The 144,179-nt window shown below is 42.8% G+C and overlaps 1 pseudogene; it reads right to left on the reverse strand.

Moving 5' to 3' along the window:
• Nucleotides 1-6,166: 6,166 nt before the first annotated feature.
• On the reverse strand, nucleotides 6,167-6,284 carry LOC126098841 (5S ribosomal RNA; annotated as a pseudogene).
• Between the last annotated feature and the right edge of the window lie 137,895 nt (nucleotides 6,285-144,179).

The raw sequence follows: 144,179 nt of genomic DNA on the forward strand, positions 1-144,179 counted from the left end.
AGAGACAGGGAGAAAGTATATGAGGATACTGAAAGAGTACTACAGTACGTAAAGGGAGATCAAGATCTAGTAGTCACGGGGGACTGGAATGGAGTGTAAGGGGGAGCAGAAGAAAAGGTTACAGGAGAATATGTGCTTGGACAAGGAATGAGAGAGGAGAAGGACTAATTGAGTTCTGTAAAAAATTTCAGCTAGTAATGGCGAATTCTCTGTTCAAGAATCACAAAAGGGGGAGGTATACTTGGAAACGGCCGGGTGATATGGGAAGATTTCAGTTACATCACATCATGGTCTAACAGAGATTCCGAAATTAGATACTGGATTGTAAAGTGTACCCACAAGCAGATACAGACTCAGATCACAATGTAGTTGTGATGAAGAGCAGGCTGAAGTTTAAGAGATTAGTGAGGAAAAATCAATATGCAATGAAATGGAATGCGGAAGAATTAAGTAATGAGAAATACGCTCAGTAGGCCGTACAGTTGAAGATGAATGGATCTCTAAAATTGACAATCAAAGAAGTTGGAAAGAAAAACTTAGACACAAAGAAGATAACTGCGACGAAACCATGGGTAACACAAGAAATACTTCAGCTGATCGATGAAAGAAGGAAGTACAAAAGTGTTCAGGGAAATTCAGGAAACAGAAACACACGTCGCTGAGGAATGAAATAAGCCGGCCGGTGTGGCCGAGCGGTTCTAGGCGCGCAGTCCGGAACCGTGCGACTGCTACGGTCGCAGGTTCGAATCCTGCCTCGGGCATGGATGTGTCTGATGTCCTTAGGTTAGTTAGATTTAAATAGTTCTAAGTTCTAGGGGACTATTGACCTCAGATGTTAAGTCCCACAGTGCTCAGAGCCATTTGAACCATTCTGAATGAAATAAACAGGAAGTGCAGGGAAGGTAAGGCGAAATGGTTGAATGAAAAATGTGAAGAAATCGAAAAAGAAATTATTGTCAGAAGGACAGACACAGCATACAGGAAAGTCAAAACAATCTTCGGTGACAATAAAAGCAAGGGTGGAGTGCAACGGGAATTCCACTGCTAATTGCAGAAGAGAGAGCGGAGAGATGGAAAGAATACACTGAAGGCCTCTTTGAGGGGAAAGATTTGTTTGACGTGGTACAAGAAGCAACAGTAATCTATTCAGAAGAGATAGGGAATCCAGTATTAGAATCATAATTTAAGAGCGCTTCGGAGGACTTGAAGATCAAATAAGGCAGAAGGGATTGATAACACTCCGTCGAATTTCTAAAATAATTGGGGAAAGTGGCAACAAAACGATTATTCACGTTGTTGTATAGAATGTATGAGAGTGGCGGCATACCATCTGACTTTCCAAAAAATGTCATCCACACAATTCTGGAAACTGCAAGAGCTGACAAGCGCGAGAATTATAGCACAATCAGCTCATACATACAAATTTCTGAGAGTAATAATAATATATATGGGAATAGAGAAGAAATTTGAGGATGTGTTGGATGACGATCAGTTTGGTTTTAGGAAAGATAACGGCATCAGGGAGGCAATTCTGATGTAGCGGTTGATAATGGTAGCCAGACTAAAGAAAAATCAAGACACGTTCATAGGATTGATCGATCTGGAAAAAGCGCTCGACAATGTAAAATGGTGCAAGACGTTCGAAATCCTGAGCAAAAGATGGGCGAACTGTATGGGAGACAAGTAATATGAAATACGTACAAGAGCCAAGAGGGAATAATAAAGAGTGGAGGACCAAGAACGAAGTGTTCGGACTAAAAAGGGTGTCAGCCAGGGATGTGGTCTTTCGGCCCTGCGGTTGAATCTCTACATCGAAGAGGCAACGATGGAAATAAAAGAAAGGCTCAGGAATGGGATTAAAATTGAAGGTCAAAGGATACAAATGATACGATTGGTCGATGATAATGCTATACTCAATGAAAGTGAAGAAGAATTCCAGGACCTGCTGAACAGAATCAACGGTTTCAATAGTAAAGAATACGGATTGAGATTAAATCGAAGAAAGTAATGAGAAGCAGCAGAAATGAGAACAATGGGAATCTTAACATCAGAATTGATGGACAAGAAGTAGATGAGGTTAAGGAATTCTACTACCTAGGCAGCAAAATAACCCATAATATTTGGAGCAAGGAGAACAGCAAAACCAGACTAGCGTTGGCAAAACCGTCCTTCCTAGCCAAAAGAAAACTGCTAGTGTCAAACTTAGGCCTTAATTTGAGGAAGAAAATTGTCAGAATGTACGTCTGGGGCACAGCACCGTATGGTAGTGAAATATGGACTGTGGGAAAACCGGAACACAAGAGAATAAAAGAATTTTAGATGTGGTACTACAGATGAATGCTAAAAATTAGTTGAACTGAAAAAATAAGGAATGAGGAGGTTTTGCGCAGAGTCGTAGAGGAAAGAAATATGTGGAAAACAATGGGAAGGAGAAGGGACAAGATGATAGGACATCTGTGAAGACGTCAGGGAATGACTTTCATGGTTCTAGAGGGTGCCGTAGAGGGCAAAAACTGTAGAGGAAGGCAGAGATTTGAATACTTCAAGCAAAGAATTTAGGACGTAGGTTGCAAGTGTTACTCTGAGATGAAGAAGTTGACACAGGAAAGGAATTCGTGTCAGGATGCATCTAACCAGTCAGAAGGCTGATGACTAAGAAAAGAGAAAAAGGAAAAGGGAACAATGTGCATTTACATTCTTTGTGACGAATACGTCTCCTATTATATGAAAATATCTTTGCGGTTCATAGACTTATTCCACATAACTAATTATCATTTCACTTAGAATATTTGGAGTGGCCAACAGCGTATTTCCTTCTTTCTTTCTTTTTCTTTTTCATTTTCTTTTTCTTTTCTTGTAACTGAGTAAAATGTAGTCTTCTTTTATGACATGTTACACTTACATCTCTGAGGATCTTCTCATCTGAATCTGGAACTATGGAACAATAGGTTTGTCTAATCTAATCTACTCTAGCGTGTTCTATCTTGTGCAAGTCTCTTCATCTCCTCGCAAGTATTGCAACCTACGTCTACTTACCAGCTTACTGTGGTGAAGCCTTGCTCACTCTCTATAATTTTTACCCTAAATTGAACACTGAACTCTCTTAGAAAAAGAACTATTAACGCATCCCTTCATTTAGCTTAGCTGTAGTACAGATATCTTGTCCTAGAGTTTGCCTTCCAAGTTTTTTGGTGTAAAACTGATAATAAATGAAAGCAATGGGCAAAGTTTTTCTTTTATGATATTCATAGATAACATTAAAACGAAAATCCGGAAATAAATCATAAACCTAGATCCCTAGATGAAATAATACTCTCAGCGTTCTGAGCAAATCTACATTTTTTTCTCCAGAGGTTCGAATATTAACCAAATACACTGTGCGTAGATTCCGATATGTATTTAATTTCTATGTATATGAACACTGAGGGTTTTATTAACATTTTCAATTCGTTTGGTTTGTACTTGAGTCTTCATTACAGTACTTGCATCATCAGCAAGTGGAATTGTCTCAGCGTCTGGAATGTTTAGTTTTCGATGACGGAATATTTAATGTTAGTGGACACTGTAATGATTATCTCCCACTCTTTTGTTTTTTAAACAAATCAGGTGCTTAATGTACTCTGCAATCTTTTAGTAACACGAGTTGAAATCTGTTGTGAATAAGACTCTCACATAAAGTTTTTCTAGGGTGATATTGCAAATTGTGTGGGCGTATCGTATGTACCGACGCAAAATTACTCAGTTGTCAGACGTAGGCATTGTAGTGTTGTTGTACTATATAAATACTGGGCTATTCGCTCACGAAGGCGCGTTGGACAACATAAAATTAATATAAAGGTTAATAACTTCATAAATAAGACAGAAAACTGTTTCTAACGTTTTTCGCTCAAGGTCATCGTTTTCGCTTCTGGTCGCAGAAAAATATATTGACCAAAAGGCTTTACTCGCTACGGAAACCTGGACCTGCAATGTTAAAGCCCTGTCGACTTTTCGTAATGGCCACTTAAGAGGGCGGAACTTTCTTGGCGTCCCCGCTGTTACGTTTGTATGAGAAAAGTAAGGAAGCACACACTAAGGCAACGCTCTTTTGCTACAGCGACGTTATAAACTACGGCAGCGTAACCGACTCAAGACTGTTCCATACTTCGTCAGGCCGAGTCGATTAGACCACAGCGTCTTTGAGGCCATTTCGTACCATGAATCACTCGATCAAATAGTTTTCGTTTACATCGTCAAACGAGATCAACTCTCACATCCAGTTATGAAAACACCCCACTGTTTAGGCATCATACTGTAATACAAAGATCTATGTCCGGCGCGGCAACAAGCAACATGTCTAGCCTCTTGGTTCGAGTCCTCCCTCGGGCATGGGTGTGTATGTGTTTGTCCTTAGGATAATTTAGGTTAAGTAGTGTGTAAGCTTAGGGACTGCTGACCTTAGCAGTAGAGTCCCATAATATTTCACACACGTTTGAACATTTTTTTCTAGACTCTTGTTGGTATTCCACACACACACACACACACACACACACACACACACGCTTTCCCCCCCCCCCCCACCCCCCTCTCTCTCTCTCTCTCTCTCTCTCTCTCTCTCTCGTCCTCTCCCCTTCCCCATAGAAAATCCTACGCCAAGTTGCTCTCACAAAACAATACGTTTGATGGTATGGCAGTCTCCTCAGCAGAATGCTTACAATATACAGCAGTATCCAATCTAAATTTGAGTCTCGTTCACTTAATTGAAAAATGATTGTCACCAGTTTCCAATATAAAATGTAATCATCAACAGATTTACAAGCGCTATGGTGTTTGTGTTTCATAGGTGAGTTGCCCTAACACAAGGTGATGATTGTGCAAAAAACCCTTATTGGAATGCAACGTACGTCAAATGACAGCTTGGAAAATTTGTTGACGTTGAGATAAAATAAAAATATCACGGTTAAACCATTACTGTTACATTACACTACCGGTGACAAACGACTGGGAAAAATGACTAACGAAAATATGTAGAAGTAACAGCACGGAGCATCCTAAAATGGACGGCTACATTAAAAGACTGCAGAAAAAGTAGAGAACTTTATTGGAAAAGTCTTAAGGAAATATAATTCAACCACAAAACAAGATACAGGCAAAACACTTGTTCGACCGATTTCTGTGTACTGTTAATTTGTCTTATATCCTTAGTAGGTTAGATTATTGGAATATATAGAGCCGACGAAGCCGACGACCAGGCAGTTTACCCGGCATGAGAGTGTTTCGGGGACGCTCGATAAACTCTGGTGATAGACGCTGCAAGAGAGGTGCTGTGCGTCTCGGGGAGGTTTAGCTGTTGAAGTTCCGGTAGAGTGCGTTTCTGGAAGCGGCGAGCACCCATCCGTCTCGCGAAATGACCACAGCAGGAAGGTCGGGGAAGGGAAAAAAAAGGAAAAAAAATACATATATAGTTACCAGAAGCACCTACCGCCACACATCGTAAGGTGTCCGAGTATAAATGTAGGTTTATAGCTGTATCGACACGTAAATGCATAGATATAGATGTTAACGACAATCATGAAAATAGTAAAGGACAAAAGGGACACATTCGCAATATTAGAAAGTTACAGCGTACCTTTTAAGAGATGCACTCTACCAAAACTACTGTTCGGTAGTTTTGGTACACTACGTAAATGACTTAGTAAATGGTAGAATTACCGGTAGTTTTGGTAGTATAGGTAGGGAGAGAAACATAAATGAATGTGTAAGAGAGAAACTGGGGGGCGACGACTTCTCATTTGTCTTTTGTTCGTTTGGTTGTTTCTTTTGCATATAGTTAGAAACGCACATCATTCCGCGTTATCTGATATCCTTATAGAACATAAATTGTATTGTGCAAATAATAAAAATTTGTTGCTCGCGTAACTTCCGCCTTTTTGTGTAACCAAAGCAAATACTTTTGATGCAAGTACAGTTTACATTCGTTAACATATATAAGCACTCCGTGTTCAGGGCACAAGTGGCCCATAGGGGCCATCCGACCGCCGTGTCGTCCTCAGTTGAGGATGCAGATAGGAGGGGCATGTGGTCAGCACATCGCTCTCCTTGTCGTTATGATGGTTTTCTTTGAGCGGAGCCGCTACTACTCGATCGAGTAGCTCCACAACTGGCATCACGAGGCTGGGTGCACCTCGAGAAATGGCGCATGGCGGCCCAGATGGTCACCCATCCAAGTGCCAGCCACGTCCGACAGCGCTTACCTTCGGTGATCTGACGGGAACCGATGTATCCACTGCAGCATGGCCGTTGCCATAAACACATATAATTGTTGTTATTCTGTATTCAATAGATCGATGAAATACAAGAGTTTCCTGTTATTATTGATAAATGCGGAGTTTTTTTATGAATACGAAGTACTGAAGCGATGCTTGATATAGTTTTGTTTTGGGTTTCTTTTTAACTTTATTTTACGTTATTGTTGAGGAAATTGCGTTTCCTAGCACTATATGATAAATCTGTGTTGTTTTATCTCTACTTCAATATCCCTTTCTTTTACGTTACAAATCAACAATTTTCGAATGAAACCTGAATTAAACATTGACAATTTCAAACTTGCTATAAATACTGTTCACTTTTAAGTAACAGGCGAGAACGATAACTACGCAGAACAAAAATGTTCCGTTGGTCAGCCGTCCATTTATACATCCTCACTCAGTTTCTAGACGGTTCATCGCTTCCGGTTTTCAGCGGAATCTAGTGAGACACTGATCGCATACGTAAAGAAAGCTATCGTTATGAGGTAACGCCTGAGAGGTATGCAACACAACGTACATGGAACGCGAGTACGAACTTACCCGACAAAGCTGTTAGGAAAACTGCCGTAGTCTACGCTTATTTACGACATTCTGCAGTACCCTGCGGTCGTTTTACAGCTCTATACCTTACCCATGCTGAAAATGTGTTGGAATGACAGGACGATCCATCAGCACTAGGATCGCTGAACATTGTATTGTAGGTTATGAGAGGTGGGGAAATCAGCCAAGGCGAGGCACCAGAACTCACATGTTCTCTCTGTGGAGGAGAGCTACCATGCCTGCTTCTTCAGGGAAGCCATCGAAAATCCGTGAACATGATAGTAGTTTAAAAAAGAAATAAGAAACCCTGAAGGAAAGGGGTCCTGAATTCACGTTGCATTTAACAAGGGGAGAATCACAGACGTAATGAAAAATGGCATTACAAAAACAACTTTAGAATAAGGTCATACTGATGTTACATAGTCTTTTCGTAATTGCTGTGGTCATCCTGTGGAAGAAGAGAAAACTTAGTAAGAAGCGATGTCATTTTGGAAGCTGGACTAATGTTTGCACGAAAATGTCTTCTAACAGTCACTCACTTTGTTCTTCTGGCGTGGCAGTCTCGTTGTGATACGCTGTTCTGTTTCCATTTCCGTGGCTCTCTTGGTCACTGTTCACAAATTGTCACTAACATAGCAGTAACTTGGAAACACGATCACAAACAATTCTGCACTACAGAACTGTTTGTAATCGTGTTTCCAAGTTACTACGAAAAGACTATGTAACATCAGTATGACCTTATTTTAAAGTTGTTTTTGTAATGCCATTGAGCCTGAAGATGAGGTATTCCCTCGAAACATGTCGCTAAATAAGTAAGTAATACAATAGTCGACAAAGTTTGTGACTGGTAGCGGTAATTTATAAAACCTTTACGTGTTTGATTTTGTATGTTCCGTTGTAAAGAATGTGATCTCGTCATGAATCTATGAGTGCGACTGATTTTATTTGCTCCATTTTATCGAAAATCATCTTGTTATTTTACTCTGCGAGAGAGGCTGATTGTACATCATAGTGTACAGGAAGCTATATTAAGAAATCTAGTCAGACAGTCCTGTAGACGGTTGATAGTAGCTTTTCTTTAGTGACTAGTTCGTGATCGGACTCGTTTATATTTTGTTGAGTACTAATCTAAGTAAAAACGTGGTCCGAACATGCCTTGAAGGCCCAACGGTACCGACCGACCGCCGTCTCACCCTCAGCCCGCAGGCGTCGCTGGATACGGAGGGGCATATTTTCATCACACAGTTCTCCTGGCCATTGTCAGTTTTCGTGATTGGACCTCTACTTCTCTATCAAGTAGCTCTTCAATTAGCGTCACACAATGGCTGGGTGCACCCCAATTGCCTACTAATTATATCAGAGTTGTCTCCTAGCTGGCTGTTTTTTCATTAACCGTGTTCTCATATTGCTGCCCGTGGTCAGTGGCCATATGTTGTAAACAATAAGTGCCCAACACTGTCTTTTGGGGGAAGTCTGAATTTCGTTTTCATTCTGCTAAAGTTATTTTATGGTGTTATTCTCCTGTTGATCTGTACCTCCAACAACAGAATTGGACTGTCAATTTTGCTATCATTTCTCTACTTGACTCATGTTTCTTACAATTAGAAATGTAATTTTAATCTGCTTGGAATGTACACTAAAATGTTAACGTGACAAGACTAAAGAACGCACAATGGAACATGACGTACAACCAAAAACAAGTTTTTAAAGATCTGAAGGCGACGGTCTTACCTGTCGAAACCGGGCACTAAAAAAAGAAATAAAAAAAATCAAGTGAACGCGATCTTGACTATAAAAAAACTTCTTTAAATATTTCTGTGTTGTCAAGAAGAAAATTTAATGTTCAACGTCAGCACAACCCCAGCCCGAACGCCACCCCACCAACGTCCTTTTCTCAGCATCACACAACGACTACAATGAACAGTGACCTTTCAGGAAAACGCCCTCCAGTGCTGACACTCTTTGTTAATTGCTTGTTTCAGCATACGTCGTACGCATCCTCTTTTCGTTTCCCGAAAAAGCCTTACTAATTTATAAAATTATCCGCAATTTCTAGTTGTTGTTGTTGTTGTGGACTTCAGTCCTGAGACAGGTTTGATGCAGCTCTCCATGCTACTCTATCTTGTGCAAGCTTTTTCATCTCCTAGTACCTACTGCAACCTACATCCTTCTGAATCTGCTTAGTGTATTCATCTCTTGGTCTCCCTCTACGATTTTTACCCTCCATGCTGCCCTCCAATACTAAATTGGTGATCCCTTGATGCCTCAGAACATGTCCAACCAACCGATCTCTTCTTCTGCTCAAGTTGTGCCACAAACTTCTCTTCTCCCCAAACCTATTCAATACTTCCTCATTAGTTATATGATCTACCCATCTAATCTTCAGCATTCTTCTGTACCACCACATTTCGAAAGCTTCTATTCTCTTCTTGTCCAAACTATTTATTGTCCATGTTTCACTTCCATACATGGCTACACTCCATACGAATACTTTCAGAAATGACTTCCTGACAGTTAAATCAATACTGGATGTTAACAAATTTCTCTTCTTCAGAAACGCTTTCCTTGCCATTGCCAGCCTACATTTTATATCCTCTCTACTTCGACCATCATCAGTTATTTTGCTCCCCAAATAGCAAAACTCCTTTACTACTTTAAGTGCCTCATTTCCTAATCTAATTCCCTCAGCATCACCCGACTTAATTAGACTACATTCCATATCCTTGTTTTGCTTTTGTTGATGTTCATCTTATATCCTCCTTTCAAGACACTGTCCATTCCATTCAACTGCTCTTCCAAGTCTTTTGCTGTCTCTGACAGAATTACAATGTCATCGGCGAACCTCAAAGTTTTTATTTCTTCTCCATGAATTTTAATACCTACTTCGATTTTTTCTTTTGTTTCCTTTACTGCTTGCTCAATATACAGATTGAACAACATCGGGGAGAGGCTACAATCCTGTCTTACTCCCTTCCCAACCACTGCTTCCCTTTCATGTCCCTCGACTCTTATAACTGCCATCTGGTTTCTGTACAAATTGTAAATAGCCTTTCGCTCCCTGTATTTTACCCCTGCCACCTTTAGAATTTGAAAGAGAGTATTCCAGTCAACATTGTCAAAAGCTTTCTCTAAGTCTACAAATGCTAGAAATGTAGGTTTGCCTTTCCTTAATCTTTCTTCTAAGATAAGTCGTAAGGTCAGTATTGCCTCACGTGTTCCATTGTTTCTACGGAATCCAAACTGATCTTCCCCGAGGTTGGCTTCTACTAGTTTTTCCATTCGTCTGTAAAGAATTCGTGTTAGTATTTTGCAGCTGTGACTTATCAATTTCTAGTACTGTTCTGCATTCAGGCCTCACACCAGGGCTACTGTCATAGCGGAGTGGCAGCCTGCTGTAGCTAACGGCGGAAGCCGTTCCACGGGCTGTCGCTCTTTAGTGCAGTGCGCATGCGCGCGGTGCTCAGCGGACTTCCCTGCCTACAGCAGGCAGTCCGGAGTCGACTTGGAGGGCCGCTGATATTACACTCAGCTGTGCAGAGGGTAATTGGACTAATTCCGGTACGCGGCCGCACCTGTTGCCTCGAAAATTAACATCCCGGCCACGTAATAGAATTACACCCAGTTTCCTGTTGCAGAGTGGCCCGGCTTGCAGTGGCACAGCGCTACCATAGTGCAGTGACGCAACTCGCCCCACTGGCTCTACCCACAGGCGTAACACGCCCTGCCTTGTAACACAAGCTCTCTTTAAATTCACCTCCATAACTTCCTTTGCTCACTAACAGAGTGTTTTAGCATTCCTCACATTTCGTTAAGAGGTCAACGAAACAGAAAATTCTATAAAAATAAATAACTGAAGTTTAACGTTTACGACCTCTTGCCGGTCGATGGGGTTGTGTTCACAATTTACGTAGTTGGCGCTTTGATATGAACATGCGCTTTAAAAGAATACGTGGAATATCGTTTCTCTAATCTCGGCAGATGCGAGATAAATGGATAAATGGAAAATTTTGTCGGTCTCGTCTCTTACTGTTAATTACTTTGGCACCTGTTTGCAACATTGCTCCGTTGTTGTTGTTGTTGTGGTCTTCAGTCCAGAGACTGGTTTGATGCAGCTCTCCATGCAACTCTATCCTGTGCAAGGTTATTCATCTCCCAGTACCTACTGCAACCTACATGCTTCTGAATCTGTTTAGTGTATTCATCTCTTGGTCTCCCTCTACGATTTTTACCCTCCACTCTGCCTTCCAATACTAAATTGGTGATCCCTTGATGCCTCAGAACATGTCCTACCAACCGATCCCTTCTTCTGGTCAAGTTGTGCCACAAACTTCTCTTCTCCCCGATCCTATTCAATACTTCCTCATTAGTTACGTGATCTACCCATCTAATCTTCAGCATTCTTCTGTAGCACCACATTTCGAAAGCTTCTATTCTCTTCTTGTCCAAACTATTTATCGTCCAAGTTTCTCTTCCATACATGGCTACACTCCATACAAATACTTTCACAAACGACTTCCTGACACTTTAATCTATACTCGATGTTAACAAATTTCTCTTCTTCAGAAACGCTTTCCTTGCCTTTGCCAATCTACATTTTACATCCTCTCTACCTCGACCATCATCAGTTATTTTGCTCCCCAAATAGCAAACTTCATTTACTACTTTAAGCGTCTCATTTCCTAATCTAATTGCTGCAGCATCACCAGACTACATTCCGTTATTCTTGTTTTGCTTTTGTTGATGTTCATATTATATCCTCCTTTCAAGACCCTGTCCATTCCGTTCAGCTGCTTTTCCAAGTCATTTGCTGTCTCTGACAGAATTACAATGTCATCGGCGAACCTCAAAGTTTTTATTTATTCTCCATGGCTAATTCCTACTCCAAATTTTTCTTTTGTTTTCTTTACTGCTTGCTCAAAATACAGATTGAATAACATTTGGGAGAGGCTACAACCCTGTCTCACTCCCTTCCCAACCACTGCTTCCCTTTCATGCCACTCGACTCTTATAACTGCCATCTGGATTCTGTACAAACTGACAGTTCGGTAGTTTTGACATCTGTCAACACCTGCTTACTTTGGGATTGGAATTGTTATATTGCTTCGTAGAGAAAGTTTATTCCGCTGAAACCACCCCAATAGCCTTACTAACGAAGTGACCTCAAAAAGTAAGGTACACATTATTATGCCGGGCCAAGTAATATTTATTGAGTGCTACACTACACATGATACTATTTTTCAACAGTAACCAGATGTCTGTAAACAACGGCTATCAATTGTTCAGTTCCCTGACGACAGATATACGCTCCGTGGTCACGGAGCCATACGAGAACCAATATGTTCGAAGGAAATGATTTGTCATTGGTTAACAGGAAAATCTTTTGCAGTCACGGTCGCTTGGTACTTTTATTGTATTTCTCAAAGGCCGGTTTCGATTGAATTTCTGTAATCATCAGCTCTACAATGTACCAAAAGTAAAGCCATATTAGAACGGCAACTTATCGCTGTATCCAATTCCGTAAATCAGGGATAAGAAGTATATAAGAACTAGGTCACATAATTTCGCCAATACAATGAGAACACTTTTCTCTTGTAGCAAACGACACCACACTGGCTTATCAAAGCATATATAAAATATCCATTGCACTACCAGTGTGCCAAGAAGTGGAGCTGAACAAAACAGAAAGTAAATTCGTGGTCCAAGCTCTTCAGAGGGAAAACAGAGCGATCGGTTACATGGACGGTCGACAATTCATGTACGTGTACACATATCGATACTTGACATTATAACAGAAATACATTGGAGAATCATTAATTGACATTCTGGAAGCGCTACTGTGATTAGGTAGAACACAGACTACTGTAGTATCGTATACCATGATTCACCCACCTTAGAGTGGGTGAGAGAAAACAGACCAAAAATTCACGTGTACAAGATGATTACCAGACAATAATTTGGGTCATAAAAACCAGCTTGCTGGGTACATAAGTACATGCCCATAGGCGTCACATTTATTAAAATTTACAATTACAAAAATATTTTGTAGTATAATTAGAAAACTTTTTCACAATTTTTACAGACATTTTAGACATTATTTTAAAAATTTAAGACATTTTAAACAAACATATTTGGAAATTAGGTCATACAGATATAAAAATAAACTTTTTTGCAACACAATGTAACAAACCGTAAACCTATACCATTCACCATCAAGCCATAGACACACAAGAGTACCAAGAATGAGAATGTGATACCTGGAAGCTGTCACACGTTAACAGGTTGTAAGAACTTGTAACCAATGAGATGGAAATGGCAGAAAAGAACCACTTCACTTATTAGTACAGTAATGAGCAGCAGCACATAATAACCGACAACAAGTTGGCATGCTAAAAGGACAATTGGTGCTATGGATATTTCATACATTCTTTTTCATGAGGTTGACAAGTGAACGTGCTTTGGTTTCCAATGATATGAAAGTTTGCTCAATGTGTTGGTGGCATGTATGCATGTTAATAAGAACTTTCCGAAGGTATGTAAACTAATGCTTACGTACTACTTATGAGTTATGTACGGGTTTGTACATAGTGATAAGTTCTCTTTGCAGTTACTTTTGAATACATTATGGGAGTGACAGTGATCAATGTGTTACAAATATTTACCATCAAAAACAGTCCTGATTACAATTTATTTATTATGGTGACGGGTTTCGACCACTACTGTGGTCATCTTCAGACCTACAAGTCGTATACAAAGCTTTAATTAGAGGGCTACATACATTAAAGGAAATACATAAAGTTAATACATAAAGTTATTAAGCTAAATCCGTGCATTACCAATGAGTAAGAACCTCCTTCGCCTGAAGAATCACTACTGGAGAAACCAGTGCACTTCATACTATATATAAAGCAGATCATTCGGAAGCTACTTTAAAATGTTCACTCTTCTGTCCTACGTTTTTAAAATTATTAAGACTTTTAGGAAATATTTTATTTTTACTTTGTAATTTTATTTCACCAAACATTATTTTATGACTGACTATCTTTTTTAGAATATTTGCTTATATGCTTTTAGACTGCATATTGCTAATTCATATCCCTTTATTTTTGAAACTACGGCTCATAGTATTATAATTTTAAATTCCTTCCATTTTCATTATTTTTATTTGTTTATAAGACCGTCATGCAACATAAGTAATAGCAATGCCTTTTTAAAAATTGTCACATGTAATTTTAAAAAAAATTGGCTTCTACATACGAACTTCATAGTCAATATTTCATAAATATGCACAACTACACTCCTGGAAATTGAAATAAGAACACCGTGAATTCACTGTCCCAGGAAGGGGAAACTTTATTGACACATTCCTGGGGTCAGATACATCACATGATCACACTCACAGAACCACAGGCACATAGACACAGGCAACAGAGCATGCACAATGTCGGCACTAGTACAGTGTATATCCACCTTTCGCAGCAATGCAGGCTGCTATTCTCCCATGGAGACGATCGTAGAGATGCTGGATGTAGTCCTGTGGAAAGGCTTGCCATGCCATTTCCACCTGGCGCCTCAGTTGGACCAGCGTTCGTGCTGGACGTGCAGACCGCGTGAGACGACGCTTCATCCAGTCCCAAACATGCTCAATGCGGGACAGATCCGGAGATCTTGCTGGCCAGGGTAGTTGACTTACACCTTCTAGAGCACGTTGGGTGGCACGGGATACATGCGGACGTGCATTGTCCTGTTGGAACAGCAAGTTCCCTTGCCGGTCTAGGAATGGTAGAACGATGGGTTCGATGACGGTTTGGATGTACCGTGCACTATTCAGTGTCCCCTCGACGATCACCAGTGGTGTACGGCCAGTGTAGGAGATCGCTCCCCACACCATGATGCCGGGTGTTGGCCCTGTGTGCCTCGGTCGTATGCAGTCCTGATTGTGGCGCTCACCTGCACGGCGCCAAACACGCATACGACCATCATTGGCACCAAGGCAGAAGCGACTCTCATCGCTGAAGACGACACGTCTCCATTCGTCCCTCCATTCACGCCTGTCGCGACACCACTGGAGGCGGGCTGCACGATGTTGGGGCGTGAGCGAAAGACGGCCTAACGGTGTGCGGGACCGTAGCCCAGCTCCATGGAGACGGTTGCGAATGGTCCTCGCCGATACCCCAGGAGCAACAGTGTCCCTAATTTGCTGGGAAGTGGCGGTGCGGTCCCCTACGGCACTGCGTAGGATCCTACGGTCTTGGCGTGCATCCGTGCGTCGCTGCGGTCCGGTCCCAGGTCGACGGGCACGTGCACCTTCCGCCGACCACTGGCGACAACATCGATGTACTGTGGAGACCTCACGCCCCACGTGTTGAGCAATTCGGCGGTACGTCCACCCGGCCTCCCGCATGCCCACTATACGCCCTCGCTCAAAGTCCGTCAACTGCACATACGGTTCACGTCCACGCTGTCGCGGCATGCTACCAGTGTTAAAGACTGCGATGGAGCTCCGTATGCCACGGCAAACTGGCTGACACTGACGGCGGCGGTGCACAAATGCTGCGCAGCTAGCGCCATTCGACGGCCAACACCGCGGTTCTTGGTGTGTCCGCTGTGCCGTGCGTGTGATCATTGCTTGTACAGCCCTCTCGCAGTGTCCGGAGCAAGTATGGTGGGTCTGACACACCGGTGTCAATGTGTTCTTTTTTCCATTTCCAGGAGTGTACTTCGGATCGTATGTGTGCAGCATGTACGATACATGTCAGCTAAAGATTATTGCAGCCTACTCATTGAAAATCGTTTCAATAAAGACATGTTGCTGCTCAGTAGTACATCGTCTGACGTGACAGTCTTCGCCATTCCACTTTCGCAACAACTTCGTTAGAAAGAAGCCTGCTGCCACATCTTTGCACTGGCGTTTATCCTCACCATGTCAACCACTAGTTCGCCTGTCGACTTTACAACAACTTCAGTGGAAAGAAGGATACTGCCTCAACTTTGAAACGGCGTCCAACCTCACCATGGCAACCAGTGGTTCCAAATGGTTCACTAACAGGCCTCGAGAGGGCAACCCACGTACTGTCAAAACGAAGTTCATTTATACTACATGTTCAAATATTTTTAACGCTTCTTAATTGACAATAGCTGTTAATTAAGCTAAGTTTAGCGTGTGTTTATTTTTATGTCTTGACAGTGTTCTTTTAACTAAGAAATTTTACATTGCTATTCGACTTATAACCCATTGGATAGTAATGACATCGTTCCGTCAGAAGTGGGCAGAGCCTCCATTATATACGAGGTGCATTCAGGTTCTAAGGCCTCCAATTTTTTTTCTAATTAACTACTCACCCGAAATCGATGAAACTGGCGTTACTTCTCGACGTAATCGCCCTGCAGACGTACACATTTTTCACAACGCTGACGCCATGATTCCAAGGCAGCGGCGAGGGCTTCTTTAGGAGTCTGTTTTGACCACTGGAAAATCGCTGAGGCAATAGCAGCACGGCTGGTGAATGTGCGGCCACGGAGAGTGTCTTTCATTGTTGGAAAAAGCCAAAAGTCACTAGGAAAAAGGTCAGGTGAGTAGGGAGTATGAGGAATCACTTCAAAGTTGTTATCACGAAGAAACTGTTGCGTAACGTTAGCTCGATGTGCGGGTGCGTTGTCTTGGTGAAACAGCACACGTGCAGCCCTTCCCGGACGTTTTTGTTGCAGTGCAGGAAGGAATTTGTTCTTCAAAACATTTTCGTAGGATGCACCTGTTACCGTAGTGCCCTTTGGAACGCAATGGGTAAGGATTACGCCCTCGCCGTCCCAGAACATGGACACCATCATTTTTTTGGCACTGGCGGTTACCCGAAATTTTTTTAGTGACGGTGAATCTGTGTGCTTCCATTGAGCTGACTGGCGCTTTGTTTCTGGATTGAAAAATGGAATCCACATCTCATCCATTGTCACAACCGACGAAAAGAAAGTCCCATTCATGCTGTCGTTGCGCGTCAACTTTGCTTGGCAACATGCCACACGGGCAGCCATGTGGTCGTCCGTCAGCATTCGTGGCACCCACCTGGATGACACTTTTCGCATATTCAGCTCGTCATGCAGGATTGTGTGCACAGAACCCACAGAAATGCCAACTCTGGAGGCGATCTGTTCAACAGTCATTCGGCGATCCCCCAAAACAATTCTCTCCGCTTTCTCGATCATGTCGTCAGACCGGCTTGTGCGAGCCCGAGGTTGTTTCGGTTTGTTGTCACACGATGTTCTGCCTTCATTAAACTGCCGCACCCACGAACGCACTTTCGACACATCCATAACTCCATCACCACACGTCTCCTTCAATTGTCGATGAATTTCAATTGGTTTCACACCACGCAAATTCAGAAAACGAATGATTGCACGCTGTTCAAGTAAGGAAAACGTCGCTATTTTAAGTGTTTAAAACAGTTCTCATTCTCGCCGCTGGCGGTAAAATTCCATCTGCCGTACGGTGCTGCCATCTCTGGGACGTATTGACAATGAACGCGGCTTCATTTTAAAACAATGCGCTTGTTTCTATCTCTTTCCAATCTGGAGAAAAAAAATATCGGAGGCCTTAGAACTTGAATGCACCACGTATAGTAAGACGTGCACTGGTTTCTCCAGTAGCGATTCTCCAGCAGAAGGAGGTTCTTACTCATTGCTAATTCGTCGATTTTTAGCTTTATAACTTTATGTATTTTCTTTAATGTGTGTAGCCCTCTAATTAAAGCTTTGTATACGACTTGTAGGTCTGAAGATGACCACAGTGGTGGTCGAAACAGCTCACCATAATAAATAAATTGTGATCAAGGCTGTTTTTGATAGTAAATATCTCTTTTTAGTGACTTCAGTTTTGGTGCAGTGTAGATCCGATGATTACAGCAAGATTCTGTCGAAACCGATCATTGCGAAATGAAATAAAAGTACCATGCGATCCTGCCAACAGAAGATTTTCCTATGCACATAAAATAACATTTGCGGGAAACCTCCGATTGCTGCTAATCAGGTCCCCGATTGCTTGTACATCGTTGTCCGTGGTCGGTGTCGATGGCCCTGCTTCCCGATCAGAATCATCGGCGCCTGTGTGGCCTTCGTCAAAATTTTGGCACAATTTCACTACGCCTGGACGCGACATTTCATTTGGTCCATATACCGACACAAATCTGACTTTGAATCTACGTGCAATTTACATATTTTACGTACAAGAATCGTACTGAAGGGCGTGCTTCAACTTTGGGCTGCTTTTCCAGTTGCCTCACCATTTCACTTGCTCACTTTGAACCTCTTGTTAAGCTTACTGCAGGATAACTGTCTCTACGGAAACCGATAACGTGTGATCTCTTATGAAACTGCGCCACTTTTGTTGCGCAATGGTGTTACGATGCGACGATATTCGCAATTTACTTCTTGAAGTCTCCTCGTATTAACATATTAATAAAAGGACTGTCAAGGACCGCTGACACTGCAAATAAAACTCACTTGATTAATCAAGGTTCAGTCTTTGCTATGCTATAACAGACGATGTGACGAATTTTCTAGCGTAGCCAGATCATCCTTTGCTTTAAAGACGCCGAATTACGACACTGCTTTTAATGACAGTCATTTTTGCATCCTGTCCTTTATCGATCATTACACTTTCTTAGCAAATACGGAATTTGTTTGCTATTGCCTTCTTCCGGCATTTTATGCAAGCTGCCAGGTACATCGTAGGCCCGCTCTTTCGGCTGTACCTTACGTAGAGTACAGACGCAGCATAAGATAACTCATCCACCGTATCCCTTCCACAACTGAGGTTAGAACCTTCTTCTGCCTTCCTGGTCAGCTGAGACACTTTTCCTTTTATATTTCTTTAAGAAAAGAAAGGTAAAGCATCCACCTTTCTCCTTTATAATCCATGCTTTGGACTGAAAACGTCGAAGTTGCTAAACGAAAAGAAACTTTTACTACTAACTAATATAATCATGGCTGAACTTTGATCTTGTGCGTAGTTTTTTTACAGATGTGAGTCGTGAAGAATGACAAAAGTGGATCACAAGAAAATTTATTCTTTTGTAACGTTGATTTGCAGAAGGATCTATAGGATATCATGAGCTGAAAAAGTACAAAAGAAAATAATAAATCAGAATAAAAAATAATAAAATTAACAAAAAATATGACTAAAATGTCTTCGGAGATCCAAAATCCCAGGTGAAGTTAACGTACTTTGGAAATGTTATCTGAGCAGAAGACCCACTACGAAAAACTGTAATACTCGGAAGAAATACAATAACGTTGAAAAAAGCGAAACGATGGATAAATAACATCCGAGAAAGCTCCGGAAAGACGCTGAAAGAACGGAGTACCCAAATAACGTGCAGGAGTTCATGGAATGAAATCGTCATTTGAGTCACCAGAAGTCGCGACGGACGCCAGTCACGTGTTCGTCACAGAGGGTGTAGGATTGGCTGACAGAGATGCTGGGAAATGACAGTTGCATTTGATACATTTATTGTCCCAACGTATCCAGCATAAGTTAGAACTAAGATATATTGTACCTTCGTTGGTCGGATACTGGGTTTTCATTCGACGGCTGCGGCGTTGAGTTCGCGCTGACCGGCTCCATTTTTCATGGCACGATCGACTGTTTATGGAGTAGTATATATATATATATATATATACTGTAACCATGATATGAGGCAGCTACTGGCGCTGCATTAATCCACTCAGCACAATGTGGGGTTGTCCTACATAAGAGTACTAATGAAGTGTCTATGATGACCAGGTGTTTGACGATTTTATAGTACGATTGCTACGATTGCAATGGTTTACTTCGTGAATGCAATTGGGTTTTGAGAAAAGCTCTTTTATGCCTTTTATCGTTAATATTGCGGCAGCTGTTTGTCGTATCACACATAATACGACATAGGCCACACGTAAGTAACTATGTATTCCGACATGGTTGTCACATTTTCTTGTATTTTATTTTATTGTTAATTATATTACTTAATTTTAATAAAAAAAATTCTTCCACTGTTCCACTGGAAATACGAATGTATGCAGTACATCGGATGTGTTGCATGGCCTATTACAACTGTGTGTTAGAGTTTTATGAATAATAGCGTACACACATGTTCATGTTTCATGCTATATTTGAGTAAAACAGTGAAAACTGTTAACAACAGCATGACACAGGCAGAAGCATATGTGCCCTAATGTTACACATAGTTTTAAAGGTATACAATATATCTCTTTGAGCCACTTACATAGTTAACATGATACCTGTCAATTGCTAACGTATGTTCTATATTTTTTATAATAGTACATTTCGCTAACGTATGTTCTATATTTTTTTAATAATAGTACACTTCTTCTACTCATCGAACAGGGGCCTGAAGGTAGCATCAATGCAATACCGAAACTGGAAGCACATAGAAGTTCATATAGTAAAATAAATTTCTACAATACATATGGCTGTTGGTAAATTATTGCATCAAGAAGTTCATGCCAGCCGTCGTCCCACGATCCATAATGGATCAACGAAGATTAGTATTATCCAGTAAACAAAATTGTCTATGTCGTCCCATTACCTGTGTCGCAGATGTCAAATTTTTAATTTTACAATAGCAATTATAATAGACAATTTACAAAAAATTAAAGGCAGAAATGAATTCATAAAGTAAGACATATTAAAATGCGCGAAGACATTCGTGCAATGTCTGCAAAAATTAAAGAAAAACTGTGAATAGCAGTTGCGGTCGCCACGAATTCAATATTACCCGAAGATATTGAATGTGATCCGCTTTCGCCGCGATGCGGAAAATTTCTGAGATACGCGGTTCGCGTCGCGTAATATGTCAGATGCAGGATTTCTTCCCGTCTGTTTGCATGCCATCTAAGGCGAACAGAGTTTACTGGCGCCAGGGTATTAAGCCGAGGCCCTCGCCATGGGATGGAGACGGGAGGGAGGGAGGAGTCGGGCGAAGAGCAGGCGGAAGGGAAACAGTTGAGCCCCTTTTGTTGCCAGACCCTCCCCCCTTCCCCGCCCCCTTCACAGAGCGTCACACAAATGGCGAACTCATCTGGCGGCCCGCGGGGACGCGCTGACGGCAGCTGCGGGTTTTACGGCGCGCTCGTCTCTGCCGGCGCCGCTGCCGATATGAGGGGAGAGGCCGAAGAGCGGCGGAGGTGCGCGGCCGAGATAGTTCTGTCAGTCTGACGACGTCTGTCACCGAAGAAGGTGCGACTGGCGCCTGACGTCACCAGGTGCAGGCCTCCGCACCTACGAGGCGGCAGTGCATTTTGTCACCAGTTCGCTGACTAGTCTGAAGCGGCTCGCCACGACTTAGTCTCCTGTGCAGACTTGTACATCTCAGGGTAACTTTCCCCAAAGGTCCTCAATTACACTACTGGCCATTAACATTGCTACACCAAGAAAGAATGCTGATGATAAACGGGTATTCACTGGACAAATATATTATACTAGAACTGACACGTGATTACATTTTCACGCAATTTGGGCGCATAGATCCTGAGAAATCAGTACCCAGAACAACCACCTCTGGCCGTAATGACGGCCTTGATACGCCTGGACATTGAGTCGAACAGAGAGCTTGGATGGCGTGTGCAGGTACAGCTGCCCAAGCAGCTTCAACACGATACCACACTTCATCAAGAGTAGTGACTGGCGTATTGTGACGAGTCAGTTGCTCGGCCACCATTGACCAGACGTTTTCAATTGGTGAGAGATCTGGAGAAATGCGCTGGCCAGGGCAGCAGTCGAACATTTTCTGTATCCAGAAAGGCGCGTACAGGACCTGCAACACGCGGTCGTGCATTATCCTGCTGAAGTGTAGGGTTTCGCAGGGACAGAATGAAGGTTAGAGCCACGGGTCGTAACACATCTGAAATGTAACGTCCACTGTTCAAAGCGCCGTCAATGCGAACAAGAGGTGACCGAGAAGTGTAACCAATGGCACCCCATACCATAACGCCGGGTGATACGCCAGTATGGCGATGACGAATACACGCTTCCAATGTGCGTTCACCGCGATGTCGCCAAACACGGATGCGACCATCATGATGCTTTAAAAAGAACCTGGATTCATCCGAAAAAATGTCGTTTTGCCATTCGTGCACCCAGGTTCGTCGTTGAGTACACCATCGCAGACACTCCTGTCTGTGATGCAGCGTCAAGGGTAACCGCAGCCATAGTCTCCCAGCTGATAGTCCATGCTGCTGCAAACGTCCTGGAACTGTTGGTGCAGATGGTTGTTGTCTTGTAAACGTTCCCATCTGTTGGCTCAGGGATCGAGACGTGGCTGCACGATCTGCTATATCCTTGCGGATAAGATGCCTGTCATCTCGACTGCTAGTGATACGAGGCCGTTGGGATCCAGCACGGCGTTCCGTATTACCCTCCTGAATCCACCGATTCCATATTCTGCTAACAGTCATTGGATCTCGACCAACGCGAGCAGCAATGTCGCGATACGATAAACCGCAATCGCGATAGGCTTCAATCCGACCTTTATCAAAGTCGGAGACGTGATGCTACGCATTTCTCCTCCTCACACGAGTGATGACATAACGTTTCACCAGGCAACGCCGGTCAACTGCTGTTTGTGTATGAGAAATCGGTTGGAAACTTTCCTCATGTGAGCACGTTGTAGGTGTCGCCACCGGCGCCAGCCTTGTGTGAATGCTCTGAAAAGCTAATCATTCGCATATCACAGCATCTTCTCCCTGTCGGTTAAATTTCACGTCTGTAGCACGTCATCTTCGTGGTGTAGCAATTTTAATGGCCAGTAGTGTATTTATCCATAATAATACCTGCTACATTTGTAAAAATTATTCATTTCTGAAAGGAAAGCACAACCCGGTTCCAGGGCGTGTGTCTCATCTTCAGGTGCATATTAAAATGTGAGTCCACAATTTATGCATCACTATTTTAACATATTTTAATACACAGCTGAAGATGGACTACATGTCCTGAAACCCGGTTGTTGTTTTCATTTTTAGAAATAAATCACTTTTACAACTGCAATGGATTTTATCTTTGGTGAAGACTAACAGTTGTGGATGTCTCGTCAAGAGAATCGTGGTTCAAAAGAAAAACACTCTCTCTCGTATTGAAACGAATTAAAAACACTGGCAAAGACTATCAAAAGATCGTTAATGATGATACCAAGAAATGGAGAAACATTTTACATCGCCTTTTAAATACTGCACTATTTTTAGCCCAGCAAAAGCTTAATTTCCGCAGACATTGTGAAGACATTCATCAGAAAACAGAGGACATTTCTTAGAACTGATGCAATTGATGGTAAAATATGATCCATTATTGAAAGAGCATTGTTTAAAACTCGAAGAGTCCGCTTGTGGGTCATAGAGATTACATTCTTCAATGGCAAAGGGGATAAAAAATGTATGTAACTAACCTAAGGACATCACACACATGCCCGAGGCAGGATTCGACCTGCGACCGTAGCAGCACCGCAGTTGCGGACTGAAGCGCCTAGAACCGCTCGGCCACAACGGCCGACTTAATAGAGACATAAAATAGGCTAAACATTACAGAATAATTTTTGACAGCGCTCCCAATGAAAGCACAACTGACCAAATGAGTCAACTAATTAGGTAGGTACACGCAAACGATGAAACTGTGGAAGTTCTAGAATCCTTCTTAGGGTTTTTTGTATCGGGAAGACTTCAGAGGATATGTCCATAGAGGATATGTCCAAAGCAGCTGGAAAGAAGATGGGCTGAATACTGCGTAGTATAGGTTATGACAATGCTGCGCCAGTGTCAGCTGCACATGGTGAAGTGCAATGGAAAATTCGACATGTCAATCGAAAGGCTTTGTTCAGTCCCTGCGGTAATCATTGTTAATTCTTCCTTAAATCTTTGAGGAGTTCATGCATTACCTGTAGAGAGGCTATAGTAATTCTTCTCGTCTTTTACATATATATATGAGAGTTACTTGTAGAAAAACGGGTAAAAGTTTGAAGCGATTGTCCGATACTCGCTGGAGTGCTCACTACAGTTCAGTTGAAGTCATAAAAGAAAACATGGAAACAACTGTGAGCTTTTGCGAAGATATGCATGGTCCATCCAAAATAAAACTTGATACACGATCTGGAGCAAGCTTGCTCCTTCCAGCTACACTCCCGGAAATGGAAGAAAGAACACATTGACACCGGTGTGTCAGACCCACCATACTTGCTCCGGACACTGCGAGAGGGCTGTACAAGCAATGATCACACGCACGGCACAGCGGACACACCAGGAACCGCGGTGTTGGCCGTCGAATGGCGCTAGCTGCGCAGCATTTGTGCACCGCCGCCGTCAGTGTCAGCCAGTTTGCCGTGGCATACGGAGCTCCATCGCAGTCTTTAACACTGGTAGCATGCCGCGACAGCGTGGACGTGAACCGTATGTGCAGTTGACGGACTTTGAGCGAGGGCGTATAGTGGGCATGCGGGAGGCCGGGTGGACGTACCGCCGAATTGCTCAACACGTGGGGCGTGAGGTCTTCACAGTACATCGATGTTGTCGCCAGTGGTCGGCGGAAGGTGCACGTGCCCGTCGACCTGGGACCGGACCGCAGCGACGCACGGATGCACGCCAAGACCGTAGGATCCTACGCAGTGCTATAGGGGACCGCACCGCCACTTCCCAGCAAATTAGGGACACTGTTGCTCCTGGGGTATCGGCGAGGACCATTCGCAACCGTCTCCATGAAGCTGGGCTACGGTCCCGCACACCGTTAGGCCGTCTTCCGCTCACGCCCTAACATCGTGCAGCCCGCCTCCAGTGGTGTCGCGACAGGCGTGAATGGAGGGACGAATGGAGACGTGTCGTCTTCAGCGATGAGAGTCGCTTCTGCCTTGGTGCCAATGATGGTCGTATGCGTGTTTGGCGCCGTGCAGGTGAGCGCCACAATCAGGACTGCATACGACCGAGGCACACAGGGCCAACACCCGGCATCATGGTGTGGGGAGCGATCTCCTACACTGGCCGTACACCACTGGTGATCGTCGAGGGGACACTGAATAGTGCACGGTACATCCAAACCGTCATCGAACCCATCATTCTACCATTCCTAGACCGGCAAGGGAACTTGCTGTTCCAACAGGACAATGCACGTCCGCATGTATCCCGTGCCACCCAACGTGCTCTAGAAGGTGTAAGTCAACTACCCTGGCCAGCAAGATCTCCGGATCTGTCCCCCATTGAGCATGTTTGGGACTGGATGAAGCGTCGTCTCACGCAGTCTGCACGTCCAGCACGAACGCTGGTCCAACTGAGGCGCCAGGTGGAAATGGCATGGCAAGCCGTTCCACAGGACTACATCCAGCATCTCTACGATCGTCTCCATGGGAGAATAGCAGCCTGCATTGCTGCGAAAGGTGGATATACACTGTACTAGTGCCGACATTGTGCATGCTCTGTTGCCTGTGTCTATGTGCATGTGGTTCTGTCAGTGTGATCATGTGATGTATCTGACCCCAGGAATGTGTCAATAAAGTTTCCCCTTCCTGGGACAATGAATTCACGGTGTTCTTATTTCAATTTCCAGGAGTGTATGTGTGATTTTTGCCTTTTGGCTTAGACCAACTTTGGCACACGATACTGTCGGAAGTAAATTTAGACCAGCAATGTCTACAGGGTCCAAAAATGACTTTGGGTAAATGACTCTCCAACTTAGAAGCCCTGAATGAGTTTTCAGTGAGGAATCGAACTACAATAATAGGCAAAGCAGTTATTTTTGGTAAGAAACAGTGCTATGATATGGACAGTAACACTGAATGACGAGGAAGTAGGAGGTTAAGTAAAACAATGTCGGATGACCTAGCTCATGACGATGAACAATTAACTCAAGAAGAAGTTCGTTGATTATTGTTTGAATATTTAGACCGATTTATAAGAGAAATGTCACAACGATACATAGCCATGAAGGTAATCACTAAAATTTTCCAAACTGTTGAGACAAAATTCACGCCTGGAGATTCCGATGATGTTCTGGCTGCACCATTGGAGAATCTTGTAGAAATTTACCATGTTTTTGGTAAGTAGCAGGTACTGCAACAGCCAAAAAGGTATCGTAGGCATCTATGTGCAACCGATAGGAGTGTGGACGTTGCTGTTAGATGGAAAGTGCAAGAAACCCTTGAGGTTATGGTTAACTGGGAATTCAGTGAATCATTACTCTGCACATCACTTATATTCTAATATTCCTTGGCCATTTGTGTCTCAGTGGCACCATGCGTGGGGGGGGAGTTATTTTAAAATTAAAACTAATAAAAAACTTTGTCTCTATGCTGAAATGAATCAAAAACGACTAGCCAATCTGTCCATTTTAACAACTGAACGAAAAGTATCAAATTCAACGACGATATTGGGAATTTCAGCAAAATGAAAGCACTAGGAAATGCACATAATAATCTCAATAATAACTACTGTCTCGTACTATATAACTGTACTGGCTTTGTTTCTAGACATATAAAAAAAATGAATTTTTTATTCTATTCTTTATTATTCGTCACCTCCAAAGGTCCGAGCCATTTTGCTCTGATTGTTGCCAGCATCATATTTAAAGTACCAGGGAAGCAGGTTGCTAGCCTTACTTGCCCCGAGTCCCATTGGGTTTTACCCCTAACGGCTGAGGGACTAACCGGTGGATTTGGTAGTCTTTGCCGTATGAGCACAAAGGTGACCACGACTCAGAATATGTCCGAGATGCCCAGCCTTATTCCAAAGTAACTGGTATCCCGACTGTCGGGACCACTTACTTGGCCACTCATACGTTGCCCGTGGTTCATGAACTAGGACATGACTACAGGAACCCACACCATGAACCACAACCACAGGATGGCAACATAGTGAAAGAACTGGAAGCGAGGTATAGCAAAGCTAATGCAGTGAGCGCTCAGCTACGATCTACTCTCTTCTTCAAGAAGGAAGTCAGTACAAAGACTAAGTTATCTGTGCACCGTTCAATCTTTCGACCAACTTTGTTGTATGGGAGCGAAAGCTGGGTAGATTCAGGTTACCTTATCAACAAGGTTGAGGTTACGGATATGAAAGTAGCTAGGATGATTGCAGGTACTAGTAGATGGAAACAATGGCAGGAGGATGTCCACAATGAGGAAATCAAAGAAAAACTGGGAATGAACTCTATAGATGTAGCAGTCAGGGCGAACAGGCTTAGATGGTGGGGTCATGTTACACGCATGGGAGAAGCAAGGTTACCCAAGAGACTCACGGATTCAGCAGTAGAGGGTAGGAGGAGTCGGGGCAGACCGAGGAGAAGGTACCTGTATTCGGTTAAGAATGATTTTGAAGTAATAGGTTTAACATCAGAAGAGGCACCAATGTTAGCACTGAATAGGGGATCATGGAGGAACTGTATAAGGTGGGCTATGCTCCAGACTGAACGCTGAAAGGCATAATCAGTCTTAAATGATGATGATGATGATGATGATTCTTTATTATTTCTTTGAAGTTTCCCTGACGTATGCTAAATGTTGATCAGAATTCTAAGTTTCTCACATACGTCTTTAAAGGTGCGTTTACACCTGTGCAACTTCCGTGCGCACCAGGTGCATGCAGCCATCGCACGAAAAGGCAAGGAGACACATGCACCGGTGCAGAGTCATGCACGCTCTGAACTGTGCACTCGGGCCAGGAGATTCGTGCAATAGTCGCGACTCTGTTCACGGTTCTCTCCGTTTGGTATATTTTTTTTATTTTTTATTGCGTCTCCCAGTAAAAAGATTTTCTCGCACTCATTTCAATTTACCTTTATGTTAGCAAGTTGGCCGAGTGGTCTATTGAGAAACACGCAGAGTTTGAACATTATTAGCGTGTGTTTTATTTTCTTTCTTCTCGTGACTTAATTCCTTGGATTATACATACAAAGTGAAACTAAACAACTGGTTACAGTTCCTCACAAATAAGAACAACCTGGAAACACAAAGGGAAACATGAAGAAATAAAAAGCTTTCATTCCTACTTCCGACGTATACATGTTGACGAAGAGGGTGACCGTGGCGCTCTTAACGCGGCGAAGCCGCCCTGGTTCCTTTACTAGCAGCCTTGTTTCATAAATAGTTCGTATCGACAAGAGCAAATAGAAGAACACTGAAACCTCCAAGAAGTTCTTTTTGATTTGTAACTGGAATCGGATACCCTACATCTAATGTACGGTATTTTTTCATTAGCCGTCAGCCAGTCCTTATATTTTGCAGACCCATATACTGCTGAAACTGCTTCCCTCTATGGTTCAGGAGCAATTTTAATATCAAATTTTATTACGGAAATGAATGTGTCAGAGACTGTGTACTGTTTAGGAACCAAAGACGTTACTCCTTGTATAAGAAAAGCGAACATCATCTTTGCATTATCTCTTATTTTCATTATCTCCGTTTTGGAATATAATGTTAAGACCTATTTTTTTCTTGCTCTGATAAAGGCGAAGGGAAATTATAATTGTGTATATTACATATTACAAATTTGTATTCAAAGAAGAAATAAACGAGTGCTCACCTCTGATAAAATAATTCTAATTACAATATAAAGTTTCAGCTACGCTAGTCAATGTGGAGTTGGAGAGACGCTGGGGAGACTGGCGAACGAACCTGCAAATAAACACGGCGCCTTTGAACAGACTTAAGAGTACGCAATAAGAGATCTGCCATAGCTGTTTACCAATATATTACAACAGGACAAAACACACACGAGGAGAGTTTGGTTTAAATGGGTATTTCAATACACCATCCAAAAACCAAGAATACATGCTGATCTTGTCTACAAAACCGTGAAATGCAATAAAAATGACAATATACAATGCAGCCCGTTTCGCCAGCGAGTCGAATTCATCAAAGCATTATTTGAATGTCCAGACGTTTCGGACTCTTTCTAGTACTTCAGTTTACTACTTCTCCAAATGAAGCGAAAATATGCATTGATAATATAAACTGAAGGACTTTACAAGCAATATTTGTTGTAAACAGTCTTGGTTACAATTTTAGTTTTTTTATTTATCAACTACGCGTTTCACCTTATTTAGGCATCTTCAGGCTGATCTTAATTTGGTATTTCTAAGGACGAACTTTTAGACAGTGTAGCTAAAGGGCATCGTCGAGTACATCAGGCCAACATCGCCTTCGTTAACCTCAGTAAATGCTTTCGAGATGAACGTGAGTGACTTCAAGACCTGCAAAATTGGTACACGTTCACAGGAGCAAATTACAGTATAAGATGAGGCTTTAGTAGTTATGCTGACTACTGAAGCCCCATCTTATTCTGTAATTTGCTCCTGTGAACGTGTGCGCGTTATGCCGGTGTTGGAGGCCTTGATCCACATTGTACACTGTTCGACTGTAAGCTGTTCGCTATTACACATTAATAGATTTGTTAGGATCTTGCGAGTGATTTTCATGTTCACTGAAGATCTGTTAGTCATATTATGTTTGCCATTTATTAAGGTTGCGCTATTTACGTAACTTTCTTTTAACCATCGTAGTCACCGTTTATTAATTAATTATTGGATCATGGGTTTGTTCATAACAAGGCATAGCTTCGCCAATTCTACTTAAACTAATAATTTAATTACAAAAGGAGCGGCCACTTTATATTGGACCGTTCTTGTTCCTAATGACCACGAAGTCGACTTGACGACATTTTTCTAGTTTCCTTCAGCTCCTTGGAAACATGACATTAAAGAAAATGTTGCACATTTCAGTTTTACGAGGGATACGCTACGCCATGCCTTCAACCTACAAGGCAATGCCGCATCGCGTTATCTGTATGACGCAGAGCGGATTCCGATAGTAAGAACGGCGTACAATAGCAGAGGAACACGAAGTTTCGCGTGCCGTTGCTCGATAGACCGAACCTCACCTAGCACGTCAGCTTCACTAGATAACTGCGCCTAAGATATAGGACGAAGTCTGCAGTAAAATCCACGAAATACGAGGAAGGGATAAAAAGGATTCGGTATCTCATGACGACAGTGTTCTTATTATATAAGTTTTTGTTTCTTTTAAGTTGGTACAGTGGCGCAACAAAATGCTTCAGGAGTCATCTTGGCTTGCAGCAAAATTTATTTTAAACTGCTTTTTAAAATAGCGCGGTATGGGTGATTCAAATGTATGAATTTACTTTAATATTCTGTGATTGTGAACGTATAATTTCATATACGTGTAGTGTTCGTAGTAATTTCTTTGGTGCCTGCAAATTTTTTCGTTTGGATTACAACTTGAAAACAGCAACCAGCGAAGAATATGGTATAAAATGTTTATTTACATTTAACCATCACCGGTTGCAGAGTAATAAAAGTCAGTCATCAGAAAGCTCTTGTAAGCGTTCATGCTGAGGTCTTGTATTGTCGTCGTTAATTCTTTGGTAGTGCATTGCATGTTGATGAACTAATCTTCCGTGAAAACTTGCTATTGCACAATTCTAAATTTTTCTCTGTTCCGCACGCAGTATGGATGAACTGTACAATGCACTAATTATCAATTTAGTAAGCACCATCCTAAGTTCCAGTGCATCACACACTATGACCAACGTTCACGCACAGGGATTGCATTGCATACGTGAAGACCGCTCAAATGTGTAAGAGCTTTATGAGGTGGGAATAACAAGGTACTCGGGCGTGAGCAAAGAAGGGCAGCCGGACAGGTCACAGCCTTGTTTGACTGGCGGCGGAGCAAAACAAATATTGAATAGTGTTAACCGTCAGGCCCACTAAGATGGACGTAATTTGCATAGAAAAATTCAAGAACCATATTTCAGCCCCACAAGTATATGTCCTGAAGAGATCGTGCAGATAAAAGAGGCAAGTACAAATTTGTACACAGACGTACAAGAATTCTTCTCACGGTCCATGTTTCAGTGGAAGAGAAGAACACTATAATATATGGTAGGGGAGAGTGCTGTACTTTCTAACGCTTTTCAGACTTTCACCCTTAATCCGATTATAATACTGCATTCTTCCTCAATTTTTAGGATTCCGTACCTCCGTCGGGAAAACCGGAACCCATACACGATCACTTTGTTGTCCCTCTCTCTCTCTCTCTCTCTCTCTCTCTCTCTGTCCGACTATTCGAAACCCTATTTCTCAGGAACGGCTCGACGTATCAAGTTGAAATTTATGTCACATATAAAGGTCAACGGTCCCTTGGGATATAAACAAGTGAAGTTTCTCATTGAATGCAGTCAAAAGTTACGGCCATTTTTATCAATTTTTTTTATTCAAACTCTCTCATGAATACCTACAGATCACTTCTGTTCAGCTAGAGTCATGAAATTTGGCGAAAGGAAGGTTTCGCATTTCAAAAAAAAAGGAAAAAAGATACAAAAATTTTTAATTTGTAGTTACACTACACGAAAAAAGTTTGTCATATGCTATATGTCTGCCCGTGTAATAAGACCCATTTTTATCATGAACGGGTACACTTATCAAGTCGAAATTTTTGTCATATACTACAGTATATGGTCGCTTGCAGTATAATAAACGTTATCTTTTTAAGTCAATGTGATAAAAAGGTACGACCATATATGTCACACATTTTAATACTCGTGAGCTCACTCATTGAAACCTATCCGGTACTTCCCCTTGACATAGAATCATTAAACTTGGCAAGTAAAATAGTTTCACATTACAAGCAAAAGGAAAAAAGTATTAATTTGTAATTACATGACGCAAGAAAGTTGTCCTTTTTTCATTTCTTATCCGAATTCAGACTTGAAATTAAAACTTCCTGCCAGATTAAAACTGTGTGCCCGACTGAGACTCGAACTCGGGACCTTTGCCTTTCGCGGGCAAGTGCTCTACCAACTGAGCTACCGAAGCACGACTCACGCCCGCTACTCACAGCTGTACTTCTGCCAGTACCTCGGCTCCTACCTTCCAAACTTTACAGAAGCTCTCCTGCGAACCTTGCAGAACTAGCAATCCTGAAAGAAAGGATATTGCGGAGACATGGCTTAGCCAGAGCCTGGGGGATGTTTCCAGAATGAGATTTTTCACTCTGCAGCGGAGTGTGCGCTGATATGAAACTTCCTGGCAGATTAAAACTGTAGCTCAGTTGGTAGAGTACTTGCCCGCGAAAGGCAAAGGTCCCGAGTTCGAGTCTCGGTCGAGCACACAGTTTTAATCTGCCAGGAAGTTTGCCGGCCGCGGTGGTCTCGCGGTTCTAGGCTCGCAGTCCGGAACCGCGCGATTGCTACGGTCGCAGGTTCGAATCCTGCCTCGGGCCTGGATGTGTCTGATGTCCTTAAGTTAGTTAGGTTTAAGTAGTTCTAAGTTCTAGGGGACTGATGACCACAGCTGTTAAGTCCCATAGTCCTCAGAGCCATTCGAACCATTTTTGCCAGGAAGTTTCATATCAGCGCACACTCCGCTGCAGAGTGAAAATCTCATTCTGGAAACATCCCCCAGGCTCTGGCTAAGCCATGTCTCCGCAATATCCTTTCTTTCAGGAGTGCTAGTTCTGCAAGGTTCGCAGGAGAGCTTCTGTAAAATTTGGAAGGTAGGAGACGAGGTACAGGCAGAAGTAGAGCTGTGAGTACAGGGCGTAAGTCGTGCTTCGGTAGCTCCGTTGGTAGAGCACTTGCCCGCGAAAGGCAAAGGTCCGGAGTTCGAGTCTCGGTCGGGCACACAGTTTTAATCTCCCAGGAAGTTTCATATCAGCGCACACTCCGCTGCAGAGTGAAAATCTCATTCTTGAAATTAAAACATTCTCGAAAGTCTTGAAATCCCCAGAGCCTATACCATGCCAGTATCAATATCGATAACAGGCAAAAATCGTTGAACTCCTCGATTCCCAAAATGGATGGACTGTCGGCGCACATAATTAAGTTTGCACGGAGCCCTCAGTGCGCGATTCCTATGCGCACCTGGCCAGCTATTTTTAAATAATGTAATTCCCTTTTTAGGTGCTGCACTCTTTCTCTGAAATTACAAGAATTATTCCCGAAAATTAAGCTTTTTCCACATGCAAAAACTTGTTCCGAGAAACAACTTGAACATCTAGCTAGTAAGAAATACTAAATACTCTATGGAAATTTAAAAGTGTTGCAATCGAAAAAATCTTGTTAGTATTAGTCGTCTATCTACTACATTGTTACTCTACTGTAACCAGGAATCAGTGATCACGTTAGGCAGACCTATTATCTAACACCAGTAACAAGTTAAATACAATTTCAAGCTGAAGCTATTGGAAACTAACATAAATTCCCATTATCAAGACTGGTACAATTATAAAGACATTGACGAAATACAATTACTTTGCAAATCTCCCATGTGGCATGGTAAACGACCTTGTTTTGTTTCAACTTACGGTTTAGTGCACGACCAACCAAGTATTTCTTTACCATACACAAGTTACGTAACTAGTTTTAAAAATACACTGAAAAGCCAAAGAAACTGGTGCACCTGCCTGATATCGTGTACGGCTGCGGCGAGCACGCATAAGTGCCGCAACAGGACGTGCCATAGACTCGAAACAGTGCTGGAGGGAACTGATACCATGAATCCTGCAGGAGTGTCCATAAATCCGTAAGAGTACGAGGGGGGGTGGGGTTGAGATCCCTTCTGAACAGCACGTTGCAAGGCATCCCAGATATGCTCAATAACGTTCATGTCTGGGGAGTTTGGTGGCTAGCGGAAGCGTTTAAACTCAGGAGAGTGTTCCTGGAGCCAGTCTGTAGCAATTCTGGACGTGTGGGGTGTGGCATTGTCCTGATGGAATTGCCCAAGTCCGTCGGAACGCACTATGGACGTGAATGGATGCGACTGGTCAGACAGGATGCTTACGTACGTGTCACCTGTCAGAGCCGTATCTAGACGTATCAGGGGTCCCAGATCGCTCCAACTGCACACGCCCTACACCATTACAGAGCCTCCACCAGATTGAATAACACCTGCTGACATGCAGGATCCATAGATTCGTGAAGCTGTCTTCATACCCGTACACGTCCATCCACTCGATACAATTAGAAACGAGACTCGTCCGACCAGGCAACATGTTTCCAGTCATCAACAGTCCAATGTCGTTGCTGACGGACCCACGCGAGGCTTAAAGCTTTGTGTCGCGCAGTCGCCAAGGCTACACGAGTGGACCTTCAGCTCCGAAAGCCCATATCGATGGGTTGGGTTGGGTTGTTTTGGGAGAGGAGACCAGACAGCGAGGCCATTGGTCCTATCGGATTAGGGAAGGAAGGGGATGGAAGTCGGTACTGCCCTTTCAAAGGAACCATCCCGGCATTTGCCTGGAGTGATTTAGGGAAATCACGGAAAACCTAAATCAGGATGGCCGGACGTGGGATTGAAACGTCGTCCTCCCGAATGCGAGTTCAGTGTACTAACCTATATCGATGATGTTTCGTTGATGATGTTTCGTTAATGGCCCTGCATATCTGCTGAAAGTTGCGGTAGGGTTGCACTTCTGTCACGTTGAACAATTTTCTCCAGTCGTTGTTGGCCCCGTTTGTAACGCCGGAAATGCATATCCTCCTATTTCCATCTATTGTACTGAGAGGCACCCACATGCCTAGCTCATACTGTGGCATCAAGCAGTCAGGCCTGCAAGATGAGTGGTCTGCCAAGCGAGTGGATTCATTCTTAGTTATCGAGTAATATTAGCTCTAGTACTCTCACTTAAGTTACAAGTTATCCTCCTATATGATTACTACACAACGGAAACGCATATCTGACTATCAGTGATTTACAGAACTCTGACTGTACACTACGCACTGGCAGTACCACATTTTCTTTTTGTCTTTTATTTGACGGCTTTTATTAACACGTGGCCATCCCACTGAATATGAATGGCGCACACATTATAAATTCGGGACATTATGACAACATACAATTTGAAGGAATAGTCTACCAATCTCTTTCTTTTCACTATCTGATTTATTCCGATAAATTCCCTAACCTAAACACACAAATTCTATAACCTACAACAATAACATATGAGAAATTCCGCCCAGTGGGCATGGCTTTACATTAGTGAATCCCTATATTATGGTCTCGTAATTTATTTAACGCTACAGTGCACTTTCTGGATAGGTTGGTGGATCTTTTATTATACCTCACACTTCGACTCTCACAATAATCATCACGAAACTTTCCTCCAGACCGAGCGGTACAGAAGGAACAAGCATAACCCACTAATCTTTTGAAACTACTTCGCTACACACCCATGGAAACCACACATACCCAAATTACATGACATACACCACACAACAATATGAAATACTACACAGAGTATGGTTACAACATGATCACTTTCAGCTTTCCCACTTCAATTAATATTGATCCCAGTTTCACACGACACTGCCCCACTTTGTAATTCTACTTTCCTACTGTGAACTCTGGAGATAAATGCACGTCTTCCTGTGCAATGCAAGCCATGTGGCGTTGCTGGATAGACGGCCGACTCACCTTGCTCCTCTCTCAGAGTTTGAATCTAGCGTCACACGCAAAGTAATATTAATGTATTCATCACACACGCGAGTCCTCAACTGATACCATGGACGAGTACTTCTCTTTATCCTTTGTCTCATACACAGATTGAGACTCACACAGTACTCACCATGTGGAAGTACTCGTCTCTAATCTCAAGTCCTGCACACGCCATTTCTTAAATATTTCAACTTATGGTACACACGCTATCTCTTAAATATTTCAACTTATTGTACACACGCTAGTGATTCAGCTTAACTTAAGCACACGGTAGTATTTCAACTTATTGCTACACGTGGTTTCTTTGTGACCGTTGGTCACTTCCGCAGATTACTACAATCCCATTAATATTACCTGTCTGACATTTAATTCTCCCCACAAAAGTTCCTGAAATAGAGAAATTATTATTTCAAACTACTCTTAAATATTCCACATGCATACCATGCCTCCACTCTTTCGTCATTACGGAGCACATCTAAAACAGGTGTTAACAGCACAGGATCCAGCGGCAGAGTGCCTAAAACATGGCCGTTCTCGAGGTCCTCTCCACCTCTGCTGAAGTGGGGGAGCACCTTACTACCCTATTGGTCACCCACATTTCAGGCGCTCAAAGCTCAGGTAAATTTCATCTCTTTGGTCCCACCAAAGGTGGCCAAAGGATCGACTCAAAGATGATCATATATTCACATTCACTATCTGTGGTTAGCAGACGACCATACATTAATTCATTTCAAAAGATCTCACCAAACTGGATGTAGGGATTTATTTTGTGGGAGTGCACATATGATAAAATTAAATAAATAAATTGTCATTCATTCCTACACTGGTATCCGGCTTCGCTGTAATAATTGAAATTGAGTTATTTTACAAAATAAATGTGTTGTTCTGACAAAAATAATGAAGTATGTTGTACCTATTTTCAATGTCAGGCGGTACAGTACCCTTTCACCACCGGCTACCCATGCAGAAAAAAATGGCACGGTACTATCCTTGCAATGCGAGGGTAGTTCCGAACATTTTTTTTTTTTTTAAGAAAACTGTATTAGAACAAACAGAGCAAGTCATCAAAATAACCAGGAGGAGACCTTAGCCCCTGGTGACCTCAAATTGACGACCAAATGTTGTTACTTTACCAAATTTTTGACACAGTTGTTGCATTATTGTACTCTCCACAATCCGGAGTAACGAACACATACATATTTACAACAATCCAAATGACAAATAAAACATCACATCATACAAATAAAAAATAATGGTGAGATAAAAATTGGCTTAGTTACTGGGATCTTCGTTATTTTTATGAGTAATCCAAACATCACTAATTCTATGACAAATAAAAAAGTACTAATTGTACTCGTGAAATTTTAAACAGCTCACCGTCCAAACACAGAGCAAGTAATCTGACATTCATAAATTGCGGGATAAAACCCTTTACACAGCAAAGTCTAAATGCAAAACAAAATCAACAAAAGAAAAACATTCCGTACACCAGTTACATGTAGAATCTCAGGCTCCATACCATTACTCTAAAATATACATCAAACCTAAAGAGAAATAAAACTGAGAAGAAAAACAATGAAATATACCACAAGTTACATACTGGTTACGTGATATAGTTCATCTAAGACCTCATGTCATACCTAATTAACTATCATCACTTAAGCAATTGCCACAACTACTCGACTGTGAGTTTAACCTTATCCTTATCCACCAGTACAAATACCTGCTGCTGAGCCAGTCACTCCATCAACTTTGATCAATACACGCAGTAAATAGTTTAGCAATAAGTGCTTGAATCCACCAGTAGCTCTCGTATCTTACTCTACTGCTCATTTCTCTGTTGTTACACATTTAGGCGACAAGAACTTGCATTTCGACTAGCCTTCGTTACACTTTAATGTGAAATATCACCACTGTGATAATGCAAATAAGTGGCTTCAGTCAACACACCAACAAGATCATTACTGTCCACGACATCAAAATGCATCAGTTAATTCCGATATTTGTTGTGCAATGCAAATTCTTGTCCCCTGTGACAACCTTACTGACCTATGCTACAAGAGCCGCTACGTTAGTATTACGCCACTGGCTAATAATTAAAGCATCATTGTGCCAAATTTTCTAATAAACATGTTACATGTACTTGATAACCTAGAACAAACAAAAAAAACTCAGTAACTATACTACACACAAATGTTGATAAAATACAATTACACTTGCTGTCCCTTCAGGAATGAAACATATATAAAAAATTTACACAATTACAAGTACAAATACATTATTCCCTATCTTGCGAGTCACACGGAAACATTTCATTCTGTGATTTTCTTAGGGTCAAAAAGTTGCTGACAGGTTCCCTAGAAACACTGTCTCGGTGTCAAAGCTCTCCCATGGTTACCCGGACGAAAGTCTTTAAGTCACTCAAATCGGCATTTTGAACACGCACTTAACAGTAAACTGTATCTCACATTAAACACAAATGTCATTGTCACTCTCAGCGTACCATCCACACGAATCTGGTCGTTCAAAAACGGCCCTACAACTACTATTACCCACGGTTCTGTCCTTTCAGTTCATGGTGTAATTAAAAGTCGTAAGTTCCAACAAACAGCACTTATTCCCGCACCAATTCAAGAAATGTCTCCTACTACAGACGCAAATGTCAATGTCCCACTCTAGTTTCTTGCGTTCATACAATAATTAGTCACCAAACGACAACTGTCCTCTTCAAGAATACCAAGCGTCCCACATGCAATACACAAAGCACACTTAACAAGTCACTGCCAAAAGTTTATGGATCCCACCGTTCAGTGGTCAAGACAAAACAAAACGATCGTCCTGTGTGCTAAAGACAAAATCTTTTCCACCACTCACAACGTGGAAACACCAGTCCTTCACTTTCCACCTTATGGAGACATACGAGCAGTCATCTTGTTTCACGGCTCCACAGTTCAGTACTAGTTAATAGTTGCTGGTAAAAAATGCCCGCCGGGCTCTGCCGCGCGTCGTCCATTCTGCCGTGGCGCCGCTGCGCGCCCCGTTGAGCAGAAGAAACCACCCGCTGTTGCCTCCGCGGGATACTTTCCCCAGTCGAAAGGGTGGCGGAACTTATGAATGGCCAGTGGTACGTGCGTGTCGCCCCAGGCCGTTGACCTGCTGTAGCGGGCGCGTGGAGTGTACCTCGACCGGCAGTGGAGTGGACAGTGCCGCGGCTCTGTCGCCCGTCGCCATGGCGACGTCAGCTCGGCCCGCTAGCAGTATGGGCGTTACGACACCCAATCAGTCAGACCCTTCCGTGCATCTCGCACCATTACAGACAAAAGGATATTGTTACATTATTTAAATACTCATTGATTACATGTATGATCTATTAGATACATTGGTAATAAAAGAATCTTTGTTCTAAAAAACATAAAATTATACACCCTAGTTTTCTACACATACAACATCAACATTTATCTCTTTTCTATATACAGCCCATACTTGTGCTACTGATTGTACCTGTCGTCCTTCATACAAAACATGAAAGTGTTAAAAAAAGGAATAAGAAACAATCTATACAGCTCATAATTACAATATCAAATAGTAGACTACTTTAACATCCTATCACAGTGAAAATATTAGAAACTGTTGCTCCTAATACTACAATATACAACGCACCTTTGTGCTTGTGACATACTGAAATTAATACCCCTTGAAAGTGTTCTAACAAAAAAATAAGAAATAATCTACACAGCTCACAATTACCTACCACAGGTTATTAAATATTAAACTACTTTAACATCCTAACACAATAAACATTTTAGAAACTGATGACTCTAAATCTACAACATACAATGCACCTTTGTGCTTGTGACACACTGAAATTAGTATCTCTTTATCTATTTTACACTTTATTATATATAACAACATTTCTAGGACACGTATGTACCATCCACATGTTAGATCCTGACCTGCCATCGAGGTTCATCCAAATCAAACAATACACAATAATGTTTTAGTTACAGATCGGTAGCATCCCCTTTACAGGAGTGTGCGCATTGATCACAGTACTCTACGACTCTCACTCACCAGACATCACATTTTCCTTCTCATTCAGTCCATTAATACACTAACAGAATAGGTCTAGAAGTTAGCTAACCTTAACACCACCACACTCACGACAACATATCATTCCTTTGCTCCCTTATACTCATAACACCACCACTCTCACGACAACATACCATACCTTCGCTCCCTTATACTCAACCAATAACACATGAAGCTGTTTCGGAGATAGCTTTCCAGTCTCCAAATTCGTCCTTTCACTCTGGCACCTCTCTCCATCGGCTTACCTCTGCATTCACTTCACCGATTATTCCTCCTGCTAAATATCACTTAGAATTGCGACATTTCATCTAAGAACAAAAACTACACAAATTATTCATCCTGAAAAATAACTGTACACATTCTTGGTACCGTTTTGATTAGTTATACTGGTACTAGGCTTCAACAACAACAACAAATATTATTTTCGCCAAATTGCATATCTTATGGTAAGAATTAGATTTTACACTTATATTACATCTCACGTCAGTATTCCACAACGTTCACCATCTGGATCTCATACTCCCTTTATGTCCTTTCACACTGTGCAGTTGTCCTCATCTCTTCATTCGTATTTCGGCTCTCCGTCCGTCCATTACTCCATCATTTCCTGGTCTTCCTTCGCCATTGGCATCAATCTCTATTGCAGCATACACAGGACCCTCTGTAACATACATCTAAGACATCTCCACATTATTAATTCTACTCACCTTTATTTACCACTGTTTCATCACGTCGAATCTCTTTTTATTAATCACACTGTTCACGTCGCTTCTTTCCTTAAATATCACCTTTATCCACTACTACTTATCACGTCGCTTCTCTATCTACCATCTTTATCCACTCATTAATCATCACGTCGTTTCTGCATGGTCCTTATTCATATGACAAAAAATACGTACATACACCACTCTGTCGATTCCTGTTCATGACTCATTCGACCAGTCTATTCCGTCATACTTCCTGACATCCCGCCTGAAAATTCTTATGTTCGATTTGACCCTGCACAACGTTACACACCACAAATAAATACACTGACTATCTACCATAAATTACCTACTTTCGATCTATCCTTAACTTTTCCATAATTTGATGTTAGAAATGTGATGAAGCCCACGAGATTGTTTTCCCTTGATCGTCTCAATCAGTACAGCATTTTCATTGACAATACGCCTCACTCTCAATGGTCCACTATACACAGTAAAGAATTTGCTAGTTACGAATCTGAGCTCACATGAAAATTAAATGTGTGCAGAGAATGAATATACAAACTGGGAGAAAGATACATCACAAGTGTTAGAAACTTTGGTGCTAGTGGCCTCTTTCCCTAACACCAGATTCCGAACAACCATACACAGCACTTCATTATAACTGTCACCACGACAATGACATACTATAGATCAGATGGCATCTAATTTAAAAACTTCGATCACATTACTGATGTTACCTGTAACAGCAGTATAAACGTACCCTAATCCATACTGATCACAATGTTGACTTTTTACATTACGTGTTAAGTACCTGCAATAGTCAAATCACACTAATTAAACTGGACTCGTTGGCATTAACCTAACATTTTTAGCAACTGATTTTTTTGAGGAAACAGTCCTTTTACTTTACTGTCCCAAATAAAAATTTGCAAATTTTGCTCCGAGAGACCAGCCTAACAGATGCCATTACTGGTGTTTTATTCTCTGATCAGAAGTATGGTATTTGCATTCCTACATATCAGTGGAGTATGTCTGCTACATAGACAATTTTCAGTGCCAGCTGCATGTGTTTTAAGGCAAGATGCTAAGGGCTGATATGTTTGATTAGTTTCTCCTATCCATCAATCTATTTTGACAAGAAAGAAATGCCAGGATTCCATGCTCTCCTGTCATTCTGATATTTTCTGTCGTTCCTATCCTCGACTCTGTCTGACCTATGAGTCGTGTCTCCGTTCACAATGTTGCTCTCATTACCCAGTTCCTGTAACAAGTGCTGAGATGACGCAGAATCGTCTACGCCTCTGCCTGCTATCGCTATATCTCTGCGCAATTTCACTGGCAAATTCGTTATACAGATCCTAATGAACTCCACAGTTTCGTATGGCACATCCAAATGCCTGTTTCGTCTCAGCATTTCCTGACAGCACGACACTGGATATCTTATACCATCTTCGTTACAATTTGGCATCATCAATATGCTTTGCTTAACCAGGTCTTGCTTACTTTTCGACCAGAATTCAGTTAAATAACTACTGCAGTCTTTAATGTCTTCCTGCATTTTCGCTCTAGCCTCGTCCCTCAAATGGTTATACACAAACTTCGTTTTGAGGAGCGGTCCCCACGATGAAGGTAATGAATCTTGAAGTTGAGGAAGCCTTGGACTATACCCAGTTGGGTTTGCTACCTGTTTTATCCGACACAACCGTTCTTCTGACTCTCTGAATTCGTCTTCCTCTTCCTTCCTATTTTCGCTTTTTGAGTTTATCTCTCTCTCTCTCTGCAATCTACCTGGAGATGTGTCACCTTCGCTACTGCACACTAATTGCAACTGTGGTACTTCTTCACTATGTTTCCTAATTATTTCTAATTGTGCCTCTTTAAACTGTAATGGTGATTGTATCTCCTCCTGATCGGCATAAACCTCTCACTGCGTACTGTCAGAACCTGTCTCGCCTCTTGTACTGATCTTTTCTGCATCTGCACTAATCGTATTCATTCTGACCACTACCTCTTTGATTCGCTCATGCGGCAACACGTCCCTACGTTCAGTAGTATCACTCTCTATTGCAAATACTTGTACCTCCAAATTATTAGTTTTTTCTTCAACGGCGTCACATACTTCCTTCAACGCACCCAGATTCTTGTCCCCCTCATCTAACCGATTATTAACTGCGGGCAGACGCTCATCGATAACTGTGTGTAGCTTCCTCATTGCCTCTTTATTTCCCTTATCCATCGCTTCCAATCTTTCCTTATTATCTCTATCCATCGCGTCCAATATATCATTATACTCCCTATCTCTCTCCTTGTTCTCCCTATCCATCGCTGCCCATCTTTCCTTCCTCTCCCTGTCTCTCTCCTTAGCCTCCCGATCCATCTTCTGTAAAAACTGCAGTATCACATTGTAATTTGCTACTTTCGACGCGCTCACCTCGTGCGCCTGAGAAACCGTAGCTCCGCTAAGGGTAGCTGCACTTTCACTACATACCTGACCTAATCCCGGCTCGCCCGCGTCGTCGGGAAAAGCCCGCGTTTATGGACAAAGCCCGCTGCATAAAGGATCACCCCGCAGCGGTCCATTGAACAGTTCAGCCCCTTCCGACTGTTTGTCTTTCTCGCTCATCAACCCATGGTCATCAGCTACTTCCTGCTGCACTGCTACGTTCACCCCAGAATCGCTATTCTCCATGGTGGCTACACTTTTCGACTGCGACCTAGTTACTACGGACATTACGCAAAAAAAATTATACCACGATCTTCCAGCCTAGGACGATATAGCAATTAATTACATAAAAAAAAAGATCCTCACCAATCCAGAAAGAAGTCCAAAACAGAAAAAAATTTACTTCTTAGCGCTATCATCCATCAAAAAGGAATCTTAACAGCAAACCCTAACAGCAAAATATCCTGGCAGGGTCGAAATTATGAGAGGCACCCACATGCCTAGCTCATACTGGGGCATCAAGCAGTCAGGCCTGCAAGATGAGTGGTCTGCCAAGCGAGTGGATTCATTCTCAGTTATCGAGTAATATTAGCTCTAGTACTCTCACTTAAGTTACAAGTTATCCTCCTATATGATTACTACGCAACGGAAATGCATATCTGACTATCAGTGATTTACAGAACTCTGACTGTACACTACGCACTGGCAGTACCACATTTTCTTTTTGTCTTTTATTTGACGGCTTTTATTAACACGTGGCCATCCCACTGAATATGAATGGCGCACACATTATAAATTCGGGACATTATGACAACATACAATTTGAAGGAATAGTCTACCAATCTCTTTCTTTTCACTATCTGATTTATTCCGATAAATTCCCTAACCTAAACACACAAATTCTATAACCTACAACAATAACATATGAGAAATTCCGCCCAGTGGGCATGGCTTTACATTAGTGAATCTCTATATTATGGTCTCGTAATTTATTTAACGCTACAGTGCACTTTCTGGATAGGTTGGTGGATCTTTTATTATACCTCACACTTCGACTCTCACAATAATCATCACGAAACTTTCCTCCAGACCGAGCGGTACAGAAGGAACAAGCATAACCCACTAATCTTTTGAAACTACTTCGCTACACACCCATGGAAACCACACATACCCAAATTACATGACATACACCACACAACAATATGAAATACTACACAGAGTATGGTTACAACATGATCACTTTCAGCTTTCCCACTTCAATTAATATTGATCCCAGTTTCACACGACACTGCCCCACTTTGTAATTCTACTTTCCTACTGTGAACTCTGGAGATAAATGCACGTCTTCCTGTGCAATGCAAGCCATGTGGCGTTGCTGGATAGACGGCCGACTCACCTTGCTCCTCTCTCAGAGTTTGAATCTAGCGTCACACGCAAAGTAATATTAATGTATTCATCACACACGCGAGTCCTCAACTGATACCATGGACGAGTACTTCTCTTTATCCTTTGTCTCATACACAGATTGAGACTCACACAGTACTCACCATGTGGAAGTACTCGTCTCTAATTTCAAGTCCTGCACACGCCATTTCTTAAATATTTCAACTTATGGTACACACGCTATCTCTTAAATATTTCAACTTATTGTACACACGCTAGTGATTCAGCTTAACTTAAGCACACGGTAGTATTTCAACTTATTGCTACACGTGGTTTCTTTGTGACCGTTGGTCACTTCCGCAGATTACTACAATCCCATTAATATTACCTGCCTGACATTTAATTCTCCCCACAAAAGTTCCTGAAATAGAGAACTTATTATTTCAAACTACTCTTAAATATTCCACATGCATACCATGCCTCCACTCTTTCGTCATTACGGAGCACATCTAAAACAGGTGTTAACAGCACAGGATCCAGCGGCAGAGTGCCTAAAACATGGCCGTTCTCGAGGTCCTCTCCACCTCTGCTGAAGTGGGGGAGCACCTTACTACCCTATTGGTCACCCACATTTCAGGCACTCAAAGCTCAGGTAAATTTCATCTCTTTGGTCCCACCAAAGGTGGCCAAAGGATCGACTCAAAGATGATCATATATTCACATTCACTATCTGTGGTTAGCAGACGACCATACATTAATTCATTTCAAAAGATCTCACCAAACTGGATGTAGGGATTTATTTTGTGGGAGTGCACATATGATAAAATTAAATAAATAAATTGTCATTCATTCCTACACTGGTATCCGGCTTCGCTGTATTAATTGAAATTGGGTTATTTTACAAAAAAAATGTGTTGTTCTGACAAAAATAATGAAGTATGTTGTACCTATTTTCAATGTCGGGCGGTACAGTACCCTTTCAGTACTATAATTCTTTTTCCTTGTTTTGTTACCTCAAGATATGACATTTCTGTGTCTTTGTATATTGTAATTGTTTTACTATTTGTATATATATGCATTTATGTCGATTTATAATTGGTTTGTTTTGTGAATATTATTTGTATTTATGCGCTGGGTCTGGCCTAGGGAAAACTATGCTATCGAACGAATACATCGATAGGTCGTGTGGAGAACCAAAGTGTTTAGGACCTTTGGTAGTGTTAACTCTGTTACGAGGAGCGCGGGCAGAGTAGAGAGGGAGTCTGGCTGGAGTAGCGAGTGGAGCAGGTGTGTTGTGTGACGCTCCCGCGAGTTGCCGCGCTTTCGGGGTTTGGCAGCATGTAATTGCGCTCGACTTGCGATGATAGTTTCTGACATGGTGTCGCGGACGGGAAGCATTAGCTGGCGCACATCAAGAGCCCATTTCGTCTGGTGACCGTGTCGAGAAGAAGGCGCGCCAACATCCAGCTTCTGCAACAGCGATGGCCGACAATGAGTGACTGTCGCCACCTCCTCGATCGACGGCTTCAAACCTTCAATCAACCAACAAGGAAGACTGGAAGCACGTAAAGTTTTGGAACTGTATGGCAGACCTCTGCTTTTCAAACTTTGAAAATTGTTGCATCACAAAATTACAGCAACTTAGCATGAACATTTGTTGCTCATTGTCCCAATTGCATTGCCAAGCAGGGTCCCTTCCTTTTCCGAAACGAACCCGAGTGTCGTTGAAATTCAAACGCCAGCATTAAAGTAATATTATAGCATTTCACTGCTTTAATTTCAAAGTTCAGTTAAAGTATTCATAGCTGGCTACAATATTTAGATTACACAAGCACGAATTAAGAGTGCGAGTTTTGTTACCGTATTTTAGCTTACCTGTGACTGCAGCTCAGCTTGGTACGTACTAAATTTTACTATTGTTAATTGTTCTGAATCATTTAATTCAAGTTCGAAGTTAAATCAATTATTCCTAAATTGCGTAGATTCAAGTAGCTTTTGAAATGATTGTTGCGGTAGTCCAAGACTAACCGTATTTTACTGAATTTCGATGTGCTTCAGAAAGAAAGCTCACTGTTAATTTCAGTCACTAAATTAACTTTCGATTTTCCGGTTTTGTTAATTCTTTTGCTAAATTAAGTCAGAGTGTAGCGAAATTTATTACTTCTGACAAACTTTCAGTTTTCACACTACACGTGTCAACCTTCAGTTGCCACGCTTCTAGTGCTAATTATATGTGTAATAACCTTTCTTTTTCAGTTACTATAGTAACTGTCCTTAGGACTGGCGACCGTAATTTCCCCCAAATCTCAAATATCTAATTACCGCTAGTTGATTGTTAACGTAACGGCAGCACATTTACTATCTTTATTAACTTTACCCCTTTTCAAAATTAATTTCCACCAGTTTCATTAGCATTTTTCCTTTCATTTAGATGTAACCCTTGCCTCCCTCTTTACCGACAAATTAACCTCGGTGACGATTACTTTTCCCAAATTTCCATTAGGTACACGCGGTTTAATTTTTCACTGTCATTAAGGTCGATAAGTGAGGGGGAGGTTACACGTTCTTGCCGGGTCTTTTTCCGCCCGCAGCGATGTCGGCGATTTGATGTTCTACCGGATTTCTGATGTTCACGGTAAACTCGTGAAATGCTCGTCCGGGAAGATCTCCACTGCATCGCTACCTCGGAGTTACTGTGTCCCATCGCTCTTGCGCCGACTGCAACATCACGTTCAAATTCACTTAAATCTTGACAACCTGTCACTGTAACCGATCTAACAACTGGGCCAGACACTTGTTGTCTTATATAGGCGTTGCCGACCGCACCGCCGTATTCTGCCTGTTTACATATTTCTGTATTTGAATAAGCATGCCTACACCAGTTTCTTTGGCGCTTCGCTGTACACACAGGGTATCTGTCCCATGAGTCCTCGGATGCATTTTCTCTGATGCCTCAGCAGATACTTACAATTTAACAGATATAGCTGATCACGTCTTTTGAGTGTAGCTAATAGTGGACAGAAGGGATCGTTTTATTTCCAATTATAAGCAAAATGATTTCTAAAGTGGCATTTTACCTGTCTATTTTCTACGGCACTCGCAGATTGGTCTAGCGCAATATCTGTTTTATCGATATGTATTCACAGAGACCGTAAAACACGAACCATGAACCGCTGTCCACCAGCGACTGAGCAGCGCTGCATGCTTGGCGGCAAAAGTCATCTCGGGCCAGGGCAGTGTTGTTGCTGCTGGAGTGGTGTCTGTTCTTCGAGCTTCACTGTCCCTCTTAATAGATACTCGTATGGATGAAACAGATGTCGCGCTAGACTAATCTGCGAGAGCTCTATCAAATGGACAAGTCAAATACCGCTTTAAAAATCGTTTTGTTTCTAACCGACACATTCCGTCGATACAAGGCGTCGCATGAAAGATGTGATGAGCAGTATTTATTTGGGCTGGCACAAGCTAAAAATTGCAGAAATAAATTGGAAGTATCTCCTGAAACATTAGAGGGATTGTGCCTGGCGCCTCTTAGAAGAGACACCCTTTAGAAATGTCCGCACCCGGTAGCTGAGTGGTTAGCTGGCACGGTAGCTCAGCGTGTTCGGTCAGAGGGATGCTCACCGTCTGTAGTAAAAAACTGAGTGGAAGGATCAACAACCGAACTTGAACAAGATGTCTTGCAACGTCCGCAACGACCAAACACAACGTGTAGCGTTGCTCTTTAGGGGACGAAAAGAAAAAAAAATTGTTATTTTATTTTATTTTATTTTTTGAAAGAATGTCGAAAAATGTGAATATTTTGGTGGGCCACTTGGTAACAGAATCAGGGATTGATTACACTATTATAATAGCATACGTTGACCATTAAATACCTGAGTAAGAGCAGCATATTGATATATATATATATATATATATATATATATATATATATATATATATATATATATATATATTTGAGGTCGCTCGGAAGAAACATTATCATTTCTGTGCATTTTTATAGTCGCGATGTAGTCATACCCGGATCAACACTAAGGGACCAGATTTATAGACTTTAAAAGAAATGCAACACTACACAATTAAAAAAGGAGTTGGTTCAGAAATAATAGGAAAACGATAATGTTCCTTCTGCCTGATGCTGCGTTCGCCCCATCAGCGTGATCGTAATTTCTGATGATGAAGTAACACAAAATAATTAACATTCAACTAAATAAGGAGATGGAATTATCAAGGTTAATTTACGAAAATAAGCACACTTATCTTTAACACACGTTTTTTTAATGCTACGTACCTTTTCATATTAAATTACAATAGATGACAATTGTGGTTAGATACTTTATACATAACAGTTAAAATGTCCTCTTGACGCGGTCTGTTCGATATCAGTTACAAGAAACTACATGTTTTCTGATTGGAAAAAAATAACAATTAGCATATTCACTCAATACTTTCACATAGAATATAAAATACAGTTGCGGAACGCAGCAAGTCCGCGTCCGCCTCTCATGAAATACAAACAGTAAAAGGTGAGGCGCCAAAAACCTCATTTGTCTTGAAACAACACAATTCTTTTTTTTACACCATTAATCGATACATGTACATAGAGATTTACTGGCACCGCGCAAGAACGGCAAAGATAAAGAATAATAGATTCTGTCGCTGCTATGCGATGGTTCATTTCTTTTACTTTACAATTGTTCGATAACTTTAGGCCATCAGGCGTTTACTATTGAGCGTATATTGATGTTTGTGAGGCGAAAATTACTAATATTACACTGCCTCCCATGAGGAGGGAAGGAATACCGAAGGTATTACTTTCATCCTCATGCCCATTGGAATATTTGTAATTTTCGGGTGTAACATACAGGTTATTAAAAATTTCATTTCACATTCATTCCATAATAAAAGAATTAACGCTTCAATTTGTAATTACTGACGGTGGATCAATGTGAATTTGTTCTGAGTTTCTATCAGTGTTTGCATGGATTCAGTCTTTCTTGGTGATTCTTAAAATTAAGGCTATAAGTACACATATTTACAAACTTTATAAGGAAATAGAGTCACACTTCATTTTTCAGCGTTGCAAAAGTAATTTGACTATCACAACTGGTACACAACTTTCTGTTTTGACTGTATTCATTATATTGTCATCGTCTTGTCGATTGACTGCCTTGTCCGTTGTCGCACTTAATTAACATTTATTTTCGTCGCACATATACTATTTATGATAGACTTGGATTGTAGAGCGGCCACAGGTGATGGCTTCGACAAGGAAGTCCATATCTTTCACTTTCAGGGCTCGAGTGTGGCTCTCCGAATTATTTCACACATGAAACAGATAAAATATCTTATATTAGAATAGCTTACAAAACTAATTTTATATACATATGGGATGGGATTTAGGAAGGATCGGATCCTTTGACGTATTTTCGTGTGCTTATTTTCATTCGTATCGTGACCTTTCGTTAAAGTTTACATTTCAGCAGTGTTCAGAGGTGACCTTGTGACTTGCCTCTGTGTATAATCAGTCATTATACTAATTACGTTAACTTCTCTATCTTAGAGTCTCTCGGAAGATTTATGATACATACAAAATGCTTTCAGGACTGGGTGTGAATGTTTTTGCTACAGAATGTAGCGCACAGCAACTGTTTTGGCGGTTGAACGTTTACATTATTTCGTCACGTGGTGGCTGTCCGCCTCCACTGTTGCGAGCAATCTTGAAATTCAGTCTGTGCGCGCGCACGTGACCGGAGCTTTCTTGCAGAGCGTTGATTTCGCGCTTGAGGTGCCGTGCGTCGCTTTTGTTCGGCGGATCGTGGCTTTGTGCTTTTTAGATTGCTGGAGGGAGCTTCTGCCACCGAAACTGCCTCATATCACTTCCTATCCACTATCCAGTTACGGATTCACAGGTAAGTGCTACCGCTGCAACTGCACGTGTGGAATGACACTGATTATTACACACTGCACACATCAATGAATTTTTTTACACATATGGTGCAGTAGAATATTGCCACTGAAAATCGTCGAACTTTAAAACTTCACTTGCACTGTGGTGAGCGTCTGCGTGAACGGTGTATTGAAAGAAATTCTCGCTTCATAACATCACACGGTGTTTACAAGTTGATTTACATACTAATATTTACAAGAGTTCATTTAAATCGAGAATTAATCTAATTGACCACTTTGAATCAGAACAATTGTTTCTTAATTAGTCTTTTTTTTATTTATGCCTACGGTCACAGGTAGGCTATTATAAATCCTTTTTCTTTGACCAAATCCATTCCAATCTCCGTCACGAACCTACTCATTTTTATACGTAGTGCCTCAGTTCCTAAGCACACGTGCATCTTTACAAGTTGATCCTGAGGAGTGGATAGGATCAAGGATCTTAAAGGATTTGCACTTAGGAAAGGGATTCAATAATCACAGAGAAAACAATAAATATTGCAGTGCGCACTTAAAATCTATCACTTCAAGCATGTATATCTAATATGTATCTTGCTGCAGCTTGCTTACTACTCTTTGTTCATTTCTTAGACTAACACAAGTTTATGCATTACGCATTTGGGTATTAATTATCATTTGTATATATAAGCCTCTCACTAGAGTGTTGTTGTTTGCTGCTGTCGCGACCTATGAAGCTTGGGCGAGATCCTTATTCTATTTACTGCTAGCTTGTGAATTTGCAGTATCGCTAATGCTCAATAGTACCGTGAAGTTGGCATAATAAACCATGCTATTCATATGTTCTTTACTCAGCTTGTTTATAGTCTGGACTCATCTTACTTTGCGTTATATAATAAACTTCCTTTTTATTCCATCCCACTTTTACTTAAGGTTAACGTCAGGCCTTTTTAGAACAATTGCACTGCGTTATCAATCTGTTCATGCTTAATCCTAGGTATCTGTTTACTTCAAAGAGATGTTATTTCATCGCTGGCACAGCACTGTGCTGGAACTTAGAAGTTAAATCTACCGACTGTTTTGCGCTAACAGGTGGTGCCTTATTTACGTCACATTTGAAAATAGGGAATAACCTCATGGAATCGAATCTTTTCACATAACTTTCCTCTTTTGTCTGGACGTTTAAGTATTTCCTTTTAAAACAGGTCATTAATTTGTCCTCGATTAAATTTCACTTACTAATACTAAGCACATATAATCATCATTTTCATATTACTATTTAGCGAGAGAAGTGCATTATTCGTTCCTTCCTGCTCATTCTCAAATTACTATTTAGCGAGAGAAGTGCATCATTCGCTCCTTCCTGTTTCCTCATTGTGGTACCTCGGGGCTAATTAATACCTCTCGAGTACATCATTTTTCTTACATACTAACTTAGAACTAAAATTGAAAATCGCCTCTAGGACATGTCCTCCTGTTTACATAAAGATTATTCATGTAAATACTTGTCTACAACTTATTCTGTATTTTATTTTCCAGACACGTTGTTTTGATACATAAGGTTTCCTTTTAGCACCGGTTAACGTCCGTAGTCAGTTCAGTTCAGTTCAGTTCTTGTTACTCATTGGTTAATCCTGATCTCCAATACCTTAGAATTTTCTTACAGCTTAAATTAACTTAATTCCTGGTGTTATAAAATTTTCTTAAATCATGATGGTGGAACAATCCTTTGATTTTATTCGTGGCAGGGTCAGATAACAAATAGCTACCAATGTGTGGTTTCCTCATTATCACAAAGGGACCTTCATAAATGTGTTGCCACTTACGATTCTTCTTTAACAACAGGGATGGTTTAAAGTGAGTCCTGACTAATACCTTTTCTCCTTCTTTGAAATCTATAACTCCGTTTACCTTCTTATCAAATGCCTTTTTTCGGAGGTTAGCATACGTTGTCAATGATATGAGAGCTTGCCTGATTTTTGCGTCTAGGTCCAATTCGTTGTCTTGTAACTTTGGAAGGGGGTCTATCCATTCATTCCTTTCTTTTGATCTTGACATTAACTCATGTGGCGTGAATCCAGTCGACAGATGAGGAAGGTGGTTTACAATCTGTTCGAAAGGTGATACGAAGTCTACCCACTTAGATTGCTTATTCGGAATGTACGTCCTTATAAATCTGTTAAATTCTTTGAAGATTCTTTCTGTCGGATTCGATTGCGGTCGAAACAGGGATATCAAAATTTGTTTGATTCCATGGCGAGCAAGAAATGCACGCCACGGGCGTGATGTGAAATTTGAAGCATTATCAGACAAGATTGATTCTGGAACCCCGAATCGTGGGAAATAGTCATTTTCAATGCGACGAATTATTGGATTTGCACAGGACGATTTTACTGCGTACAGTCTTATGTGCTTAGAAAAATTGTCCAGGATTGCTACTAAGTATTTAGCGCCTCCCCTACCGGTGGGTAGTGGACCTGCCAAATCGATACTAAGAAGCTGGTTTGGCCTTTCAGCAATTATTGGATTTAGTGGGATTGAAGTGGAAATGTTTAAGGATTTTGCCTTTTGACAGATGACACAGTTTCTCAATAATTTATGGATTCTCTGGTGTAGATTCGGAACATAACAGTAAGTCGAGATTTTCCTTTTACATTTTTCTGGTCCGTAGTGACCCCATGAAATGTGAGTGTACCACAGAAGATGTTCAATGAAATTTCGAGGGATGCAAACACACCACCTCTCAGATGACTCAGACGTCTTATGAAATAGCACTTGGTTATGAACTTTATAAAACTTGGACAACTTGTGGGCTGGATTTTCGTGAAGAATTTGTATAACCTTTTTCCATTTTGGATCTGTATTTTGAAGAATCTGAATCTGCCTACATAACTGAAGAAAATACTTTCTGTGAATTGGATCTTTCATTAACAAAACTTTATAATTAGACATTTGTTCCACCAGTTCGCTGGTTTCTGGTAAGCCCTCAGGTGAGCGAGAAAGTGCGTCTGCTATAACATTATCTTTACCTTTTATATATACAATGTCAAAGTCATATTCCTGCATGAATAAGCACCATCGAGTAAGACGAGGGTGTTGCAGCTTGCATGTAAGGAGGAATGATAAGGCTTGATGGTCTGAATAGACTTTAATTCTCCTTCCATAGATATAATAGTTAAATCGCCTAAAAGCCCATATTACGGCAAGTGCCTCCAACTCCGTAACCGAATAAGACTTCTCACACTCTGATAACACTCGACTCGCAAAGCTAATCACTTGGATTTGCTCGTGTCCATTTACTAATTGAATCTGAAAAAGACAAGCGCCGATACCCACAAAGGAAGCGTCTGCAGTAATACAAAATTCCTTATCCATCTGAGGATGATGGAGAATGTTACTGTTAACCAGACTGTCTTTAATTTTCTTAAATCCGTCTTGGCATTCCGGCGTCCAATTCCAATGTGAATTCTTTTTTTAAAAGGTTGTGAAGAGCGGGATTGTTCAGTACCTGATTGGGGACAAAACGTCTGAAAAATGACGTAAGACCGATAAATCCTCTCAGTTGCTTTTTGTAACAGGGGTTGGAAAGTTTTTTATAGCAGACAATTTTTCCGGGTCGGGTTTAATTCCTTCAGGGGTGATGATGTGTCCTAAAAATTTAATTTCACTTTTTCCAAACTTGGATTTCTTAAGATTTGCTGTAACACCATACTCTCTGAATCGTTGAAATATCTTTTGCAGAAGGGCCACATGATCTTCCCAATTTCTGGATGCTACAAGAACGTCATCCACATAGACTGTTACCTCGTCTAAAAGTTCAGGACCCAGTACATAGTCAAGGGCAGAAATAAAAATTCCGGAACTCACATTTAGTCCAAACGGTACAACTTTGAAATGGTAAGATCTACCTGCAAATATAAACGCAGTGTACTTCCTCGACTCCTGCGCAAGTTTTACTTGCCAGTAACTGCTTTTCAAATCAAGGGTGCTCAAATACTTAACTCCGTGAAACTTCTGCAGATGCTCTTCAAGAGCCTCTGGTCTCGTTCTTATGGGTACTATAATTTTATTGATTAATCTTGCATCTAGGACTAGCCTTACGCTACCATCTGATTTTAGTACAGATAATAAAGGACTCGAATAAGGTGAATGAGATACTTCTATCACATTCCAGCGTATCATTTTCCTAATCTCGCACTTGACAGCTTCTCGTCTCGCATATGGAATGGAATAGCTTGTTCTACAGTAGGTTGAATGGGGCAGGACATCCATTCGATATTCAAAGCCTTTTATTAGTCCAGGTTTCTTAGAAAATACTTGAACATAATCTGTTAACAAATTGTAAAGCTCATTCTTCTGTTGTTTGGTTAATTCAGTGGACTCACTAGCTTTACCGTATAATTCATTCTGACCGGGAACTAGGTCTTTATACTCGTCGTCATTAACACTTTCAGGATCTGTCACGTCTTCTGTCTGACTGTACTGTTGTCTTTTAGTCCATGGCCGTACAGCTATTCGAAGCACCCCAAAGTTTGTCTTCATTTTACTTCTTAACAAATTTACAGTTACTTGTTGCTGGCTCGCTACTAGAGTACAGATTCCACACTCGATGTCAATTTTAGCTTTCGTCTGCCTCAAGAATTCCATACTCAGGATACATGGCACTGATAGGTTTTTAACAATAAGAAAAATGCACGTTACTGAAATAGACTCTATCTGGATTTGAAGCTGAGTCTGGAGATTTACACGTTGTGGTAGTGGACCAATTGCTCCCGATACGGTGCAACCTTGAATTGGAAGTGATAAAACTTTGCATACAGAGGATATTTGCTTAAATAAACATAAAGATAAGACATTTATATTAGCTCCTGTATCTACAATGGCTGTTACTGGTATGATGGCAGTTGATACTCTTATGGAAGCTGGAACTTGTTCGTTCCATACGTCATCATTGTCTTTCGTCTGTGTCTGCTACTAGATCATCCCGTAAGTTTGTCTCTTTGTCATACCTAATTGCTTTAATTTCGTGTGGACTAAGGGACAGGGTGCCCCCATTCAAACCTGCAGCATCCTCTAGGAGGCTCAAAGGTGCTGCTTTTAATTTTCCGCTCGACGCTTACTTTCCTGTTGATTTATATTTCTTAAAGTTTCTCCCGTCTGGAACTGGTGTTGGTTTTGTGGTACGAACTCGGTTGGAAATGGATCTTGTTGTCCTGGCGTATTCGCTTGCGCATAATAAATTTGCGTATTATGCGGGCGTTTAGGCTTCAGACTTCCAGAAGGTCCGTTCACTTGTTGCGTGAAGTGTATATTTTGTGGCTGAAAGGTATTTTGCTGTGGCTTGTGTTGATTGTAACCGTTACTGAAAAGTGTACATTGGTCTCCACCTTGATTACGCCATTTATTTCTTTTCCACTGACGATTTGAATCGTAAGACTGATCGTTTTGATAATTACCGTTGATCGGTTGCGTGTTTCCATATTGCTGGGGATGGGTACTATAAAGTGCATTTCCGTACTGAGGTGGTGACGAATTATATATTGGATTGTATCTCTGGCCGTTATTGTACTTATTTTTGTATTTACTGTTGGAGTACGTAGTGTGTTTGTTTTTGAAACCGTTGTGGGGCCAGTACTGGCTGTCGCTGTGACACGCTTTCGCTCGGCCACCATTGTTGCCTGCGTATTCTGTATTGTGCTGGCCGCCTGCACTGAAGTGGGCGTTGCCAACATCAACTCTAGCGTCCTCGTAAATCAGATCTAACGAGTCTAACACAGATAGGAAAGTGTCCGTGTCGTCCTCAGACACGTTTACTAACTTTTCTCCGATCGCAATCGGTAGCTTAGTTTTTAGAATCATAATAACGTCTTTGGCGGTGATCGGCGAATCCCAGAACTTGATTTTCGCTAAATACTTTTCAAAATATCTTCTCAAACTACCGCGCTTACTGTTAAACACTTCGGCGTTGTAAACCTCTTTTCTCAGGCGCTGCTGCACACCAGAACTCCAGAATTTAGCTAAAAACATCTGTTCAAACTCTTTGTAACTTTTACAAGAGTCGACCATTTCGGTTCCCCATAAGGCAGCATCGCCTACGATAAATCCACTAACGAATTGAATTCGCTGGCGGTCACTCCAGCTATTCGGGAAAATTCCCGAAAAATTTCGGAGGAACACTATAGGATGAATTTCTCTTTACTGTGGGTGAAAGGTCGGAAAAACACGATGTTTGATCACGCTTTCCTCCTGCATCAAACTGACAAAAGTGGGTGGGCTGGTACTCTGGTTAACTTGTGCTTCTATAGAACTATGAGTTTGAGCGTTATCAAATGGTGAACGGTAATGTACCTGCTGTTGTTCATTACTTCGTGGTGAATTATTTCAGTCTCCTGACACGGGAGGTGGGGAATTTTCAACTTGACATTTTAGTGTACGAACTTCCATCAACTATCTGTTGACGCCATTCAGGTAAATCTTGAGCTAACGTTCGTCTTATCTGGCCTAATTCTGACATCACCGTGTCTCCTGTTTTTCCAGGGGCCGCCAATATTTCAAAGGTCACGTTTTTGACAGTTTCCCTGAGTTCGTTCTTGACCTTGTTTTCTATGAATCCGTCTTTGTTTTTAATCCACTCTTGGTAGTGGTCAGACAATGCTTCAGCATGTGCCTTAACAGTATTCTTTATTTGATCCTCTACATTAAGAGTCTCGATCTGTTTGGAAAGATCATCAACAACATTCTCGATCGTGTCAACTGCGGTTTTAACTCCTTTGACCTCATCAGAGATTGCAGTTTAATCTTCTTTTAAGGTCGCAGCTTGTTTTTGATATTCCATCGCTTTTGAATTTATTTCTCCCTTGGCTGCTTCGATTTTTTCATCTAACCGTTTTGAAATATCCTCTATTTTTTACTCTACTTGTGTGTCAATTTCTAGCCTCATGGTCGTGATCTGACTACTGATTTGGCTTTGGACATTACCCAACAGGGTATTTAAATCAGCTGTTATGTCTGCCTTTAGTTCGGCCTTTACCGAATTTAACCGTGTATTTAGGTCATTTATCTCCGTTTGCAGATCTGTTTTTACTGAATTTATGTCTGTTTTTACCGAATTTATTTCTGTTTTTACCGAATTTATTTCTGTTTTTACCGAATTTATTTCTGTTTTTACTGAATTTATGTCTGCTTTTACTGAGTTGGACAGATTTGTAAGGACCTGATTTTTATTATGCCGTCTTTCGGCCTTCTCTTTTTCTTCGCGGGCCTTTTCATCTAATTTTTCCTGCTTTTCTCGTTCCTGTCTTTGCGCCTCTCTCTGTCTTTGACTTTCGAACTTGCGTTCCATTATTGCTTCGATCATTGCAGCCACGTCATTTTTTTTAAAAGCGGGAATAGTTTGCACACTAGGACCAGCTTCTAAAACTTCGGTCGAGGCTGTTTCTGCCTCCGTTCGTGTACCTATCGCGCGTGATCGTAATGGATAGTGAGGTCCATTCGCATCACCGCTGTCGTCTGGTTTTGTTTGTGTCCGCTGTTTACCGTCAGCCATGTTCATGAATTATTTGTCAAACGTCAAAATGCTACAGATATTGTTTGTCACTGCCGTCAGTCGTTTGTCTGTGACGTAGTGCTATGGCTTACTGGGACCTAAGATGAAATTTTAACTCTGGGTAACAACTGACGTTCATTTATGCCAAGAAGACAAGATGGTTCCTACTAATTACAACCAAATGAAATATCACACGTTTTACCGGTTTTTGAGCGTAGTTATCCGCCATATCGTAATTTTTTTTATGCACTGACAACAATGATACACTTTCAAATGGTTCAAATGGCTCTGAGCACTATGGGACTTAACATCTATGGTCATCAGTCCCCTAGAACTTAGAACTACTTAAACCTAACTAACCTAAGGACAGCACACAACACCCAGCCATCACGAGGCAGAGAAAATCCCTGACCCCGCCGGGAATCGAACCCGGGAACCCGGGCGTGGGAAGCGAGAACGCTACCGCACGACCACGAGATGCGGGCGATACACTTTCACTGAATTTAACTACATAAGAATGGACTATGGACAAATTGAAATAAAGGTGTTTCAAGGCAAGGAAAGATAGGTTTACGTTCTGATCAACTCGAAAGATGCTACGTCACTACGAAAGCTTGGCTACTGCGTATAAAAATTTGACTTACTATGGCTGTCTTGATGATGATACGGATGAATACTCGCGTTTTTTTTTTTTGTTAATTTCATCAATCGTTCTTCTGAATTAAGTAAAAGGTTTTCCCACATCTCTTTCTCGGTTGAATTGCATCCACATGAAAAAATGAAACAATTATTAGAACAAGCACTGAAAAATTTTTAAACACCTACATGAAATGATTTTTTGATCGAGTCCCTGTTCGGGCGCCAAGTGTAGCGTTGCTCTTGGGGGACGAAAAGAAAAAAAAATTCTTATTTTTTTTTTTTTTAATGTCGAAAAATGTGAATATTTTGGTGGGCCACTTGGCAACAGAATCAGGGATTGATTACACTATTATAATAGCATACGTTGACCATTAAATACCTGAATAAGAGCAGCATATATATATATATATATATATATATATATATATATATATGAGATCGCTCGGAAGAAACATTATCATTTCTGTGCATTTTTATAGTCGCGATGTAGTCATACCCGGATCAACACTAAGGGACCAGATTTATAGACTTTAAAAGAAATGCAACACTACACAATTAAAAAAGGAGTTGGTTCAGAAATAATAGGAAAACGATAATGTTCCTTCTGCCTCATGCTGCGTTCGCCCCATCAGCGTGATCGTAATTTCTGATGGTGAAGTAACACAATATAATTAACATTCAACTAAATAAGGAGATGGAATTATCAAGGTTAATTTACGAAAATAAGCACACATATCTTTAACACACGTTTTTTTAATGCTACGTACCTTTTCATATTAAAATACAATAGATGACCATTGTGGTTAGATACTTTATACATAACAGTCAAAATGTCCTCTTGACGCTGTCTGTTCGATATCAGTTACAAGAAACTACATGTTTTCTGATTGGAAAAAAATAACAGCATATTCACTCAATACTTTCACATAGAATATAAAATACAGTTGCGGAACGCAGCAAGTCCGCGTCCGCCTCTCATGAAATACAAACAGTAAAAGGTGAGGCGCCAAAAACCTCATTTGTCTTGAAACAACACAATTCTTTTTTTTACACCATTAATCGATACATGTACATAGAGATTTACTGGCACCGCGCAAGAACGGCAAAGATAAAGAATAATAGATTCTGTCGCTGCTATGCGATGGTTCATTTCTTTTACTTTACAATTGTTCGATAACTTTAGGCCATCAGGCGTTTACTATTGAGCGTATATTGATGTTTGTGAGGCGAAAATTACTAATATTACAAACGATCAATAATGAAAAAAAAAGGTAAATCCTAAGGGCCCGGGTTCGATTCCCGGCTACGTCGGAGATTTTCTCCACTCAGGGACTGGGTGTTGTGCTCATCATCATTTCAATCCCCATCGATGTGCAAATCGCCGAAGTGGCGTCAAATTGAAAGACTTGCACCCGGCGAACGGGCTACCCGACTGGAGGCCCTAGTCACACGACATTCACATTCACCTTTTTGAAATTTACTGACATAAAATTTTGACGTTAAAAAGTTAACTATATATTCCAAACAGCTTTAATATATTACGCAGAATTTAAATGTCCATAATTCGAAATATTTACAAGTGTTGCACAAGACACAACCTCATGTATAGCAACAACAAAATCTGTAGAAAATGGTCGAAACTACTTATGGCCGTCTTCAGCGTTTTCCTTCTTGTGAATCAGTCACTACACTGAAGTTCCGACCAAAAACCATCACGTATTCCTAGGGATACTCTAGCACAACACTTTCCCTTACAATAAATAACACTCTCTGCCACGCACTACAACGTGTTCCTCAAGTATAGATTTAGAATCATTAAATGGATTCGTGCTGTGAGAAACTTCTACAGAGCTTGTAGAAGAAGTCGAATATTTTGCCTCCGCACTGATTTTATTAAACGTCACTGAACGAAGAAGCGCTGTTGTCTTCCCGACGAACTCTCGAAGAGCACAGTGGCAGAGTTAATCTCAAGGGCTCACGATATTAAATTTATTACACTCAGAAATCTGGTCACGACGCGACGTAACGAAAGTTGGCTCCCGGAATACAAACATCGCTGCCTATTCACGAGAGCGAAGAGGCTGGCGCCTGGTTTCGAGGGCGGACAAACAGCTCCTGCGGGTCTTCTTCGCGACCATCCATCACGGCCCGCTAGCTGGCGGGAGATCCGCGCTGCCAATTAGCAGCTGCCAGATTGTGTGGTGGCGGCGCCAGAGCTGAAGCCGAAGCCAGGGCTGTTCTCCACGACCACCTCCCGTCGTCGCCTTTGATGGATTGCCCTTGTTCTTGGCTAAAAAGTCCGCCTCGTGGTGAATGCTAAGTTTGTCAGCCCGCGAAGTACGGCGAGGAGGAACGGATATACTGATAGGCTTCTCAAGGACTCGTTTAGTCATCAGTCTACTGTATCCTATTGGATGGAAGAATTTTATGATACCGGAGTGACCGACCAGCGAGGTCTTTGTCTTCAGACAAAAATACTTTAATATTTCGTCGTCGTCAGTTCTGTGATCAATGGACGATGTGTCACAGTTTAGGGTTTTTTTTTTTCACAGTGGGTGTTTTCCCTACCTGGAGCTCGATTTCGAAAGATCAGCATAACGATCCCAATGGCAGATTATCTGCCACGCATTTGAAAGAGCACATTGGTAGCTTTGGATCGCTGTAGCTGGTGCGGAACTGGTACCTTTGATCATGTGATCCTCCACCGTGACGTATGTCATGACGATGAAATGGTGCGCATGGACAGGCGAGAGGCATCTATATCTACATCTACATCTACATCTACATGATTACTCTGCAATTCACATTTAAGTGCTTGGCAGAGAGTTCATCGAACCACAGTCATATTATCTCTCTACCATTCCACTCCCGAACAGAGCGCGGGAAAAACGAACACCTAAACGTTTCCGTTCGAGCTCTGATTTCTCTTATTTTATTTTGATGATCATTCCTACCTATGTAGGTTGGGCTCAACAAAATATTTTCGCATTCGGAAGAGAAAGTTGGTGACTGAAATTTCGTAAATAGATCTCGCCGCGACGAAAAACGTCTTTGCTTTAATGACTTCCATCCCAACTCGCGTATCATATCTGCCACACTCTCTCCCCTATTACGTGATAATACAAAACGAGCTGCCCTTTTTTGCACCTTTTCGATGTCCTCCGTCAATCCCACGTGGTAAGGATCCCACACCGCGCAGCAATATTCTAACAGAGGACGAACGAGTGTAGTGTAATCTGTCTGTTTAGTGGACTTGTTGCATCTTCTAAGTGTCTTGCCACTGAAACGCAACCTTTCGCTCGCCTTCCCCACAATATTATCTATGTGGTCTTTCCAACTGAAGTTGTTGGTAATTTTAACACCCAGGCACTTAGTTGAATTGACAGCCTTGAGAATTGCACTATTTATCGAGTAATAGAATTCCAACGGATTTCTTTTGGAACTCATGTGGATCACCTCACACTTTTCGTTATTTAGCGTCAAGTGCCACCTGCCACACCATACAGCAATCTTTTCTAAATCACTTTGCAACTGATACTGGTCTTCGGATGACCTTACTAGACGGTAAATTACAGCATCATCTGCGAACAACCTAAGAGAACTGCTCAGATTCTCAGCCAGGTCATTTATATAGATCAGGAACAGCAGAGGTCCCAGGACGCTTCCCTGGGGAACACCTGATATCACTTGAGTTTTACTCGATGATTTGCCGTCTATTACTACGAACTGTGACCTTCCTGACAGGAAATCACTAATCCAGTCGTACAACTGAGACGATACTCCGTAGGCCCGCAGCTTGATTAGAAGTCGCTTGTGAGGAACGGTGTCAGAAGCTTTCCGGAAATCTAGAAATACGGAATCAACTTGAGATCCCCTGTCGATAGCGGCCATTACTTCGTGCGAATAAAGAGCTAGCAGCGTTGCACAAGAACGATGTTTTCTGAAACCATGCTGATTACGTATCAATAGATCGTTCCCTTCGAGGTGATTCATAATGTTTGAATACAGTATATGCTCCGAAACCCTATTTAGTCATCAATGTACTGTATCCTATTGAGTGGAAGAATTTTATGATACCGGAGTGACCGACCAGCGAGGTCTTTGTTTTCAGACAAAAATACGTTAATATTTCGTCATCGTCAGTTCTGTGACCAATGGTCGATGTCCTAAAGTTAAGTTTTTTTTTTCCTCCACAGGGGGTGTTTTTCCGACCTGGAGCACGATTTTGAAAGGTCAGCATAACGACCTCACTGGCAGATTATCTGCCACGCACATGAAAGAGCACATTGGTAGCTTTGGACCGCTGTAGCTGGTGCGGAACTGGTACCTTTGGTCATGTGATCCTCCACCGTAACGTATGTCACGACGGTGTAATAGTGTGCATGGACAGGCCAGAGGCACGAACTCAGCGCTGTAAGTTGGATCATAGTGCAGACTTGACAGACTGCTTGTGTCGCAATCATATGTTATTCGACACTTTCTTTGAATTGTCGAGGCTATACGCCTGGTTGGTCAGGAAGGAGTTGAAGTTTGTGATGTCTGAAGACGGGTGTAATCACGAAACGCGTAACATGTTTTAATAAAAGAGTCAGTTGAATGAAAGAGTCAATTGAACATCTCATGACATTATTGCCATGACTATATTGCGACTGTACATCATTGGTTGCCAATTATTAACATAAAACATAGGCCTCAGACGGGATTTTATGCCCTGTATATAAGAATGGAAGAAAAGAGCTACAGTGTTGGTGGTGCCTATGACGACATCGTGGACGAAGTCGCCTGATTTGTTGGTGCACCAGGGCAAACTCCCCCACGTGTACGCATGGAATGGTGTACAGCTCGCAGCTGTGTAGCATGGCGTACGAACAGCCATCGTAAAAAGATCCTAACCATTCGGAAATCAGGCCTCACGCTCTCTCACTGCGATCCGGTTTCAAACCAGAAAGGAATTTTTCCTGTCAGTATAGGAAGACCCGTTTCGACAAGTTTCCGAGCCAAAATTGCGCAGGAAGAGGCATGCAGTGGACATTTGGAGTCGGGAACTTGGGGCAGGGCTTGTCTGATAACTTGAAAGAATAAGAAAGAGGGGTCGATAGAGAAGTCATACGGGATCCAGTATTAGAATCAGAATTTAAAAGAGCTTTGGAAGGCTTTAGACCAAAAAGGGCAGAAGGAATAAATTACATACCATACTAATTTGTAAACACATTGGGGGAAGTGGCAACAAAACTACTGTTCATTTTCGTGAGTAAAATGTATCAGACTGGCGATGTATCATCATACTTCCGTAAAAACATCATTCACACAATACCGACGATAAAGAAACGTTGACATGTGCGAAAATTATAAATAGCTCATGCATCCAACTTTCTTACAAGAATGACATAGAAAAGAAATGAACAGAAAAGTTGGATGTCTTTTATATGTCTATATACACTCCTGGAAATTGAAATAAGAACACCGTGAATTCATTGTCCCAGGAAGGGGAAACTTTATTGACACATTCCTGGGGTCAGATACATCACATGATCACACTGACAGAACCACAGGCACATAGACACAGGCAACAGAGCATGCACAATGTCGGCACTAGTACAGTGTATATCCACCTTTCGCAGCAATGCAAGCTGCTATTCTCCCATGGAGACGATCGTAGAGATGCTGGATGTAGGCCTGTGGAACGGCTTGCCATGCCATTTCCACCTGGCGCCTCAGTTGGACCAGCGTTCGTGCTGGACGTGCAGACCGCGTGAGACGACGCTTCATCCAGTCCCAAACATGCTCAATGGGGGACAGATCCGGAGATCTTGCTGGCCAGGGTAGTTGACTTACACCTTCTAGAGCACGTTGGGTGGCACAGGATACATGCGGACGTGCATTGTCCTGTTGGAACAGCAAGTTCCCTTGCCGGTCTAGGAATGGTAGAACGATGGGTTCGATGACGGTTTGGATGTACCGTGCACTATTCAGTGTCCCCTCGACGATCACCAGTGGTGTACGGCCAGTGTAGGAGATCGCTCCCCACACCATGATGCCGGGTGTTGGCCCTGTGTGCCTCGGTCGTATGCAGTCCTGATTGTGGCGCTCACCTGCACGGCGCCAAACACGCATACGACCATCATTGGCACCAAGGCAGAAGCGACTCTCATCGCTGAAGACTACACGTCTCCATTCGTCCCTCCATTCACGCCTGTCGCGACACCACTGGAGGCGGGCTGCACGATGTTGGGGCGTGAGCGGAAGACGGCCTAACGGTGTGCGGGACCGTAGCCCAGCTTCATGCAGACGGTTGAGAATGGTCCTCGCCGATACCCCAGGAGCAACAGTGTCCCTAATTTGCTGGGAAGTGGCGGTGCGGTCCCCTACGGCACTGCGTAGGATCCTACGGCCTTGGCGTGCATCCGTGCGTCGCTGCGGTCCGGTCCCAGGTCGACGGGCACGTGCACCTTCCGCCGACCACTGGCGACAACATCGATGTACTGTGGAGACATCACGCCCCACGTGTTGAGCAATTCGGCGGTACGTCCACCCGGCCTCCCGCATGCCCACTATACGCCCTCGCTCAAAGTCCGTCAACTGCACATACGGTTCACATCCACGCTGTCGCGGCATGCTACCAGTGTTAAAGACTGCGATGGAGCTCCGTATGCCACGGCAAACTGGCTGACACTGACGGCGGCGGTGCACAAATGCTGCGCAGCTAGCGCCATTCGACGGCCAACACCGCGGTTCCTGGTGTGTCCGCTGTGCCGTGCGTGTGATAATTGCTTGTACAGCTCTCTCGCAGTGTCCGGAGCAAGTATGGTGGGTCTGACACACCGGTGTCAATGTGTTCTTTTTTCCATTTCCAGGAGTGTAGTTTGGCTTCAGCAAAGGTAAAGGCACCAAAGAAGCGGTTCTGACGTCGCGAATGATAACGGAAGCAAGAGTCAAGAAAATTCATGAACGTTCATATGATTTGTCAAACTGGAAAAAGCGTTCGACAGTTTAAAATAATTAGAGATGTCCAAAATTTTGAGAAAGATATAGGTAAGCTACAGGGAAAGACGGGTATTATACAATATGTACAAGAACCACGAGGGAACAAAAAGACTGGAAGACGAAGACCGAAGCGCTCGGATTAAAAAGTGTATAAGACAGGACGTAGATCTTCAATGTACAAATCGAAGAAGCAAAGACTGCCTCATGAGTGAGATTGAAATCAAATGTGAAAGGATGTCAGTTATAAGATTCGTTGATGACCTTGCTATCCTGACTGAAGATAAAGAAAAATTACAGGATATGATAAATGATGGAACAAACACTGTAATGAGTAGTGGAAATAGTTTGAGAGCAAATCGTATCAAGACGACAGTAACGAGAAGTTGCAGAAATGAGAACACCGAGAAAGTTAGTATCAGAATTGCGGATCGCAAAACAGATGGAGTTAATGAATTCAGCTACACAGGCAGCAAAATAACCCATGTCGGACAGAAAAAGGATGACATAAAACTCTGACTATCAACGGCAGAGAGAACATTTCTGGTCAAGAGAAATCTACTAGTATCAAAAAAATGTTCAAATGTATGTGAAATCTTATGGGACTTAACTGCTAAGGTCATCAGTCCCTAAGCTTACACACTACTTAACCTAAATTATCCTAAGGCCAACACACACACACCCATGCCCGAGGGTGTGTGACTCGAAACCCCGCCGGGACCAGACGCACAGTCCAAGACTTCAGCGCCCTAGACCGCTCGGCTAATCCCGCGCTGCTACTAGTATCAAACTGTGAAGTAACGAGCTTTTCGCTATCATTTAAATATATGGCCGAAAGAGTCAGCCTACAGGAATTGTGAAACGAACCCTGTCGTCCAGGACCGGATGCCACAAAGGGCGCAGATTCACCACGAGATGGGGAAACTCACAGGCGTCTATTGTCTATTGAGGCCTAAGCGCTGTAGTGTGCGAGTGAGACAGACGAGAACCTACGTCGCAGGGAAACCCAGCAGAAGGCTTTTGTTGCCAAGGAAACGTAGCAGTGTTTAATATGGCGGACCTAAGATCTGCCATAAAGGAAAACATTTAAGACAACTATTTAATTCTGTAGTAATGCAGGGAATCAAGCAACAGTAATTTTAATCTGCCATCATCCATAAATTTTTATGGTGATCCCAATAAAACTTGAATATTGATCATACCTATAATAGTTTAGGATTTACTGTTAAAGTGAAAGTTCTGTTACAAAGACCAGAATGCTAAAATCTGAACGCTTTGGTCGATCTTAACAACTCATATTTCATATAGAAGAGCATCATTAAAATTACAAACGTTGTCAATATCTACTCAGTAACTTTATTTGTGTCAAAGATATACTAAAATTAAATTATCAGTATTTTCAGTTAAACATCAGATCATCATTTCCTCCACACAAAACTCATTGAACGATAGCCGCATGACACCTTATTGAATCATTAGGTAATACACTACTGGCCGTTAAAATTGCTACACCAAGAAGAAATGCAGATGATAAACGAGTATTCATTGGACAAATATATTATACTAGAATTGACATGTGGTTACATTTTCACGCAATTTGGGTGCATAGATCCTGAGAAATCAGTACCCAGAACAACCACCTCTGGCCGTAATAACGGGCTTGATACGCCTGGGCATTGAATCAAACAGAGCTTGGATGGCGTGTACAGGTACAGCTGCCCATGCAGCTTCAACACGATACCACAGTTGATCAAGAGTAGTGACTGGCGTATTGTGACGGGCCAGTTGCTCGGCCACCATTGACCAGACGTTTTCAGTTGGTGAGAGATCTGGAGAATGTGCTGGCCAGAGCAGCAGTCGAACATTTTCTGTATCCAAAAGGCCTGTACAGGACCTGCAGCATGCGGGCGTGCATCATCCTGCTGAAATGTAGGGTTTCTCAGAGATAGAGTGAAGAGTAGTGCCACGGGTCGTAACACATCTGACGTGTAACGTCCACTGTTCAAAGTGCCGTCAATGCGAACAAGAGGTGACCGAGACGTGTAACCAATGGCACCCCATACCATCACGACGGGAGATACGCCAGTTTGTGTTGACAAATACACGCTCCCAATGTTCGTTCACGACGATGTCGCCAAACACGGATGCGACCATCATGATGCTGTAAACAGAACTTGGATTCATCCGAAAAAATGACGTTTTGGCATTCGTGCACCCAGGTTCGTCGTTGAGTACACAATCGCAGGCGCTCCTGTCTGTGATGCAGCGTCAAGGATAACCGCAGCCATGGTCTCCGAGCTGATAGTCCATGCTGCTGCAGACGTCGTCGAACTGTTCGTGCAGATGGTTGTTGTCTTGCAAAACGTCCCCATCTGTTGAGTCAGGGATCGAGACGTGGCTGCACGATCCGATAGAGCCATTCGTATAAGATGCCTGTCATCTCGACTGCTAGTGATACGAGGCCGTTGGGATCCAGCACGGCGTTCCGTATTACCTTCCTGAACCCACCGATTCCATATTCTGCTAACAGTCTTTGGATCTCGACCAACGCGAGCAGCAATGTCGCGATACGGTAAACCGCAATCGCGACAGGCTACAATCCGACCTTTATCAAAGTCGGAAACGTGATGATAAGCATTTCTCCTCCTTACCCGAGGCATCACAACGACGTTTCACCAGGCAACGCCTGTCAACCGCTGTTTGTGTATGAGTAATCGGTTACCAACTTCCCTCATGTCAGCACGTTGTACCTTGCGTGAATGCTCTGAAAAGCTAATCATTTGCATATCACAGCATCTTCTTTCTGTCGGTTAAATTTGACGTCTGTAGCACGTCATCTTCGGGGTGTAGCAATTTTAATGACCAGTAGAGTAGAATATTTGTTTTTAAATTTAGTGCATAATAGTTACTTTTGTTCTTTATTTACTTATCAGAAAGCACATTGGTGGAAGGTAGTGACATTCAAAGCTAAGAAGGAATTTTTATTCGTTTTATGTAAAAGAATTTAATGTTTATTTTGTCCAGAATGAGATTTTCACTCTGCAGCGGAGTGTGCGCTGATATGAAACTTCCTGGCAGATTAAAACTGTGTGCCCGACCGAGATTCGAACTCGGGACCTTTGCTTTTCGCGGGCAAGTGCTCTACCATCTGAGCTACCAAAGCACGACTCACGCGCGGTACTCACAGCTTTACTTCTGCCAGTATCTCGTCTCCTACGTTCCGAACTTTACAGAAACTCTCCTGCGAACCTTGCACAACTAGCACCCCTGAAAGAAAGGATATTGCGGAGACATGGCTTAGCCACAGCCTGGAGGATGTTTCCAGAATGAGATTTTCACTCTGCAGCGGAGTGTGCGCTGATATGAAACTTCCCGGCAGATTAAAACTGTGTGCCCAACCGAGATTCGAACTCGGGACCTTTGCCTTTCGCGGGCAAGTGCTCTACCAGCTGAGCTACCGAAGCACGACTCACGGCCGGTACTCACAGCTGTACTTCTGCCAGTAGAGCACCTGCCCGCGAAAGGCAAAGGTCCCGAGTTCGAGTTTATTTTGTAGTGGATATTATTGTTACTTTATTTAGAACGTGAAAGTGGTCAACCTTTGATTATTTAAATATGTTACAACGTAAAGTAATGCAGGATAAGCTGTAGCCAGGTGGACGGCTTCAGGAGAGGGAACTGCGCTGGTCAGTTGAGTGACGATGTTCGGCACGCGGGAAAACACGACCAGAGACGGACAGAGAGGAGTAGTTCTGGATGAGGCACCGAAGAGGACTGTTCGGATGGAGACACGAAAACGGACAGTTCGGCTGGAGATACCAAAGGGATGGTAGTGGTGCAGACGCGAAAGCGGACAGTCGGTCTTTAGGCAGCCAGGAAGTGAAACTTTCGTGTTGTGTGGTATCGCGGGACTAAGTCTCTGAGCGGTGAGCAGCCACGCGCCTGGTGTGAACTCTTAACTTAACGTGTAAATATCGAAGTAGACTAATGGACTTCCTTCGCGATGAGACTGTGAATGATCGTATTTTGTCAAATGGATATGATCATGCGTGTAATAGTAATTCTAAAAATGACCACTTTAGGTATTATTTATTTACAGGGTGTTTCAAAAATGGCCGGTATATTTGAAACGGCAATAAAAACTAAACGAGCAGCGATAGAACTACACCGTTTGTTGCAATATGCTTGGGACAACAGTACATTTTCAGGCGGACAAACTTTCGAAGTTACAGTAGTTACAATTTTCAACAACAGATGGCGCTGCAAGTGATGTGAAAGATATAGAAGACAACGCAGTCTGTGGGTGCGCCATTCTGTACGTCGTCTTTCTGCTGTAAGCGTGTGCTGTTCACAACGTGCAAGTGTGCTGTAGACAACATGGTTTATTCCTTAGAACAGAGGATTTTTCTGGTGTTGGAATTCCACTGCCTAGAACACAGAGTTGTTGCAACAAGACGAAGTATTCAACGGAGGTTTAATGTAACCAGAGGACCGAAAAGCGATACAATAAAGAATCTGTTTGAAAAATTTCAACGGACTGGGAACGTGACGGATGAACGTGCTCTAAAGGTAGGGCGACTGCATACGGCAACCACAGAGGGCAACGCGCAGCTAGTGCAGCAGGTGATCCGACAGCGGCCTCGGGTTTCCGTTCGCCGTGTTACAGCTGCAGTCCAAATGACGCCAACGTCCACGTATCGTCTCATGCGCCAGAGTTTACACCTCTATCCGTACAAAATTCAAACGCGGCAACCCCTCAGCGCCGCTACCATTGCTGCACGAGAGACATTCGCTAACGATATAGTGCACAGGATTGATGACGGCGATATGCATGTGGGCAGCATTTGGTTTACTGACGAAGCTTATTTTTACCTGGACGGCTCCGTCAATAAACAGAACTGGCGTATATGGGGAACCGAAAAGCCCCATGTTGCAGTCCCATCGTCCCTGCATCCTCAAAAAGTACTGGTCTGGGCCGCCATTTCTTCTAAAGGAATCATTGGCCCATTTTTCAGATCCGTAACGATTACTGCATCTCGCTATCTGGACATTCTTCGTGAATTTGTGGCGGTACAAACTGCTTTAGACGACACTGCGAACACCTCGTGGTTTATGCAAGATGGTGCCCGGCCACATCGCACGGCCGACGTCTTTAATTTCCTGAATGAATATTTCGATGATCGTGTGATTGCTTTGGGCTATCCGAAACATACAGGAGGCGGCGTGGATTGGCCTCCGTATTCGCCAGACATGAACCCCTGTGACTTCTTTCTGTGGGGACACTAGAAAGACCAGGTGTACCGCCAGAATCCAGAAACAATTGAACAGCTGAAGCAGTACATCTCATCTGCATGTGAAGCCATTCCGCCAGACACGTTGTCAAAGGTTTCGGGTAATTTCATTCAGAGACTACGCCATATTATTGCTACGCATGGTGGATATGTGGAAAATATCGTACTATAGAGTTTCCCAGACCGCAGCGCCATCTGTTGTTGAAAATTGTAACTACTGTAATTTCGAAAGTTTGTCTGCCTGAAAATGTACTGTTGTCCCAAGCATATTGCAACAAACGGTGTATTTCTATCGCTGCTCGTTTAGTTTTTATTGCCGTTTCAAATATACCGGTCATTTTTGAAACACCCTGTATTTATGCATTTATTTTACCTGGCAAGATTAGGGCCTTCAGGCCCTCTCTTACACCTAACCAGGCATACTCAGATTGAACGAATTACAGTTTCTACAGAACACTAAGGACATATAACGTGTTATACGGTATTAATGCTAAAGAAAAAAATATAGATTATAACAGTAGTACAATAATAATTGTAACAATCAAAAAATAATTATAACAATCAATAATAATAATAATAATAGTAATAGTAATGACTATTCTCATATTAGAAAACCCAGTACATAGAATGAGTGCCACAAGACAAATTGCCTATTGTGACAACCCATGGGAAAATCGTACAAGTACCACATTTTAAGTACCTGGGAGAAATCATCCAGCCATCAGGGATCAACCTAAAGGCCAATGAGGAAAGAATAAAATAACTACAGAAATCATATAAACTCACGTGGAACTATTATAACAAAAAGTCCATATCCATTAACGCAAAATTGAGGCACTACAACACTGTCGTACTTCCGGAGGCACTGTATGCATCCGAAACAACACAAATAGGTGGGAAAACTAAAATCAAAGAAATAGAGAAATAATAAAGGAAAATTCTCAGGAAAATGTTTGGCCCGATACAAGAGCAAGGAATCTGGATGAAGAAACCAAGATCAGAATTATTCAAATACACAGACAAGATTATGGATACAATAAGGAAAAAGGAGAATGCAGTTCTACGGACATATCCACAGGATGAATGAAAACAGAATTTCGAAGCGAATTCTTAAAGTCATCAACTCAGGCAGGGGAGAAACAAAATGGATAAAAGAAGTTGAAGACGACCTCAGACAAGCACACATAACAGTAAACGATGCAGAAAATAGAACTGAATTCAGGAACATCATCAAAAAACGTAAATTTGACACCGCAACACAGAAGAGACCAGGATGCAAATGGACAGCGGAGCGAAAGAAACAACACAGTGAACACATGAAGAAAATTTGGGCTCAGAAAAAACATAAACAATCATCATAAAGGAATTCAAGTTCAAACGCTCTCTTAAACGGGAATAATCGAAAATAATAATAATAAAAATAATAATAATAATAGTAATGACTATGTACATGAAAGTAAACATATTTTTCTTTTATGAATGTCAGTCCTATTGCTAGTTGGGAATTTTCTCGTTATGTTCTTGCAGCTTGTGAGCTATTCTCATCGAGCAGAGACATAAGACGATAGAATGGGGTGAAAGAGATATAGAAGATGTAGATAGGTTAGAGGAAGAGAAACAGAATGGTAAAATTCGAAGCTATGATGGAGAGGAGAAAGAAAGAGATGAGAGGGGCACAACAATGGTGGCTATGCCGTCCCTACTATGTAAGTTTTGAGTTCCCTCTTGAATGTTGAGTGGTTCTGGATAGCACGCAGATCACAGGGGAGCGCGTTTCATAGTCGTATGGCTGAGATGGAGAATGATACGGAGAAAGATTTTGTGTTATGTAAAGGTACAGCCAAGATGCTAGACGTATCCGATCTGGTATTGCGGTCGTGGAATGATGATAGGTGTTTAATGTGAGAAGATAAGTATTGGGGGCACCAGTGGCTAAGAAATCGATGAAGTAAGCACATCGTGTGGAGATCGCGTGCCTTATGTGGGCGTATCCAACCTAGCTGGGAGTATGAAGAACTGATATGATCATACAACCGTATATTGCACACGTATCTAACGCAAGCATTCATCACTAGCTTGAGGCATCTCGAATTTTCACTATTTGTGCCGTGTTGAACTACATCACAGTAGTAAAGATTAGGCAAGACTAGTGTTTGGACTAATTTTTGTTTAACATGGGTTGGAAATATTTTTCTAAATTTTTGAATTCCATGTAGGGAGGAGAGCGATTTCCGGCAAGCTGTGACTGTTTGTTCTTCCCAGTTTAGGTGTTCATTCAAGATTATTCCAAGGTCTTTTACTGTTTTTTGTATGGTAGTTGGGTACCATTGAGGAGTATTTGAGGGACTGTTTCACGAAAGTACCGGCTGATTACCTTTGGATGAGATATAAGTATGACCTGGGATTTCTTGGGGTTTAGTTTCAGTCCGAGGTTCTGTGCCCATCGAGAAACAGAGCAAAGATCTGCGTTCATACTCGCTACTGCGTCAGCAATGTTCTTGGGGCTTGCACTTACGTACAGTTGGATGCCGTCGGCATATAGATGGTAGCTGCAGGAGTGAATCACTGAAGAAATATAATTAATGTACAGAGAGAAGAGTAATGGACCAAAGACCGAGCCTTGGGGAACTCCAGAGCGCACGTTTTTCCATGATGATTTTTCCGACCCACAAATGACTTGTTGACTTCTGTTTTAGAGGTAGCTGTCGAACCAGTGTATTGCGCTGTTTGAGAAATTCCGCTGTTTCATTTTAATTAGTAATATATCAAAGTTAACTGTGTCAAAAGCCTTGCTAAAGTCAGGCAGTGTTAGGATGGTAGCTTCACGTCTGTCCATAGCATGTTTAATATCATCAGTTAGTTTGATTAATGCAGTTGCTGTACTATGGTGCTTTCGAAAGCCTGACTGATATTTGTCATGGATGTTATGGGTATTGAGGTAATCCGTCAGCTGTTCATGGACGATGTATTCTAGGGCTTTAGATATTGCAGGTAGTATGCTGATCGGCCTGTAGTCACCTGATAACTTAGGGTTGTCAGTCTGATTAGATTAGATTAGATTAGATTAGATTAGATTAGATTAATACTAGTTCCATGGATCATGAATACGATATTTCGTAATGATGTGGAACGAGTCAAATTTTCCAATACATGACAGTCTTTCTGAATAAACATTATTCTAACCAAATCGCAACTGCGTTCCCTACATCATTTGTTGGTCGTTAATTTAGCTCCCGACATTTTATTGCGGATATTATAAGTTATATTAACTGTGTATTTCACACACTTGCCATCAGCGAGACAATTTAACCAAATGGTCACAAGCGTCTAATTTAGGATGCGTAATGCGACACGTGCGGTTCAACCCCTAGACGAGTTTGATCCAAGACATTTCGACGAAGAGGAACCGCATCTGAGGGGTGTTAGCTCGCAAAACATAGCTCTTAATTTGTGGAAGAAATTTCTGAGCATCCACAGTTGGAGCACAGCGTTGTGTGATAGTGAGATGTGGACTGTGTGGAAACCGGTACAGAAGAGAATCGAAGCATTTGAGATGTAGTCCTACGGTATAAAACTGAAAGTTAGGTGGACTGATAAGTTAAGGAATGAGGAGGTCCTCTAGAGAATCAGCGAGGAAAGGAATATGTGGAAGACACTCACAAGAAGAAGGGACAGTATAGTACGACATCTGTTAAAACATCACGGAGTAAGTTCCATGGTACTAGAGGGAGATGTAGAGGGTAAATACTGTAGAGGGAAAGGAGATTTGGAATACATCCAGCAACAAATAATTGAGGTTACAAGTGTTACTCTCAGATGAACAGAGTGAAAAAAAAAAAACACGCAGAAACTGCACAGTAGCTGATTGGAGGTGTTTCTGTGCAGCATGAATCGGGATTTTACGTATTTTTAAATATTGCAAAGCGTCCTGCTCACAAATGGTCGAGAGTGACGTTTAACCCACTGTGTGCCTAAGGTATGGACGAGGTCGGAAGCAGTTCTGTGATGATTTGGGACTATGCATTCAGCTCACCGTAAACATGAATCAGGATGTTTAATTAAATATTCTCGGTAACCAAGCTGCCCTTTCTCCGACTTCTTCATGATAAATATGCAATGGACACACCCGTCTTTCACCACGTCAGCTGCCGTGTTCACAGGGTTGCACTGATAAATTTCTGGTATGACAAACACTTCGAAGGTAGCCTGTGGCACCTGAACTTCAAATAGGCGTTCCACACGCTTAGCCACGAATATCTGGTAACAGTCACTGACGTTATGGCATTTGAATATAAATTTAGAGCTGTAGCCTTTAATCTATTGAGAAAAACCATTTATAGAATGATTGTCAAAGGAAAAGCAACAAATACATTTCCTATCACGAGCTCAGTAAAACAAGGATGCTGACTGTCTAGTGCTCTTTTTGTCGACCTATTACTCCGCAATATCTCGACCTGCACGGTCTGACTGGGAAACTTGAGCACGGTTTGTAGAGCTCAGGCATATGATGCAGGGATACTTGTTGTTGTGGTCTTCCGTCCAGACTGGTTTCAACAGCTCTGCATGCTACTCTATCCTGTGCAAGGTTCTTCATCTCCTAGAACCTACTGCAACCTACATCCTTCTGAATCTGTTTAGTGTATTCATCTCTTGGTGTCCCTCTACGATTTTTACCCTCCACGCTTCCATCAGATACTAAAATTGGTGATCCCTTGATGCCTCAGAACATGTTCTACCAACCGATCCCTTCTTTTAGTCAGGTTATGCCACATCTTCTTTCCCCAATTCTATTCAGTACCTCCTCATTAGCTACTAGATCTACCCATCTAATATTCAGCATTCTTCGGTAGCACCACATTTCAAAAGCTTCTACTCTCTTCTTGTCCAAACAGTTTATAGTCCACGTTTCACTTCCATACATGGCTACACTCCATACAAATACTTTCAGAAAGACTTCCTGGCACTTAAATCTGTAAGCGAAATTAACAAATTTCTCTTCTTCAGAAACGCTTGGCTTGCCATAGCCTGTCTACATTTTATATCCTTTCTACTTCAACCATCATCAGTTATTTTGCTCCCCAAATGACAAAACGCATCTACTACTTTAAGTGTATTATTTCCTAATCTAATTCCCTCAGCATCGCCTGATTTAATTCGACTACATTCCATTATCCTCATTTGGGTTTTGTTGATGGACATCTTATACTATCCTTTCAAGACACTGTCCGTTGTGTTCAACTGCTCTTCCAAGTCCTTTGCTGTCTCTGACATAATTACAGTATCGTCGGCAAACCTCAAAGATTTTATTTCTTCTCGATGGATTTTAACTCATACACCAGATTTTTCTTTTGTTTCCTTTACTGGTTGCTCATTTAAACAGACTGAATAACATCGTACATAGACTACAACCCTGTCTTACTCCCTTATCAACCACTGATTCCCTTTCACACCCTCGGTTCTTATAACTGCCATCTGGTTTCTGTACAAATTGCAAATAGATTTTCACTCCCTGTATTTTACCCCTGCCACCTTCAGAATTATTTATAAACTTAGAAAACCCGGGAAAGCTAAAGGAAATTTTAAATTTATGTAAAAGAGCATTGGATTCAGCGACAAAGCCTACGAAAGCTGTGTTCATAGGCATAGGGACAAACACAGGGTAGTCACAGTGGCCTTGGTACGTAATAAAACATAAACATAAAAACCTCGGAATACAGGTGCAAGCCAATACTGATCAAGTGGCAACTTACAACTGGCGGACAGTACTATATATAGAATGAGATTTTCACGCTGCAGCGGAGTGTGCGCTGATATGAAACTTCCTGGCAGATTAAAACTGTGTGGCGGACCGAGACTCGAACTCGGGACCTTTGCCTTTCGCGGGCAAGTGCTCTACCAACTGAGCTACCCAAGCACGACTCACGCCCCGTCCTAACAGCTTTACTTCTGCCAGTACCTCGTCTCCTACCTTCCAAACTTTACAGAAGCTCTCCTGCGAACCTAGCAGAACTAGCACTCCTGAAAGAAAGGATATTTGCGGAGACATGGCTTAGCCACAGCCTGGGGGATGTTTCCAGAATGAGATTTTCACTCTGCAGCGGAGTGTACGGTGATATGAAACTGTGAGGACGGGGCGTGAGTCGTGCTTGGGTAGCTCGGTGGGTAGAGCACTCGCTCGCGAAAGGCAAAGGTCCCGAGTTCGAGTCTCAGTTCGGCATACAGTTTTAATCTGCCAGGAAGTTGAATACTATATATATTCTAACACGGCACTAACAGAAGCATGCGCGGCATGGAACCCGACGTTTGCAGAGAAGGTGAACTTAATAAATACGTATTTACCATCAAACCTACCCACAGAAGTGGATCGAGCTATTGTACAAGAGAACTCCGGTTACTGTGATATGCATACACTACATGTACTCTAAAATCTGGAGGAGGGGTCGGCCTAGTAGACTGTATGTCGAAGTGCGCTGCTCTGCTGATTTACAGGACATTCAAAATCGTAGAAGAGAACCTGGCCAGTCCGACAGTGGTCTTGTTCGACAAATACAGCTCAGAGTCCGAATCAGCGCCCTTGGACCACACAAAAATTGAAGTTATCCTCAACTACATGCGAAAATACTACGTACACAACAGCTACACAATAGAAAGCGCCCTCAGTCCCGGAGACAGACTGCGAGTAAAATATAGGGCGAAGTCAGAAGCAGTGTGCTCAGGAATACCATTGAGTGGAAATTTCCGCAGTACCGATGGAACATGTATGCCAAAACGTCTCAGCTCGTTTTTTATCTCTGCAAGTCCGCAGCACGTGGTTCAAATGGTTCAAATGGCTCTGAGCACTATGGGACTCAACTGCTGTGGTCATCAGTCCCCTACAACTTAGAACTACTTAAACCTAACTAACCTAAGGACATCACACATATCCATGCCAGAGGCAGGATTCGAACCTGCGACCGTAGCGGTCTCGCGGTTCCAGACTGTAGCGCCAGCATGTGGTATAAGGGTGTTAAAATGACGATTCCGAGCGATGAAAAGCTAGGAGGCATACGTCTGATCAGGACAAATGCCTGCGACATGTGCAGTGAAACAGACAATCTGGTGCACAGGATTCTGTTTCGAACAATCGCAGAGTTCGGAAAACTAGTAACCATTCACTCAGCCTGATGCTCAGACCAGCGCAGAACCATTTCGCAACAGCTGTAATCATGACATCGGACTTCAAGCTTAGAGATCTCCTGTGACATGGACAGTCGCTCACACATCTGCAACCTGCGACACACTGAGATACATTTTTTAACGGAATAAAAAAAAGCAAAATACCAAAATATGAAGAAATTTTTAGGTATTTTTAGTCATTGCATTAGACTCAGTACTTAAAAAAACTGTAGTGGATGCGGCAACTTGGCCGGTCATCAAACGGTTTAGCAACAACAAACCGACTGGTTTCTGTCAACATTAAGACGCAGCAACCCAGACCGTCAAGACTTAAGAGTAAAGCATGTTACACCAGCCAGATGAGCGAGGCATCCCTCTACGTGGAGTAGGCCTCTCAGTAACAGCTAGTAACCATGTAACCCCATAAGATAAAAATAAATTTTATTAAAAAAGAGTTGAAACGTTGTTATCAACATTCCCGTACTTTGCTAGAGCTTTGCATCTAAAGAGCGGCATCAGCTACTTATGACAAACTTGTCGAATCTCTTCCTCGCCAAATTGACGCCATTATCAAGGCTAGTGGCTGTATTACCCGATATTCCCATAATGTGCTTACGTAACTGTGATTGACGTGACCTCCAGCCTTGGCTTAAAGCTATTTCAGTCATAAATTTCTTTTTACGGTGGAAGAGAAGAAAGTCAGTAGGTGCCAAATCTCGTCGTCGTCGTGCCTACGAGTTTCTCAAGGTAGACAAGACAATGGGTGGACTACTGTAAATTCGCATGGCGCACTGAAGACTTCTGAGATACACCGAGCTGCCTACAAAGAGCATTCACGAACATAAATATTAAATTATTTATGAAACTCAAATAACGTCACACTCAGGAAACCCTGATTGAAATAAAGATTCAGTAAAGTATCATAAGGAAGGACAATCACAATTGTTTCTTACAATCGCACACACCAGCCAAGTGGTTCGAAGAAGTAAACAATGTGTTTCTCCCGGGTAAAGAGTTGTACAAGATAAGAGTACGACCAAATCCTACATGCCAGTGTTGCCAGCTAATTGACATGCTACAACACAATTTTAGTTGCAAGGATCAAACTTAAATATGGGGGTGCGTAAGCAAGAATCTGGCAATAATATCCAGCAAAGAACTTGGAAGAACAGTTGAATGGTATGGATAGCATCTTGAAGGAGGTTATAAAATGAACATCAACAAAATTAAAAGAAGGGTAATCGAATGCTGTCTTATTAAATCGCCTGATCTTGAGGGAGTTAGATGAGAAAATGAAACACAAGAAGTAGTATCTGAGTTTTGCTATTTGGACAGCAAAATGACGTGTTGGCCGAAGTACAGAGGATAAAAAATACAGAATTTCAACAAAAGAAAATGATTTCTGAAAAACAGAAATTTGTTAAAATCGAATATCTAGTTCAGTGTTGCAATGGTCGATAAATGGTTCCCCAAAAAAGAGAACAGACCGTTGAGAAATGTGTCGAGTAGACGAGTGCTGAAGAACAGATGGACATATCGAATAACTGATGAGGTATTGGTAAAAAATAAAATAACGTCCGAAAATGTCTTGTCAGCTCAACGGTACTGACGAGATGCGGGTACGGAGTTGTAAGTGGTCAGCACCCCGCTCTTCCAGCTGTTGTCAGTTTTCGTGACCGGTGCTGCTACGTCTCAATGAAGTAACTCCCTAATTAGCCTCAGAAGGGCTGAGTACATCCCACTTCCCAACAGCGCTAGGCAGACCCAGAAGGTGACTCATCCAAGAGCTATCCAAGCCCGACAGCGCTTAATTTCGGTAATGTGATGTGAACCGTGTTTCCATTGCCGGAGGGCCGTTGGTGAGGTACTGAAAAAAGAAATGTACAGTGTAATCTGGCTAAAAGATGGGATTGGTTGATAGGGCACATCCTGAGATACCATAAAAACGTTAGTTTGGTTATAGAGAGAGTTTTGGGAGGAGAGGTTGAAACACTACAAAAAGACTAAGGCTTAAATACAGTAAACAGGTTCAGATGGATGTAGTCTGTAATAGTGATGCGTAGATGGAGAGACTTTCACCCAGTAGACTAGCATGGAGAACTGCATTGAGCTAATCTGACTAAATATCACAGCAAAAACAGATGCAGCTGCAGTGAGCCACAATTTATTTGGAATACATTCTATGACCCAACAGGATGGTAGCTAATAACGACAGTTTTGTGGGTAATCGTAAAAATTACAAATTGTTCAGTAAAGGTGTATCCTTAGTAGATTTTCTGCAGATAATATGGAGTGAATATTTTACGATAAGTAAGCTGCCTGTCTACAACATACAGACGTAGAATTTTCTAAAGCTTGTGTGCAATTTAGCTGTTCAGAAAAAAGAAACAATTCATCAACTACTTAGTGTTGAAGACGTTGAAATCGAATGGTTTATATTTTTCATTCGCGCAGTCTTACTGAGTTTATTCCTGTAAAAGCATTTAGGGACACTGATGTATCCTGACAGGGTCGCCATGTTTCGGGATTACTGGTTTCCTTGGGTTGTTTACTCATAAGTATTCTCCCAATTCCTTTACTTTCCTCAGTCCTGCCTATACCACTTGTCAGTGTCCAAATTAATTTGTCCCTGTTACAAGGCACCCACTGACGTTACTGCGAACTGGGTCACTCCTGAGCTAACAGTGAGCCCTTGGAGCACTTTTTTATCAGTCTCACATCCGTATTGCCTCCAAATGCGGGCGACCGCTAAATCACTCCCTCACCCCGAGCCACGACTCTTCCTTTTGTTGTAAGACTACATTATTCTGTTAATGTTATTTGAGACATGCGTCTCTCTTCATTAAGCACTTGACAGTGTACTTTTTTTATTTTTATTTTTTGTGTCAGATCGGTAAATGTGCGTATTACTTGTAAATTAAGGAATTGTGATTTTCCACCTTGGAGTCTCCCCATTGTTACGCAAGTTCTTTTAAAAATCTCTCCCTCCCATGGGGCGATGCTGGGAGGAACAGCTTGCCTGTGTCACAAAGGTCGTTGGAGAGAAAACAGTGCAGGTACGTACCATCCTGGCTCTCTGCCAGCGCATGTTCCCTCCAGCCTGTCGCCACAGCCAGCTGGTCTTTCACGCCGCAATCGCTCTCGCTGTCTCGTTATCTTATGTGGCAGTTTTCTGAGAATAAGAATGGTATTATTTTTAAAAAGTATTGGTTATCGTGTCTTTTTCCATTTTTAACCACGTCAGTAAGGGAAATTAAAGCAAGACTGTAACAGAAAGTGAGGCAAGAAACCTGAACGCTAAAGGCAAAAGAAAATACAAAAAGCGATTTGAAAGGATGTACTAAACAGTAGTGCACAAAGGCCAAACAAATTGTGATAAAGTAGAAGCGTCTTGGATTTTGGTTCGAATCCCTGTCCTACTTAAAGTTTTGACATTCCAGAAATTTCAATTACTTTAAGCTGAATTTTCTTATTAATTGTAGAGTTTACAACAAACATCGACTTAAATTTTTGTATTGACTGGAGTCTATTTGCAGTGTATCTGGAAATTCTGGGCTGCCAAGAGTCTTCCTTAGCTACTAAATTACAGGAGAGTATGAAGGTAATAGAAAAAAAATAAAGCATGTAATCTGTATCAGAAAAAAAGTAAAACTCGTCGGAACAGAACCATACTACTTTCTTTTCAAGTTCTCACAAAACTCTTATCTTTTCAAGAAGACTGTACGTTCCCAGTTTACTGAAATTCTGAGATATCTTGATGTACTTAGAAGCAATAAAGTACCAACTTCAGCTGTCCTTTCCGCTGGCGGTATCTTTTCCTTTCGAATCCCTTTTTTTAAATACGCTAATCCCGTTTTAATGAGGCACAGAACTCGTGAAGAGCACTCCTTTCCTTTCGCTTTCGAGAGTTCCACACGCTGCTGGACGTTTCAACATGTTGCGATGGTAGCAACAAACTACTTCTCGCAGTGAATGGCCGTGCGAGAGACCTCAAGTACTGCACTACAGCGGAGACGCGAAGGACTTGCTAGGTTGCTTGACACAGAACTTAAAGTGGCAGTACTTGGTGCTTTCCTTTAATTAATATCAGCACTGTCAACTGGAACTGTGTACTCACTGAATCAGTTTCCATTTTCTTCGAATATTCCGTAGATGTTCATATAAGACAAATAAGATGCCCCCAAATGTCCAGTAATCGTAGGATCCTGAGATATATTCTACGCAGGAACATCAAGTTGCAGAAAGTCAATTCTGGTTTGGAACGCACCATTCACGTGAAATACATCCCGGACCTTCAACATGCGATCATTACGACATTTTTTCACCAATCCTCCGGCTAATTTGATTCGTCTCACCACGACATCCTCTACTGTGTTTTAAAGGACATCACATTCGTCGTTCACTGTAGAAATTATTTATTTCGGTGTAGCAGTTTCAGCCTTTGGGCTATTTTCAAGTGGTTCTGCAAAAGATTTTCCATCAGCACCTGTAAGACTTTAAAACCCTCCGACATATATAGCTACTACTTAATAAAGGCAAGACCTCCGGTCCAGATTGTATACCAGCCAGGTTCCTCTCAGAGTATGCTGATAAAATACACTACTGGCATTAAAATTGCTACACCACGAAGATGACGTGCTACAGACGCGAAATTTAACCGACAGGAAGAAGATGCTGTGATATGCAAATGATTAGCTTTTCAGAGCATTCACACAAGGTTGGCGCCGGTGGCGACAACTACAACGTGCTGACATGAGGAAAGTTTCCAACCGATTACTCATACACAAACAACAGTTCACTGGCGTTTCCTGGTGAAACGCTGTTGTGATGTCTCGTGTAAGGAGGAGAAATGCGTACCGTCACGTTTCCGACTTTGATAAAGGTCGGACTGTAGCCCATCGCGATGCGGTTTACCGTATCGCGACATTGCTGTTCGCGTTGGTCGAGATCCAATTATTGTTAGCAGAATATGGAATCCGTGGGTTCAGGAGGGTAATACGGAACGCTGTGCTGGATCCCAACGGCCTAGTATCACTAGCAGTCGAGATGACAGGTATCTTTTCCGCATCGCTGTAACGGATCGTGCAGCCACGTCTCGATCCCTGAGTCAACAGTTGGGGACGTTTGAAAGACAACAACCATCTGCACCAACAGTTCGACGACGTTTGCAACAGCATGGACTATCAGCTCGGAGACCATGTCTGCTGTTACCCTTGACGGTGCATGACAGGCACGAGCGCCTGCGATGGTGTACTCAACGACGAACCTGGGTGCCCGAATGGCAAAACGTCATTTTTTTTAGGATGAATCCAGGTTCTGTTTATAGCATCATGATGGTCGCATCCGTGTTTGGCGACATCGCGGTGAACACACATTGGTAGCGTGTTTTCGTCATCGCCATACTGGCGTATCACCCGGCGTGATGATACGGGGTGCCATTGGTTACATGTCTCGGTCACCTCTTGTTCGCATTGACGGCACTTTGAACAGTGGACGTTACATTTCAGATGTGCTACAACCCGTGGCACTAGTCTTCACTCTATCCCTGCGAAACCCTACATTTCACCAGGATGATGCACGCCCGCATGTTGCAGGTACTGTACGGGCCTTTCTGGATACAGAAAATGTTCGACTGCTGCCCTGGCCAGCACATTCTCCAGATCTCTCACCAACTGAAAACGTCTGTCAATAGTGGCCGAGCAACTGGCTCGTCACAAAACGCCAGTCACTACTCTTGTTGAACTGTGGCATCGTGTTGAAGCTGCATGGGCAGCTGTACCTGTACACGCCATCATAGCACTGTTTTGACTCAATGCCCAGGCGTACCAAGGCCGTTATTACGGCCAGAGGTGGTTGTTATGGGTACTGATTTCTCAGTATCTATGCACCCAAATTGTGTGAAAATGTGTTAGTTCTAGTATAGTATCTTTGTCCAACGAATACCCGTTTATCATCTGCATTTCTTCTTGGTCTAGCAATTTTAATGGCCAGTAGTGTAGTTCTATATTTAGCAATTATATACAACTACTTGCTCACAGAAAGATCCGTACCTAAAGAATGGAAATTTGCTCAAGTCACATCAATACCCAAAAATGGAAGCAGGAATAATCTGCTGATTTACAGGCCTATATCACTAACGTCGAAGTTCAGTATGGTTTTGGAACATATACTGTATTCGAACATTATGAAGTACCTCGAAGAAAACGATTTGTTGACACACAGTCAGCACGGATTCAGAAAATATCGTTCTTGTGAAACACAACTAGCTCTTTATACTCATGAAGTAATAAGTGCTGTCGACAGGGGATGTCAAAATTGATTCCATATTTTTAGATTTCCAGAAGGTTTTCGACACCGTTCCTCACAAGCTTCTTCTAACCGAACTGCGTTCCTACGGAGTATCGCCTCAATTGTGCGACTGGATTCGTGATTTCCTGTCAGAAAGGTCGCAGTTCGTAGTAAAAGACGGAAAGTCATCGAGTAAGCAGAAGTAATATCCGGCGTTCCCCAAGGAAGTGTTATAGGCCCTCTATTGTTCCTGATCTATATTAACGACATAGATGTGTTAGATTGCTTGCAGATGATGCTGTCATTTACCGTCTTGTAAAGTCATCAGATGATCAAAACGACTTGCAAAATGAGTTAGATAAGATATCTGTATGGTGCGAAAAGTGGCAATTGACCCTGAATAAAGAAAAGTGTGAAGTTATTCACATGAGTACTAAAGGAAATCAGCTAAATTTCGATTACGTGATAAGTCACACAAATCTGAAGGCTGTAAGTTCAGCTAAATACTTAGGGATTACAATTAAAAGTAACCTAAATTGGAACGATCACATAGATAATATTGTGGGTAGAGTAAACCAAAGACTGCGATTCATCGGCAGAACACTTAGAAGGTGCAACAGGTTTACTAAAGAGACTGCTTACACCACGTTTGTCCACCCTATTCTGGGGTATTACTGTACGGTGTGGGATCCGCATCAGGTGGTACTGACGGATGACATCGAAAAAGTACAAAGAAGGGCAGCTCGTTTTGTATTATCGCGAAATAGGGGAGATAGTGTCACAGACATGATACGTGAATTGGAGTGGCAATCATTAAAACAAAGGCATTTTTCGTTGCGACGGGATCTTCTCATGAAATTTCAATCACCAGTTTTCTGCTCCGATTGCGAAAACATTCTGTTGGCACTCACCTACATAGGGAGAAATGATCATCACCGTAAAATAAGAGAAAGCAAGGCTTACACAGAAAAATTAAGTACTCGTTTTTCCGCTTGCTTTCGAGAGTGGAACGGTAGAGAGACAGCTTAAAGGTGGTTCATTGAACCTTCTGCCAGGCACTTTATTGTGAATAGCAGAGTAGTCACGTAGATTTAGATGTAGATGTCATAGTCAAAAATAGGCCTTTTCACTGTATAAGTACAGCAACATTATACAAGTGTGTAGCCATGTATCTTGTTAAATGATATAAATTGTGTGAAATATTACCAGTGTTAACATCATTCACGTAAATCGTTAATAATTAAATAAATGATTTTTACGGTCAACGGCGAATACGATTTCCTTTAAAAATTTTACATGTCTGTGAATCCCCGCCCCCCTCGTTGTGTCCACTTCTTCGCCTGAATAGAACTTAGGCCGAATGTCCTAAATTATTTGTTGACTATATTACCAAATTATCATCCCCTACACATTTTCACTCTACAGCTCCCTCTACTTCCATGTAAGCTGTCCTCAGATATCCAGAAACATGTCCTATCATCAGCCCCTCTCCTTGCCACTGTTTTCCACATATTCTTTTACTCGTCAGCTCTGTAGAGAACTTCGTCAGAACTTTATCAGCCCTCCTACTTTCCTACACAGCTCCAACTCTTCAGTACTACTTTTTACAGTAAATGATTCCCTACCATGCTACACTATGTTTCAGACGTATAGTCTTAGAAAATTCTTCCTCCACTTAAGATCTATGTTTGAAGCTAGTAGATTTAATTTTTGAGAAGTGCCCTCTTTTCCGAATTCCTCTTTGCCTGTGCTTCTCTATTTCTTAATTCATTCTTTCTTCGTCCATCACACCTTATTTTTCTTCCAAGACAGCAGAATTTCTTCGCGTCAGGTGCTACGACGTCCCAAATTCCGGTGTTAAATTTATCAACAATCTCATTTCTGCCACTCGTCCTAATTTTTTCTTTCTTGTGGTTACTCTCAATCCCTATTTTCTGTTCATTAGTTGGCCTATTCGATTCGACAGGTCCTGTAATTCTGCCGACCATTCACTGAGGATAGCAATTTAGATAAGGAGAGAAGCCTATCATTGATACCTTGAAAACCATCTGCTAACAACACACTTGTGTGACTCGAAGACACAACGGTCAAGATTTCCGTGTGCTAAGAGTAACTTAATGTTTGGTTGGGCAGTGAAAAGCATGTGTCTATCGAGTGCTTTGAACGCAGACGCCGAGTTTTTGAGTTCGTTAGGTTTTGGAACTGTGAACATATTCCGCCTGCTGCCTACTTGGTAAGTACGGATATTTGTTTTGTGACGTTGAAATGGGCATTTTGAAGCTAAGTCGTCCAGAATTATTGGTGAGACAGTTTCTTGCTCGAGCTGCACTGACATTACGTCATATGTTACGTACACTCCTGGAAATGGAAAAAAGAACACATTGACACCGGTGTGTCAGACCCACCATACTTGCTCCGGACACTGCGAGAGGGCTGTATAAGCAATGATCACACGCACGGCACAGCGGACACACCAGGAACCGCGGTGTTGGCCGTCGAATGGCGCTAGCTGCGCAGCATTTGTGCACCGCCGCCGTCAGTGTCAGCCAGTTTGCCGTGGCATACGGAGCTCCATCGCAGTCTTTAACACTGGTAGCATGCCGCGACAGCGTGGACGTGAACCGTATGTGCAGTTGACGGACTTTGAGCGAGGGCGTATAGTGGGCATGCGGGAGGCCGGGTGGACGTACCGCCGAATTGCTCAACACGTGGGGCGTGAGGTCTCCACAGTACATCGCTGTTGTCGCCAGTGGTCGGCGGAAGGTGCACGTGCCCGTCGACCTGGGACCCGACCGCAGCGACGCACGGATGCACGCCAAGACCGTAGGATCCTACGCAGTGCCGTAGGCGACCGCACCACCACTTCCCAGCAAATTAGGGACACTGTTGCTCCTGGGGTATCGGCGAGGACCATTCGTAACCGTCTCCATGAAGCTGGGCTACGGTCCCGCACACCGTTAGGCCGTCTTCCGCTCACGCCCCAACATCGTGCAGCCCGCCTCCAGTAGTGTTGCGACAGGCGTGAATGGAGGGACGAATGGAGACGTGTCGTCTTCAGCGATGAGAGTCGCTTCTGCCTTGGTGCCAATGATGGTCGTATGCGTGTTTGGCGCCGTGCAGGTGAACGCCACAATCAGGACTGCATACGACCGAGGCACACAGGGCCAACACCCGGCATCATGGTGTGGGGAGCGATCTCCTACACTGGCCGTACACCACTGGTGATCGTCGAGGGGACACTGAATAGTGCACGGTACATCCAAACCGTCATCGAACCCATCGTTCTACCATTCCTAGACCGGCAAGGGAACTTGCTGTTCCAACAGGACAATGCACGTCCGCATGTATCCCGTGCCACCCAACGTGCTCTAGAAGGTGTAAGTCAACTACCCTGGCCAGCAAGATCTCCGGATCTGTCCCCCATTGAGCATGTTTGGGACGGGATGAAGCGTCGTCTCACGCGGTCTGCACGTCCAGCACGAACGCTGGTCCAACTGAGGCGCCAGGTGGAAATGGCATGGCAAGCCGTTCCACAGGACTACATCCAGCATCTCTACGATAGTCTCCATGGGAGAATAGCAGCCTGCATTGCTGCGAAAGGTGGATATACACTGTACTAGTGCCGACATTGTGCATGCTCTGTTGCCTGTGTCTATGTGCCTGTGGTTCTGTCAGTGTGATCATGTGATGTATCTGACCCCAGGAATGTGTCAATAAAGTTTCCTCTTCCTGGGACAATGAATTCACGGTGTTCTTATTTCAATTTCCAGGAGTGTATTTTTTCGCGATTATTTACGAGACGTGCTTTGCAAATATGGTCCACGTGGGCAATGTTAGCGCGTTGTTCGATACGCTTCTTTGTTAGGACTCGTGGAGATCAGTATCTCATTTCTCTGTGTCGTCCGAGCATAGCGGTGGCTTATCGTATTAGTGTCCCACCCATTCCGCGAATTATTCTGAATATCGGATTACGTTTCAGCCTTTAGTAAATGCGTGACTGTCTGCATTCAATTCGTCCATTAGTGGACATTTGTATGCGTTATTCGTGAGCATTGATGTCTACTTTCTGAACAATAACTGAGTTTAAATATTCAGCTCTGTCATTAATTCTCCCCACTCCTCTCACCCGAACTCATTTTCCAAGCTTCAGATCTTCGAAGGCACATCTTTTCATTCAAGAGTTGTTCATGAAAGTACCGTGCTCACGTGCAACGCATTTGAAATATTTCTTGAACTGCGTTCAGGACATGCAAAATCTGTCGCCGGCGGCAACATTACTTTCCAATCGTATGGTGAGTAAGGTGAGTGCGAGTTGAATAGCGAAGAATACGTCGATACTTGCTTTCAAATGAGTAATTTTCCAGTTTATCTGCATAGCAAGTATCACTTCTACAAGCAGTGATGCATTAATAATGACATGTTCTAGTAGAACAGTCCAAGGTATTTGTTATAGTTTATTTTGATTTAACTTATCGTATTTGTTAAAAACAGTGTTGGTTGCCATTTTAGATTTTTTTATTTTTCAACGACGCGTTTCGCCTGAGCCCCCATCTTATTGTTACTCGCTCCTATGAACTGGAACGCGTTATGCAGATCTTGGTGCCTCTCGCGTCCATCTAGAAAAGATAACCTGAAGATGCCTAAATAAGGCGAAAGGCGTCGTTGAAAAATAAAAAAAACTAAAATTGCAACCAAGACTGTTTTTAACCAATACTGTTAAGCACTGGTTTGCTGTTATGCCACATACGGACTGGAAGAATTTGATGTAAGTTACGTAAAATGATCCTTTATTATTCCTTCCATCTTTAAAAGTTAATGCGTATTTCACTAATAGGGGACAAATGACACTATTTTTCACTGAAGGGTCATATTTTATTCAAAAGGGAGTGTTTGCAGGGCATTAATATGCTATGTGCTCGTATGTGGAAGTTAGGAGGTAGCGATAGCTTTCAGTCTTCATCCTGAATTTTAATTCCACGCCTTGGATTTACATTTATGTCTATAATTTGTTTTTCGGAGTACACGTAGAAAAGTGGTACTCCCTTTTTCATTCCCTCAGAACTATCTGTCTTCCATTCGTATTGTTCTCACATGTTTCTTGTACATATTGTCGCCTTCTTCTACAGCTTATATCAATGTTCCTGAGAATTCAAAGTTACACACCATTTGTCAGCAGCTTTTCTCGCTCAACTAACACTGTGCAAGTACTTTGAATAGTCTTACATTATTATTAAGTACCGTGTCAGAGTTACCATTCTGGTGCCTTCAGTCATACTAAACCCAAACTTATCGTCTAATAGGTTGGTGAAAACTTTCTAACCCCAAAATCACATAAATATTTCTTTGCTTACAACAACCGATTTCGACAGAATTTGCTGTCATCTTCAGGTCTTCAAAAATTTTTGACACCGAACGCGTTTGTTTTGAGTTGCAACCTTACGCCAAGTTCTCATGTTAGTGGTCAGAAAGTAGCAGAATAGTCTCAGTAATGTCTTTCTAGGTTAAGAGATATGTCTCGTACTAGTAGAGTCATGCTTTCTTTATCTGTGCTAGATTGTTTATTTAAGTAATCCTTAAGACATCTGTCAAGAGTTATTTTGCTAAAAAGTAAACAAAATCCCTTAGCTTCGCTTGCTACGTGGCACTCAGGTTGTCTGCACTGATATAAATTTCTACTGCTCGTCATTACTTCAGAAACTCTTCGGTTTTCTCTCAATCCATATTCCGCGTTCAGTAGAAATAGCTGTTCCGACAGAAATAGTTGTTCCGACTAATAACACACAGCAGAGAGCGCTTGACTGTAGTGGCCAAGGAACAGCCAACGGCATTGCGAGCGCTATGTCTGTTCCTGTACAGCCCTGGGACTTTACGGAGACCAACCTCATTGCTGCAGGCACTGCCGCTCCACAGAGGTGTCGCGTCGTGCGGTTAAGTGACGACACCTGAGGGAAATAACGCGGACTTCACCGCGGCAGAAGTCCCGAGAAGGCAGGCAGCTGGGCTTGGCTGGTTGTCGTCATAAGAACAAACTGCCGACATGCAACACGGAGGGGCTACTGCTTGCACAAGGTACACCTACACTACCGTGTGTTGCTGGCATTCTGTTAAAGGACCTGCAAATACACCACTGGCCATTAAAATTGCTACACCAAGAAGAAATGCAGATGATAAACGGCTATTCACTGGACAAATATATTATACTAGAACTGACATGTGATTACATTTTCACGCAATTTCAGGGCATAGATTCTGAGAAATCAGTATCCAGAACAACCACCGCTGGCCGTAATAACGGCCTTGATACCCCTGGGCATTGAGTCAAACACACCTTGGATGGCGTTTACCGGTACAGCTGCCCATGCAGCTTCAACACGATACCACAGTTCATCAAGAGTAGTGACTGGCGTATTGAGACGAGCCAGTTGCTCAGCCACCATTGACCAGACGTTTTCAGTTGGTGAGAGATCTAGAGAATGTGCTGGCCAGGGCAGCAGTCGAACATTTTCTGTATCCAGAAAGGCCCGTACAGGACCTGCATCATGCAGTCGTGCATTATCCTGCTGAAATGTAGGGTTTCGCAGAGATCAAATGAAGGGTAGAGCCACGGGTCGTAACACATCTGAAATGTTACGTCTACTATTCAAAGTGCCGTTAATGCGAACAGAGGTGACCGAGACGAGTAACCAATGGCACCTCATACCATCACGCCGGGTGATACGCCAGTATGGCGATGACGAATACATGCTTCCAATATGCATTCACCGCGATGTCGCCAAACATGGATGCGACCATCATGATGCTGTAAACAGAACCTGGATTAATCCGAATAAATGACGTTTTGCTATTCGTGCACCCAGGTTCGTCGTTGAGAACACCATCGCAGGCGCTCCTGGTCTGTGATGCAGCGTCAAGGGTAACCGCAGCCATGGTCACCGAGCTGATAGTCCATGCTGCTGCAAACGTCGTCGAACTGTTGGTGCAGATAGTTGTTGTCTTGCAAACGTCCCCATCTGTTGACTCAGGGATCGAGATGTGGCTGCACGATCCGTTATAGCCATGCGGATAATATGCCTGTCATCTCGACTGCTAGTGATACGAGGCCGTTGGGATCCAGCACGGCGTTCCGTATTACCCTCCCGAACCCACCGATTCCATATTCTGCTAACAGTCATTGGATCTCGACCAACGCGAGCAGCAATGTCGCGATACGATAAACTGCAATCGCGATAGGGTTCTTACACTTCCTCGTGTCACCACGTAGTAGGTGTCGTCACCGGCGCCAACCTTGTGTGAATGCTCTGAAAAGCTGATCATTTGCGTATCACGGCATCTTCTTCCTGTCGGTTAAATTTCGCGTCTATTGCACGTCACCTTCGTGGTGTAGCAATTTTAATGGCCCGTAGTGTACAACGAGTAGATAATACGACTCATTGTACAACAAATCACAAACTAGTTTAGGAACTTGTAGGATTAGACGATAAGCACTCTTTACCCGAAAATATTTTAATTTCCTACAAAAAATCATGTGTTGGAGTTTCAACAGTATAGTGACCAACACGGGCATATGAGTATTATTATCCCCATAACGTCATTTTCATTTCTATTTTAACGCCGACTAGCGGAAGAAACTTGTATGCCACTAGATAATCATTCGCAAGTAAGTAAGTTATCCTAGATACAACCAGCGATGCACCTTCGATAAAAATTGAACCTATTGTAAAAATCCAATTCGATAAAATTTCGGTTGTAACAATCTCAGCTTCGGCTGAGAAACCCGCATACTCATGACTACATGCAATTTTCTTTCTTCGTTTTCGGCCAACTATGGATCACATGTATTGACTTCGTCATAACTTTATCTTCTTTCCTAATTTTCCGTTTTCCCAGTATTTATTGTTTCACAGTGATCATTTCTTCTTTCCTCTGTCTGTTAACAGAGATGCGCTTTATGACCTTTACCTGAAAACCCCGGAACTTTCTAATCTTGTTTCGGAAAGTTGGCAGCCCTGCAGCTAGGAAGACGCGCGTAAACGAATCTCTCGCTACGTTAAGTGATTAGTACTGAAATAAGAGCTAATTTAGTTAATATTACGTTTTAAACTAGTGTATTTACTTCTTCTCTAGGCTATATATTGAAGGTTTTGCTTTCCTGACCGTATTTAGATCGAAAAGGAAGTATTTCGTAAAGGACAGTAGTCGCTAGCTTTGTTTACATTTTTAGGCTTAAATTTCGCGCGAGTGTAGATTTTCGTTTTTGACTAGAGTTATCGTCTCGAAGCCAAATTAATTCGTGTCTGTCATACAGAGTTCAGGTAGTTAAAACTTTCGGAAGTAAGTTTAAGACTTTGTTTACATTAGTGTCCATTTACGGATTAGTACAGGGCCGCCCGGAGTGGCCGTGCGGTTCTAGGCGCTACAGTCTGGAGCCGAGCGACCGCTACGGTCGCAAGTTCGAATCCTGCCTCGGGCATGGATGTGTGTGATGTCCTTAGGTTAGTTAGGTTTAATTAGTTCTAAGTTCTAGGCGACTGATGACGTCAGAAGTTAAGTCGCATAGTGCTCAGAGCCATTTGAACCATTAGTACAGGTTACGAAACTACTGTAGTCTTGTGCCAACGTATTCTCTGCTTTTGTGTTAAGTTTGTCTATCAAACCATGTGTGACAACTGTGGTGGTTCCCGTAGAAATTTGAAGGAAGGGGTGTTCTGTGTAGACTGTAAGTAATGGTTTCATTGGGGCGAGTGTAGCGGCGAGGAAACGAGGGTAGAAAAAGAGCCTCTACCATGGCAGTGTAGGTTATGTAGAAAGGACAGAAAAATTGCTGAAAAGGAGGCAAAAATCTGTGCTCTTAAGGCTGAATTAGAAAACGTGGACTTGGAATTACGTAGGTTAAGGGACGAAAAAGAGACTGAGGAAAGGTAGCAAGCAAAGGGCGGAAAATGGAAACACTTGAAAAAACTCCAGAAATTCAAATAGTAAATCACTTCGGCTTGCTATCTGAAGTGGAGGAATGGCCTCATCCAGATGCAGTTGAAAGAAGGTTGAAGCAGAATATTAGCTTAAAGAAAAAAAGACACGTCGCGATCAAACCAGAATAGGAAAAGAAGAATTCTGCTTATAGGCTTCAGTCATGGGAAGCATGTAGGCCAGCGGCTTCAGAAGAAATTAGGTGCAGGGTACCAGGCCACAAGCTCTGTGAAACCAAGTGCTAGCCTTAGCCAGGTGACATAAAACTTACGTCAGCTATGCAGGGACTTTGAGAAGGAGGGCAGGTAATTATAGTTGGGGAGCAGGAAACAGCCTGGCTATGAATCAAAGATACAGTATTAGGAAATACCTGGATAAAATAAGAGCAGAAACTAGGCACGCAAATTGGGGTTTGTGGAGGTCTTTCAGCGCCGTGATCAGCCTTGGCTAAACACTGCTGTAAGGCATGTTAACACTGAGCTGAACAAGATGCTCCAGACACCAGCAAAATCTCTCATATGTGTTGTTCCAGTAAATTCTATTGGTAGGTGGGGATACACTACACATGGCCTGCACCTGAATAGAAAGGGGAAAAATAAGTTAGCTTCTCTATTAGCAGAAACGGTAAGGGGAGGGGCACAGTCACACAAGAGGCGATCCTTGTGGTTAATGGGTCCAGGCAGATAGGTTTTTTAGGTTAAAGCCAAAGTCCAGACAGACAACAATCAAGATAAACAAAAATGGTTCAAATGGCTCTGAGCACCATGGGACTTACCATCTGAGGTCATCAGTCCCCTGGAACTTAGAACTACTTAAACCTAACTAACCTAAGGACATCACACACATCCATGCCCGAGGCAGGATTGGAACATGCGACCGTAGCAGCAGCGCGGTTCCGGACTGAAGCGCCTAGAACCGCTCTGCCACCGCGGCCAGCAAGATAAACAGAAACTTCATGCACAGTAAATAGGGGAAAAGCTAAGTACAGTACTACTTACTTCACCAAAATATCAGGGCAATAAAAAATAAAGTAGATGAACTATTAGTGTGTTTAGACGATCTAAAATATGAGACTGATATACTCTGTCTGTCTGTACATCATGTAACTGTGGGGATGGATAGTGTCAGTATAAATGGGTATAATATAGCATCTTACATTTGTAGATCTAGGATGAATAAAGGAGGATTTGCCATTTTCATAAAACAAGGGTATAAATACAAAACTGTATTAGTAAGCAAATTTTGCGTTGATCAGCACTTTGAGGTTTGTGCATGTGAACTGCAGCTAGATAATGTACTATTGATATTAGCAACAGTGCACAGGTCCCCATTAGGAGACTGGGAGCCACTCATAAAAAAGTTTGACTCCATATTATGCTGTCTGTCAGACTAAAAAAAGAAGTTATTATTCTGTGGGGATTTCACTGTAAACCTTCTAAGCAATTCTGATAGGAAAAGTGAACTAGAAGTGTTATTAACAACATATTACTTAGAATCAGTGGTCAATTTCCCTACACGTATAGCTCAAGTAATGTATTTGTAGAGAAAGAGGATGTAAAACAAACACATGCCTTCCCTGTGGTAAATGGATTGTCAGATCATGATGCACAACTGATTAACTTACAAAATCTAACAGGGTGTACATTTCAGAAAACATTAAGTAAAAGTTGCTCAACCTGGTATCTACAGAGCACTTCAGAGAAAGTTTAAGAAATGTTAATTAGGGAGATGTGTATAATGAGCCAAATGCTAATGATAAATGCAACATATTTCGTGATAAATTTATATCCCTTTTTGAACACTGAATCCCAAAGAAAATTACTAAATGTAACACCACATACTTTTCAAAGAAACTTTCGAATACTACAGCTATTAAAGTGTCTTCAGAAAGAAACAGAAAACTATACGGGACAGCAAGAACTAGTAAAGATCCAGAAATAGTATTACACTATAAAAATCATTGTAACACACTGAAAAAATTTGTAGGGAAATCAAGAAATATGTGTGTTAGAGAAGAAAATAACTCTGGCAATAAAATCTTATCAATATGGGATACTGTTAGAAGAGAGACAGGAAAACTAACCACTGGGGTAGGTAGTATTACAATTACAGGGAATGAGACCATCCTAACCAACAGTACACAAGTAGCTAATGTATTTAACAACCATTCCTTAAGTGTAGGAGAAAAAATTGGTGAGAATAGTTCAAAAGAAAAAGCCAGGCAGTACATGGAAGAGTCAGTTTTAAAAAATTATAGTCAGATTAACTTTCATCTAATAACCTGTTGTGAAATAAGGAAAATTATTAAATCTTTGAAAAATAAATGATCTGTTGGAGTAGATGACATCTCTAACAAGTTATTAAAACAATGTGGAGCAATTATAGCTGATGTTTTGAGTCACATATGTAATGCATCACTGACTCAGGGTATTTTTCCAGACAGGTTAAAATATGCCATTGGCAGACCTCTCTACAAAAAGGGGGAAACCACAAATGTCAATAATTACTGGCCAGTATCCTTGCTTACAGCATTTTCAAAAATTTTTGAGAAAGTAATGTACTCAAGAGTGATTAGCCATCTCAACAGTAATGGGATACTTAGTAAATCACAGTTCAGATTTCAAAAATGTTGTTCCACTGAGACAGCAATATAGAGTTTCATTGCCCACATAACAGAGTCTTTATATAGAAAAATGTCACCAATAGGAATTTTCTGTGACTTGTCCAAAGCATTTGATTGTGTGAAGCATGACATTATGTCACAGAAATTACAGTTCTATGGTATAAATGGAATAGCATATGAGTGTTTTAAGTCCTGCATACAGAGCAGAAAACAAAAAGTTCTTTACATATGGATCAAGTGATTTAAATAAGTTTGCCACTTTATCTAACTGTGGTGAAATTGCATTAGGTTTTCCACAGGGTTCAATCATGGGTCCCCTTCTGTTCTTGATATATGTGAACAACTGCCATTCTCATCTGAAACAAGAAGCTGAACTTACGCTGTTTGCTGATGATACAAGCAGCATTATTAATCCAGTAAAAGAACCTCTAGTTGAAAATGATACAAATAAGGTCTTTGGAAAAGTCATTAATTGGTTTTCTGCAAATGGGCTTGCTTTAAACTTTGAAAAAGCACAGCACATCCAATTTTCTGCTGCAAAAAGTACAGTTCCTTCAATAGATATAATACAACAGAAGTCAATAGTCAGGGTAGAGCATACTGAGTTTTTGGATGTTCATGTAGATGAGAATCTTAATTGGAAAATTCATATTTCGGATGTTCTAAAGCGACTAGCTTCAGCAACTTTTGTAATCAGAATAATTGCCAATTTTGAGAATATAGAAATTAGTAAAGTAACATAATTTGCATTCTTTCACTCTCTGATGTTATACGGAATAATATTCTGGGGTAACTCAATACTTAGGCAAAAAGTATTCACTGATCAAAAGAAAGTGGTAAGAATAATGTGTAGGGTTCATAGTCGCACATCTTGTAGGGATCTTTTTAAAAGATTGGGAATTCTTACAACAGCCTTACAGTACATTTACTAACTAATCGAATTTGTTCTCAACAACAAGGACCAGTTTAAAATCAACAATGACATTCATGATTATAATTCCAGAAAAAAGAAACTTACACAATCCTTTACTCAACCTATCTTTGGCACAGAACGGGGTAAAACACGCTACTATAAAATTTTTTGACAGATTACCGGACAAAATTAAATGTTTGACAGATAGCAGTAATAACTTCAAAAATAAATTGAAATCATATCTCCTTGACAACTCCTACACCAGAGATGAATTCTTGAATAGGAATAAATATATCTATAAAATAGTATATGCATGTTGTGCCATTTAGAAATACTAATCTTTAACACAGTCCTCTAATATATAAAATAATCTTGTATCATATGTGCATTTCTTGTGCACTTGTCACGTTCCACATCATAACGGCTACCATACCATTCGACTGAACAATGGAACACACAACCAACCAACTAACTAACTAACTAAGTAGAATATCTGCTTTCGTAACTGTAATTTCTGTTCAGTACTTTTTTATGTCACTGAAACAGCTGATATGCCTTTTGGATTCTTTTTTGAAATGGTCACATATTTTTTAGTCGATCTTCCCGGGTTCATCAGAACCAAGCTACCATAAAACGAAATTCTCGTTTCCCTGAGAGAAACAGATAGATTTTCAGTGTGGGAGTAGATTTCTTCATTACTTCTTCTTATCCACGTACACCCACGTTTTCTTGGCCCGAGTATTGCCCGTGGTACCTTTCTTTCTCCGATACTTCAATTTCACCCTTTTTGTTAAATGACTGTGTTGCAATGCTGAAATTTTGGTTTTACTGAGAATCATTTTGTAATTGTAAATGTCCTTAAGTGATAAGCAGTGTCTACTTTACAGGCTCTATTTTGGTTTGCTCCTTTATCTCTCCCCCTCTTCCCCCCCCCCCCCCACCACACCCGCCAAAGTATATAAATTTATTCATTCCATACATGTCGTATCTCGCACCTAGAAATTTTGAGGCATTTTTAATGCTCGATATGAATTTTGTCTTCTCGAAAAGCAATTGTAATCCAGCCTTTTATGCTGTCTCTTTCAACATGTTGAATCACACACCGACGGCTCCCGGAAAATATTTCTACTAATGTGCAATGACTAGACAGTTTAGTGTGACGTTTGTGTTTTTGTATATCAATCTGAAGTACAATATTCCATTTCATTACGTGTCTTCTCCGGAAGCCGGCCGCGGTGGTCGTGCGGTTCTAGGCGCTGCAGTCCGGAGTCGCGCTGCTGCTACGTTCGCAGGTTCGAATCCTGCCTCGGGCATGGGTGTGTGTGATGTCCTGAGGTTAGTTAGGTTTAAGTAGTTCTAAGTTCTAGGGGACTGATGACCACAGCAGTTGAGTCCCATAGTGCTCAGAGCCATTTGAACCATTTTTCTTCTCCGGAAAACAGTTGAAGAGCGTTGGGGAGAGATCATCACTTTACCTTACACTACAGAATTTTATTTTGGACTTCGTTCTGGCAATGTTGTTTTTAATTACAATCGTTTTTCTGTCTATAGACTCGTAGAGTGCCTTGAAGTCTAAATTAGTTACTATTTTTTTTTCTTGTTAGACAATAATTCCTTATAATAAGTTTCAAATTCATAATCTCTTCTACGTAGGACTGGAATTTCTAAATCCCCCTTGGTATTCACCGAGTTGATGGTCTGATTTCTCTTCCACACGATTTCGAAGGGCGTTAGGATTTTATACGTGACAATCACGAAAGAGAATCACGAAAGAGATTCCTATATTTTTGTTAACATCTGCTTATCTTATTTCTCGTGCAAAGGATGTATGAAAGTATTTTATACGTGACAATCACGAAAGAGAATCACGAAAGAGATTCCTATATTTTTGTTAACATCTGCTTATCTTATTTCTCGTGCAAAGGATGTATGAAAGTATTTTATACGTGACAATCACGAAAGAGAATCACGAAAGAGATTCCTATATTTTTGTTAAGATCTGCTTATCTTATTTCTCGTGCAAAGGATGTATGAAAGTATTATAACAAGTTCTCGGACTTCTTGCCGCGGCAGTTCAGGGCAAAACCTCGAACTTTCGACGATCTCCATCACCGTCTATGTCAGGAGCAACTGATTGTCAAAACTGCTGCTGTGTTGGTCTTTTATAGTCCGAAGAACGCTTCCGATTGGTCGGTGGTTACGTCATAATGTCGCAGATGATGTCAACATCAGTGCTGGTGGTGGCACTGCTCCCTACATAGCGTAGACATTGCGACGAATATCGCTGCCTCTTCTCTGAATCGAGAGCTCGCTTCCATGCACCGCTAAGATTATATCCGCCTTCGCTGTTGAAAGTTTTCTCACACGTTCTTATTTCTGCAGCCTCTTCAATTATAAAGTCCCATTTTGCGGGGTCCTGGGACAAAACTTTCGTTTCCTCAAACATATACAGGGTGTTACAAAAAGGTACGGCCAAACTTTCAGGAAACATGCCTCACACACAAAGAAAGAAAATATGTTATGCGGACATGTGTCCGGAAACACCTAATTTCCATGTTAGAGCTCATTTTATTACTTCTCTTCAAATCACATTAATTAAGGAATGGAAACACACAGCAAGAAGAACGTACCAGCGTGACTCCAAACACTTTGTTACAGGAAATGTTCAAAATGTCCTCCGTTAGCGAGGATACATGCATCCACCCTCCGTCGCATGGAATCCCTGATGCGCTGATGCAGCCCTGGAGAATGGTGTATTGTATCACAGCCGTCAACAATACGAGCACGAAGAGTCTCTACATTTGGTACCGGGGTTGCGTAGACAAGAGCTTTCAAATGCCCCCATAAATGAAAGTCAAGAGGGTTGAGGTCAGGAGAGCGTGGAGGCCATGGAATTGGTCCGCCTCTACCAATCCATCGGTCACCGAATCTGTTGTTGAGAAGCGTACGAACACTTCGACTGAAATGTGCAGGAGCTGCATCGTGCAGGAACCACATGTTGTGTCGTACTCGTAAAAGCACATGTTCTAGCAGCACAGGTAGAGTATCCCGTATGAAATCATGATAACGTGCTCCATTGAGCGTAGGTGGAAGAACGTGGGGCCCAATCAAGACTTCACCAACAATGCCTGCCCAAACGTTCACAGAAAATCTGTGTTGGTGACGTGATTGCACAATTGCGTGCGGATTCTCGTCAGCCCACACGTGTTGATTGTGAAAATTTACAATTTGATCGCGTTGGAATGAAGCCTCATCCGTAAAGAGAACATTTGCACTGAAATGAGGATTGACACATTGTTGGATGAACCATTCGCAGAAGTGTACTCGTGGAGGCCAGTCAGCTGCTGATAGTGCCCGCACATGTTGTACATGGTACGGAAACAACTGGTTCTCCCATAGCACTCTCCATACAGTGACATGGTCAACATTAACTTGTACGGCACCAACTTCTCTGACGCTGACATTGGGGTTATCGTCAACTGCACGAAGAATTGCCTCGTCCATTGCAGGTGTCCTCGTCGTTCTAGGTCTTCCCCAGTCGCGAGTCATAGGCTGGAATGTTCCGTGCTCCCTAAGACGCCGATCAATTGCTTCGAACGTCTTCCTGTCGGGACACCTTCGTTCTGGAAATCTGTCTCGATACAAACGTACCGCGCCACGGCTATTGACTCGTGCTAATCCATACATGAAATGGGCATCTGGCAACTCCGCATTTGTAAACATTGCACTGACTGCAAAATGAACTCTAACCTGTTGATGCTACGTACTGATGTGCTTGATGCTAGTACTGTAGAGCAATGAGTCGCATGTCAACACAAGCACCGAAGTGAACATTACCTTCCTTCAATTGGGCCAACTGGCGGTGAATCGAGGAAGTACAGTACATACTGACGAAACTAAAATGAGCTCTAACATGGAAATTAAGCGTTTCCGGACACATGTCCACATAACATCTTTTCTTTGTTTGTGTGTGAGGAATGTTTCCTGAAAGTTTGGCCGTACCTTTCTGTAACACCCTGTATTTTATGTTTGTTTGTGAGGCTGTGCTCAGCAACTGAACATTTCTCCTGTTCTCGATTTTTAATATTCCGTTGATGTTATATACAGCGGTCGGTGCGGATGGACTGACCGATGTAATTGCTTCTGCATTCATAAGGAATGTCGTAAATCATAGGAATCCTCAGGCAAAGACTGTCGTTGTCAGGGCGTAGCTTCTGCTTTATCTGCTTAATAGGACGGAAGACAGATGTGATGCCTCGTCTTCCCGGAACTGTGCCTATTTTACTGAGTGTAGCGCCGCAGAAGAGAAAGAACGCATTTGGTGGCACATCACGTGAATGTTCAATGTTTTAATATTTTCACGTTGCCTTTTCTTGGAGAACGATGACCTGGTGTAACGCGACCCATAGCCTTCCTTTCGGAACACATACTTCAGACGATTAATTTCGGAATCCAAGTGGTGAGAAACGATTTTTGCTCTGCATACCATCGTAGTTAAAGCTGCTCTCCTCTGGACTTAATGGTGAAAACGCTGGGCGTTGAGATATACATTCCTGGAAATTGAAATAAGAATACCGTGAATTCATTGTCCCAGGAAGGGGAAACTTTATTGACACTTTCCTGGGGTCAGATACATCACATGATCACACTGACAGAACCACAGGCACATAGACACAGGCAACAGAGCATGCACAATGTCGGCACTAGTACAGTGTATATCCACCTTTCGCAGCAATGCAGGCTGCTATTCTCCCATGGAGACGATCGTAGAGATGCTGGATGTAGTCCTGTGGAACGGCTTGCCATGCCATTTCCACCTGGCGCCTCAGTTGGACCAGCGTTCGTGCTGGACATGCAGACCGCGTGAGACAACGCTTCATCCAGTCCCAAACATGCTCAATGGGGGACAGATCCGGAGATCTTGCTGGCCAGGGTAGTTGACTTACACCTTCTAGAGCACGTTGGGTGGCACGGGATACATGTGGACGTGCATTGTCCTGTTGGAACAGCAAGTTCCCTTGCCGGTCTAGGAATAGTAGAACGATGGGTTCGATGACGGTTTGGATGTACCGTGCACTATTCAGTGTCCCCTCGACGATCACCAGTGGTGTACGGCCAGTGTAGGAGATCGCTCCCCACACCATGATGCCGGGTGTTGGCCCTGTGTGCCTCGGTCGTATGCAGTCCTGATTGTGGCGCTCACCTGCACGGCGCCAAACACGCATACGACCATCATTGGCACCAAGGCAGAAGCGACTCTCATCGCTGAAGACGACACGTCTCCATTCGTCCCTCCATTCACGCCTGTCGCGACACCACTGGAGGCGGGCTGCACGATGTTGGGGCGTGAGCGGAAGACGGCCTAACGGTGTGCGGGACCGTAGCCCAGCTTCATGGAGACGGTTGCGAATGGTCCTCGGCGATACCCCAGGAGCAACAGTGTCCCTAATTTGCTGGGAAGTGGCGGTGCGGTCCCCTACGGCACTGCGTAGGATCCTACGGTCTTGGCGTGCATCCGTGCGTCGCTGCGGTCCGGTCCCAGGTCGACGGGCACGTGCACCTTCCGCCACCCACTGGCGACAACATCGATGTACTGTGGAGACCTCACGCCCCACGTGTTGAGCAATTCGGCGGTACGTCCACCCGGCCTCCCGCATGCCCACTATACGCCCTCGCTCAAAGTCCGTCAACTGCACATACGGTTCACGTCCACGCTGTCGCGGCATGCTACCAGTGTTAAAGTCTGCGATGGAGCTCCGTATGCCACGGCAAACTGGCTGACACTGACGACGGCGGTGCACAAATGCTGCGCAGCTAGCGCCATTCGACGGTCAACACCGCGGTTCCTGGTGTGTCCGCTGTGCCGTGCGTGTGATCATTGCTTGTACAGCCCTCTCGCAGTGTCCGGAGCAAGTATGGTGGGTCTGACACACCGGTGTCAATGTGTTCTTTTTTCCATTTCCAGGAGTGTAAATCAATGTCTGTCGGCTTGCGTGCCGAGACGTTCATCCGACTTTCGTTGTACCAGAACATCTAAAAATGGCAGTCTTCCTTCTTTCTCTGTCTCGATGGTCGACCAGATGATTGGATGCATGATTTTCATCGTTCCTGGAAGTGCTCAAGAACTATAAACGTGTCGTCCACATAACGATAAAATGAAGATGAACGAAGAGGAACTGAATTTATGTTCCATAAAAGAGTTGGTGATTGCTGGGGGTTACGGAGAACCCATAGACATTCGGTCCGTCGTTTCATAAAATTTACCACCGTACAATAAGTAGATGGTCATCGTAACATGTGGGAACAATTTTATCGTTTCAGGAGAAAAATGCTCTGCCAACAGTTTCGACGTGTCCTCCACAGGACCTTTTGTAAATAGTGAGACCACATCCAGACTGACTAAAATATCGTTTGAGGCAACTATAATTTGTATAATTTCCTCAATTACCACCTGAGAATATTTCACGTGATGTTCACAGCCGGCAGAAGTGGCCGTGCGGTTAAAGGCGCTGCAGTCTGGAACCGCAAGACCGCTACGGTCGCAGGTTCGAATCCTGCCTCGGGCATGGATGTTTGTTATGTCCTTAGGTTAGTTAGGTTTAACTAGTTCTAAGTCCTAGGGGACTAATGACCTCAGCTGTTGAGTCCCATAGTGCTCAGAGCCATTTGAAACATTTTTTGATGTCCACAGCTGCCAATTATCGGAGTCATCAACTAATTTAAACATTTGGCCGGCCTGTGAATAGGAGAATAATGGCGCACTAAATTCAATTAATCGTTATATACAACGCGTTTATGGTCTGACCACATGGCGCAGAAGCTCTTGGGCTCTTTCAGGAACATACGAAGAGCATGCACCCAATAACCTGGTGAACTGTCGAGACAGAGAAAGAAGGAATGTCGCCGTTTTTAGATATTCTGCTACAACGAAGGACGGATGGACGTCTCGGCATGCAAGCCGACAGACACTGATTTATGTCTTAGCGCCGAAAGTTCTCACAATCCAGTCCAGAAGAGAGCAGCTTTAAATACGATGGTACGCAGATCAAAAATCTTTTCTGACGACGATCACTTGGATTCCGAAATTAATCTCCTGAAGTACGTGTTCCGAAAGAACGGCTATAGGTCACGCGGAACAGGTCAGTTTTCTCCAAGAAACGGAAACGTGAAAATATTAAACATACGCGTGACGAGCCACCAAATGCATTTCCTCTCTTCTGTGGCGGTACATCCAGTAAAATGGGCAGAGTCCTGAGAAGATGAGCTATCAGATCTATTTTTCCGACCTCCTAAGCAGATAAAGCAGATGCTACCACCTGTTAACGACAGTCTTTGCCTGAGGATTCCTGACATTTACAACATTCCATATGAGTGCGGAAGCAACTACATTGTTCAGTCCATCCGCACAGTTTCCAAACGCTGTACAGAACTTCAACGGCATATTAAAAATAGAGAACAGGAGAAATCTGCAGCTGCTGAGCACAGCCTCACAAAGGAACATAAAATATTGTGTGACTAAGCAAAAGTTTTGTTACAGGCTCCCGCATACTGGCTATCTGTATTTGAAGAGGCTGCAGGAATAAGAAAGTGTGAGAAAACCTTCAACAGCGAAGACGGATATAACCTTAGCGGTGCATAGAAGCAAGCTGTCGATTCAGAGAAGATATTCGTGGCAATGTCTATGCTATGGCGGGAGCGTTGGCGCCACCAGCGCAGATGTTGACACCACATGCGACAGTACGACGTAACTGCGGACTAATCAGAAGCGTTTGTAATTCTTGCCACCGGCCTCTACCCCGACCCTTAGAAAACCTCCCGTATCCTATTGTTCTCCAAACCCAACAAGCCACTATCTGATGCCTCCTCCTATCGCCCTATGTGTTTCACCTTGGTATTCAGTAAGCTCTTGGAATCCATCCTCACCTGGCGTATCCTTCACCACCTTCACCGACACCACCTCGTCCCCAAAACCTAACGTTCGACCTTCCTTCTCTGCAGATGACCAACTCCTATGCTTTACTCGTCTCGTCTCCTTCCAGCTTAACTCCCGTCGCCCGCCATTTTTGTCTCCCTAGGATTCCAAAAGGCCTATGACCGCGTATGGCATCCTGGTCTCCTGTTTAAACTCCACGCCTACGCCCTTCATATCAACTATGTCTGTCTGATTGCCTCCTGCATCTCCCGCCACCCCTCCTACATTACCATCCATAATGCCGATTTCTGCACCTTGTGGTTGTGCACCACAACTCTGTCCTCTCCCCTCTCCTTTACATCCTGTACATGGCCGATACACCTCAACCCCTCCTCACTCTGGTACACCTCCTGCAGTATGCTGATGACTCCGCCTTCCTTGCCCTCGATCCTTCCCTTCAACGGTCCCAATGCATTCTCCAGAATCACCTTGACCTTTTTGTCACATGGAGTAACCAGTGGCTCCTCAAAATCAATCCTTCCAAGACTCAGGTAATCACTGTAGGTCGTACCACTTGCTCCTTCCAGCTCCTTGATTTTTCTCTTACCATCTGCACCCTTCCTTCCACCTCTCCCTCACCCACCTTGGACTCACCTTTGACCGTCCCCCATCTCTTCTCTATCCAATCCAAAGTCTACAACCGCCTCCACCTCCTTAAACTCCTTGCTGGCCAGATATGGTGTTTGAACCCCTCTACCATCCTCCACACCTACAAATCCTTAATCTGTCCCATCCTCTCTTATTCCAGTCCCGCCTGGATATCCGCCTCCCTCCCAATTTCTGTAAGTCCCTCCAGATCCTCAAGTGCCATGCACTCCACCTCACCTTCCATAAACGCCTCCTGTCCCCCACTCGGATCCTCTGTGACCTGATTCCTTTCCCCATCTGCTCTTTTTCCTCGAACATATCCGAGTCCTCTACACCTCCCGCCGATTTAATCCCCCCATCGCCTGGTTGCTCCTCTCCTCTCTAACCCCCGCCCCCTGCCACACCTTCACCATTGTATCCCCCCAAGCTACCTTAACCTTCCGTCCGCCATCCGACCAGTAGGGCATGATGTAGATTTGCCGATACCTGAACCACAAGATGATTTAAATTCTGTTCCAACAGAATTATTTTCTGGTGTACAATATGATTTAGATGAACCAGATGCTGATGAACTCTGTTGTAATACAGAACGTCTGGAGCCCTAATTGTTTACTCAAACCAAGCTCAACGGTTTGGTGAGGGATCTGGGCTTAACGAAAGATTGGCTCTAGATTAAAAGAAGATAACTTTCTGTCAGTTTGAACCAACATATACAAGTACAGAAAGAGAGAGCAGTAATTTTCCAAATTTTTCAACAAGAAGGTGATTTGGTGTCCTGGTCAGTCATTCGCGGTCTGATGAATGAGTTTGGTATCGAATACAAAAAGAAAGACTGGAGGCTGTTTATTGATTCATCCAAAACTAGTTTAAAGGCTGTTTTATTACACAATGGTAACATGTACGCATCTATAGCTGTTGGACATTCTGTACATGTGAAAGAAAGCTATGAAAGCCTAGAAATAGTGCTAAATAAAATAGACTTTTCTGCTCAAGGTTGGATGATATGTAGCAATCTAAAAGTAACATGCATGCCCCATGGTCAACAAGGTGGCTTTACCAAATTTCCATGTTCACTGTGTGAATGGGACAGTAGGGCTAGGGATCAACACTGGTTCAGAAAGAACTGGCCTGTGAGGGAGTCTTTAAAACCTGGTGAGAAGAGCATTCTACCCCAAAATCTTGTAAAACCAAAAAAAAGGACTCCTACCACCTCTACATAGAAAGTTAGGCCTAATGAAACAGTTTGTAAAGGCTTTGCCAAAAGATGGACCATGTTTTAAGTATCTCTGCCAAAAGCTTCCACACCTTTCAGAAGCTAAACCAAAAGAAGGCGTCTTTATCGGACCTGAGATTAGAAAACTGATGTTTTAAGTTAACTTTGAAGCCACAATGACCTTAAATGAGAAAGAAGCATGGGTATCATTCAAGCAAGTCGTTACAAAGTTCTTATGACATGAAAAACACCCAGAATATATTTCTATTACAGCTACAATGCTAAAGAAGTTTAAAACTTAAGGATGTTTAATGAGCATGAATGTTCCCTTTGCGGGCCGCGGTGGTCTAGCGGTTCAGGCGCTCAGTCCGGAACCGCGCGACTACTACGGTCGCAGGTTCGAATCCTGCCTCGGGCGTGGATGTGTGTGATGTCCTTAGGTTAGTTAGGTTTAAGTAGTTCTAGGGGACTGATGACCACAGATGTTAAGTCCCATAGTGCTCAGAGCCAATGTTCCCTTTTTGAACAGTCATCTTGATTACTTCCCAGACAATATGGGAGATGTTAGTGAGGAGCAAGGAGATCGTTTTAACTAAGACATTAAAGTTATGGAAAAACGCTACCAAGGCCGCTGGAACACCAACATGATGGGGGGCTAATGTTGGTCACTTCACCGAGAAGTTCAGCAAACGATTCATCGTAGAAAAAGATACACAAGAAGCTTCAATGAAAAAAGAGAAAGAAAATAAAAATCAATTCCAGCTAACAAGTGAAACTTCTATTAAAACATATCATTGTTTTAAGTAGCTTACTGTAAATACAAACCATACTTATTTTGTAACAAAGTGTTTCATTAATTTCCCCATTTACTGTAAAGCATAGGATATTTATAGTTTATAGTAAAGAGCATATTGGGGGAAACTATGGGTGACACAAAAAAATTAACGCTATATTTGTTTTTCAAACAAAACTTTTCGTTGGTCTGCGTAATTATACTCCACCTCCAAATAATAATCTGTGGTTACTAAATGGTTGGTTGGTTTAAGGATTAAAGGGACCAAACTGCAGAGGTCATCGGTCCCAGGTTACTAAATGTTAATGTAACTTTGAAATGGAAATAATTTGTTAATCTGACACTCAGCCATAATTGACACATATGTCATATGTCATGTTGTTGTGGTCTTCAGTCCTGAGACGTTTGATGCAGCTCTCCATGCTACTCTATCCTGTGCAAGCTTCTTCATCTCCCAGTACCTACTGCACCGTAAATCCTTCTGAATCTGCTTAGTGTATTCATCTCTTTGTCTCCCTCCACGATTTTTACCCTCCAAGTTGCCCTCCAGTACTAAATTGATGATCAATTGATGCCTCGGAATATGTCCTACCAACCGATCCCTTCTTCTAGTCAAGTTGTGCCACAAACTCCTCTTCTCTCCAATTCTGTTCAATACCTCCTCATTAGTTATGTGATCTACCCATCCAATCTTCAGCATTCTTCTGTAACACCACATTTCGAAAGCTTCTATTCTCTTACTGTCTAAACTATTTATCGTCCATGTTTCACTTCCATACATGGCTACACTCCATACAAATACTTTCAGAAACGACATCTTGACACTTAAATCAATACTCGATGTTAACAAATTTCTCTTCTTCAGAAACGCTTTCCTTGCCATTGCCAGTCTACATTTTTAATCCTCTTTACTTCGACCATCATTAGTTATTTTGCTCCCCAAATAGCAAAACTCCTTTACTACTTTAAGTGTCTCATTACCTAATCTAATTCCCTCAGCATCACTCGGCTTAATTCGACTACATTCCATTATCCTCGTTTTGCTTTTGTTGATGTTCATCTTATACCCTCCTTTCAAGACACTGTCCATTCCGTTCAACTGCTCTTCCAAGTCCTTTGCTGTCTCTGACAGAATTACAATGTCATCGGCGAACCTCAAAGTTTTTATTTCTTCTCCATGGATTTTAATGCCTACTCCGAACTTTTCTTTCGTTTCCTTTACTGTTTTCTCAATATACAGATTGAATAGTATCGGGGAGAGGCTACAACCCTGTCTCACTCCCTTCCCAAGCACTGCTTACCTTTCATGTCCCTCGACTCTTATAACTGTCATCTGGTTTCTGTACAAATTGTAAATAGCCTTTCGCTCCCTGTACTTTACCCCTGTCACCTTCAGAATTTGAAAGAGAGTATTCCAGTCAACATTGCCAAAAGCTTTCTCTAAGTCTACAAATGCTAGAAACGTAGGTTTGCCTTTCCTTAATCTTTCTTCTAAGATAAGTCGTAAGGTCAGCATTGCCTCACGTGTTCCAACATTTCTACGGAATCCAAACTGATCTTCCCCGAGGTCGGCTTCTACCAGTTTTTCCATTCGTCTGTACAGAAATCGCAGTAGTATTTTGCAGCTGTGACTTATGAAACTGATAGTTCGGTAATTTTCACATCTGTCAACACCTGCTTTCTTTGGGATTGGAATTATTATATTCTTCTTGAAGTCTGAGGGAATTTCGGCTGTCTCATATATCTTGTTCACCAGATGGTAGAGTTTTGTCAGGACTGGCTCTCCCAAGGCTGTCTGTAGTTCTAATGTTGTCTACCCCCTGGGCCTTGTTTCCGACTCAGATCTTTCAGTGCTCTGTCAAACTCTTCACGCAGTATCATATCTCCTATTTCATCTTCATCTACAGTATCTTCGATTTCTATAATATTGTCCTCAAGAAACATCGCCCTTGTATAGACCCTCTACGTACTCCTTCCACCTTTCTGATTTCCTTTGTTTGCTTAGAACTGGGTTTCCATCTGAGCTCTTGATATTCATACAATTGGTTCTCTTTTCTCCAAAGGTTTCTTTAATTTTCCTCTCGTGAGATCAGCCTCTAAATCCTTACATTTGTGCTCTAGCCATCCCTGCTTAGAGATGAAATCTCATCTCAAAAGTTATTCAGTAGTTAACAGGACCCAAGCAAACTCCTTTTTATTAAGCTCACTCTTAGTAACAATAAACTTTAGCCGATGCTGCTGCATGCTGCTGCGCATTGCTGTAAACCACATGGGAAAATGCAGTTATCTAAAGAGATGAGTGTAAAACTTAGGGCCAAAACAGAGGCACTGACACACCACAACATGTCATGTACTCTAGTCCTGTAAATTCCGTTGCACACGTCAGATTCTGTATCACTTTTAAATTCTTATTCAGAAACGAATATGTAAAAAAAATGGGGGGTTCTATATTTAAAAATCGCAGTTGATATCCGTTTGCTCTATGGCGGCGCCATCTAGCGGGCCAACCATAGCGCCATCTGGTTTCCCCCTTCAAGCTAGACAAGTTTCGTTCTTTGCAGTTTTTTCGTTTGACGCTTATTTGGTGAGATGTTTGTCCCGGTCACGATCAATGGACCACCCTGTATGACATTACTGGTTGCATAAAGCGACATCGGTAGGGGAAGCTGTAGCTCACATTATGAAGAAACTTGCAGAAGCTCACCCTAGTCGTGCTGAAGTAATTATCAATGGTATATGCGATGTGAAACAGAATTACTGCGATGTCTGCTATTGGTGAATTATCTTTTGTCGGCTTGCTTAGGAGAGACGTTGTACGGAGCCTCTGGTACTGCTTCTGCTGGTAACCCCAGCTTTTGTGCAAAGAGGCTGGTACATGTTGGCTGCAACGCACCTCACGTACGCCTTTGACACGGCTCTACATATACCTGGCCGAGCGGGCTGCAACAACATGCAGTGCTGCGCGTTGGCATACGAGTGGCTGCAGCTGTACGGCGTGCGAGTAATTAATTACCACCGAGACTGCTGCTTGCAGCAGAACAAACAAACGCGCCACACGTGTGTGCGCCCGTGTTTGAAAAAGCCGGGGAGGACCAAGCGCGGCGCTGCCTCTACCGCAAACCTGAAATCCGCGGCGGTGCCTTGTGTTGGCAACTCGCCCTGCGGCGCAAGTTTCTTGATTTACGGTTCCAATTAACGCGGCGAATGCTGTGCATACTGCTAGACGGGACACCAGTTGCACGGCGGAGGATTTTCCAAACGGTTCACACTACTTTGCTGCCGAAATATCGTTTACAACACTGAACTGAAACCGAAGTTTTGTTTCTCGAAAAAGAATACCGGCACCTAGTCAGTCTAGGGCTTGGGTTCACAGGAGGAATGCACCGCGAGCAGCCCTCCGAACTACAACTAGTGTATCCCGTTCTCCGTCGTCACAGGGAATAGTGTTGAGGCCCACGGGAAAGACAGGCCGTGGGGTGTACGTCACAGCACGTCATACTACGGGTCTTACTAGCGCCAACAGCAGTCTCCGACGGAGAGCGGGTTAATACACTACTGGCCATTAAAATTGCTACACCACGAAGATGACGTGCTACAGACGCGAAATTTAACCGACTTTTCAGAGCATTCACATAAGGTTGGCGCCGGTGGCGAAACCTACAACGTGCTGACATAAGGAAAGTTTGCAGTCGGTTTCTCATACACAAACAGCAGTTGACCGGCGTTGTCTGTTGGAACGTTGTTGTGATGTCTCGTGTAAGGAGGAGAAATGCGTACCATCACGTTTCCGACTTCGATAAAGATCGGATTGTAGCCTATCGCGATTGCGGTTTCTCGTATCGAGACAATGCTGCTCGCGTTGGTCTAGATCCAATGATTGTTAGCAGAATACGGAATCAGTGGGTTCAGGAGGGTAAGACGGAACGCCGTGCTTGATGCCAACGGCCTCGTATCACAAGCAGTCGAGATGACAGGCATCTTATCCGCATGCCTGTAGCGGATCGTGCAGCCGCGTCTCGATCCCTGAGTCAACATATGGGGACGTTTGCAAGACAACAACCATCTGCACCAACAGTTGTACGACGTTTGCAGCAGCATGGACTATCAGCTCGGAGACCGTGGCGGCGGTTACCCTTGACGCTGCATCACAGACAGGAGCGCCTGCGATGCTGTACTCAACGATGAAGCTGGGTGCACGAAGAGCAAAACGTCATTTTTTCGGATGAATCCAGGTTCTGTTTACAGTATCATGATGGTCGCATCCGTGTTTGGTGACATCGCGGTGAACGCACATTGGAAGCTTGCATTCGTCAACGCCATACTGGCATATCACCCGGAGTGATGGTATGGGGTGCCATTGGTTACACGTCTCGGTCACCTCTTGTTCACATTGACGGCACTTTGAACAGTGGACGTTACATTTCAGATGTGTTACGACCCGTGGCTCTACCCTTCATTCGATCCCTGAGAAACCCTACATTTCAGCAAGATAATGCACGACCGCATGTTGCAGGTCCTGTACGGGCCTTTCTGGATACAGAAAATGTTCGACTGCCGCCCTGGCCAGCACATTCTCCACATCTCTCACCAACTGAAAGCGTCTGGTCAATGGTGGCCGAGCAACTGGCTCTTCACAATACGCCAGTCACTACCCTTGATGAACTGTGGTATCATGTCGAAGCTGCCCCACGCCATCCAAGCTCTGTTTGATTCAATGCCCAGGCGTATCAAGGCCGTTATACGGCCAGAGGTGGTGGTTCTCGGTACTGATTTCTTAGGATCTATGCACCCCAACTGCGTGAAAATGTAATCACATGTCAGTTCTAGCATAATATATTTGTCCAATGAATACCCGTTTATCATCTGCATTTCTTCTTGGTGTAGGAACGTTAAAGGCCAGTGGTGTATTTCAGATGAGTATAATATTTCTTCATCGCGTCTTTAAACGCTTGCAAGTTCTCGATAGCACACAGGAGAGTTAAGATCTTTAGAGGGTATTTTTTCCAATCAAGTATTGATTTCTCGTGAGCCCTGCATGGAGCAAGCGCTCGCGAAGTGTTACCGACTAGCAGCGTAGTGTGACGTCATACGTTCGTTGCAGGGCCGGTGCATCTCGCTGGCCTCGGAATAGTGTGGAGGTCCCTGAAGAGACTTTCGTAAATAAATCAGCCTTCTGCATCTATGTGAATACTCTGCAAATCACACTTAAGTGCCTGGCAGAGGGTTTATTGAACGACCTTCACAATAATTCTCTATTATTCCACTCTCGAACAGCGCTCGGGAAAAACGAACCTTTATATATTTCTCTGCGAGCTCTGATTTCCCTTATATTATGACGATTGTCGTTCCTCGCAACGTAGGTGGGCGTCTACAAAATATTTTACCATTCAGAGGAGAATGTTAGTGACTTAAATTTCGTGAGAAGTTTCCGCCGCAACGGAAAACGCCTGTGTTTCAAAAATGGTTCAAATGGCTCTGAGCACTATGGGACTTAACATCTGTGGTTATCAGTCCCCTAGAACTTAGAACTACTTAAACCTAACTAACCTATGGACATCACACACATCCATGTCCGAGGCAGGATTCGAACCTGCGACCGTAGCGGTCACGCGGTTCCAAACTGAAGCGCTTAGAACCGCACGGCCACACCGGCCGGCGCTTGTGTTTTAATGGTGTCCATCCCAAATCCTGTATTGTGCCCGTGACACTGTCTCCCTTATTTCGCCATAATACAAAACGTGCTGCTCTACTTGGAACTTTCTCGATGTATAAGTTAATCCAGTCCGGCAAAGATCCCAGACCACGACGTTGTACTCAAAAAGAGGAAAGGAAAAGCGCAGTGTAGGCAGTCTCTTTAGTACATCTGCTTCATGTTCTAAGTGCTCTGCCAATAAAATGCAGTCTTCCCCATAACATCTTCTACGTGTTCTTTCCAATTTAACACTGTTCGTAATCCTAGGTATTTGTTCAATTTACGGCCTTTAGATGAAACTGATTTATCGTGTAATCAGTTTAACGGATTCCTTTTAGGATTCATTTGGATGAACTCACACTTTCCACTATTTAATGTCAATTTCTAATTATAGCACCATTCAGATATCTTTTCTAAATCTTTTCCCAATTTGTTTTTGTGTTCTGATGAGTTTACTAGAAGATAGACAACAGTGTCATCTGCAAACAATCTACGACGGCTGCTGAGATTGTCTCCTAAATCATTTATATAGCTAAGGAACAACAGAGGACCTGTAACGCCAGAAATCACTTCTGTTTTACTCGACGACTTTTCGTCATTTACTACGAACCGTGTCCTCCGTATCACGAATCTAGTGAAAGAACTGAGACGATATTCTTCTACAAGCATGCAATTTCACTACAAGCCGCTTATTTACTTCAAGCTGAAAATCAGCCCGAGTAGGGTACTACGAACTTCTTACTTTTCCCGCTTAGCTGCGCTGCGAATACCGGTTTATAACCCAACATGGCAGCCGCTCCGTCTGTGTACACATAGACTAATAAATCCATGACAAACCTACATTTTCTACAATTTCTTAAAAGCTGCTAACAATGTCACTTCCAGCCGCAAGCCTGTGGTATCTACACTTTCATACAACGCTAAAGAATATGATTTTTCATGCTGGCTGTCAAAGTTGCCTGCCGCAACCTACGTGCTTGCTAACAGCAGCAAGCGAGAGTGTTCGACCTGAAGCGGACATAAATGTTCAGCTGCAGCTACCAAGTATTCGTCGACATAAATGTTCAGCTCTAACAACCAAGCATTCTTTTATTAAATCACCACCCCTGCAAGGGAGCAAGGGTTTTACGTAAATTAGTGTAGTTTTGGAGCTCATACGAACAGCACACTCACTTCATATCTGTTCCACCTCTTCATCTTCAGACAGCTTCCTTATAAGTTTTAAAACCTTCGTACACGCTCAGAGCTTTCGCTTTTTCCGTTTCTGTACTTTTTGACGCGTTAAGACATGCAGTGTCTTAGTAAATTAACTTCCAGAGAATATCCAGTGTCTTGTCATGGTCCAAACCTATCTCTTTGTGTAAATACACTCCTGGAAATTGAAATAAGAACACCGTGAATTCATTGTCCCAGGAAAAGGAAACTTTATTGACACATTCCTGGGGTCAGATACATCACATGATCACACTGACAGAACCACAGGCACATAGACACAGGCAACAGAGCATGCACAATGTCTTCACTAGTACAGTGTATATCCACCTTTCGCAGCAATGCAGGCTGCTATTCTCCCATGGAGACGATCGTAGAGATGCTGGATGTAGTCCTGTGGAACGGCTTGCCATGCCATTTCCACCTGGCGCCTCAGTTGGACCAGCGTTCGTGCTGGACGTGCAGACCGCGTGAGACGACGCTTCATCCAGTCCCAAACATGCTCAATGGGGGACAGATCCGGAGATCTTGCTGGCCAGGGTAGTTGACTTACACCTTCTAGAGCACGTTGGGTGGCACGGGATACATGCGGACGTGCATTGTCCTGTTGGAACAGCAAGTTCCCTTGCCGGTCTAGGAATGGTAGAACGATGGGTTCGATGACGGTTTGGATGTACCGTGCACTATTCAGTGTCCCCTCGACGATCACCAGTGGTGTACGGCCAGTGTAGGAGATCGCTCCCCACACCATGATGCCGGGTGTTGGCCCTGTGTGCCTCGGTCGTATGCAGTCCTGATTGTGGCGCTCACCTGCACGGCGCCAAACACGCATACGACCATCATTGGCACCAAGGCAGAAGCGACTCTCATCGCTGAAGACGACACGTCTCCATTCGTCCCTCCATTCACGCCTGTCGCGACACCACTGGAGGCGGGCTGCACGATGTTGAGGCGTGAGCGGAAGACGGCCTAACGGTGTGCGGGACCGTAGCCCAGCTTCATGGAGACGGTTGCGAATGGTCCTCGACGATACCCCAGGAGCAACAGTGTCCCTAATTTGCTGGGAAGTGGCGGTGCGGTCCCCTACGGCACTGCATAGGATCCTACGGTCTTGGCGTGCATCCGTGCGTCGCTGCGGTCCGGTCCCAGGTCGACGGGCACGTGCACCTTCCGCCGACCACTGGCGACAACATCGATGTACTGTGGAGACCTCACGCCCCACGTGTTGAGCAATTCGGCGGTACGTCCACCCGGCCTCCCGCATGCCCACTATACGCCCTCGCTCAAAGTCCGTCAACTGCACATACGGTTCACGTCCACGCTGTCGCGGCATGCTACCAGTGTTAAAGACTGCGGTGGAGCTCCGTATGACACGGAAAACTGGCTGACACTGACGGCGGCGGTGCACAAATGCTGCGCAGCTAGCGCCATTCGACGGCCAACACCGCGGTTCATGGTGTGTCCGCTGTGCCGTGCGTGTGATCATTGCTTGTACAGCCCTGTCGCAGTGTCCGGAGCAAGTATGGTGGGTCTGACACACCGGTGTCAATGTGTTCTTTTTTCCATTTCCAGGAGTGTATAACATTCTTCACATTGGGGATTGAAATGCGAATACATTACCAATGTACCACAGTGTCAACTTACTTTTGCTGCTGTTAGACGCCACCGCTGTCAAAACTCGCCCTCTCACACTTTTCACAGTTGGTGCTTCTCACTTGCTTTCATAGAAACTTGCTGTGGGTGCCTCTCCCCAACTGCCGACGGCGCTGCTACTGCTCTGCTCGCGAGCAAGAGCCTGAGTAGGCGCGCGTTCTCACACTCGAAACATGCGAGTTGTTAAGCCCTGGTCACTCCAGTGTGTATTACGAACTGTTATTGTCATTTCTAAACGTTCACCTAAACGTCAGCGTACAATTCGTTGTGGCTTACGTGTCGAGCACAATCGCATCTTCAGCAGAGGTTGTTTGATCCCAAAAAAACGTGCTGACCAACACGCCGCTATGCATCGCTGTAATGGGAAATTACGGGCTCTTTAATTGACCACCAGACTTTACGGGAAGGACTGGGACAAGGGATTTCAAATGCTTCTTTCACTGGTTTAATATGGTTCAAATGGTTCTGAGCACTATGGGACTCAACATCTTAGGTCATAAGTCCCCTAGAACTTAGAACTACTTAAACCTAACTAACCTAAGGACATCACACACATCCATGCCCGAGGCAGGATTCGAACCTGCGACCGTAGCGGTCGCGCGGTTCCAGACTGAAGTTCCTAGAACCGCTCGGCCACACCGGCCGGCACTGGTTTAATACATACACATAATTTATGAACCAATCTTCGCTTTCAGCCAAATAATCGTTGTCATAAAATTTGACGTAAGGTAAGAAATACACTGTAAAACACAGAGCAGTGTCTCCAAGTAATAAGTTACTTTAAAACAAAAATTCATGAGCGTTTATAGCGCAAATTATTAACAATTATTAACACAGAGCACCTAATAATGAACAGTAGAAATTTCAAAACTTACTTTTAAATAACAGCGGGAATGAGACGCCATTTTCCAAAACTCTTAAAATAGACACTTTCGGTTTGATTTGAAGAAGTAACAAACTACACTGCAGTTTTAAATCAACTAGGAATTAAGTTAAATTCCCCTATCTTATATGAAATAACCAGATATACTGATGAAGAAATTCTTTCGAATGAAAAACAGCCCACAGTTGCACTAATTATGTTTATTCTAAACCTTGACCATGGTTTCAGCTATAATAATATAGCCCTCTTCAGAAGTCCTAAAATGTGATCGAACTAACATCTACACCAGTAACACAATCTATAGATAAGAAGTTTATGTAAAGATTGTATTATTGGTCTAGATGTTAGTTTGATAGCTTTTTAAGACCTCTGAAGAATGCTATATTATTATAGCTGAAACCATGGTCAAGGTTTAGAATAAATATAATTAGTGCAGCTGTGGGCAGTTTTCCATTCGACGCAATTTCGTAACGACTGCTGGTGTCGCTGTCAGGATGAAAATATTGATGAAGAAATATTAATTTACTAAAAATGAACTTAGCTGTGATAAAAAAAAAACAACGGCAGTAAGAATGGCTGAGGACCCACTTAAACATCTTAATCGTCAGAGACCTCAGGAAGTTCTGAAAGCTGACACTCGTGGAGTGACTAGGAAACAGACATGTCTAAATCACGATAACTTATCTCGGCCAACGCAAAATACTGCAGATGTGTGGCGGCAAGAGAGCAGAAATCGCGGCCGTGCTTAAGCACCAGGACAGTAAGCTAGCGGGACCAACTTGGTCGACCACATCAGGTTGAGAGGACCTGTAATCTATGGTCCGCATAGATAAAACTCAATGATATGTTCGTTCAGTAGAGAATAGTTACCTTAAGATGTGGACTACCGTAAAGACACTATGAAGTGACCCCTTCCCAAATATGTTCTCTAACGCCAGGCACTCCAAGAGATCGAGAATGGCCGCCTTCATATAGAAAACTTTCTATCGGCCTCAGTAGGTCCCACAAACACCAAGGAATCTTTCCTTTTTTTACGCATGAAACCTTAAAACAGAATTATCAGTAAAATAGTGATTTTTTATCTGACCATGTCTATGGTGGAGGCGTAGAAACGCACTTCGGCGATCTTCGGGTCGTCCCTAACTTGGATGTCGGGCGAGATGGTTCAGCTTTTAGATCAGAGCCTTCTGAGAGGACACACATGTTGTCTGCAGCTGTCGGTACCACTTAAGATTTAATTAGCAATGTCTGGTTTATAAATGTAAGAGCTCGATCGACAGTTACGGTGGACAAAGATGTTGTCTGTTGCAGTCGGTATTGTGTTAAAGAGTTTAATTAGCAATCTCTGACTTTTGGACATGTAATTGAGAACCAAGTTGATAATAATTACGCAAAAACACAGGTCATTATATTATTTATTCTCTGTAGAAGTGTGAAGACCGGAAATTCTTTGTGATTCATAAAGCGGACTATATTTGTGCAGTGCCTCATACTCCGCTAATAAAAGGCGAGTGTCATTCCGTTTAAACAAACCAGTTCAAAATTAAATTATTTATACGATACCAATCCCTCAATATTTATAACAGCCTCGGGATAGCGAATTCATGACCTACTTGCTGGCTTCTGCGCAGAGGATTACAACTGTAGAAGACTACACGTTGGTGAATATTATTCAGAACTTACGCGTTCCACTCTAGGTGGTCGAAGCAACTAAGCCCTTCGCGTGTACTGCAGTCTTGGTTCAAATGAGATGAGTACACGTCATCTGTGGTAAAAACAGAGGAAGTATGAAGGTAGGAAATATTCGAAAATGGCTCTGAGCACTATGGGGCTTAACATCTGAGGTCATCAGTCCCCTAGAACTTAAAACTACTTAAACGTAACTAACATAAGGACATCACACACATCCATGCCCGAGGCAGGATTCGAACCTGCGACCGTAGCGGTCGCGCGGTTCCAGACTGAAGCGGCTAGAACCGATCGGCCACTCCGGACGGCGAAATTTTTGTGGAAAGGAATTTAACATTCTCTCCATCTCCCTCTTTCACTTGCCGTAGCCTTACTGTCTCCCGCCATATGGCTCGACAACCACGACTTATGGTCTGGGGCGCCTTTCCTTTTCATAGCAGGACCCATTTGCTTGTCATCCTCGGTGCCTTTTGTAATGGTACTTGCATTACGTAACCATTACGACACCTCACCTCAACCTCTCGATACCAGCAATATTCTACTGTGCTTCTGTAAAATAGTTAACATATTTCTGTGACAACATTCAGATTTGATTTCATTAATGTAGAGGTACTTCGATACATCAAAATTGGTTCAAATAGCTCTGAGCACTATGGGACTCAACTTCTGAGGTCATTAGTCCCCTAGAACTTAGAACTAATTAAACCTAACTAACCTAAGGACATTACACACATCCACGCCCGAGGCAGGATTCGAACCTGCGACCGTAGCGGTCGCGCGGTTCCAGACTGAAGCGGCTAGAACCGATCGGCCACTCCGGACGGCGAAATTTTCGTGGAAAGGAATTTAACATTCTCTCCATCTCCCTCTTTCACTTGCCGTAGCCTTACTGTCTCCCGCCATATGGCTCGACAACCACGACTTATGGTCTGGGGCGCCTTTCCTTTTCATAGCAGGACCCATTTGCTTGTCATCCTCGGTGCCTTTTGTAATGGTACTTGCATTACGTAACCATTACGACACCTCACCTCAACCTCTCGATACCAGCAATATTCTACTGTGCTTCTGTAAAATAGTTAACATATTTCTGTGACAACATTCAGATTTGATTTCATTAATGTAGAGGTACTTCGATACATCAAAATTGGTTCAAATAGCTCTGAGCACTATGGGACTCAACTTCTGAGGTCATCAGTCGCCTAGAACTTAGAACTAATTAAACCTAACTAACCTAAGGACATCACACACATCCATGCCCGAGGCAGGATTCGAACCTGCGACCGTAGCGGACGCGCGGTTCCAGACTGAAGCGTCTAGAACCGATCGGCCACTCCGGACGGCGAAATTTTCGTGGAAAGGAATTTAGCATTCTCTCCATCTCCCTCTTTCACTTGCCGTAGCCTTACTGTCGCCCTCCACATGGCTCGACAACTACGACTTATGGTCTGGGGCGCCTTTCCTTTTCATAGCAGGACCCATTTGCTTGTCATCCTTGGTGCCTTTTGTAATGGTACTTGCATTACGTAACCATTACGACACCTCACCTCAACCTCTCGATACCAGCAATATTCTACTGTGCTTCTGTAAAATAGTTAACATATTTCTGTGACAACATTCAGATTTGATTTCATTAATGTAGAGGTACTTCGATACATCAAAATTGGTTCAAATAGCTCTGAGCACTATGGGACTCAACTTCTGAGGTCATCAGTCGCCTAGAACTTAGAACTAATTAAACCTAACTAACCTAAGGACATCACACACATCCATGCCCGAGGCAGGATTCGAACCTGCGACCGTAGCGGTCGCGCGGTTCCAGACTGAAGCGGCTAGAACCGATCGGCCACTCCGGACGGCGAAATTTTCGTGGAAAGGAATTTAGCATTCTCTCCATCTCCCTCTTTCACTTGCCGTAGCCTTACTGTCGCCCGCCATATGGCTCGACAACCACGACTTATGGTCTGGGGCGCCTTTCCTTTTCATAGCAGGACCCATTTGCTTGTCATCCTTGGTGCCTTTTGTAATGGTACTTGCATTACGTAACCATTACGACACCTCACCTCAACCTCTCGATACCAGCAATATTCTACTGTGCTTCTGTAAAATAGTTAACATATTTCTGTGACAACATTCAGATTTGATTTCATTAATGTAGAGGTACTTCGATACATCAAAATTGGTTCAAATAGCTCTGAGCACTATGGGACTCAACTTCTGAGGTCATCAGTCCCCTAGAACTTAGAACTAATTAAACCTAACTAACCTAAGGACATCACACACATCCATGCCCGAGGCAGGATTCGAACCTGCGACCGTAGCGGTCGCGCGGTTCCAGACTGAAGCGGCTAGAACCGATCGGCCACTCCAGACTGCGAAATTTTCGTGGAAAGGAATTTAGCATTCTCTCCATCTCCCTCTTTCACTTGCCGTAGCCTTACTGTCGCCCGCCATATGGCTCGACAACCACGACTTATGGTCTGGGGCGCCTTTCCTTTTCATTGCAGGACCCATTTGCTTGTCATCCTCGGTGCCTTTTGTAATGGTACTTGCATTACGTAACCATTACGACACCTCACCTCAACCTCTCGATACCAGCAATATTCTACTGTGCTTCTGTAAAATAGTTAACATATTTCTGTGACAACATTCAGATTTGATTTCATTAATGTAGAGGTACTTCGATACATCAAAATTGGTTCAAATAGCTCTGAGCACTATGGGACTCAACTTCTGAGGTCATTAGTCCCCTAGAACTTAGAACTAATTAAACCTAACTAACCTAAGGACATCACACACATCCATGCCCGAGGCAGGATTCGAACCTGCGACCGTAGCGGTCGCGCGGTTCCAGACTGAAGCGGCTAGAACCGATCGGCCACTCCGGACGGCGAAATTATCGTGGAAAGGAATTTAGCATTCTCTCCATCTCCCTCTTTCACTTGCCGTAGCCTTACTGTCGCCCGCCATATGGCTCGACAACCACGATTTATGGTCTGGGGCGCCTTTCCTTTTCATAGCAGGACCCATTTGCTTGTCATCCTCGGTGCCTTTTGTAATGGTACTTGCATTACGTAACCATTACGACACCTCACCTCAACCTCTCGATACCAGCAATATTCTACTGTGCTTCTGTAAAATAGTTAACATATTTCTGTGACAACATTCAGATTTGATTTCATTAATGTAGAGGTACTTCGATACATCAAAATTGGTTCAAATAGCTCTGAGCACTATGGGACTCAACTTCTGAGGTCATCAGTCCCCTAGAACTTAGAACTAATTAAACCTAACTAACCTAAGGACATCACACACATCCATGCCCGAGGCAGGATTCGAACCTGCGACCGTAGCGGTCGCGCGGTTCCAGACTGAAGCGGCTAGAACCGATCGGCCACTCCGGACGGCGAAATTTTCGTGGAAAGGAATTTAGCATTCTCTCCATCTCCCTCTTTCACTTGCCGTAGCCTTACTGTCGCCCGCCATATGGCTCGACAACCACGACTTATGGTCTGGGGCGCCTTTCCTTTTCATAGCAGGACCCATTTGCTTGTCATCCTCGGTGCCTTTTGTAATGGTACTTGCATTACGTAACCATTACGACACCTCACCTCAACCTCTCGATACCAGCAATATTCTACTGTGCTTCTGTAAAATAGTTAACATATTTCTGTGACAACATTCAGATTTGATTTCATTAATGTAGAGGTACTTCGATACATCAAAATTGGTTCAAATAGCTCTGAGCACTATGGGACTCAACTTCTGAGGTCATCAGTCCCCTAGAACTTAGAACTAATTAAACCTAACTAACCTAAGGACATCACACACATCCATGCCCGAGGCAGGATTCGAACCTGCGACCGTAGCGGTCGCGCGGTTCCAGACTGAAGCGGCTAGAACCGATCGGCCACTCCGGACGGCGAAATTTTCGTGGAAAGGAATTTAGCATTCTCTCCATCTCCCTCTTTCACTTGCCGTAGCCTTACTGTCGCCCGCCATATGGCTCGACAACCACGACTTATGGTCTGGGGCGCCTTTCCTTTTCATAGCAGGACCCATTTGCTTGTCATCCTTGGTGCCTTTTGTAATGGTACTTGCATTACGTAACCATTACGACACCTCACCTCAACCTCTCGATACCAGCAATATTCTACTGTGCTTCTGTAAAATAGTTAACATATTTCTGTGACAACATTCAGATTTGATTTCATTAATGTAGAGGTACTTCGATACATCAAAATTGGTTCAAATAGCTCTGAGCACTATGGGACTCAACTTCTGAGGTCATCAGTCCCCTAGAACTTAGAACTAATTAAACCTAACTAACCTAAGGACATCACACACATCCATGCCCGAGGCAGGATTCGAACCTGCGACCGTAGCGGTCGCGCGGTTCCAGACTGAAGCGGCTAGAACCGATCGGCCACTCCAGACTGCGAAATTTTCGTGGAAAGGAATTTAGCATTCTCTCCATCTCCCTCTTTCACTTGCCGTAGCCTTACTGTCGCCCGCCATATGGCTCGACAACCACGACTTATGGTCTGGGGCGCCTTTCCTTTTCATTGCAGGACCCATTTGCTTGTCATCCTCGGTGCCTTTTGTAATGGTACTTGCATTACGTAACCATTACGACACCTCACCTCAACCTCTCGATACCAGCAATATTCTACTGTGCTTCTGTAAAATAGTTAACATATTTCTGTGACAACATTCAGATTTGATTTCATTAATGTAGAGGTACTTCGATACATCAAAATTGGTTCAAATAGCTCTGAGCACTATGGGACTCAACTTCTGAGGTCATTAGTCCCCTAGAACTTAGAACTAATTAAACCTAACTAACCTAAGGACATCACACACATCCATGCCCGAGGCAGGATTCGAACCTGCGACCGTAGCGGTCGCGCGGTTCCAGACTGAAGCGGCTAGAACCGATCGGCCACTCCGGACGGCGAAATTATCGTGGAAAGGAATTTAGCATTCTCTCCATCTCCCTCTTTCACTTGCCGTAGCCTTACTGTCGCCCGCCATATGGCTCGACAACCACGATTTATGGTCTGGGGCGCCTTTCCTTTTCATAGCAGGACCCATTTGCTTGTCATCCTCGGTGCCTTTTGTAATGGTACTTGCATTACGTAACCATTACGACACCTCACCTCAACCTCTCGATACCAGCAATATTCTACTGTGCTTCTGTAAAATAGTTAACATATTTCTGTGACAACATTCAGATTTGATTTCATTAATGTAGAGGTACTTCGATACATCAAAATTGGTTCAAATAGCTCTGAGCACTATGGGACTCAACTTCTGAGGTCATCAGTCCCCTAGAACTTAGAACTAATTAAACCTAACTAACCTAAGGACATCACACACATCCATGCCCGAGGCAGGATTCGAACCTGCGACCGTAGCGGTCGCGCGGTTCCAGACTGAAGCGGCTAGAACCGATCGGCCACTCCGGACGGCGAAATTTTCGTGGAAAGGAATTTAGCATTCTCTCCATCTCCCTCTTTCACTTGCCGTAGCCTTACTGTCGCCCGCCATATGGCTCGACAACCACGACTTATGGTCTGGGGCGCCTTTCCTTTTCATAGCAGGACCCATTTGCTTGTCATCCTCGGTGCCTTTTGTAATGGTACTTGCATTACGTAACCATTACGACACCTCACCTCAACCTCTCGATACCAGCAATATTCTACTGTGCTTCTGTAAAATAGTTAACATATTTCTGTGACAACATTCAGATTTGATTTCATTAATGTAGAGGTACTTCGATACATCAAAATTGGTTCAAATAGCTCTGAGCACTATGGGACTCAACTTCTGAGGTCATCAGTCCCCTAGAACTTAGAACTAATTAAACCTAACTAACCTAAGGACATCACACACATCCATGCCCGAGGCAGGATTCGAACCTGCGACCGTAGCGGTCGCGCGGTTCCAGACTGAAGCGGCTAGAACCGATCGGCCACTCCGGACGGCGAAATTTTCGTGGAAAGGAATTTAGCATTCTCTCCATCTCCCTCTTTCACTTGCCGTAGCCTTACTGTCGCCCGCCATATGGCTCGACAACCACGACTTATGGTCTGGGGCGCCTTTCCTTTTCATAGCAGGACCCATTTGCTTGTCATCCTCGGTGCCTTTTGTAATGGTACTTGCATTACGTAACCATTACGACACCTCACCTCAACCTCTCGATACCAGCAATATTCTACTGTGCTTCTGTAAAATAGTTAACATATTTCTGTGACAACATTCAGATTTGATTTCATTAATGTAGAGGTACTTCGATACATCAAAATTGGTTCAAATAGCTCTGAGCACTATGGGACTCAACTTCTGAGGTCATCAGTCCCCTAGAACTTAGAACTAATTAAACCTAACTAACCTAAGGACATCACACACATCCATGCCCGAGGCAGGATTCGAACCTGCGACCGTAGCGGTCGCGCGGTTCCAGACTGAAGCGGCTAGAACCGATCGGCCACTCCGGACGGCGAAATTTTCGTGGAAAGGAATTTAGCATTCTCTCCATCTCCCTCTTTCACTTGCCGTAGCCTTACTGTCGCCCGCCATATGGCTCGACAACCACGACTTATGGTCTGGGGCGCCTTTCCTTTTCATAGCAGGACCCATTTGCTTGTCATCCTCGGTGCCTTTTGTAATGGTACTTGCATTACGTAACCATTACGACACCTCACCTCAGCCTCTCGATACCAGCAATATTCTACTAAGCTTCTGTAAAATAGTTAACATATTTCTGTGACAACATTCAGATTTGATTTCATTAATGTAGAGGTACTTCGATACATCAAAATTGGTTCAAATAGCTCTGAGCACTATGGGACTCAACTTCTGAGGTCATCAGTCCCCTAGAACTTAGAACTAATTAAACCTAACTAACCTAAGGACATCACACACATCCATGCCCGAGGCAGGATTCGAACCTGCGACCGTAGCGGTCGCGCGGTTCCAGACTGAAGCGGCTAGAACCGATCGGCCACTCCGGACGGCGAAATTTTCGTGGAAAGGAATTTAGCATTCTCTCCATCTCCCTCTTTCACTTGCCGTAGCCTTACTGTCGCCCGCCATATGGCTCGACAACCACGACTTATGGTCTGGGGCGCCTTTCCTTTTCATAGCAGGACCCATTTGCTTGTCATCCTCGGTGCCTTTTGTAATGGTACTTGCATTACGTAACCATTACGACACCTCACCTCAACCTCTCGATACCAGCAATATTCTACTGTGCTTCTGTAAAATAGTTAACATATTTCTGTGACAACATTCAGATTTGATTTCATTAATGTAGAGGTACTTCGATACATCAAAATTGGTTCAAATAGCTCTGAACACTATGGGACTCAACTTCTGAGGTCATTAGTCCCCTAGAACTTAGAACTAATTAAACCTAACTAACCTAAGGACATCACACACATCCACGCCCGAGGCAGGATTCGAACCTGCGACCGTAGCGGTATCGCGGTTCCAGACTGCAGCGCCTAGAACTGCACGGCCACTTCGGCCGGCAAAATGGTTCAAATGGCTCTGAGCACTATGGGACTTAACATCTGTGGTCATCAGTCCCCTAGAACTTAGAACTACTTAAACCTAACTAACCTAAGGACAGCACACAACACCCAGTCATCACGAGGCAGAGAAAATCCCTAACCCCGCCGGGAATCGAACCCGAGAACCCGGGATTGGAAGCACATCGATATCTATATATTGCAATGATATTATTCTTATGTGTATTCTTTCTTTTGTCACTATGATCTTTGACGTACCTGCAACTCTGATTTTTTGGGCGCGTAAGCGGTTATTAGAGAGTCAAGCTTTGGTCGTCATGTTAAAAAGACGCAAATTGGAGTCAGTTTATGAAATGTGAACTTTAACAGTGAGGAAGATATTTTCAAGTATGTTTTATTGTGTGAAGTGATGTTTTGGAACGAGTTACGTGATATTGCAACAAAAGTAATAAAAAAGAAGTGTAACTTAAATTCGGAGTGCTGATTACTTTTTTACATCACCATTGTATTAACTTGCAAAAGTTTAATCTTCAAGAATGGTTTATGAAACACATCTATAAAACTTTTGAATATCGCAAAATAACACCTAGGCCTCTTTGCATCCGAGCTTGGAATCATCACTACCTAGATTTTCGACAATTGAGCCATGAGTTCACAATGAGACCAGCGTGGGAAACACGAAAAGATTAGTGCTTAGTTTATCCATTATTTCAAGAAATGACTTTATTAACTGTGCTCTAATGACACCTGCCACACAATATAACTTTGTTGTTGCCCGAAAATGCAATATTTAGGAGCGTGTGCAACACTACAATCATAATTAATTTCTGATCTTTGTTGTGGTAGGGTTGTTAGACCTTACAGTACAGCGGTTCGTCGACGATATTCTGCACCCACTTCTGTTGCACTTCATGCCAAGCCATTTGAGCCTAAAATATTCCAACCAGCGCGTGACTTCGACCATCTAATGCGCCAACTGGACAGAATTTGGCACGACATCTCTCAGGAAGATATCCATCAACTCTACGAATTAAAGCCAAGCCGAATAACTGCCTGCAAAAGGGGCAGATGTGGAGCGACGCGTTATTGTTTTGTACAATTCCAATAAATCATCCAGCTTTTCTGCAATCGTAACCATTTCTTTGTTTACACATGTACATCACATCTATCGATTTCCGTCCCATTCGAATAATTCCTTCGTGGTGCTTTTTTTTTTTTTTTCCTTCAAGTAAAAGCGACCAGCCCTCGTCCAAAACTGAAACGGTCCGCCAGCGGTTCATTCTAACAACATCAGCGTCTGCCGTGAGTCCGACTATATCATAATTGGCTCCTCCGAGAGTGCCTTTAGAGTACCGAGCGGCACCGTATTGCGCTGTACGTGTCTGTGCCGACTGTAGATCGTCATTTCCCTGACAGATGCGACACACACATCAGTGAAAAACGACGCGCGCCGCGCTACGGAAGCGTCGCCTGCGGTCGCCATCAATCAGCGCACACGGCGGCGGGCGGCATACGTGGCGGGCCGTGATTGGCGAGGCGAGGGCACACAGTGGGGCCGTTACTCGCGCTGACCAATGCCTGCTGCCGCCGTACACACACCGCAGCGCGCTGCCTGAGTTACGGCGCGGCCTCTGGCGACGCCGACCGGCGATAAATCCGGCGCGCCTCGGCCTGTATTACCTGCCTCGCGATAAGTGCCGCGATGGCCGCGGACAAAACAATACGGCGCTGATAAAGCCGCGTTTGTCCGAGCCGGAAACTGCATTTATTGGAATTTTTCACTGCAGTTTTATCGCACACCGGGGCACGTTTAGCGGACGTCCATCGCACAGTATGCTACCATACAGTATGGTACACAAACTTTGCTTCTCAGGCTGCATACCGAATAATCTGAAGAGCAGTATCCTGAAACGCAATTGCTTTTCCGTAATTTACATTTACATCTGCTATAAGGGCTAGTAGAAATCCTTGGGTGACAGAAGAAATACTGAATTTAATTGATGAAAGGAGAAAATATAAAAAATGCAGTAAATGAAGCAGGCAAAAAGGAATACAAACGGCTCAAAGATGAGATCGACAGGAAGTGCAAAGTGGCTAAGCAGGCATGGCTAGAGGACAAATGTAAGGATGTAGAGGCTTATCTCATGAGGGGTAAGATAGGTACTGCCTACAAGAAAATTAAAGAGACCTTTGGAGAAAAGAGAACCACTTGTATGAATATCAAGAGCTCAGTTGGAAACCCAGTTCTAAGCAAAGAATGGGAAGCAGAAAGGTGGAAGGAGTATGTAGAGGGACTACACAAGGGCGATGTACTTGAGGGCAATGTTATAGAAAGGGAAGAGGATGTAGATGAAGATGAAATGGGAGATATGATTCTGCGAGAAGAATTTGATAGAGCACTGAAAGACCTAAGTCGAAACAAGGCCCCAGGAGTAGACAACATTCCATTAGAACTACTGACAGCCTTGCGAGAGCCAGTCCTGACAAAACTCTACCATCTGGTGAGCAAAATGTATGAGACAGGCGAAATACCCTCAGACTTCAAGAAGAATATAATAATTCCAAACCAAAGAAAGCAGGCGTTCACAGATGTGAAAATTACCGAACTATCAGTTTAATAAGTCACGGCTGCAAAATACTAACGAGAATTCTTTACAGACGAATGGGAAAACTGGTAGAAGCCGACATTGGGGAAGATCAGTTTGGATTCCGTAGAAATATGGGAACACGTGAGGCAATACTGACCCTACGACTTATCTTAGAAGCTAGATTAAGAAAAGGCAAACCCACGTTTCTAGCATTTGTAGACTTAGAGAAAGCTTTTGACAATGTTGACTGGAATACTCTCTTTCAAATTCTGAAGGTGGCAGGGGTAAAATACAGGGAGCGAAAGGCTATTTACAATTTGTACAGAAACCAGATGGCAGTTATAAGAGTCGAGAGACATGAAAGGGAAGCAGTGGTTGGGAAGGGAGTGAGACAGGGTTGTAGCCTCTCGCAGATGTTATTCAATCTGTATATTGAGCAAGCAGTAAAGGAAACAAAAGAAAAGTTCGGAGTAGGTATTAAAATCCATGGAGATGAAAAAAAAAACTTTAAGGTTCGCCGATGACATTGTAATTCTCTCAGAGACAGCAAAGAACTTGGAAGAGTAGTTATTAGATTAGGAAATGAGACACTTAAAGTAGTAAAGTAGTTTTGCTATTTGGGGAGCAAAATAACTGATGATGGTCGAAGTAGAGAGGATATAAAATGTAGACTGGCAAGAGCAAGAAAAGCGTTTCTACAGAGAACAAATTTGTTAACATGGAGTATTGATTTAAGTGCCAGGAAGTCGTTTCTGAAAGTATGTGTATGGAGTGTAGCCATGTACGAAAGTGATACATGAACGATAGATATTTTGGACAAGAAGAGAAGCTTTTGAAATGTGGAGCTACAGAAGAATGCTGAAGATTAGATGGGTAGATCACATAACTAATGAGGAGGTATTGGATAGGATTGGGGAGAAGAGGAGTTTGTGGCACAACTTGACTAGAAGAAGGGATCGGTTGGTAGGACATGTTCTGAGGCATCAAGGGATCACCAATTTAGTACTGGAAGGCAGTGCGTAGGATAAAAAGGGAGACCAAGAGATGAATACACTAAACAGATTCAGAAGTATGTGGGCTGCAATACGTTTTAGGAGATGAAGAAGCTTGCACAGGATAGAGTAGCATGGAGAGCTGCATCAAACCAGTCTCATGACTGAAGACCACAACAGCAACCACATCCGTGGTATGTAGACCATGGCGAAGTGCATGGAAGAGTGTAATTCCTCCTGTGCGACGAAATTGTATAAAACTTTAATTACCCTTAGTGAGCTGTGCGCGCACTCATATGGAGACCTTTGCTTATGGAACCTCTTTGGGTTTCGTTGCTGAAAAGGGAACCTTCCCATCGCACCCCCCTCAGATTTAGTTATAAGTTGGCACAGTGGTTAGACCTTGAAAAACTGAACACAGATCAATCGAGAGAACAGGAAGAAGTTGTGTGGAACTATGAAAAAAATAAGCAAAATATACAAACTGTGTAGTCCATGCACAAGATAGGCAACATCAAGGAGAGTCTGAGGTCAGGAGCGCCGTGGTCACGTGGTTAGCGTGAGCAGCTGCGGCATGAGAGGTCCTTGGTTCAAACCTTCTCTCGAGTGAAAAATTTAATTTTTTGGGAGTGATTATCACATCCACAAGGAAACCTAAATCGGGCAAGGTAGAAGAATCTTTTTACCCATTCGCCAAGTGTACAAGTTAGGTGTGTCGACAACATATTTCTGTCATGTGACGCACATGCCGTCACCAGTGTCGTATAGAACATATCAGACGTGTTTTCCTGTGGAGGAATCGGTTGACCTATGATCTTGCGATCAAATGTTTTCGGTTACATTTGGAGAGGCACGTCCTTTCGTCTACTAATCGCACGGTTTTGCGGTGCGGTCGCAAAACACAGACACTAAACTTATTACAGTGAAGAGAGACGTCAATGAACGAACGGACAGATCATAACTTTGCGAAAATAAGGAAAGTAAACTTTCCACTCAAGGGAAGACTTGAACCAAGGACCTGTCGTTCCGCAGCTGCTCACGCTGACCACGGGAGCACGGCGCTCCTGAGTTCAGACCCTCCTTCATGTTGCCTATCTTGCGCGTGGACTACTTAGTTTGTACAGGGTTATTACAAATGATTGAAGCGATTTCACAGCTCTACAATAACTTTATTATTTGAGATATTTTCACAATGCTTTGCACACACATACAAAATCTCAAAAAGTTTTTTTAGGCATTCACAAAAGTTCGATATGTGCCCCTTTAGTGATTCGGCAGACATCAAGCCGATAATCAAGTTCCTCCCACACTCGGCGCAGCATGTCCCCATCAATGAGTTCGAAAGCATCGTTGATGCGAGCTCGCAGTTCTGGCACGTTTCTTGGTAGAGGAGGTTTAAACACTGAATCTTTCACATAACCCCACAGAAAGAAACCGCATGGGGTTAAGTCGGGAGGCCATGACATGAATTGCTGATCAAGATCTCTACCACGACCGATCCATCGGTTTTCCAATCTCCTGTTTAAGAAATGCCGAACATCATGATGGAAGTGCGGTGGAGCACCATCCTGTTGAAAGATGAAGTCGGCGCTGTCGGTCTCCAGTTCTGGCATGAGCCAATTTTCCGCGGGCTACGCGTGAAACTTGCTCTCACGCGTTCAACCGTTTCTTCGCTCACTGCAGGCCGACCCGTTGATTTCCCCTTACAGAGGCATCCAGAAGCTTTAAACAGCGCATACCATCGCCGAATGGAGTTAGCAGTTGGTGGATCTTTGTTGAACTTCGTCCTGAAGTGTCGTTGCACTGTTATGACTGACTGATGTGAGTGCATTTCAAGCACGACATACGCTTTCTCGGCTCCTGTCGCCATTTTGTCTCACTGCGCTCTCGAGCGCTCTGGCGGCAGAAACCTGAAGTGCGGCTTCAGCCGAACAAAACTTTATGAGTTTTTCTACGTATCTGTAGTGTGTCGTGACCATGGAGCTACAGTGAATTTATGAAATCGCTTCAATCATTTGTAATAGCCCTGTATATTTTGCTTATTTTTTTCATTCTTCCACACAACTTCTTCCTGTTTTCTCGATTGATCTGTGTTCAGTTTTTCAAGGCCTATCCACTGTGCCAACTTATAACTAAATCTGAGGGGGTTACGATGGGGAGGTTCCCTTGTGAGTAACGGTTTCTGTGGAGTCTCACGACGTGCGGCATTTGCAGCGCCCCGAGGGCCATTTAAGCGCTCGTGCTGCTCACAGTGGGTTTATTTGCTAGGGGTTGTTAAATGTTCCATAGACAGTTTGAACAATTCTTCTATCGAAATTATGTGGAACGAGTTAGTTTACAGGGCATGTATACAAGATTGGTGTTAACAGTAATGAATAGATTTTTTTCTGGCTACCTGTTTTTGAGTAGAAATTAATCAGTGGAATAGAAGGAGATCTCTAGGGGAAATGATTTTAAATTAGATTTAAGACTTGTTTCGCTACCTGTCAGACATTTTATGTTATTGTCAAATATTGGCTCTGAGCACTATGGGACTTAACATCTGTGGTCATCAGTCCCCTAGGACCAACCTAACGACATCACACACATCCATGCCCGAGGCAGGATTCGAACCTGCGACCGTAGCGGTCTCGCGGTTCCAGACTGCAGCGCCTAGAACCGCAAGGGCCACTTTGACCGGCTGATTTCAGTATCGAATGTATGTATTGTGACTCCGAAGTTATAATGTCTAGCTTATTGAAAAGGTACCTACATGACGTCCGTGGGTGAACACCACATATTATTATTCCTATTGTTCACTTTTGTGCTATAATACTTTTTTTGTAGGTGATGAATTATCCCAGAAAATTATTCCATACGACATTATTGAGTGTAAATGTTTCAAAAGATGGATACGTTTGTTTCCAAGATAAGCTGTTGTACGAAGAACAAAAGTAGCCGAACTTAATCGTCTGAGAAGCTCAGTAAATGCTTCTTCCAGTTCAGGTTTTCATCAATATGTACACCCAAAATTTTGGATCATTCCGCCCCATTTACTAACTCTTGCTCATGTGCTACATAAATTGCTGGTATGATTCTATTTGACGTACAGGACTGATTGTAGTGTGTTTTTTTTTTTTTTTCAAAATTCAGGGAGAGTCGGTTTTGAGAGAACCATTTAATAATTCTTTGGAAAATACCATTCACTAACTCTTCCGTTTGTTTTTCTCTTAATTTACCGTCTTAATTTACCGTCTAGTAAGGTCATCCGAAGACCAGTATCAGTTGCAAAGCGATTTAGAAAAGATTGCTGTATGGTGTGGCAGGTGGCAGTTGACGCTAAATAACGAAAAGTGTGAGGTGATCCACATGAGTTCCAAAAGAATTCCGTTGGAATTCGAGTACTCGATAAATAGTACAATTCTCAAGGCTGCCAATTCAACTAAGTACCTGGGTGTTAAAATTGCGAACAACTTCAGTTGGAAAGACCACATAGATAATATTGTGGGGAAGGCGAGCCAAAGGTTGCGTTTCATTGGCAGGACACTTAGAAGATGCAACAAGTCCACTAAAGAGACAGCTTACACTACACTCGTTCGTCCTCTGTTAGAATATTGCACCTTACCAGGTGGGATTGACGGAGGACATCGAAAGGGTGCAAAAAAGGGCAGCTCGTTTTGTATTATCACGTAGTAGGTGAGAGAGTGTGGCAGATATGATAAGCGAATTGGGATGGAAGTCATTACAGCAAAGACGTTTTTCGTCGCGGTGAGATCTATTTACGAAATTTCAGTCACCAACTTTCTCTTCCGAATGCGAAAATATTTTGTTGAGCCCAACCTATATAGGTGGGAACGATCATCAAAATAAAATAAGAGAAATCAGAGCTCGAACAGAAAGGTTTAGGTGTTCGTTTTTCCCGCGCGCTGTTCGGGAGTGGGATGGTAGAGAGATAGTATGATTGTGGTTCGATGAACCCTCTGCCAAGCACTTAAATGTGAATTGCAGAGTAATCATGCAGATGTAGATGTAGATGTAATGGGATTTATTATAACGCCGCTATCGTCTGCAAAAAGTGCGACTTTAGCTCGTTGAATGTTAAGTGGAAGGTCATCCGCATGTATAAGGAATAGGAGTTGATCCAAAATTTAACCCTGTGCGATTCTGTTCGCGATTCTTTTTCCCCAGTCACTGAAATTTTCTACCTTTCCCACACAATTTTTTTCCGTTGTGCTTAAGTGTGATTCAAACCAGCCATAGGTAAGGTCGTCAAGTCCATAAGATGTGTGTTTCTCTCAGCGTGAAGTGCGACAGTACCGTTACTAACATCTTAAAACGTGCTAAGCTACAAGGGAACTGCTTCGTAGCCAACAGTACATACAGGGTGTTTCAAAAATGACCGGTATATTTTAAACGGCAATAAAAACTAAACGAGCAGCGATAGAAATACACCGTTTGTTCCAATATGCTTGGGACAACAGTACATTTTCAGGCAGACAAACTTTCGAAATTAAAGTAGTTACAATTTTCAACAACAGATGGCGCTGCGGTCTGGGAAACTCTATAGTACGATATTTTCCACATATCCACCATGCGTAGCAATAATATGGCGTAGTCTCTGAATGAAATTACCCGAAACCTTTGACAACGTGTCTGGCGGAATGGCTTCAATGCAGATGAGATGTACTGCTTCAGCTGTTCAATTGTTTCTGGATTCTGGCGGTATACCTGGTCTTTCAAGTGTCCCCACAGAAAGAAGTCACAGGGGTTCATGTCTGGCGATTAGGGAGGCCAATCCACGCCGCCTCCTGTATGTTTCGGATAGCCCAAAGCAATCACACGATCATCGAAATATTCATTCAGGAAATTAAAGACGTCGGCCGTGCGATGTGGCCGGGCACCATCTTGCATAAACCACGAGGTGTTCGCAGTGTCGTCTAAGGCAGTTTGTACCGCCACAAATTCACGAAGAATGTCCAGATAGCGTGATGCAGTAATCGTTTCGGATCTGAAAAATGGGCCAATGATTCCTTTGGAAGAAATGGCGGCCCAGACCAGTACTTTTTGAGGATGCAGGGACGATGGGACTGCAACATTGGGCTTTTCGGTTCCCCATATGCGCCAGTTCTGTTTATTGATGAAGCCGTCCAAGTAAAAATAAGCTTCGTCAGTAAACCAAATGCTGCCCACATGCATATCGCCGTCATCAATCCTGTGCACTATATCGTTAGCGAATGTCTCTCGTGCAGCAATGGTAGCGGCGCTGAGGGGTTGCCGCATTTGAATTTTGTTTGGATAGAGGTGTAAACTCTGGCGCATGGGACGATACGTGGACGTTGGCGTCATTTGGACCGCAGCTGCAACACGGCGAACAGAAACCCGAGGCCGCTGTCAGATCACCTGCTGCACTAGCTGCGCGTTGCCCTCTGTGGTTGCCATACACGGTCGCCCTACCTTTCCAGCACGTTCATCCGTCACGTTCCCAGTCCGTTGAAATTTTTCAAACAGATCCTTTATTGTATGGCTTTTCGGTCCTTTGGTTACATGAAACCTCCGTTGAAAACTTCGTCTTGTTGCAACAACACTGTGTTCTAGGCGGTGGAATTCCAACACCCGAAAAATCCTCTGTTCTAAGAAATAAACCATGTTGTCTACAGCACACGTGCACGTTGTGAACAGCACACGCTTACAGCAGAAAGACGACGTACAGAATGGCGCACCCACACACTGCGTTGTCTTCTATATCGTTCACATCGCTTGCAGCGCCATCTGTTGTTGACAATTGTAACTACTGTAATTTCGAAAGTTTGTCCGCCTGAAAATGTTTTGTTGTCCCAAGCATATTGCAACAAACGGTGTATTTCTATCGCTGCTCGTTTAGTTTTTATTGCCGTTTCAAATACACCGGTCATTTTTGAAACACCCTGTAGTATCGTTGTGAGAACCACAGAGTAAACTTACAGCAGAGAGTTCGCGGCGTGAGACGGGCTTCCGAAGCACCGAGTGTGGTCAGGTAGCAACCAGTGAGTTTCTAACCTGCGACGCAGTGGAGACCGCGTCAGCCGCACCGCGTCCAGCAAGTCTCGGCCGATACGCGGGGTCAGGGTTGGGGGCGGCAGGGGTCGCCCGGCAGGTGAGCCTCGCGATCAACGCAGCCTCTGCCCGCAGCCTCTCCTCCCCCACCCCACCCCACTCCCCCGTAGCTGGAGACATCCTAATTGGGCGGCAGGACGCCCTGTCCAGCCGAGCGCGGCCTAATTACCAACTTGGTCATGCTGCACCGCACGGCTTCCTGCCAGGCGAGCCGCACAGGGAACCGGCGGAGGCAGTTGCCGTATACAGTCCCACCCTGCACTACTCTACTCTAATTATCCAGTAGTGCGTCCTCTTTGAATTGCTACCAGTATACGGCGAAGTGTCACTGCTGTGTGTCAACAAACCACTTTTTTTCTTTTTTTTTTTTGAGTCATCGGTCTTCTGATTGGTTGGCTGTGGCCCACCACGAATTCCTCTCCAGTTCCATCCTTTTCGTCTCAGAGTAGCATTTACAGCCTACGTCCACGATCATTTGCTGGATGTATCCCAATCTCTAGTTTCCTCTACAATTTTAACCCTCAACAGCTCCCTCTAATACCATGGAAGTTTTACCCTTAAGTCTTAACAGATGCCCTATCACCCTGTCCGTTCTTCTTGTCAGTGTCCTTTCCTCGCCGATTCTGTGGAATACCTCCTCATTCCTTACCTTACCAGTCTACCTAGTTTTCAACATTTCAAACGCTTCTATACTCTTATCTTCTGATTTTCCCACACTCTATGTTCCTTTACCGTACACGGCTGTGCTCCAAACGTACATTCTCAGAAATTTCTTCCTCACATTAAGTCCTATGTATGATACTAGCAGACTTCTCTCGGCCAGGAATGCACTTTTTTGCCAGCGTTAGTCTCTTTTTTATGTCCTAACCCCGTCCATCATGAGTTATTTTGCTGCCTATTGTGACGTCCCTTCCCTACTTCTGCACTCGTCGGGAGGAGACGCGACTCGTAATGATATTCGTCCCCGTCAGTATGACGTGTAACAGCACCTGTAACTCTCGTAAAACACAGCTCCTCGCGTAGTTAAGAAATATTCTATTGCTCGTCCGTAACAGTCTTATCAGTTTGTGTTAACTGATCAATTGTTTATCTTATGCCCGGTTAGTTTCGTTGAGCAGTGAAATCTTGGTTCTTGATCCTATCATTACGGTCGTTTTTCACATCATCCTTAGCGAAGATTAATAATTGCTGTTCGTAATTCCGCTGCTATGCCGTTGCTACGTCAAATTATTAAAAACGCTCCAACGTAACTCCAGAGATCACTTATGTTGCAGTAACGTCCTTGTAACACACCGTAATGCTGATTTTTATATTATTCACCTTTCGCTGTCTGTTATTCCTGTCTTCAAACAGTCACTTAAAATGTTTAAAAGACTCAATCACTAGCATGAACATAAGTAATATTATTCCTTGAATCATGTAAGCGACACATCTGATTTATCTCTTGACTAAGAGTTTATTAATCCTTTGCTAATTAATTGTTTGTCCCTATCACGCACACTCACCGACATGTCATTCGAGATTAACTTCTCGTCAGTCCAGTAATCGTGACGTTGACAACAAACTTTAGATTGAACGGCGTATTGGCTTTTCTTCATGAGTTTGTATTATTGTGTCCTACTCAAGATTACGAATAGTTCTCTTGTCACTGATCCATTATTATCAAGTTCGCAACTGTTCTTCAGTCCGAAGATTAAGTCCAGTAAATCAATATCGCTCAATTAAAATCACCGTCGCGTTGATAACGGTAAAGATTACTTTATTCAGTCGAACGACTGAGTATGGCATTAGTCTCTCTCTCTCACGAACTATCGTACATTCACAACTGAAACAAACTAATAGCGTTTGCTTCCAGAAGACTATCGCAATAGTACTCTAGACCGACTCAAGAGCAACTAACTCAACTTTTCCATATCCAAGTTGCGTTGTAAGCGCATTGAATTTCCTTTTCGATGCGGCTACAACACTCTTACATGGTAAATGTTATCTTTGACCGAATTACCTTCTTGGATTTAACCTTCGTTCATATGAATTTAAATTTATTCTATACATGTTTAAAAGATAATACATGACAACCCTTTCCTTTTATCCCCTCTTTTGTACGATGCTCTCAGTATTTAAGTGTTATAGTTGTTAATCTGAACATTATCACTGTAAATAATTTTTTTATCACCCATAGTTGTTGTCACTGTCAAGATGACTCACTTCCCTACTTTAAGTGTTCACAAAGTTTGTTAATTGGGGTTTTCTGCTCTTGCTGCGTTACACTAGGCAGCAGAATTCGTTAATTTCGTCTTGTTCTGATGTTAAATTTCTCGCTGTTCTCATACGTGCTACTTGTCATTCCTTTCGTCTTTCTTCGATTTGCTCTCGAGCCATGTACTGTACCCATTAGACTGTCCATTCCATTCAACAGATCCTGTAATTGTTCTTCACTTCGCTGAGGATAACAAGTCATCAGCGAATCTGATCATTATTACTTCGCAGCCGGCCGCGGTGGTCTCGCGGTTTTAGGCGCGCAGTCCGGAACCGCGCGACTGCTACGGTCGAAGGTTCGAATCCTGCCTCGGGCATGGGTGTGTGTGATGTCCTTAGGTTAGTTAGGTTTAAGTAGTTCTAAGTTCTAGGGGACTGATGACCACAGCTGTTAAGTCCCATAGTGCTCAGAGCCATTTGAACCATTTTTTTTTATATCACTTCACCCGAATTGTAATCCCATTACTGAATCTTTCTTTTATTTCCGTCATTGCTTCTTCGATGTATGTTGACTAGTAGGAGCGAAAAACTTTGTCCCTTTTCAATCTGCACACTTCGTTCTTGGTCTTCCAGTCTTATTGTACACTTCTGGTTCTTGTAAATGTTGCATGTTACCTGTCTTTCCCTATAGCTTACCCCTATTCTTCTCAGCATTTCTAACACATTGCACCATTTGATATCGTGAACACTTTTTCCAGGTCTAAAAATCCTATGAACGTGTCCCGATTTTTCTTCTAGCTTGCTTGCATTATCAATCGCAACTCATAAAAGCCCCTCTGGTATCTTCAACTTCCGTAAATCGATTCTGATCGGCATCTAACAGATCCTCAATTTTCTTTCCCATTCTTCTCTGTATTATTCTTTTCAGTAACTTGGGTGTATCTGTTGTAAAGCTGCCTGTGCGATAATACTCGCACTTGTGGGCTCTTCGTATCTTCGTAAATGTGTAGATAATGTCTTTCAGAATGTCTGATGTATATTGCTAGTCTCATACGCTCTGCATATCGACGTGAATAGTCGTTTTATTGCCACTACCCAATGCACTTATATCCCGCTTGCGTTCTCATTCAAAGGATCAAGTTCCAATTTCAGCTCTTCGTATTCTTTTCCCTCCAGTGTTACTTCATTCTTTACCTGTGTTGCTTTTTACTCTCCGCAGTCTATTTTGAACCTGTTTCTTTTTGCTGTCTGTCTTGGAATCCTTTCATCTATAACACACTTGTTATAAAATCTCCCCTATCTGCTGTTTCTTCTTCTTATTTTTTTGTATAATATCCTTCTTGACCTCTTGCATCAAGCTTGTAGTTGTGTACTAAAGCCTATGACATTTGAAGATCTGTTTCGTTAACCTGTTTAACCTGTTGTCGTCCATATCGTATAAATCACCGCAGAGTATTGATTTCGTCAGTCTCTCTCTCTCTCTCTCTCTCTCTCTCTCTCTCTCTCTCTCTCTCTCTCTCTTCTCATAATATCATTCATATATCCTACATTCTGCTATACTGCAGAATTACTTCTTAATTTCCTGGAGCTCGAAGTTTTTAGTAAACCAATTACTTTCCTTACAGCTCTTCTCTGAAATAGTTCTAATTTATCCAATTTGTAATTCAATCTTAGGCATTAATTCGCATATAGACATTGGGGTTATGAGGATATATAAATTATCCAACAAAGTGTTTTTTATCTGTTTACTGCTGGGTTAGTATAAGGCACACACGTCCTCCACAAGTATCATTTACAGTCTCAGCATTTATCAAAGAAATAATTGTATTTATATAACTAAGGATCCTATATAAGCAAATTTTGTTTCAGGCATTCTTTCTCACATCATTAACTCTTCTACCGGTAGCTCTTCCATCTTGCGGACCCTTTACTCTACAGAAGATTATTTTAAATCAGTTTTCTCGAAAATGTGAATTGTTTTACTTGGTCTATTTCATGATTGTCTGTTGCAAAATATTCTGAAAGTGGACAAGCACAATGGACGTTTTTCTAGATAGGAATGAAATTATAGAACACAGCAGTATTTATGAATTACTACTTTGTCTGGGATTCACAGATTGAGAGGAGGCTTTTGACCCAGTTTCGACTCAATCTGTACTGACAACCAGTGAGAAATATGAGGCTGACTCAACCTGTCTGATGACACTGAAGAATATGTATGTCTTTGCTACAGCCTTGCTTCATCAGAATGGCAGTAAACTGAAAATTGAAAGAGAAGTCTGGAAGAGGTATTCTTGATCACCAAAACTATTCGCTGTAGTGTGTAAGGTTGCTGAGCTAATATTTTGGGTTCATTACATGAAGAATCAACAATTATTGGTGCAGTGCAGAATACACTTACAGACTTCAGGTAGTTGAATTGTCGTTTATTCAAACTAACTAAACGTGACGAGAAAATAGAAGTGAGTTAAACTCGGTTTGAATACAGGATTGGAATTTATGCTGTGCTTTTCATTTATGTATTGGGTTTTAGTGGAGGTTAGGCCTACATGGTCAAATGCAAACATGCCTACCACCTTTGCGTCCCGGCGAGGTTCCTGCTAAAAACTTGTTTTTATTTACAATGTTCTTATTTAAAGAATCGTTGGTCGTGAGTGTTTCTTTTTTCCACAATTCTTCAGTAGCTCCTCGTAAGTTATTCGATCAACTCCTTTCTCACATTTCGAAAGGTTTTTTCCCTCTTATTGCCTTCATCGTTTATCGTCCGCATTTCATTTCCTACAATGCTATACACAAGACAAAAACCTCGGGAAAATACTTCCTAATATTTATTTTTTCATTCGATATTAGCACATTTCTCGTTTCCAGAAAGACTTTTCTTACAGTCGGTCAGCATTGTACATCCTCTTTCTTCCGTCACTTATTTTGCTGTCCAAAGATCACAACACATCAACCACGTTTAATGTCGCACGTTCTAATCTAGTTGTAACTTCATTGTAATGTGCTGCGAATACATAGAAAGAAAGATCCCATATCATTTAGCTACAATATAGCAGGTCAGCAACCGGAAGCAGTTAATTCCATAAATTATCTGGGAGTACGCATTAGGAGTGATTTAAAATGGAATTATCATATAAAGTTGATCGTCGGTAAAGCAGATGCAAGACTGAGATTAATTGGAAGAATCCTAAGGAAATTAAATCCGAAAACAAAGGAAGTAGGTTACAGCACGCTTGTTCGCCCACTGCTTGAATACCGCTCAGCAGTGTGGGATCCGTACCAGATAGTGTTGATAGAAGAGATAGAGAACATCCAACGGAGAGCAGCGCGCTTCGTTACAGGATCATTTAGTAATCGCGAAAGCGTTACGGAGATGATAGATAAACTCCAGTGGAAGACTCTGCAGGAGAGACACTCAGTAGCTCGGTACGGGCTTTTGTTGAAGTTTCGAGAAGATACCTTCATCGAGGAGTCAAGCAGTATATTGCTCCCTTCTACGTATATCTCGCGAAGAGACCATGAGGATAAAATCGGAGAGATTAGAGCCCACCCAGAGGTATACCGACAATCTTTCTTTCCACGAACAATACGAGACTGGAATAGAAGGGAGAACCGATAGAGGTACTCAAGGTACCCTCCACCACACACCGTCAGGTGGCTTGCGGATTATGGATGTAGATGTAGATGTAGATCAGCTAATTTTATTCCATTCTATTTCCCTCGTTTTTCTTTTATTGGTGTTCATCTTATAACCTCTTTGTAAGATACTATCCATTCCATTCAGCTGATCTACCAAATTCTTTGCCATTTTGACGGAAGTACGTCATCGGCACATCTCAAAGTTTTAATTTCTTCCCCCTGAAACTTCATTCCGTTTCTAAATTTCTTTACTTTATTCGTTACTCAGTGTACAGATTGAATAACATTATGAATAAGTTACAAGTTTGTATCATTCGCTTCTCCACTACTGCTATCTGTTTATGCCCTTGAACTCTTATAGCTGCAGTTTAGTTCCTGTACAAGTTGTAGATAATTTTTGCTTCCTGTTTATTGCCCCTGTTGCCGTTAGAGCTTCTAAGAGTCATAACTGTCGCCAGCTTTCTCTAAATCTACGAATGATATAAAGGTAGTTTGCTTCCTTCAGTCAATATTCTGCGACGGGCGTTCAATAAAGTAATGCAACGCATAAAACATCATCCGAAATTGTGCTAAACGCATTCTCTGAAAATTATTTCGATCAGTTAGTTCGTGAGCCCACGCGAATAGTAAACGGGTGTGAAAACACACTTGATCTGTTAGCAACAAATAATCCTGAGTTAATAACGAGCATCAAAACGGATAGAGGGATTAGTGAACACAGGGTTGTCGTAGCGAGATTGAATATTGTAATCTCCAAATACTCCAAAAATAAACGACAAATATACCTACTCTAAAAAGCAGATAAAAATTCACTTGACGCCTTCCTGAGAGACAATCTCCATTCATTCCAAGTTAATAATAGAAGTGTACACCAGATGTGGCTTAAATTAAAAAAAATAACATCGGCAGCAATTTAGAGCTGTAGTATACCAAATAAATTAACAAACGACGGAGCTGATCCTCCTTGATACACAAAACGGGTCAGAACACTGTTGCAGAAACGATGAAACAAATATGCCAAATTTAAACAGACGCAAGATCCCCAACACTGGCCATTTTTACAGTAGCTTGAAATTTAGCGCAGACTTCAATGCGAGATGCTTATAACAGTTTCCACAACGAAACTTTGTCTCGAAACCTGGCAGAAAATCCAAAAATATTCTGGTCGTCTGTGAAGCAGGTTAGCGGCAAGAAACAATCAATGCCTTCTCTGCGCGATAGCAGTCGAGATATTATGGAAGATAGTGCTGCCAAAGCAGAGTTACTAAACACAGCCTCCCGAAATATCTTCACAAAAGAAGACAGAGTGAATATTCCAGAATTAGAATCAAGAACAACTGCCAACACCGAGTGGTTCAAGGCGCATCAGTCCGGAACCGCGCGACTTCTACGGTCGCAGGTTCGAATCCTGCCTCGGGCATGGATGTGTGTGATGTCCTTAGGTTGGTTAGGTTTAAGTAGTTCTACGTTGTAGGGAGCTGATGACCTCAGATATTAAGTCCCATAGTGCTCAGAGCCATTGGAGCCATTTTTGAACTGCCAACATGAGTAACGTAGAAGTAAATATCCTCGGAATAGTAAAGCGACTTAAATCACTTAATGAAAGCAAGTCTTCTGGTTCAGACTGTATACCAGTAAGTTCCTTTCAGAGTATGCTGATTCATTAGGTCCATACTCAACAGTCACATACAACTGTTCGCTCGACGAAAGAACCGTATCCAAAGACTGGAAAGTTGCACAGGTCACACCAATATTCAAGAAAGGTAGTAGGAGTAATCCACTAAATTACAGGCCCACATCATTTACGTCGATATGCAGCTGAATTTTGGAACGCATTTCTGTTCGAACACTATGAATTACTTTGAAGAAAATGGTCTATTGACACACAATCAACATGGGTTTAGAAAATATCGTTACTGTGAAACACAACTAGCTCTTTGCTCGTATGAAGTGTTGAGTGCTATTGACAAGGGATTTCATACTTATTCCATATTTTGGAATTCCGGAAGGCTTTTGACACTGTTACACACAAGCAGAATATAGTGAAATTGCATGCTTATGCAATATCCTCTCAGTTATGTGGCTGGATTTGTGACTTCCTGTCGGAGAGCTCACAGTTCGTTGTAATTGACGGAAAGTCATCGAGTTAATATAAGTGATTTATGGCGTTCCCCAAGGTAATGTTATAGACCCTCTGCTGTTTCTTATCTATATAAACTATTTGGGACAATATGAGCATTTGTCTTAGGTTGTTTGCAGATGACGCTGTCATTTATCGACTAAAAAAGTCATCAGAAGATCAAACAAACTGCAAAACGATTTAGAAAACATATCTGAATGGTGTGAAAATTGGCAGTTGACCCAAAATAACGAAAAGGGTGAGGTCAACCACATGAGTGTTAAAAGGAATCCGTTAAACTTCGGTTACACGATAAATCTGTCAAATATAAAGGCCGTAAATTCAACTAAATTCTTGGGAGTTACAATTACGAACGACTTAAACTGGAAGGAACACACAGAAAATTTTGTGGGGTAGGCTAACCAAAGACTGCGTTTTATTGGCAGATCTACTAAGGAAACTGCCTACACTACACTTGTCCGTCCTCTTTTAGAATACTGCTGCGCAGTGTGGGATCCTTACCAGATGGGACTGACGGAGTACATCGAAAAAGGTCAAAGAAGGGCAGCACGTTTTGTATTAATCCGAAAAATGGGAGAGAGTGTCACTGAAATGATACAAGATTTGCGCTGGACATCATTAAAAGAAAGGCGGTTTTCGTTGCGACGTGATCTCGTCACGAAATTCCAATCAGCAACTTTCTCCTCCGAATGCGAAAATATTTTGTTGACACCGACCCACATAAACGATCACCACGATAAAATAAGGGAAATCAGAGCTCTTACGGAAAGATATAGGTGTTCGTTTTTTCCGCGCGCTATAGGAGATTGCAGTAATAGAGAAATGTGAATGTGGTTAGATGAACCCTCTGCCAGGTACTTACATGTGATTTGCAGAGTATCCATGTAGATTTAGGAGATAGAACAGACTTTTCTTCGGAAATTTGCTTGAGAATATGCGGAATTTATTGTGGGACATTGTGGAATATTCGCGCTTCAGCCCCTATAGTTTCATGAAGTTGCTATTAGTTGTGACACTATATGTATCGTTGGATGTGAGGTCCACCAGTTATGCAAAATAGTTTTTTCTCAGTACCCAAGCATTTTTCGGCACCACTGT

This window comes from Schistocerca cancellata, chromosome 1, assembly GCF_023864275.1.
Source record: "Schistocerca cancellata isolate TAMUIC-IGC-003103 chromosome 1, iqSchCanc2.1, whole genome shotgun sequence".
NCBI lineage: Eukaryota > Metazoa > Arthropoda > Insecta > Orthoptera > Acrididae > Schistocerca > Schistocerca cancellata.